Genomic DNA, 144,179 nt, shown 5'->3' with positions numbered 1-144,179 from the left:
AGGTAAACCTCCTGCAGCAAAGACTGGCCCAGTTCTCCAGGACCAACCAGGAAGCACAGAGGGAGAATGAGGCCCTCTGTCAACACAATGATAGGCTCCAGCAACAGGTAGCGATGCAGGAGAAACTGATAGAGTCGAGTAAGGCCTTAACAGAGGAACTGAAAGCACAAATGCAGGCTCTTGCATTGCAACAGGGAGCAGGGGCGGATAGAGATGAGGTCCGCTGGGAAAGAGAGATTCCTGACCATAACCGCAGGAGCCCTAACACCAGGGGCCTTCATTTTCCCCAGTCCCTGGACTCTGCCACCCCCATGTCCCCTGGCGCACATGAGCACAGGGCCACAGGGATGGCAGATTACTATCCAGCCAGAAGCATGGGGCTCATAGGCCAGTACCATCCAGGAATGGAGGGGTGGGCATCCGGGTATGGGCACCCAAGTACAGTACAGTTCAATGGGGAACCCCAGGAGAGTAGGCCCATTAAGGGCATCCTGAAAACCTCTGCCCAGTTAGGTCAGTGGAGGGGGTACCCATCAAATCCTGGCAGCAAGGAGGAATCTGAAGACTCCTCTGAACTGCGCAGGACACAGGAGACCAGGTCCCCACATTCTGCCAGCCATTCCCAGGCTCGCAGAATCCGGGAAAACCTGGAAGAACAGACGGGAACCTCTGGGAGCAGTGCCTCTGAGTCCGAGGAAGAATGGACAAGGGTTACCCGAACCAAAAAGGCCAATAAGGCAAAAAGGGCCTTGCTTAAGGACCCCTTAAAGCAGATTAAGGCGATCAGGAGCGTCATCACGCCTTACCATAAGAACGCTAAGTATTCTGTTTGGGAGCACTTAGAGTTGTTTGAACAAATGATGGAGACTTTCCATTTGAAGGACAGCCAAAGCTGTATTCAATATGTAAAGTGGACATTCTCCCCGGAATACTCCAGTTTCTTTGCGGGGCTGGAGGACCAAAATCATTTAAGATGGTCCACATATAAGGCGGCCATCCTGAAACATTTTTCTGTTCACAGAAATCCTCAAGAGGCTCGCAAGGCGGCCTACAATTTGCAATGTGGGGAGGATCAGGCCCCACGAGAATTTGTGCAGGAGTTAAAGCGTGCTTTTGCGCAAACCACCAGAAGGGTGCGCACAGACAGTCGAGAATTCGTTAATACATTTTTTCATGCCTTGCCCAAATATATCATGACCCAGCTCGTGAGGGATTTTCATGAGAAAAGATCTTTAGACTGGGTCATTGAACAGGCTACCCGGATCTATGAGGTGCAGAAGCCCATAGAAAATAAAAGCAATGCCCAGAAAAACCCCAAAGCCAACAGCACCCCTGCTGCTGCCAAGGTGGCAGAGGTAAAGGTCACCCCCGTTTTGGATTTGGAGATGGGGGGGCCTAAAAACCTACCTGCACCTAATAATGCTAGGCCCAGAAGGTCCTCGGGCCAGTCACAGACAGGGAGCCAGGGAGGCAGCCCCACAAATGGGGTCCCTCGCTCTCCTGACTATGTAAGTCCTCGCTACAAGGGAAATCGACCCATCCTGGGTTATGTGTGGACTCCTCCAGCCCAGGGGGGGGGATCCAGCCAAGCACCTAGCCCAGGGAACTTCCCTCCAAACTTCCCACAGGAGGGCAGAAATTTACCAAACCCTGGGCAGAACTTTTTCCCCAGATATCCACCCGACTTCCAGCCCCAAAATCATCCATCCTTCTTTCCCCAATTCCCTGAGCCCAGACCACTGAATCCGGGAGAGGGGAGGCCAAGGGTGGAGGGGTACCCAAATCTTCCCAACCAGGGGTACTACCAAAGAAGGGACAGCTACCCTTCCCGGGATCAGCCCAGGGGAGAAAACAGGGCCCCGTATCAGCCTGAGCGGGTTTCCCAGTTAGAGCGCCAGGTTCAAAACATGGCGCGGGATATGGGTGACATACTGAGGGCTCAGCAGAACCCTCAGATCAGCATGCCGGCGCAGAACGCACCCAACTCTGGACCTGGTGCTCCAGAACAATGACGGGGGCAGCACCCCGATAACTCACCGGTTCCCAGGGAGGAGGCACAAGGGGAAGGGGGGTGTAAAGCCTTGGAGGAAGCTTCCTTCCTCACTTGTAAACAGCCCCTAGAAACCCAGGAACCGGAAACAAAATCTCTTGCCCCTGAAAGTCTGCCTCCTAAGGAGCAGAGGGGGGGTAGGAGAAACAAAAGACCCAAACAGACTCAGTTTGGGGAGGAGGTACAGATCTTCCAATTTGAGGGAGAGGGATCCTCAGAGGATCCTGGGAAAAGGATCTTCTCCTTCAGAGAGGGGGGAACTCCCCCCAAAGAAAAATGGGTCCCTAGGGATGCAAATCCAGACTGGGGAGATGTGGAGACTGAGCTACCGCCGCCCACCATCTCATCCCAGAACCAACAGCAAGAAAATCCCCTGGTTCAAACCCATCCTGGGGACTGCCTCCAAAAAGGGGGGGGCAGCCCAGAACCGGAACCAGGGGAACCCACAATGGCTCTGATCTCCAGTTGCCAACTTTTTCTCTCAGATTCCCAAGACTCTCCACAGAATTCTGCCCAAATCTCCTCGCTAGCGATGTCCAAAACCAGAAAGTTAGCCCACCAGTTGTCCAAAAATGTGCATTATCTGTGCCCCCTTGAGGAGAAGGAGGGAAGATATTATGCCCCGGTACAAGTACAGGGGCAGGGTACAATCTCAGCGCTGGTGGACACTGGATCTCAAGCTACCCTTCTGTCCAGAAGGGCCTTTGACGAACTGAATGCAGGAAGGGGAGAGAATTACCAAATTCCTCTCACCTCTCTTCCTGGACAACTGCAGAACTTTGACGGGAAGGAAATTCCCGTCGAGGGGACGGCAGACTTGGACATTAAGATCGGGCGACACAAGTTGAAACACCCGGTCATAGTTGTGACCCCAGAGGGCACCCCTTGTTTACTAGGGAATGACCTCCTGAGAAGGTTGTCACCCCTAATAGATTGTGTAAACAAGGTCCTCTGGACCCAGACTAGCCGACCAATAAAATTAAAACAGAGTGTCAACCATGTTAGTTTAAACGGCACATGCCACATGGTTGAACAAAAATCTGACCAAGTAGAATTTCACTTCCAGAATAGCCAAATTCCAGACGTGACAGTAATAGCAGTAGGACAACAGACTGGTGATGGGGGGTCCTCTCTATTTCTGAAAATCAACCTTCCTTCCAGTTTAAGGTGGTATTCCACGCTGGAAGGAAACACTCTGAAATTCTATACCAATCCACAATCTGAAACTCCCACTCCTATAGTCCAGAAAGATGTGAAATCAGCTCAGAGTCTGGCTGATATTCAGCAAATTGGAGAGCAGTTGTTCATCCCTGTTCAGTTAAATGATGGGAAGGACTCTGTTCTCGCTCGAGTGTGTGTGAACAACGGTAAGAGCTTCATCAGCGAAGCCATGTTTCGCCAACTCCCAAAAGATCCAGCCATTCCCACCTTCAAACTGATAGACAAATGGGAAATGGACCTGGAAGCACCCAATTCAAAACATCTCCTGCCAAGCAGGTGTATGCTCAAAATCTCCATTGGCAACAAGAGCATAGTCCACAATTGTTGGGTCGTGCGAGACGTCCCTGCCGCCTTTTACTTAGGCAGTGACATTCTCAATCGCTTTGCCATTAGTTTGGACCTAATAAACTTCAAAGCTTGGTCCCGATTAGCGGATAATCCCATGGGCTTTGATGATCCAGAAAAAGCATTTAGGTCAGCTCAATTGCTACCTTATGCAGTTGAAATTCAGGTTAAAGAGGAAGTCACCATCCCAGAAAGGACCCGACAATTCTCCCTGGAAGTGAAAGTTAAAAGAGGACAAGAGTTGAAAAACCCTGATGCTTACATACATCTAAACGCTTCTCTCCAACAGCAAGGGTTGGGGGTAAACCCAACACCATTAGTCAACATAGAACATGACACCATTCCAATAGAGGTGGATAACAGCGAATTAAAGAGTATTACTCTAGCCGCAGGCACCATTATTGGAATGGCGGTTGATGACCGACATTTCTCCATTGATCTTGTAAATGAACTGTTAGGACCAATCCCCAAGGACTGTTTTGACAGTGACAGTGAGGACAACACAACACCAGACAGGATTTTTACCCGGCATGGGGGGAACTTCCTGGTGTACACTTCCTGCCCCTATGGTAAGGAAGATGTGACTTGTGACTTCAGGAGGGATGAGGTGATTTTCCAGGTCCATGAGGGCTGCCTTTCCCACCTGAAGCCTCCAGTCCAAATCAGCACTCTAACCAGGGACTTCTCCACCCAGCTGGAGGAGGCCGCTGAAATAGCCAAACCAGAAGTCTTTCCAGGCTTCAGGCAGATGGTGGAAGAGAGAGTCAACCTAGCTGATGCCTGTGTGACTCTGGAACAAAAGCAAAAGTTGAAACAAGTTTTCTTGGATTTCCAAGATCTCTTTGCGGTAGACTCATATGACTGTGGTCGCACCGACATCCACACCACAACAATCCCCACGGACCCTGGCATGACTCCAGTGTTTGTGAAGCAATATCGCTTGCCTCTCGCATCAATGGAGTCCCTTACTGAAATAATTAAGAACCTTGAGTCCCGGGGAATAATCCGTCCAGTCCACAGCACCTTCAATAATCCGGTGCTGGGAATATTGAAGCCAAACGGCCAGTGGAGACTCTGCGCTGACCTCAGGGAGCTCAACAAACAGGTCCACACTTCCCGATGGCCTCTTCCCTACATTGACCAAGGGCTGGCCCAGATTCAGGGGTCACAGGTATTCACTGCAATAGACCTGACCAATGGATACTGGACCGTGCCTGTCAGTAGGGAGGACCAATACAAGCTGGCTTTTACCTTTGGGGGCCAGCAGTACACATGGACCCGGACTCCCTTCGGATACCTTAACTCCGGTAATGAGTTCAATATTTTCCTACATAAGGCCATGCCCGACCTGGGTACGAGGGGTAACCTGGCTTATGTAGATGATGTCCTCATCAAAAGTTCATCTGTGGAGGAACACATAGCAGAGATCCGTTATGTTCTGACACAGTTGAGGGCCGCCGGAGCAAAACTTTCCTTTCAGAAAGCACAGTGGTGTAGAACCCGTGTTAATTTCTTGGGGCATGAGATTACTCCTCAGGGTCTCTGTCCCCAGGAAAAGAAAGTGGAAGCACTTCAGAAACTGAAAGACCCCACAACTCTGCGGGAACTAAGGAGCCTCCTTGGACTGACTAATTACAGCAGAAAGTTCATTGAGGGCTACGCAGAGATCACCAGACCCCTGATTCATCTCCTGAAGGGGGGGGTCAAGTGGGAATGGGGTCCAGAACAAGCCGAGGCAGTAAAACAACTCAAAAGAAGCCTCTCACAAGCGCCTTGCCTAGCTTACCCTGTCAGAAACAAGGAGTTTTTCCTGGAGACGGGGTTCTCTAATACGTGCTTGACGGCAGTATTATATCAAAAGCATGACAAGGTCAATAAAGTAATCTCCTATGCGAGCAAAACTTTATCCTCTGTGGAGGAAAAATTCAACGATTGTGAGAAGGCACTCCTGGCAACGGTGTGGGCATTGAAGAATTACCGCCCGTTTATCCAGGGGGAACACATCATAGTGGAGACTCCACACCAGCCTCTGCAATATCTCCAAAGTGACAGAATCCGGGCCGGAAATGTGAGTAATTCCCGAATTACTTCCTGGATTCTGTCAATGCAAGGCTTTCCTGTGGAGGTCAGATATGGCCAAAACAAGAAGAGTCCCCTCGCGCAAGGTCTGGCTGACTTGCATGATTGTGCCAGAGAAAACTGTCTCGAGGACGAAAGTCTAAAAATAAAGGACAACATGGAGGCATACCTTAATTCCCCACACAAAGTCTTTGAAGAGGACAAGTGTGAGGGAATGCCCACTGTCTATGTGGATGGATGCTCTTACCATGTTGACAACGACGGGGAGAAAGAACTGGTGGCCGGCGTAGGGAATGCATGGGTGAATGAGTCCCCAGAACCCTCCGCTGGATACAAAATTGGTCCCCGAAGTAGTCAGGTGGCAGAATTGATGGCTGTGCATCAGGCCATCCTCACTGCTGTCCAGCATCAACTCCACGAACTGGTCATAATCACAGATTCGGATTATGTACGGAACGGGTTCGTGGAGCACCTGGTTAATTGGAAAACCAGAGGCATGTTATGTGCTAACAACAAACCCTTGAAACATGGGAAGTTGATCCAAAACATTGATGATCTGGTCACATCGAATGGGATGACCATCTATTGGAAGAAGATTAAGGGTCATTCCAAAGTAGAGGGACCAGACAAAACTGGAAATGACTTAGCTGATCAGCTGGCCAAAACCGGGGCCATCCAAGGGGATCTAATTGAGATTGAGTCCCTATTGGGGGAAATCCAGGTCACTGCTATCACTAGGTCCCAGACCAATGCTCACAACGACCTTTCAATTGCACAATGGAGTAAGGAGACCCCTGATGCTGATTTGATTACCGCTCAGAAGGGGGATCCAATTATTGGTAAGTTTTACCAGCACCTTGAGGACCCAGAGAACTTTCCCCTGACGGATACCGATTACATTGGGAAAGAGGACCTAAGAGTGTTGATGAAATGTCCAAAAATGTTCCGAATCCAAGACGGTTTGCTGGTAAGGAAATCCAAAGCTGGCCACGATCAGTGGGTGGTTCCTACCTCATTCCGAAGCCTGATGTTAAGTCACGCCCATGATGCGGCCACCGCCGGTCATAGGGGGTTTCACACAACATTGGAAATCTTAAGAGAGGTTGCATACTGGCCACACATGGGCCAGGACCTCAACCAATATTTGAAGGGTTGTCTTGTGTGTGCACAATTTCAGCCGACATCCCTCACACACCGGGCACCTTTACAAAAGCGGGGGATGACACTGCCATGGTCAGATTTACAAATCGACTTTGTAGGCCCTGTGATTCGCTCGGCTAGGGGGAATAAGTACATGTTGACTGTGACATGCTTGTTTACCAAGTGGGTGGAATGTCTCCCAGCCCCAAATTGCAAGGCAGAAACTGCAGCTGCCTTGATGATTAACCACATCTTTTCCCGTTTTGGTCTACCTCAAAGGATTGAGTCAGACAGAGGTAGCCACTTCACCAGTGAAGTAATGACAAAGATGTGGGAGATACTGGGGGTCAAGAGAAAGCTGCATATTGCTTATAGACCAGCTTCTTCTGGGGCAGTAGAGAGATATAACCGGACAATTGTGAGCATATTAAAGAAGTTTGTGGCAGATTCTGGGCCAAGTTGGGATATCCGATTACCTCTGGTCCTAATGGCCATCAGATCTACCCCTTCATCTGCAACCAAAATGTCACCATTTGAGTTGATGACTGGGCGCAAGATGGTGCTTCCTCAGCATTTGCTCTATAGGACCCAAGAGCAGACACTGATAAATGCCTCCATTACTCATGAGTATGTGGAGAATTTAAGGAAACACCTCCAACATGCTTTTGCTTATGCTCAGCGGAATCTAGAAAGATCGGCTGATAGCATGAAGACCCACTATGACCTGAAGACTTCCAGGAAGGAATATCAGGTGGGAGACCGGGTCTATCTATACAACTTCCAGAGGAACCAGGCCAAGCAGCGCAAATTTTTGCCTACATGGAAGGGACCCTTTGAGATCGTCGATAAGATCTCCCCTGTGGCCTACAAGATCCGCATCCCCAAAGGCGGTTCGGCAGAGGGGGAAGACAAGTGGGTCCACATAAACCAGTTGAAATGTTGCCATCCCAGGCACACTCTGCAACAACTGGAGGAATCCTCTGGAATCCTAGCAGGCACTGTCTCAGACTAATTCAGTTCCAACCATAAAACATACCACATCTAGTCTCTAAAATATTGTGATTTGCATGAAACTGTCTCTAGTGATGCTGTTTTTTTTTTCAAAATAAGAATGTAATATTTCGTTACGATGAAATGCATATGCTGCCCCACTATCTCAACGGTGGTGGAAAAACGTCTATGAATAGGTATTGCCGCTCTTCCTTTGTCGTCCTAGGAGAAAGAAAACCTTGAGACGGGCCAAGGAGGACGATCCGGAGACCGGGAGCTGAGACGCAACGGGCTCGGGGTACCGCCCAATCTTCCCATCAGGACCGGCGAGGAGAACTGATCGATCTGACCGGATGGAGAAGAAGATGCTGAACTGTGCCATCTACAGAAGAGGAAGAAGATTATGCGGACAGACCGGTGCGTGGGTCAAACCCTTGGGCACGCGACTCCCCATCGACCCAAACTCAAAGTGCAGTCACGTGGGGGGGCTTGTAGGGTGTCCTGACCCACGTTTAAGCTACCCTGCTACAACATTTGGTGCTGTGGGCTTAGGAAATTCAAGATGGCGGAAAACCCACATGTGCGCTGAAATCCAGGAAAGCTGCGCAGTTTGTGCGCCCACCAAAATGGTTGCCTCACTTGCCACCCACCAGTGCGAGAATGAAAGGCCGGGTTGCCATGAGGGAAATGGGTTGCCAAAGGAAAAACAGTAGCGCCGGTTAGCTTCAAAGTGCTTTAAAACCACCATTGGACTACCCGCACAGTAGTCTGAAACCATTGGGAATGGCAATGCTGATTGCCAAATGCAACCTAGAAGTGTGGGGAATTCATTTCTTAAATCCCAAAAATGAGTGCAGTACCAGTACTCACCACTATCCAAAAGCCGGCGTTTTAAAACCACTCTGTGTGTTTTTCTGAAGGCAAGCAAAATGCCTATTTCAAACCTTGCAACATGTGCAAAATATTCACTGAACACCAGCAGACATTTGGCAGAATGGAGTTTTGTGTGCCTACAAAATCTGGGAAATGAAGAGCCCAAAAACAATGCTTATAACAAAAATGCTATGGAGTCAGCAGCTTAAGCCTAACTGCAACTGGATTTAAAACCACCAAAATCGAAAATGTTAAATTAAATGAGTGACCTATGTTTGGTGTCACATGCCTTTGTAACTGTTGAAATGTCATAGTTTTGCACTTAGAATCAGCATTCTAGCTGCATGTGTAAAATTACAAGTTATTTTAAAAGCAACAAAAAGTTAGCTGAAGGTCTGGCTTAAGGAACTTGATTTTGCCTAGCAACTACCCATCAGGAGTGAAACTTGAGTCACCACTGTGTTCCCAGGCCAACCTTCCTTTTGCTGCCCAGGCTAAGGATATGCCATCTATCTGATAATTGAATTATCTGTGCTCTGCAAGAGAGTGAACAAAGCCCTCTTCACTCAGGCAAAGGTTTTTATTACCGCAGTCGTAAATTGTAGCTTCCTCTTGGCAGGAGCTGGGAGGAGCACTGCCTGTGAGAAGCAAGCTGGCTTGGCAGAAACTGGAAAGACTGGTTTCTGTACCATGTGACCTGAAAAGACACACCCCTGCAGCAAGGATATGGTTTTATAAAAAGATGAATAACTCATAGAGCGGACATGTGAAAATTTTATAAATGATACCATAATTCTTGTGATTTTTCTGCCCACAGTTTAAGACGTGGTAGGAACCGGTGGTATGTTCGGGGAGGTTTTAGCGGAAAAGTGGATATTACTCTAAATGTGTGCATGTTAAAAATCTGAAACTTCATCAGTTAATGTCCCTACCCCCTGCACACATGTATGTAAAGTTGGGTCCATGTCGGAAATTGAAAAAGCAGTTAAAAAGTGAAATATGTGCCAGTTCTGAATGCAAGCTCCCAGGAAGAGCAGAGTTTGAACAGGGGATACCTCCTGTGATGCATGATGGGTGCATATGATTTTAAAACAATATGTACCTCTGCAAATATGTATTTGTTTCAAATCTAGATTTGTGTGTAAGTTGACAGGAGGAGTGGACTTTCTGCAGGCTGTAAAATGACATCAATCTGACTCACAGTTCAGTTTGCCAATCAAGCGGAGGAATGGAAGTTTGACCAATTAGAAGCTGAGAGAGAGGTAGGGTCAGTGATGCTAGAACACACCCACATTCTAAACACATAAAAGCAGACAGACAGGACAGATAGGGACTTTCCAAATCCATTTGCAGCGGGACGCTCTGCCGGAAAAATCCATACTTACCTCCATCAACCTCCAGAAAGCCAAACTAGAGACTTCAATCTATCCAGAACTAAGAGACCAGACCAGAGGGAGAAAGCAGTGCTGTACCCAGAGAGAAAGCAGTGCTGTGCCCAGAGAGCTGACCCAGATCACTGTGAAGTGCAGAGGCCAGACCAGACCAGACCAGAGTCCAGTCTAAAACCCTGACCAGATCCGTGGCGAGGCCCATTTCACTCAAGAATATAGTGTGAGTACCTAGAAAACTGTGCAGAACCAATCTCCTAGTTAAAATCATATAATTCAATCTATTTAACCTAAGTAGAACTGCCTCCTAACTGTCACCTGTCATTTTAGCTGCAAAAGCTGCACGTGTCTTTTTGAACTTTAAAATTTCGAATCTGAAAAACGACCTTTATTCAATCGTTCATATCTCCGCAACCGTTTGTGCTAGAGACTTGCAATAACTTTTATTTAAAAGCTTAGAATCGTAGCTTTGAATCGCACCAAGAACCGCATTCCTACCCCTTATAGTTTTACCGCAATCGCGGAACACGCATCCGCGAATTTTACCGCGATTTGCAATTTCTTCACATGTAAAAACTGCTGCTGCTTGCCTTCCATTTGCCAGAAATTAGTTAAAACCTGCTAACTATCCCTGCCTCATTGCTAGTGTGAGCCTGGACTAATATTAACTAGATACCACTCACCCTGAACCTCTGAAAGGGAATTAACAGCATTTCCAGCATATTTCTCATCCATTGCTAACACATATAAAAGCATTTGGGCCTGTGTTTTCAAAACTCCTATCTGTTTTCTGTTGTCTAAGCTTGCTGGATTGAACTGATTACATTGATTGCATTTCTGAGAACTGTGTGCTTTCCTCCCATTCCCTTGCATTGCATAAAGAGGGGGGGAGTGAATAGCCAGAGAAAAGTGATTACATTGTTTGGTTGAAATCATATTGAGTATTTTCTGTACTGCATTCATTGAATATTGCATCCACCTGAGCTTACATAAAGCATCCTCTACCACATTATACTTCTGTACCTATTTTACCAGTGTGCTACCTTATCCATTTCTTGTCAACTCCTTATTGATTATAGAGAAGCGTGTTAGTGCCAGATTCTCCGTTGTTAATATTTACCATATCAGATTAAGTGTGATATTCAATTATTAATTTATTAAAAAGTGTGATATATATTTTAATTTATCAAATAAACCTTTTAAACTTGCAAAACAGAATTACTTCTTGGCTCAGTGGGGTCAGGGGGATTCCAAGAGAGGGGTGTTATACAAGGGTAGTCATCCAGAACGCATGAACTGGACCTAAAGATATATCAATAAGGGTTTTCATTCAGTATTCTAGACTAGGCGTTAACTTGGCTGTAGTGCTGAATTGAATCCTCTTACAGGAAGGGCAATGGGGGAAGGGGGAATTACCGCCCCGCCAACCTTGGAATAGGGCGGTAATTCCCCTTTCCTCCAAGGCAGTGCCGGTATTTTACCGGCATGGACCAAGGTGCTAATAGCACCTTGGTCCACTGCCTACCGTGTAATGAGGCCCTTTGTCACTAATATTTTATTGTTGAGGGGGGATTATTGCCATCTAGCCCTTCAATATTTTGGGAGCTCCTTTGAAGATAAACGTGAGAGATCTGTTTGGGTGCATGTTAACACATGTTCAGTCTGTTACTGTAGTGTAACACACTGCCATTGTGAAGGTATACATGACAACGTGTCACATAGCAACAGAAAAATGCTTAAGTGGAATTGTTTTTGAGAGACTGGATTTCTCACATAACATTATTTGTGTGCGTTTCTCCTGTAACGTTTATGTTTGCAACGAAGCTCTCGTTAGTACACTGCCCTAGAAATGATTTTAACCACGTTGAGCCTTTGCCTTCACCAGCAAGGAGATCTGTGTTAATTAATTAAAATACAGCCTTTAGTTAGGTACACTACTTCATCCACTGATGCTGTTTGTCTCAGGCTGTCCGGAGTCTCGTTTGCAAAGCTCCACCTGACCCAAGACAAACATGCAATCTGACAACTCATGGCGTGTGTTGCTCCTGTATGCCGGGAGTTGTGTTGCTAGGAGCCTCAGTAGCCAGCGACTCGTTTCAGCATTGGAAACGAGGAAAGAATGAGCCAGGGGGCGTCAACCCACACCACAGCAATGTTATTGTTGCATTTCTTCACTTCATGTGGCCAGCAACTGCTGCTAATGGAACTTAGCAGCAAGGTTCAACACTGCTCCTATTTCATTCATGTTTAATTAATCATAGTGGGGCCAGAGCAGTAAATGAACAAGTGCAGCAATAAGTGCTTGATAAGGCTTACAAGCGACCTGCCAAAATATAAGCGACTTTGGGGAAAAAACAAGCCCAGAGTCGCTTATTATAGGCAAACATGGCAACACTGTGTTTAATGCAAACTCCAGTGCCTTGCGGGATTTATAATTTTTATTAGAAAGAAAACTGTTTTTATTTTGCATTGAAATCAAAAGTGTTATTTTGCCATACATATGCAGTATGCTATGACGAGTTATTGATGCATTTTGTTTTTGAATTCAGCACAATTAATGTAATAACAAAGATGTAGATAAAGAAGCATACAAGAACATGTCTACTTTAGCTGTTTTTAAAAAAGATATCATTTTATTTGGAAGAAGCATGGTATCTTTCCTTTGAAAGATGGCCAATATTTGTGCCTTGTTTACAGAGAGCTTCCTTAGAGACAGTCATCCAAGATGGCTTCCTACATGGAAGGGCTAAACAAACTCAAAGAGTTCTGAGATGGCCAGGAATGGGTGGGATTAGCCATAGGGATTACATTGGGCCTCATTACGACTCAGGCGGTAAGGGTTTTACGGCGGCGTAAACAGCGCCGACCCTTACCGCCTGAGTACAAGGTCCCTTAGCGCCATGGAGGTTTTAACACCTGCTTTTAGCAGGTGTTAAAATCCATGGCGCTAAGGGACCATGGAGTTAATTACGGTGGCGTAATTAACGCCTTCCCCACTCCCATTATGCCCTATGGGGCAAAATGGGAATGGGGAAGGGAAAATGGGGATTTACCGCCCCGCCAAGGTTGGAATGGGGCGGTAAATCCGCCAACCACCATGGCGTAAACATAGTTTACGCCATGGTGGTAAAGTCACGTCCCAGGCGGTAATTTACCGCCTGGGTCGTAATGAGGCCCATTGTCTAGGGGCAGGGAATGGGAGCGATTACAACTGTGTATCCCTACTCAAATATATCTCCATTGGAAAAGCATTACAGACCCTCATTCATATCCCATATTTGAAGCTCGTATATTAATGACAATAGTTTCAGCTTTAAAGGTAGCACTTTCAGCACGCACCTAATAGTCCAAACTAATGACGGCTAAAAGTAATTTACACTCAAAGTGTAAATTCATTCAGCTGGTCATAAAAATAATTTGACCAACTAAGAGATGTGGCAATGTAAATTGTGTATGACAAATCGTCACCTAGAATACATGAAACATTTTTATTTTTTCTTTCTGAAGCAACCCCACCTTACCCTCCGGAATTAACATTTGTATTAGCTGGAAGTATTTTGGAGCCAAATTACCCCCCTTGAAAAATCTGTACCACCCACTAGAATTCACAGTGTTGAAAAGAACCTGTACAATATGTGCTCATCCAATGGGATTTTAAAGCTGGCTGAATGACCACTGTCAGTATGTGCCACTGGTGGTAATTTGGTGGTATTCCTCACCACAATACTGAATTCAGTGTGTCTTATCTGTGACAGAGCTCTATGGGTGGCAGTGCAGTAGTTTGCCACCTGCAGTGGTATTTACGTAAATAGTCCATAGGTCCCTGGTTAAGAAGGATCATCAATCACACATACATTACTGCAAGTGCATGCTGCTCCTAAGTGTGGTTGTAATTTACTGTTGGACATGTTATTCACAAAAATCACATCCACAACATAAGTAACTTAATTCTGCGCAATTGGCATCATTCCCAAATGTAGCACACCAAATGCTGAAAATGAGGCCTTACATGTGCGCAATGTACATGGGGACTGATTCACACAAAAATGACTCCTGCAAAGGGCATGTGAAAATAACACTTTGTTAAAATAAAGGGGGTTATTTGAGCATTCATTATTTAAGTCCTTCTTTCTCTTCTGACTGAAAATATTTTCCCCATGGCATGTGTCCTTCCTCCCCACATGCTGGCCACCTGACAGCTAGTGTGCATTCCCACTTAGATTTGGAGTTAAAACTAGAACACTCAGGTGTAAATTAAGGGTTCAAATACATGTGGCAAATGTGTTTGTGAATATTTGTGACTATCCTTGTAAGTTATGACTTGGGGATTTTCACCAACATTTGCATCGTCCTCCCGAAGAACCTCCTTGGCAGAGCCTTTCCTTCTTGAGTCAGGGAAGGGCGGTAGTAAGGGTTAAAAATCTCGACATAGCCAAAGAAAATGGTTAGAACAGCAGTAAACCCTATTGTGATTAAAATGTAAGCCCTTTTGTCAAATGTTTGTAAATTACATATTCATAAACTACTTACTATATTTTACAAGAGTAAGCTGCATATACTCTTGCAAAAACCTTTGCTATTCGGGTCCCACATTTGTGTTTACTTCTCCATTGCTCTTCTATAGTTAAAAAACAATGCCCTCATTACAAGTAGGACGGTAAAGATGGCAGTAATTCCAGAGCAGCCACAGGTGGAGGAACAGTAGGCCCGCTTCAGCTGACCCCGTGGGAGGAGACGATCAACAGCATCTTCTACATGGCAGGCCTGGAAGGTGTGGGTTTGGCCGAGGTTGGAGGGGGAACCCAGTGAGTACATGAGTGAATGATGGGCCCATTGCAGAAAAACCCCAGTAGCATGTTGACATACGCAAACCTCCATTCAATCAGATGACAGTAAACCCGACAATGCATGGCCCATCTATTTGAAACCGCAGACCATTACATCATGAGTCATGGAAGCCATGAACCACCTTAACCTCCCACGAAGTCAGATGATGAGGGCATGATGTAGGTCATAACCACCATCGAGCTGCAAGCAATAAGGAATGTGACACATTTTGCATGACACACCACAACTACCCCTTTCCCTCACAACAGTTACCCATGCACAAACACCTCAACCAAAATGGTCCCAAACATGTAGCGCATGTCAAGCAACGAACATCACTGGATGTTTGTCTCAAACTAAGAACCGTTGCAACAGACCAGTAGCTTCAAGCCCCCCTTGGAAACTGTCTTCAGACAAATGTTATCACACCACCACAACTAGCAGGGCACCATTCAGCTGACAGTACTACAGGATATGCAACATCCGCCCTGCCCTACATGTACACGTGGCCCTGTATGTCAGAGAGGCACATGACACTGACCATACATATACATGCACATCAATCCATACAGTAAACTTTCATTCTGTCAGACTAACCCCCTGTGATACCATGGTACACAACACTACATGACAACACACCATACATGTCCATCAAGGTATTGACACACACTTTCATGTCTCCCCAGAGGCGCACAAGGCACCCAGGAACCTTCAGAAGGTGCCAGTACCTCTGGCACACCTACAACTGCACCAATGAGTGCTGCAAAGGCCACATGCAATGCCTCAGACAGGAAGGGGAGTGTCACAAAAGAATAACAGTCCAAGGGCACAGTAGCAGCCACCTCCATGGGCACTAGCACACTGGGCACAAATCCACCACCTACTCCGGCCATGACGGAGGCTGCAGTGCCACCCACAGTTGAGGCGCCCCCACCAGCGGTACAATACACCTGCCAAAGTGCTGACAACCCCAGTCGACAACACCCGCTGCCACTGTGCAATATGAGTCTGCCTCCATGACTCCAGTCCAGCAGGTTCACCTGCGATGCACTTTTCACTGGACTCCTCCCCCATGCACAACATCTCACCCATGCAGTCTTCCCCCTCCACCTTGTCATCTTGCCGTGCCCTCCGCTTCGACTACTAAGAGGACACAGGTGACCATGCAGAGCAGGTAGGACAGGCATCCGGCAATGAGGGTATGGGCCCCCAACCATCTGCTGGGCCAGTGCAGGGCCCCACATTGCAAGCCATTTTAGACCGGCTGGCTAGGATTGAGCAATGGCAGGTGGAAATGTGTGCCATCACCTAGGAGCAATTGGGTCATTTCCAGGCTATGTGTAATGCAATACAGGATGCACCCAGGTGGGCGGCCACTTCCATTGACCATCTGTGCTGGAATGCAGTGTGCTCAAATGCCACTAACTCCCTTGTCAGCCAGAGAGTGAGGGAGCTTGCAGAACAAATCTCTGCTCCCATGAGACTATGGTCAGGGCCATCAATATGGCCATACAACACATCTGGAGCAGTGAGTTCTGTGTCTACCACCCCTACCGAGGGATCAGTGGCACCACGCCACCCATGCGGTCCCAGCGCGGCACGACTCATGTTCCCCTGCCCATGTAAAAAGGGAACATGAGGAAGCGCTAGTGATCTCTCACATGGGACAGACTCATGATGAGGGTTGATTGATGGAGTTGGGGATGAGGGTGTGGGGTGTTGATGGAGTTGGGGATGAGGGTGTGGAGTGTGTGGAGTTAGGGATGGGTGTTTGTTAAATTAACATTAACTCACTGTTGAGTGTAGTCAGTGTTTACCGTGTTTATTCAATGGTGGTGATACATTTGCATTCAGTGAATCATCAGTGTTGTGAGAGGAGCCTATGTGCAAATTAAAAAACGTTGTCCATGAGGTCCTGGCTGATAATGCGTTCTTCCCTCACCTCCCCACATATGTCAAGAGGTGCCCTGTTTTCTCCTGCAATGTCTTTGTCATCAGAGCCAGGGGGGTTTAGTCCTCATCTGGAGCCATTTGAATGTTCCATCGTATGCACATTTTGTGCTGCATAGCGCATATGATAACGATTTTACCGACTTTCTCAGGGCTGTATATTAGTGCACCACCTATCCAGTGGATGCACCTGAATCTAGCCTTCCACAGTACGAAGGGGCACTCAATGGTTGTGCTGGTCCTCCCGAGGGCTTCATTATATGCAGCCTCCTGCTGTGTAGCAGGGATCCACACAGGTTCCATCAACCAAGGTAACTGTGGATAGCCCAAGTCACCTACAAAAAATGGTATGTACAATGTTAGACAATGCCGTTTGTCTCTCAAGGTACATGAATATAGTCCTATTGTGCCGTTGGCCTATGTGCGCTCATCTGTGTATGTGGATGACACACCTTGCATCAATTGTGGCGCGGGGCAGTGGCCGACAGAGTGCTCTTGCAGTCATTCACAGTGTGTGCAGCATCAATTATCATGTGTTTGTCCATGCGCTGACATCACCCATGCAGGTGACAATATGGCAATGGCTATAGGCCATGTACCGCCCTATGACCATGCATTGACATGGAATGGCTTTGGCAGCGGCCCTGCTTGGCGTCACTAATTATGTGTCTGCTACCTTGCATGCCAGGATGTCCTTTGGAGTCACCTGAGGTCAGTATGTGGACTGTGGTAAGTCGGTCATGGACTATTCATCGTTTTCTTGAGGATGCATTATGAGACCTGTAGGTTGCTCACATTTGTTCTCATTCCGTTCTCCATATGTGTCACTGTGCTATGTCTTTGTTAGATTGACTACTATTACTTACCCACATGACAACTACGCTGTCCTCTGTGTGTGTTCATGTGTGCTGGTAGGGTGCTGTTCCTCAGTATAAATGGCATCATGTGTGACACCAGGAAATCGGGCACAGCATTGGTTGATGGTGAGGTTGGCATCACATGTCATCTGTATATTCATAGAATGAAACTGTTTCCTGTTCCGGTATGCTGTTCAATTGTCTGGGGGGGGGTCACTAATGCCACATGTGTGAAATACAGTGCCACTAAGGTGTTGGGGAATGGGGCAACAGTGTAGAAACGTGCCTTGGCTGTGTGCACCTGCGGATGGCTGGTGGGCATGGGGGATGTGCTGATAGACATGCCTCGTGAGTGCATCCATGACTTGCTCCAGAACTTTTCAGAATGCTGGCTGGGACATCCAATGCAGTGTCCCAACAGTGTGCTGAAATCCACCGTGGCACAGAAGTGTAGGACGGACACAAGCTTTACCGGGGGTGGGGGTGTTAGTTTGGCAGTTCCAATAGCGATGGTGCTCTGGAGTTCAGCCTCGAACAGGGTCAGCTGGTCTGTGATAGTGTACCAGTCCAAGTAATAGAATGTCATTAATTGGTTGTCCGTCAGTGTCCAAGGGGATGGGCTGACATGTGGTATGGGTGGCCTCTGCAGCACAAGTCTCCAGCACCTTTGCAGTGCATGTGTCCTTCCCTGCAGAGGCCTTGCATGCTGCTGTAGCTCAATGAATAGTAGCAGTTTGTGGATCCAATAGTTGATGTCTGGTTGTGACTGCATGTGGCTTGGATGTGTGTTTGGGACAGATGCAGGCCTTATGTACTCCTCCTCAGTGGATTGGTTGCACTTATAACTTGGTTTACATCACCTGTATACATTTACCTCCATCTTGTGTTTTTGGCTGAATTACTACTGATTTTACGTGGTAATTCAGCTGTATTTCCACCAGTAATACGGCGGAAATACAATATTTGTTTCTGGCTGTAATTCTGTGGACAGAATTAGCCTTGCCGCCAATTCTGCCAGGTCTCAGGGAATTACCTCTGGTGGTAATTCTGCCAGTGGAATTAGGGCAATTTTTCTGGGAGGCATAATTTGGTAGGGTGCTTAAAGTGGCAGTAACATAATTACTGCCACTTTTAACATTTACTGTAATTGTAATGAGGGCCAGTGTCCTTCAGCATGCACACATCTTTCATCGTATAGTAAGTTATAGTCAAGTTGGCGTAGACCTTACAAATCAATAGATGTTGCCTCTTCAGGGCCCAACATCAACAATTTTGTAGTTAGGAATTTCCCTTTTACGCTGTCTTATAATCCCTTTCTTGTTCGGTATCTTTTGCTGTCCGTCTCATTTATTTAACTTAGCTCTATTAAATATGTTTTATTTTTTTAAGGTATTCTAACAATATGAAGACATATGGCTTCACAGGCGGAATGGGCTCCGGCAATGCCAGAGTTTGGAAATTCACCGAAAATTATGGCCGCAATCACTTTAGAAATATGTCTAATTAGTGTTATTCATCCAGGTAAATGGTGCACTTAATCCTCGGCAAGTCTTGGTGAATTGGCCCTGTGTGTGGCTATGTTTTGTTCTTTGCCTTTTCATCGCACACTTGAGATGCTGTATGGAGGGAGAATCCTTGTGCTTTCTCCTAGTCTTCCACACCGGCTTCGGTGCCATACAAAGTCTGTTCTGCAGCTTCCCCATGTGGCACAATACCTACACGTTAGGGGATCTGTCAAAAGGTTGGATCAATGTAGACTAATAAAATGATGAGTAACAATTATCTGTTTATAATAGTTCTTCATTAAAGTGACTTCAATCTGGGCTTTAATGATGCTGAGGACAAACAAGTCCAATCAATTGAAACAATTTTAGTTGAATATAGCGTGACCCAAAATGTCCTCGCTCCTGCGCACATAAAAGGGCGTACATTAGACTGGGTAGCCTATCTGAGCTGTTATATCACCATTACTAAAATTACCGCACAAGCCTGGACTGATCACCATCCTATTGTTTTTTCATCCACTATAGAGCTTCAAAAGCTGGTAAACCTCAAAACAGTACCACCACTCCCAACGAGAAGTAAAAAAGAAATTACGGTTGAAAAATTGCTTCCTCTCCTCTTACCATCTCTGTTCATTAACAACAATAATTCTGACCCAAACGCTCTAGTTGAGACCTTCAACAACACTATGTCCATGGCCTTGGACACCATCGCCCCACTCAAACTACGCAAAAGCAAACAAAAGTACCACCTCAATACGTGGTTCACACCCTACCTCAAAGAGCTACATATCCAAAAAAGGAAACTCCAAGCCATCTGGAGACACTCACCAATGGATGAGAACAAAACATTACTATCTAAACTGGCCAATAAATATAAGAAAGAAATAATCCAAACCAAAAGGAAAACATTTAATGATAGAATCACTAAGGCCACTCCAATTCCAAGGAGATCTTCACCATCCTCTGGGAAATGGAAAATCCTATTACACCTTCAAATAATATCCCGAAAGACAAACAATGGTGTAATAGTATCCAAAATGCCTTATCTAACAAAATAGTGACCCTGCAGACAAAAATAGAAAAACAAAAAAGCATCCCTGTGCTCCACAGAGACGCACACTACACCATTGGTTGATACACCGAGTATCGACAATCCTTTCAGGTTCACAAATATTTCCATACTGGAAACAGAAAAGGTTATTTTATCTCTGAAACCATCCAACTGCCAGGGTGATAGTTGCCCTGCACAAATAATCAAGGACACAGCTAGAGACCTAGCACCCTTTATATCTAAGCTAATTAATACTTCCTTTAATTCGTGCACTGTTCCTATGAACCTCAAAGAGTCCTGGGTGCTACCACTACTCAAGAAAAAGACTCTAGATCCGGCCATACCCACCAACTATAACCCATTACTACGGTCCCATTCCTCCTTAAAATCATCAATAGAGTACCTTTTCTCCAAATCCAAAAATACTTGGAGGCAAACCAACTTCTAGGATCTCGGCAATCTGGATTCAGACCACAACACGGCACTGAAACAGCTTTAATTGGCCTCAAAACACATAACGACGAGTTGAAGGATAAAGTTAAAACAGCTATGCTACTCCTTCTCGACCTATCGGCAGCCTTTGACCTGGTGGACCATGCAGTGTTATGCAAAGACCTAGCGTCAGCTGCCCATTTCTTGAGTGAAGCTATAGCCTGGGTTCAATCCTTCCTAGCTAACTGCACAATGAGAGTGTTCTCCCCCTCAGCCTCAGCAGACCCAATCCAAATTACCTGTGGAGTTCAAGAAGGTTCTTGTGTCCCTCCGACAATGTATAACAATTTTACTAAGCCACTCTTCGATAAACTTGACAGGCTGGGTGTCACATATACTAACTATGCTGACGACACCCAGATCCTCATAACCCTTTTGGGTAACTTTGTCGAAGACACGGCTCTAATAAATAAGATATACCTCCTCATTCAGGCTTGGATGGCCTCACACGGCCCCTGTCTAAATGACGACAAAATGGACATCCTGATTCTGGGTTCTGACTCCAACCTCAAAAAACATAGCCCCAGCTACGCTGCCTTTAACATTGACGGCAATGTCATTAAAGTAGTAACCGAGGTAAAAACAATAGGTTTTTACCTTGACTCCACCTTATCTCTCAAAAAACAAGTCAGTTCCATGGCTTCCTCTACAGCTTATACTTGCAAATTGATTAGGGTCTGCAGACCCTATTTATCTAAAACTAAATGCATTACGCTTGCCAATGCACTAATAATGTCCACGCTTGACTATTGTAATGCCCTATATGAAGGCACTAACAAAAACATTGTAAACAAAATGCAAATATTGCAAAATAACACCCCTAAGAGCAGCTCTGAACATACCCTACAGAGAGCATATCTCCAACATTAGGAAATACCACCACTGGCTAAATATTAGCGATAGAATACTCCTCAAACAGTATCCCTTACATTCAAAGGACTGAACAATGCTGTGCCTCCCTATATCTCCGCTAGACTTACCAGAAGAACCTCAACTCACTGCACTAGAGCCTCTAACAATCTTTGCCTAGAAATTCCTTGGTTCACACAGTCTAAAGCAGGAGGAGCTAGCTTCCCAGTCAAAGCTGCTCTTGCTTGGAATGCGCTACCCACTGCCTTGATAAAAAACCAACCCTACACTAGATTTAGATGTAACCTTCTGAACTGGCTCCGCACTAAGGATATCTCATAAACCTCCAACCACCACTGAATGCCAGCCTGATTCCTTGCTTATAATTGTCTATTATAGATTTACCTTGTATTCCAGACTATCTGCCTTGTTGTATCCATGTATATATGTATATATTTATGTAATGTATGTATTGTAATAACCTCCTGCTGTAACCAAGCTTTAAATATTCTTGTAACTGTTGCACCTTGTTACCTCAGGGTTTGGTGTGCATTATTAAATAAAAAAACAAATAAAGTACAACTCAGTTAGAAAGGGTCTGACTGCAGGTGTTCACGTGGGGAAGGGCGGGGGCTGTGGGAAATTTAGAATAAGGAATCTCCCAGAGTTTTGGAACAAGTGCTGTCGATCTGATTCTGGGGTATAGGTTTACTGGCTAGGCGAAAATTGAGCAGGGACAGAAAGAAAGAACATTGGATGGGAGTGAGAAGAGTGGTTTAAAATATTGGAGGTCAAATTGTGTATAGGCTTCTCCCCCATAATATGACATTTTTACATAGCTATCTACATTGAATATGGTAAGACAGTTTGTCATTCTTCCAACCCTATGTTTTTCCAGGGGAATTGTCTCGGCGAGGAGACGTAGTTCCACACCAGCCTTGTTCATAGTTTGAGAAGAAGGGCTTCAGTGCCGTCTCAAGAATCTGCCTCCATCAGAGGAATGCGACACCTTGGGATTGAAGAAAGCATCTGTTGAGGCATCAATGACCCTAGTACCAGAAGAATCGTCTTTACTCACTTTCACCAATGGTTTTTGGAGCTCACCCTGGGCACCCTCGTTAAAATATATCTTAGTTGGCAATCAAAGGCACATCAAAATAATGCTGGGCTTCTGCTGAATCTGTTGGCCCTCGGTGATGCCTTCTACATCTTTCATTGACTGGGAGAGAGCAGGGCTGTGTCTGCGAGGAGCAAGAGAACCTCAAAAAGCCTTGGATTCGTGGTTTGTGGTCACACCTGTCAACTCACACACCTTTGCCAGTTGCCACCCTCCACGGACTCAATTCACAAACGCGGCCAGCACCATACCTGCCCATACATTTAAATGGACTCGATTCCCACTGAATCTGATTTCACTGCCGGGGATGCCAGGGATTCAAAAGGTTGAGAGGTATTTGTGGCAATATAGCAGAGATGAGGTCCAGTATGTCACTTTCAGGAATAAAAAATGGTAACTCTGTAGCCTTGTTGCTTGGCCATGCAATAAATAACAAGCACAACCAAGTGGAAGCAATGTCTATGTTTTTAATATTTTGAGCCCCAAGGCCACAATCGCCGGGTGAGAGCAGAGCAATGCGCAATGCTACCCATGAGTCCTTTTTCACTCACTCCAAGTGCCTCAGGAGCACCTTTTCACCACAACCCACATCAGGATTCAGCGTTCACACAAGAAGATCAGCAGCGCCACAAGATTGTATACAAGGCACAGGGGTACTTTTTTAAAATTCCACATGATACAAAATAACCTGCAGACATCAGCGAGGCGTCAAGTACACACTATCCTTGGACCTTACAGGATCTATGGTGCAATAACGGCGTATGTATTGGTTATGTAATGTTCAAAGGAAAGTAATAACGAGGGGTACCCTTAGGTAGTGCATAAACTTGTGTAGTAACTGACTTCGTGTGTGCAGGTTGTTGTGCCAGGAACTCGATAGAAAATGTAACACACAATCCATGTGTTGGAGCTCATAAACAATATTTGTTTTGATTAGTGGGGGCCAGAGGTATTTGTTAACCCAAGAGACATCATATTTCTTTAGCGTCATGAGACACCACTATGGCCCCTTCACTCACCAATGATATATTAGCACTGCTCAACAGAGTATCTTCATTTTGGATATACTTTTGTGAGAGATGGGGACGAATCACCAATGCATGATTCTAAATATATGTCAACCTGCACTGAAACACCAAAACATCTCGCCCTTTCCCGAGTCCAAGTTGCTGTCATCTTCTTCTGGGTTGGTAGCTGTGCCTTACTTACGCTCTTCTCAGTGGTGTAACACAAGTACTCTGATAGGTACGCGCATGAGTTCCGGCATTTGCAGCGGATGCTAGATGGGCAAAGAGTCAGTGACGAGGACAGGAGCCTATCCATACATAGGCCATTGATCTATGCGTGCCTCAATGGTCAGGTCCGGCAGCACATGCCACAGCCCTTCATCTTCTTACAGCACCGGCAGCAGAAGCGGCACAGGCCCAGCACCGAGGAGCGTTTCAGTCGAAGGATCGCCGGTACCTGGAAGAAAATGGAAGAACATGATCAGGGTACCAACTTTCAACAGCGCTGTTTACCTGTTCTAACATGGCATACGTGTACTCTAACTCAAGACTTATAGCAACCCACTGTATTAAATGCAACCACAAGCTGAATCTCAAATTATTTCCACTGCAAGATCGTTAAAATGGATGCATCATCTATGAGCATAGTATCCAACATGGACTAGTCACAGATCATTAAGGAGACATTAGCTGGAAGAGAAGTGTAGACTATCCAAAGACGAAGAGACACTAATCTATATTCACAAAGATTTGCTGTGGGGAAATTGCACAGATGCTCACGACCTCTTAGTATTGCTTATGCTACCTCAGATCTGATTCACAAAACCTAGAGCAAATCTAGAACTGCCTGGTGCATATCTGAGATGTCTTTGAGCAAATCTGTGTGAAGTACATTTGCACCTGAGCATCTCAAAGACGCTCCTGGCAGCTTCAGATGTGCTGCAGTAGTTTTAGACTGTGTCAATAAGGCAACAGGCAGCAAGAGCAAATCTGAACGGCCCAAGGCATCTCCTGATTTGCTCCAGTGTAGATCTTTGTGAAAATGGAGCAATGTGATTAAGTCTGATGTTCATTCGGGAATAAGTAGCTCATTCAATGGCAGCAATTGGACACAGTATTCTGTCAAATTGGTGTCCATACAGGGTCAGCTAGAAGTTAGTCAGCCCTGGGTTGGAGAATGCCACAGCCTGTCCCTTTTCATCCCATGGAGGCTGACCTCCTGTGCACCTCCCTGTCCTTGTCTTCTCGCCTGTCTCTCCTGAGAGTCTCCCTTGTCCAGGGAAAAGTGTGGGTCTGCATCTGGAAATACCATCAGCTGTTCCTCTCGCTCAATCACTACAGAGCTGGGTCCCTATGTACACTACAGAGCTGGGTTCCTATGTAAATGCAAGAGAGAGATCTGTATGCATGTATACTCTTTGTCTGGGTCCCATTTTCACTGTGTTCCATAACTAATCTCTGTAATGCCTGGTTTCTTTTCACTGTCAACTCCCAACTTCACCTCTTCGCCTGTCCCCTCTCCTCCTTCTTGATCTCCCCTTTCCTGTTCCTTCGTCTTTAAAGCACTGCTAGTCACTCTTCACTTCTCAAATTCAGTGATCAATGGGACTGGGAATAAATGTAAGGCTTTGATGGACTTGTCGGAATTTGGGCATTTCCGTTTCACTAGAATTTCACGTGAAAATAATTCTGATAAACTGACACATAATGAAAAATGCTTAAATGTCCCCAGTATTTCACATTTTAACCCTGTCCCACGCTTATTTTCCAGACCCTGACTAGGACCATTTCTAGACAGCAAATCGAGATCAAGGAGACAATTCATAATTGCTGTGACTTTCAGTTTAAGTTTACCGTGCTCGAGAAATTTAAAACGAAAGTCACAGCAATTATGAAGACTCCACCAGCAGCAAAGTATTTGTAATTGATTTGCCTCTCATTTTATGTTTTTTGAGCTCCCCTGGTCCAGGGGATCAGAGGAAATATAAAAGAAAGCCAAGGCAATTATGAATATTGTGGCGGCCTCCTTTGTTCATGTTAATCTCTGATCTAATGCAGCAGTAAGCAAAAGCTCCCAATAGAAGCTTTTGCTTCATTAGTGCTGCAAGAGCAGAGCTTAACATAAACAGAGGAGGCTGCTTAATTTCACAAAATGGATGCCCCCATGTGAAAACTTTGAAGCTCATTTCCCTCAAATTTTACATAGGAACTTTAAAGAGAAATATGTTTTATATATTTTTCATTATGGCCCATCTTTTTAAACCACAACATTTTTGAGTAAGCTACACTTTTGAGGCAAGAAACATTCAAAACACATCCAAAAACAGAAGTCAAGAAGTCAAAGGCCCTCATTACGACCCTGGCGGAAAGTAACTGACCGGACCGCCATAGCGTAAATAGCGTTTCCGCCATTGCACGACGGAGTAAAGTGCGGCTAATTCTGACCCATCGGGCACGAGCACTACGCCATGGCGGAAGTGCAAAGTCCGCGATGGCGGAAATGTCCCCAAAACGCCCCTCACCGCCGTCGTACGGCGCCCTGGGTGCAATTCCGCCACCCATCATAGCGGTCACCGCAATGAGCGGTAATCGCAAAATACGGTGACCGTAAATATACGGAAACGGAAGTAAAAACATGGTCCCGGAACGGGAAACAGCACGCCGTACACCTATAAAATCAGAATCCCAACACAACCATCAAAAATCCTACCCTGAGACACATCCCAACCCGTTAGCCACCCTAGTGAAAACAATAAAAATGGGAAAAGTTGCGAAAAAAGCGTGCGACCGCAAGCGGCAGGTCCACTTCTCCCATGAGGAACTCACCGTGCTCACAGAGACCCTCCAGGAGAATGCTGCCGTCGTCTTCTCGACGCAAATGACCAGGACGGCACTTGCGAACAAGAAGGCCATATGGGCCCTGGTGGCACAGCGGGTAAGTGCGGTGGGGACCGCACCCCGCAACCCACAGCAATGCAGAAAGCGATGGGACGACTTGCGGATACGCGTACGGAGCATACTATCTGCCAACCGTAACATTGCCACAGCTACCGGGGGAGGATCGGAATCACCCATCAAGTTGACCCCCTGGGAAGAAATCTGTGCCTCCACCATTGGAATGGAGAGGATAGAGGGAGTCGGAGGGATGGAGAAAGGAGTGCAGACATCCGAAGAATCAGGTAGGTGGGCCAAATAAAACAATGCTAAATCCACAATGTCCAATCATGTGAAGTACCATGTGTCCACATAGTGCAACAGAAACACATGTCCAGGAGAACGTCCACATACATTGGCCTGATAGCGCACTTTAAAACTCACATTAAATACATAAATAATTAAAAATCCTAAAAACACCCTCTACACGTGCAGCATGCACACCCTAACTGCAGGCTGCAAAACAACTGCATCCTCAATCCACACAAAAATGAAACCACCTCCAAGGCCCTGACCCAAATCACCCTCAGGTACCACCCCAATGCATGTGATACATTGCCATTCCAATTTCCACAGACCCATAAATAACGCTCGCCCTCCTTTACTCCACCACAGGGTCCGATTCAAACGACGAGCTCCAGGACACCCCTACCAGCACACCTACAAAGAGGGCCAAGACCAACGGCCAAAGACCCTCCACCTCAGCTGCACGGATCAAGACACGGCAGCAGCACAAATCAAGTGGCAGCACACAGGAGGGGACTTCAACAGGCACCCCAGCAGCCAGCATGCCCACAACAGCAGCACCACAGGTCCCCCCAATGGATGCCACAGAAGGCACTGCTTCTGGTGGCAGCAGCACCATAGGTGACACTGCATTAATGGCAGCATGCTCCGACACAGAAAACGGTGCTGTCGATGTAGGATCCATCCATGACCTGTCTCAATCCCCCTGTTTGTTTCATCCCGTACACCATGAGGATACCACGCAGGGGCACCCACAAGACGACGACTGGCCATCCCCCACAAGCCCTGTGGCAAGGCAACATGAGGTGATCAGACCCTCTGTGACACCACCGCAAATGGCCATGGCCCAGCAGAGGCAACAGTCCCTCGACCAGGTGATCGTGCAACAGCAGCAACTGGCCACGCTCCTCAAGGAGCATGCTGATGAATGTGGGGGTACTAAGGCAGCCATAGAAACATCAACTGAGACACTTAGGTCAGAAATGGAGAGAAGCACCGAGAGCCTGAGGGTACAAATGGAGAGAAGCACCGAGAGCCTGAGGGTACAAATGGAGAGAAGCACCGAGAGCCTGAGGGGGGGAACTGCATGCGACGTCCAAAGACGTATGTGCTGAACTTGCCGCTGTGCGCCGTGTGCTCACTGAGCTCTCACAAACCCTTAGGGACATGCATGGACGTGAGCAGGCAGAGACATCATCCGTTGCAAGTTCCGTCCAGGGCATCCCCCAACGTAGATCTGGAAGGAACCTGCGCTCCACAGGCAGGGGTGCCCCTGATACCCGGAGAGGGGGCTTGCAATAGCGTCTGCCCACTGACAATGAGCATCTTTGGACACTGGTGTTCGGGGGGAAGGTAGGAGGGTGGAGGGGGGGTGTTGGGCTTTCTTGGGTGGCGGGTCGATGGGGTGTGTAACATAATTTCACATATGCTATAAACATTTCACAATCATCCAATGAGATGTGTGGACATTGATCTTTGTGTACGAGGCCTTTATAGGCGTACAGTCCATATTGTGCATGTTCCAGACACACACAGTGCCACAAGTTCTGTGTCCATGTATCAGCCACCAGGCGTGAGTGCTAGAAGCATGAATCTATGAGAATCTGACGAATTTCACGGCCCTCCTGTGCCTCGCGGACTCCTTGAGGTGCTGCCACATCCCCACCCTCATCATGACCATCTTCAGGTGCTTGCAGTCCTGCGTCAGGGGGCATGGGCACATTTCTACGTACGCACATGTTGTGTAGCATGACACATGCCATGACCATCTTTGCAACCTTCTCATGGCGGTACAGGAGTGCCCCGCCAGACCTGCTGAGGCAGCGGAAACGAGTCTTCAGTAGGCCGAATGCCTGTTCTATGACTACACGGGTACGTGAGTGGGCATGGTTGTAGTCCTCCTCATGCTGGTTCTGTGGGTTCCGGAGTGGTGTAAGGAGTCATCTCTTCAGTGGATACCCGGCATCACCTGTATGTGGACAATAAAGGATGTTTGTGGAATGACATAGCTACGTACGCATCCCGCCCCCCTTCCTGCCAGGTCATTGCCGCATCACATACCCCACATTATCATGCATGAAATGAGACTCACCGAGTAGCCAGGATCTGTTCCCTGTGTGTCGCTCCATGTAGCGTGGTATTGTAGAGTTCCTCAAGACCATAGAATCATGGGTTGATCCAGGAAATCGGGCACAACAATGTGTAATGATCCTGTTGGAGTCACACACCATTTGTACATTAAGAGAATGATATTGTTTTCGGTTGCGGTACTGGGCCTCCATGGCATGTGGCACAACCAATTCCACATGGGTGCAGTCGATGGCACCAATGCAACCCGGTATGCCGGCAAGTGCATGGAATCCCACTTTCGTGTTCGTAATTTCCTGCTCTGAGCGTGGTAGAGAGATGTAGTCGTCTGCGTGCTTCAGGAGGGCATCGAGCACTTGCGATAGTGTCCGTGACAACAGTGGCTGTGAAATGCCATGCAACTGTCCGACTGTGTGCTGGTAGGTGCCTGTGGCCAGGAAGTGTAATACAGACACCACCTTCAGTAGGGGTGGGATGGCGGTTGGGCTATCTATCATGCTGGCAAGGTCAGCGTGTGTCATGTCCACAATGGCGGTTATGGTGTCCCGGTCCAAACGGTAGAGGGTGTGGATCTGCTCATCAGTGAGGTTGAACGGATGAGCTCGGAGGCGTGGGATTGCGGGCTGCCTGCGTGGTGGTAGTGGCTGTGCTGGTGGGCCGTGCTGGTGGGCCTTGCTGGCCCTGCCTTGCCCTCCTCCTCCTCCTCCGTCTCCTCTGTGCGGCCGGTTGTTGTAGTAGTTGGTGTTCGTCTTCTTCTTGAAGTTGGAGTACTTGCAGTGCTATCAGGTCCCCCAGGGCCAACATCGCTAGTCCTGCCGGTAGCATTTTGGAGTGGGTGTGGTTGTGGGAGGGGGTTGGGTGTGCAATTTATGTGTTTTCAGGCTGTATAGCCTCCACCTGTGGTGATTCATTCCACCTGTGCAAGCTGCAATCCCCTTTGGGCGAGCACGTCCCGCACACAACTCTGCAATTCGACGCATGGCATCTTGCTATTACAATCATGTATTTAATCCCGATGGCAGTGGAATATTGGTTCATATGTTCATTCTGCAATGGTCCCATTGTTTCACATACTATCTTTACAGTCGCGAACAAACTTGTGAAGGGTCAGTGGAATGTAGTACTCGATTAACGCTGGACCCTCATGCAGCACTGTACCGAGGTTCACCGACGGGCGGGGCGTCCCATTTGTGAGTGAAGCCAGTTGCCATTTTCACACACTGCCGCACTACATGGATGAATTTGTGATTTCAAGCGGTCACAGATGCCTTTTCGACGTGATGTTGCAAATGTGGAATTCGAAGGACAGCGCTTTCGGTTTTCAGCTAGCGGCGAGGAGACGCCCACAGGTCTGACTGCAGATATTAAGTTCTATTGTTTAATGTCCTTGGGACAGGGGCCATGGCGAGAATGCAATGATTGATATGAATAGTATGGGATGCGCAATAGCGTAGTGGACGATAAGGCAGGACGTTCCCAAATACATGTTACTTCACAACACTAGAATTCCGGGCTGGAGCACAGTGGATTTTGCAGACTGCATTACGCACAGACTCAATGGAAATTTCACATGTTATGTGAGTAAATAATCAGGCGTTTTCATACCGGGATGAGGGTATGATGTATGGATGCATGGACAGATGATTTAATTGAGAGTTTACCATGTACATGGCTTTTTGGAATCTATCCACTTCCCCTGCGCTATGTGATGCAGAGCTGCCATAGTGGGACCATCGTCTATCTGCCCTTGTTGAACCCTCCCTGTCTCGACGCGCCTTCAAACACTTGTGTCTATGCACGTTACTAATCCCATCTAATGGATTCTGTTTTAACAGACGCATGCACACAAACACTCGTTTGTAATAGTGTATTCACCTCGATTTATATAGTTATGATTCGCAAGTGATTTTTGGGTGTGAATGATCCTTTTGAGTGGGCTAACATGCATATGGCTGTAGATTTAGTGTGATCATTGAAGTGAGTAATTCAAATTAAGTTCTGATGCCCATACCATTCTTTTTCATTTCATTTGGGTGACAGGTATCTCCTCCCCTTTTGCCGCTGCCATCTGTATGCCACTCCTGCAGATGGCTTTTACTCCCGACACCTGCTGCTTCGTGTTAATCAGTGGAGCACCATTACGATCTTATGGGACGATCGCCAATGGGCCACATGCCCTTACGCAGTACTAGTGGCTAGGAGCAACATATCGACCTTTCAGCTGGACTAGTGCCTACCTAATGGGACGGCCCTGCGGTTCTAGGCGCTTCCATGTTGCCTTTTTGAACGTGTATGTAGCCCCTGTGTACCATGAAGGAACAGGGCGTCACACAAGCAGAAGCTGGTCATTTATTGCGGATGCAGCCCACAATACTGAAATGTATTTTGGAGTTTATGACCTAATGGCTGTATGGGCTTGGTGATTTTGTAGTGCATTAAATTTCTATTATGATATTAACCGTGTAGCGTTATTCTTTGCAAGTAATGTAGCATATTCTTATTTGTGGAGCGATGTATTGTGAGTAGATCTGCATTGGGTTCCGGCTTCTGTTTATATTTGCGTGGTACTGTTCTGGGCGCTTTTGCCTACGAAGCCCAGTGAGGTCAGGGATAGGGGCTGCCATTATGACTGTTTTAATGATGTCATGTTCAGGGGCGGGGGATTAGCTTTTGTGTAACAGATGCCGGTCAGCCAGGTGGATTGGTGGAATGATGTGATTATCAGAATATGGCTGGTCACAGGTGCCTGTGTTTGCGTGCGTTTCTTGGAGGGAGACTGAGGTCATGTCCATTGGAATAGCTTCTGTATTCGTGCCATCTGTGCCCTGCAGCTCCCATTGGCCCCTCTTGAGATGGGCCTGGCTGCTCAGTCACTCTGCCAACTTGTGTGGTACATGCTTATGCTGATGGTTGGTTTGTTTACTGGCAAGAGTACAGGGCTGGTGCAGTCTCCCTCAGGTTACTGCTTTGAATGTTGCCTTACACTGGTGTCAAGCGATGGGGGCCTGTTGTTGTTTTGTCTCATATTTCAGTTCATATTGCTGTACTTGACCCTTCACGTGCCTGTGCTGCATCAGTACGGCAATGGTGACATGGCAAATATGGATGGCCACTCACAAGGCACTTGGAGCCCCTACATTCATTTGTTCGTTGGCATGCATGGGTGACGTGTACATTTCACTTGTTGCATTGTGTGACTTCATTGCACCTACGAGGAGTTGTGCAATGTGGCCAGGGAGTGGTGTACAGGCACTCAGTAGGGCCATTTACGGTTGGTTCGCGTTGCCGTTCTTCTCACCATGGCGGAATTGTACTTTCCGCCATGCTTGATGGTGTTAGGTAAATGTCCGCTAGGGTCAGAATTCGCGTACCGTTGCGCCATGGTGGTAATTACGGTTTCGCATGGCGCGCGTGCGCGTACTTGGTGCAGTTAGCGTTGGCGTTCACTACGGTGTCGCTAATGGCATCGTACTTTACGGTGACAGGTCATAATCGCACCGAGCGCTATTCGATGGCGGTATTGCATTTCCGCCATCGTTTTTCGATTTCCGCCAGGGTCGTAATGAGGGCCAAAGACTTCCATAGGCTCCAGTGTGCCACTTTTAACTGCGGAAAAAATCTGAGGTTGACATTTTTGTTTTGTTTTTTCTTGAGCATCACCCAAAGTAGTTCACACCAACCAAGTGGAAGGCCTCTTACAGATCTAATTGGCTAATATGCCTTTGAAATTGTTCCCATACAAATATACATTTTTGCTAAACATGGCTTTTTCAACAACACCTGACCAAGTACTAATTCGGATGGCCACACATACTGATGCACAGACCTCAACTCACAGTACTGCACTACTGTTAAAAAATGGCAGCGTAAAAGCCAGCTACACACACACTGTACAGCGCTCTGCTGCTCTCAAGCTAAGTCTGCGCTTTGGGCAAATCCCTTGCAAATTCAGGTAGAATTCAGTTGCTTTAATATATCCAAAAACATTCACAAGTCATCAGAAATGTCCCTGGGAAGTCACCAAATATATGCTGGTCAACTGCAGAAAGAATTGAAAGACCTAAAGGTGGACTGCAATGATTTGCCCTTTCGCACACTTTAAAAATTAAATGTGTCAGAAGTGAGGAAACTCTATGAGCATCCTTCCTAGATGATTATTTTGCATCCGTTTCTCATAAAGAAATCAAAGGGCACACTATAGACGTAAACGTGACTTATCAAATGAAAGCCATTCTCTCTCTCTCTCTCGCTCTCTCCCTCTGAAGAATATAGTAGCAGTCTTCTGTGTAATGACCTGTCCAACTATTGACACATCACACATCTACTCTTTTTCAAGAGTTGTTGAAAACAGTTTTGCCATCCAGTCCCATGGAAGGACCACTAAGCATAATCTTTTACAGGCCCACCTATCCTGTTTCAGGCAAACATGCCATAGAGAGAACACCACCATCCAAGTTACTGATGACACTGTACAAATCCTGGGCATATTAGCCCAGACCCCTGCTTACACATCCTACTCTACCTCTCTGACACCCTTGACCGTGAAGGCCTTCTTAACATCCTCATCATGCGAACGGGCTTTGATGGAACATCCTTGCAGTACTTCACCACTGCATCTCTACATTGAACAAATCAACCAGGGGCACCAGCAAATCCCACCATCACCCAGTAACCTGCAGATACAAGTAAGGCTCCTTCTCGTCTCCTGTCATCTTCAACATCTACACATAATCTCTAGGGCACTTCCTCACCATCACTGACATCAAGATATATCAATATGAAGATGACAGGCAGCTTCACCTGAAGATCAAAATCACCAATGAAAGCCATCAACCCAAGCACTGTGCCTGTCCCTCATTGAAGCCTGGATATCAAGCACCCACCTGAGGTTCATCTCAGCAAAGACCAAATAAATGTTTCTAAGAAATACCATCAAGCATGCCGAAGCACAGAATTGCCTATCTGTCATGAATCTCTGACCCAGTGCAAATTCCTTTGGCTTTACCATTGACTGAAACCTCTCTATCAAAACACACACCATGATAATGCATGGTACCAGCATGCAATTGCCTGCATATTCAAGCACATCATTCCTACCCTGGCTTTCAGAATGTTTGTCCAAGACCTGGTCCTCTCCCACCTGGATAGGAGCAATGCCATACTCGCAGGAGTCCCATATGCTGCCTTGGCCTCTCTGAAAAACGTCCAGCACACAGCAGCACACCTCATAAAAGCACTAAGAAACTTGGACCACGTCACCCACACACTCAAGCTCTTTGGGCTACCCCTTCCAGCCAGCATGCATCATGCTCAAGACAACGCCCATCACCTAAAAAGCAGTGACAACCAAGACACCTCTCTAGCTGGCCTAAAAACGCAACTTCTCTGGATTCCAGTGCCCTACTGGCAGTCACAACATTGCCAAATGGTTAACAAATAACCCCGGACTCTGGAACAAGTTACCAATAGAGATAAGACTGGCCACTTCCATCCTACCCTTCCGGCAGGACCTGAAATGCTTACTCTTCAAGGAGCATCTGTCCAATCTCTGATTTCTCCACTCAACCCTAATTCTTCTCCTCTGGAGCTCCCATAATCCAAGGCTCCACTATCAGTCCCATCTTTTCTGCTATCCTTGCGCCCACACTTGTGTGCCCTCTATGTACTGGTGGTGCTCCCCCTATGTACACTAATAGACTTTGATTTATAAAGCCCATGCATACAGCCAGGGGTGATTCCAAACACTCTATTTGCTCCTACCTCCCTCCTGCAGAATTTCCATGAACACATTTGTCCTTGCTGGTCGGACTAACTACAACTGGTGAACCCAGGTAGCTAGGAGTCCCTGCCTTAGTACAGGGATACATAGATTGCTAAGGAGCTCAAACAGAACCACCTCACAGCCTACTAGATGCTCAGTAACTGCAACGCATCAGTGGAGAACTGCCATTGTCCTCCCTTCACTACCTTTCCCTATAAAATCAATGTGTGCAGTTTGCTAGAAATAACAATTAATTATTTAATTTGCTTTGATGTAATGATCCCCTGTACACAGTAAGGGAACCAAAACACTTGTATTACTCAGTTAGAGCTCCATTAACCTTTTTCATATCCCACTGGATCTTTTATGCACTTTAGAGACGGCCCCAATAACTATATATCAAAAGCAGATTGCATGGCAACATGGTGCATAATAGTGGTTTATTTATTTTTTATTTGTTTTATTGTATTTAGTTTGTTGCACACTTTTACAACTTTTTACGTCTTTATCAAAGGTTAAAACATCAATAGTTATCACAGATTCGAACACCACCAAACTTAATTTCATTTCAAAGAAAATACATTTTCCATCTTTCCACGCCTTCTCTCACCCACAAATTCTTCCTGGAGTACCCCTTCTGTTGAGTCTTCTTTAGAGCTCCATCCATTTGTAAGTTCATTCCCCGCTCCCCTGTGAGAAAAACGTACACATTTCGTCCGGAAATTTCTTAAGGCGAATATTAGTTTCATGTAAACCTGGAATAAGATTTGCCACCACGCTTCTCCTTTCAACGAAGGTCTCTCCAATGTAAAGACCCCTAACTAGGTCTTTCTCATAACACTTAAGTGGGGGCAGGATAGAGTTAGGTGCTGCAAAGACTCTATTGAACCGTTGCAAAGTCTACAATTTTCATCCACCGACTCCCCTGGCGTTCGAGATTTCAAAACTACCTTGGTGTGCAACTCGTTCATTCTAAACCTTATAAACAGATTACAAAGGTAAGGGCTGGGGCATTTTTGCAGTGCGTTCAGGGATTCTGTTTCCTTATTTAGATGCACAACCTGTGTACCTTTCTTCTCATTTCTGTCTTAATCCAATCTCTTTCCCACAGTTTCTTTTTTACTGCTTCAGGATTGGTCTTTAGCACATCTTCTGATATTCCCGGCTCTTTTATTATCTCACTTCAGTGGTGAGTTCACTCTTCCAAAGCCCACTCCTGGCACCTTATGGGACAGTCCTCTTTTTTGAGTTCACGCCCTTCCTTATCCAGAAAGCATTCTTCACAATCCAACTGACGTACGCAGCATGCCAATTGATAACAGAATCAGTTGGCGATATGTTTGATCAAGAGCATGCCCTACCAGTAAAATATTCTTTGCTTTTGGTTATTTACATTGCACTTAGTGCTGGACTCATCCAGCTTCTAAGCGCTGGACTAGGGAATTGATTCCATGTTGCACGGTATATTTTGTTCCCAGAGGAAGTGCTTTGCGACTAAGCTATGGTCAAGGCCTATTCACAAAGCAAATGTGCAGTTTATAAAGGTTTGTTTTTGTTTACTTCATGCTGTGCATAGAGTCTCCTTCATATTTAGGTGGCTTTCTTGCTGTGTGTCTATGGACCGGCCTGGGACTGGGCTACGCAAAGTGGGCAATTAAATGAATGAAATCAATGTAAAGGTCCCCTGTCTTGGAGTCTGCTTCATGGTGCATTGCTCTCTCCTTTAACCCAGCTTTCTCGCAAGCTTGTAAAAAGACAAATAAAGCGTCATTGATTTCCTTGTAATTCCAATAGACAGCTAATCAATTTTTTAAAAAATCGATTCTAACTGCAGTTGGTTTCTACGGCCTCGAAAACATTCTTGGTGGATGAATCAACATAATTACTTCACAACTACAACCTTACTTGAGAAAAACAAAGTTGTGATTGATTTCAATTTGCATTGATTAGACACCATTTGGTGGATGGTCGCATTGCCCTTCATTTGAATGACTAATGTCAGGGTAAATATGTCCATCAACGCATTCATTTGTCTGTGGAACCATATAATGTGTTGTGTGAGGCTGAATGTAGGGCGAGCATCTTTTCACTTTCTATCTCTGCTGATCACATGAGCGTGTTCGGGATTTTGACATTCAATATAGAAAAAGGAGCAAGCTCGAGGGGCTGACATACACGCTCACTTGGCTGCGTTTTACGTCGAAATAAAGGGGTTCTTCCAAGCGTATTCCAAGACGCTTGCAACTTTTATTGAATGGCTTCTACTCATTACACCCTACAGTCAAAAGGCACATTGTCAGTGTAAAATCTATCTGCCAGTCAAATTCGGTGTTTACATTTCGGCAAAACTCGCTGGGAGTATGAATTGTAAACTTACCTTTAAAGCCAAATCTCATTAAAATGTACATGGTCAATAGCTATTTTCTTTGACGTGTTGGTGAGTTCTGGTTGCCTTTGGGAAAGTACACTGCAGAGCCGCAAAAGGATTTCAATTGAATGTTGGGTTTTAACCGTAACTATGAACGAGTCAGGATAGCTGGACAGAGAGGGAGGCAGAACGAGACAGTAAAAACTCCTCCTTTTGCCGGAATTAACAAGTTAATTATCATGGCACTATCACTCCACTTTAGTAATATCCTATGTGTGCAGTGGGGAGCAGTGTTTAAACGTGTGATTATTCCACAACACTTCTTACGTGTCTTTCAGAGCGGTGGGGCTTTTACTGCTTTGGTAATGGTTTTATTTTGTAGGTTGTGAAAAGTTTGTATAAAGCTGTAACACAGTAAATCAATAAAAAAAAAAAAAATTAAAAAATCATTCCACTTTTCTGATACTTCGTGCTGACATAAGGGGACTGGAAATAATGTTCAAAGTGGCCCCAGATTACACATTTTCAGCAAGCCCATCCCTTTTCATATGCAAAAATGTGGATATAAAATAAATTGGCACAGAAAAAGGGCCAGGGTGCACAGGCCTACCAGGAAATCTGATAGTGCCAGCCACTCCCGATGCTGACCCCTACCTCTAAATATATGTAACCCATAGGCTCCAATATCGGTATTTGTCCAATTGTCTCTATTATCTCGTCTCTATGACGCACACACCTCTGTACTTCAGACAGTAACTTTATCCAGAAATCAGTGTATACCTTTATATGGATCGCTGTGTTTTCACCACTGAAAATAAACCTCTTTGGGTAAACAATATGTGTTTTCACCCGCTTAAACACTCGTCCAGACTGGTGGAAATATACAAACAAACGCCAGTCCTAGAATAGGTGGGGTAAGTGTTGAATAGTCGATGAAAAAAACATTGTTTACCCACCGATGTTTGTTTTCAGCGCTCAAAACCCTGCATCCCCCTTTATTCAGAGCGTCCCGCTCATAGCGATCTTACTCTTGCAACAAAAAGTGCATTTGTCAATTTCAAATGTGCCACAAAATGTGTGAAATTCCACTAAAATGCTTAAAAATCCAGTGCTTCACCCACCTGCCACTGATTGTAATTATTCTGACTGCCAAATCCATGCCAGTTTCTGCTATTCACTGCTCACAGCACCAGTGATCCCTAGGCCCCACATATCATTTATATGAAGGAACTCCCCTTTGTGGGAGAATGTTTTAAATTGACTGGCACAAAAAGCACAATAAACATGCAATTCTGCATGTTTCTTAGCTACATAAAAGTATTTTAAATAAACATAAATGTGGGAAAATGTACATTTTTGTGCCATAATAGGTCCTTTTGCCTGCCGTAACATTTGGAAATCAATGTGGCAATAGTATGGGAGTGGGGCTGTTTATTGTAAGGGAGCTGGACCTGGGGGCCCACCGCCTGATAGAATGTTCTCACGTACAGATCTTCTTATTAAACCATTTCTATGTCGGATAATAAATACCAAACATTTGGGCTAGGATGACCTGAGCAGTTCATGTCACTTGGGCAGAACGTTTTCAGGTCTATTCTTTCATTTAACATGCCAAGGCATTCTGGGATTTGCAGTCTCGGTTGATTTCTGTTGAACAGAGACGATAGAAGCAGTCGGTGTCCATGCTTTTTTAATAGGGATCCCTGGGTTGTGAAAACGTGTGTCTCAGTGACATGGAATCAAACGGCCTTGCTACACTAGGGCCCATTCCAGTGCCAACCTATTCCACAACCAGGTTGGGCCCGCTCCCTCCCCAAAGACTGAATTAGCTCCAAAAGCTCAATTGAAGAAAGCAGCTACCATGATGCAAGCTCTGACAGCAGCAGTCGCTGCTTCCTACTGCATTACTGCATCGCTTAGCGCCCTAATGGGATTTTGACATGTGTACATACAGTAATGTTCCTGCGTGCCGTTACCTGCGCCATTTCCTAATGCACCGCCGCTAATATGATATGATTACTACGATAATGGCCATCTTGATTAACATATAATTTACATGATAATCACTTAGATTGCATTAGATTGGTGTCCGCTAAAAAAAAACGACTCGCAGCAATCGGTGCAGCTTAATTGGTTGAGAGCGAAAGGAGAGGGGAAGGGGCGTAGCTAGCGTTATATTCCGGAGCGGGAAGTGAGGGAAGATTGTCAACAAGTCCATGTGCGTTTGGCCTTTTAGTGAAAAACACCTGGGTTACACATGATAACTGCTAGATAAACATGTTTAATTTAAACTGTGCAATATAAAATAATACTGCATAAGCAGGATGAGGCATTAACAGGAATTAGCACATTGGACTAGTGCCAGCAGCGGCTCCTGGGGGCCAAGTCACAAAGAATTGTAATAGTTTATTTATAACGCGCAAAATAACAAAAAAGGTTCTGCATAGTCTTGTTTCCAAGGCGAGCGCGTTGCCCCTGGCTCTATCCTGAGGCAAAACGACTGGCAGCAATCGGTGTGGCTTAATTGGTTGATAGCTAAAGGAGAGGGGAAGGGGCGTGGCCAACTTTAAATTCTGAGCTTGCCCCTGACTCTATCCTCCTGAGACAAAATGACAGGCAGCAATCAGTGTGTTTTAATTGGTTGAGAGTGAAAGGAGAGGGGAAGTGGCGTGGCCAGCTTAGAATTACAGAGCTTGAAGTGAGGGAAGATTGTCAACAAGATCCCACTTTCAGGTATTAGCGTTGTGCCTGGTGTAAGTTACACCAGACTCTGGTCTTAACTGGATCAACATGAAGACAGGACTCAGGTAGGTTACAAGCGAACTTGAGTATCATTTACAGAAAGTGACATTTCGTCCCAAGCCAGAGTAACTTCCACCCGCTTAGAGGTGGTCCAGCAGTGGGAGTTACAGCAGAGCAAACTGCACTGAGGCATTCTTACATGAACCAAAATAACCATGGGTTCCTCTCATCTTTTGGCTGGGGCAGAGCAGGGCCGGATGGCCACATTGCAGTCGCTGCATCAATTAACTAATTGGACAGCGCAAGTCTGGTTGTCCGTTACATAAAGGAGGCGGCCGGCAGGGATACTCCACGAGGCTCAGTTCCTCACCCTCGCTGGGGGCCTGACTCAAAGTCAGTAACCATTGCCAGGGTGCTGGACTGGGTGGAATTCATAGTATTCATCGATAGTATTCATATGTTCGCATTTAGTATGTTAAATACATTTTTCTTTTTTGGGGAGAATGCCTTTCGTCAAAAGATGCAAAAAGTTACCATTTCACATTATCTTGTGTTATGATTAGGTCTTAAAAGTCAGCCTGCAAGCCATTCTTTATAATTTTGTGGAATTACATTCTGGTATTTGTAGTCTTCAAGATGGGGGAACATAATACATGTGTACTCTTATTGTTTGACATATTTCAATAAGGATTCCTATATTGCTGGAGTACCTTAATTATGATGTGGTACTTTTCAAGTCTGATTTATAAAACAGAGTATTGCTGAAAGCCAAATGTCATGGTGAGGAGGGGAAAGGATCAGAGGGCACATTTGTTGTGATTATTTGCCAGGTCCATTGATGTGGGAAGAGAGGCTGCTGGACTGAAGATGTTCTCCCGGGTCCTGTGTTCATTTTCAGGGGTACAAGTTGAGATTACATGTGGGATGACTGCGTCCGCTCACTTTTTTCACAGTGCCGACTCCACCCCCCTTGGTTGTTTGAGGCCAGCATGCAAAAAAGGTTGTTTTCTCAAGTTCTCGCCCACCAGGATTTAAACCCACAAAAACCACATGAAAGTGTCCCCAAAGCACATATCTTGTATTGGTATTTTGCTTTCCATAGAATATTTAAATATAGATTTATGGGTTACAAGGTGCACACTTTTTACACTTTGCCAGCAGTGTACTAGGAAAATCTCCTCTAGCTGATATTTTTCTCTGGGTAGTGATGATTCATTTTGAAAAAGACAATGTACATTTCTATTTTGAATTTTCTTCCATTAGGAAAGGCTGGTGCCTATTTCACTTTCGGATACGTTCAGTCCATGTGCATATGTTAATGAACCCCCACACTTATTTTCTGGACTTGACACCTATTGATGACATGTGAAGACCTGTGGAATTGCTTACTCCGACTGCCTTAGTACCTTTTGGGTAAATAGGTTTTGTTAGGATTGCATTATCCTGCAGCAAAAACACTTTGTCCTGTCTGGCCCAGGACCAATCCCTGCCTTACATCCTTGAAACGTGCAGTCACCTTAGGTATGTTTGGATTACTTACCGGTGATCATTATTACTCTTTGCCCTGCTCTTCCTAGTCACAGTATTTTCTTTTGCGATCCCCATCTCTACAAATGATTCAGCTCACTCGATCGGCTACTCCAAAATAAGCCTCACTCTTGATATTGCTTCAACCAATGTTACAATATTAACAGTTAAAATTCAGATACTGAGTGTCTGTCTATCTGATACCTACGGATATTAATGACCATTTTATTTTACATCATTTTCTACGAGGGGTGCCACACATTTTTTACCACCCAGGGCCTCGCAAATCGTAGGGCTGGCCCTGACTGCGGGCTAACACTGTAGTGAGGGGCTAACTTTTACATACTGTGGGAGTCGCCGGGAGAGGGGCAAACTTTGTGGGTGCATCTGCATATTCTAATGAGACTTATTCTAGTCAGCTTAAATGTTAAAAGCTGTTGACTCTCTGTGTCAGAAACACACACTTACTAAAGAACTTTGAGAATGAGCTGCCTGCTGTCTCCCATGTCCTGCTCACTCCCGTGACATGCAAGTACGAAGTCACTCATCATGTTTTCAATTGCCTAAAAATGTATGCATACAAATTCAGGTGGTAACAATGAACATGCCGGATACTAGTATGCATATATTATACAGAATTGTAGATGTTATGTGTCTCCTGAAAACTGCGAAATTGTGCCGAAGGGCGATGCAACATTGCACAGACTTGGCATTCGACCCAGCATATTCCTTATAAAATATGGGATTTACCTATCTGATTTTTATGTTGGTAACTATTGTAAATATGGAGTTTTGTTTCATAACTAATTTTGTGAAGAATTTGGCTTGTGAGACAATGGGAGTCATATAATTACACACTCATAAACTAAGGCCACTTCCCCTAAACCAATTAGCTCAGGGGGAGGTGGGGGCATCAGTAGCCTGACCTATCCCATGCAAGGGATATGTCCAGGGTACTTCCGCCCATATTGTAAAAATCCTATGATGTCACGCTGCCTACTTAAGGGGGTAGACAGGGAGGCACAGGAGATTCAACATTCAAAATTCACCCTGCAAGATTCCAAGACTCCTGAACCAGGTCCAGAAGTAGCTGATGCAGATCCAGGCAGAACCACATATCCAAAAACCACCTACCCAGACCACATTAATCCCAATAATTCAGGGAGAAAGAAGGAAAGGCAGCTGACCTCTTTAGGAGAATCCAGTGACCAGACATTCTTTCACAGCTGATTCATCCCCCTGTCCACAGTGACCAGACTTTGTCCAGCTGTTCCCCTCCAGGAGCCTAGTTGTCCCTGTGACCAGATCTCTTAGCCTCGCTGCCCAATGACCAGATCCTGGCACCGCTGTCCAGAGACATGTCTGGCTGTTAAATTACCCAACTCAAGTGTATTTTGTAAGTATCAACATCACTCCACACCCTAAAACTGCATATCCTGCTCTTTTCCCTTGCATTTTGTTCAGAACCTCTAAAAAAACAACATTAAAACCCTAGTCATTTCCCAAACTGTTCGTATTCTCTGTTTACCCTTTCTCTACAAGAATCCAAGTTAGTTCATATTTGTTTGCATCTTGTTTTTACATTTCTTTCACATATTTGTGTAAATCTTTAGTATTATTTGAAAAACATTAATTAATTCCCCTATAAGGAGGTACACGGTGCAAGCTGGTTAAAATTGCAAATTAACCCCCTTCTTTGCAGTGTCTCTCTTTAATAATGTAGCCATTAAAATATAGTCTTAGTAAAACTAGCCAGTCCAAAACCGAATTTGCCCATGTCTTGTGTTTTTCTCTAAAAACCGATTAGCATTTTTCCCATAAAAACCCATATCATCATCCCATAAGAGTCGTTCCTTCCCATTAGTATCCTCTATGTTCTGTGTCCTTTGTTATCCATCACAAAAAATGCTTTGCAATTTTGATTGCTAAGCCCATTTCCTTAGCTGTTTGCTAGTTTAAAGCGTGAGTGAAATAAGAAATTGCAATTCTGCCACGTGTGATTTTTGTGGCATTGTGTTCCTCCCAAAATCGTTTTCTTACCTGTGTTCATGTTGCTTTAGCACCCTGCACAGTAGCTTATAAGTTTCCTTGCTTCTTTGGCACAGCCGCATGAATTTCCGTCCTATTAATCCTACCGCAAGTGTAAACTGATATACAAGTAACAAGTGCAAACTGCGTATGCAATTTTGCTCAATTTTAAGGGTTTCATTTTCTTCTTTGACCTCCCATTCTGGAGTGGTGGGTCGAATTTAAAAACACATGTTTCCCTCTTCTTGCTGACTCCTCGCCACTGCTTTCTATCCACACATAAGTTAGTTAGGTGTTAAGGGAGTGTTGCAGGGGGAGTGCATACCATTAGTATGATTGTGAAAAAGAGTGATTTCGGTTTCATTTCTGTGTAAAGTTGATGCAGATGATGGCCCTCATTACGAGGTTGGAGGGAGCCATGGTGCTTTTAGTGCCATGGCTGCCTCCAAACTCGTTCCGACTCCGCCCTGGTGAATGGAGCAATTACCGGTCCATTCCAAGGTTGGTGGGACCGGTAATTCCCCATTCACCAGGGCCCTTCCCCATTCCCATTTGAGCCCCTATAGGGCTCAATGGGAATGGGGAAGGCGCTAAAAATGTGTAACACTCACCTGGTATCCACGGGGACGTCACTCAGCCTGTTCTGACCTCTTACGACCTCAAACACTTCCCTGGAGTCTGCTCAACTGGAGACTGGGCCTGAAACACAGGATTGGTAGAGTTTAACTCCCTATTGTCTCTGTGTGCTTGAACCCCTTCTTGTCCGGGGTCCAACCCCTCCCTTTAATCCACAACTCACCTTGTTTTCTTGGAATGTGTGCTCTCCATCCTGCTTTCAGCGCAGGGGCGTGTTGATTGATGCAGGCTCGTTGATGCCTAGTTACTTCACTGGCAAGAGTCCGACAGGTAAGTATAATGAGTCTTTTGAACAGTTCTCTAACTTCGTTCCTTTCCTTTCTTAGATGATGGCCGGTGTCCGGGGATGGCGACGTGCTTCTGAGATGAGTAGCGCTGAAGGTGAGTGAGAGCGCTATGAGGGCCATGTAGGTGATCGTGGCCTGGCTCCAGTCTGACATCTTGAGAGCTGGGGACATGAGGAACAGGAATCATGACAGCACGGTACCGCAAATTGCTGTACCGTTATTAGCTAAAGAGTCCCTTTGTGGGTCGTTCTTTATGCCTGAAAAAAACAGGCGTTAAGGAAGGACCCGCATAGGGAACTCGTAGTAGGGCGGTAAGGGATTACCGGCACCGGTGCCCTTACCGGTGCCGGTAATCCCTTACCGCCCACCTCGTAATGAGGCCCGATGTCAGAAAGTTAATTGTATCATAACATTGTGCATTATATTGTCACCACACGGGTGATTGCTGCCATAAAATTTAATCTACTCTGATTTTTCTGTGAATTTTAAAAATAAATAAATATTTCTTTGTTACACACCGGCCTGGTTCATAGTCCACTGCGACACAGGGTGTTTGTTAAGGTGGGTGTGAGACCGGTTGGGTGCCTCTTCAAACCAAGAATCCAGGGTTCAAATTAAAATAAAAGGGCATTTTTATTGTGGACCACCTTCATTGTCAGTGGTAGATGTCGCTGAGCGGAGTGTGCCGTGGTATAAATCCTGTTAAAAGGTGCTGGGTGCATGTGTGTGTGATTAGGTGAGTGTGTACAAGCATATGACTTTTGTTTCTGAATGAATGACAAAAAATGCATGGTTTATTGTTGTTCTGGGTGGAATGAATTTTGTGAATGTTATGTTTTTGTGTCAGTAGGTGGGTGGCAGGCAGGAATGAAGATGTGTGGGGCTCATTTTCAACATGATGGTTGGGGGCCCCCTGCTTAGAGCAAAAACAGCCTGAGGCACCCGTGGGGTGCATACATTACAATGGTGACAAAGATAAGGTTAATAGCCGCCAATTATCTTGATGCCGCCAGCCAGGTAAATGCCCACTGAAGAGCTCTAGACCCTTTGACAGCAAGTGGCTGATGGGGAGGAACCAGTGTTAGAAGGCAAAGAGGTGATAATGAAGAGGGAAAATGGGACGATCCCTTGCCCCGATCCCAATCCAGACCATGGCCTATGATGTCATGACCTACGGACCCACCGCGGGATGAGTTCAGCCCTCTGACTGCTGCTCTGGACGTCAAGATCCACCGTGGCCATGCACCGCACACCCAGGCCAGCTGCGCGTTACCAAAGGCACGTGGTGGGACCTTGGGTGGAACTGAGACTGACCATATGGACCAACTTGATTAGACGTCACCCACCAGTATCGCCATCATTAGAGATGACATGATGACATAGCTAACGGACAAGGACACACATGCCAGCAAACACCTGGATCAGACACACACCAATCCACATGAAGAACATACTCAGTGGTATGACGTAGAGGACCGCTCACAGTCATACACATGCATCGTTATTTCTCACATAAGCTAACTACTGCAACGCAGAAACGCAAGACGCCAGAGGAGCTCATGTATATGCTTGCAGATGCTTTCGCTACTAAAAACCCTGAAGATGTCACCATGTAGATGGACTAATATATAAGTACCCAAGTCGCACCTCGCGACCCCCGTGTTCTGGACTGTATGCCGCCACCCAAAGACTAGGCCAACGTAGGCCACAAACCAGAGTCCCCAGGGCCCGAGCAGCTCAGACGGAGCTGCAAGGTGCTGATCATGCAGAACAAACTCTGACGTGAGCCCCACAGTCAAGGCCACAAAGTTGCAATCTACATGCCAAGCTCCCAGCGCCAAGGTTACACCTGACACTGCTAAACACTCCTCGGAGCCGAAATACAAATCAATTCCCCCTAATTCTGCTTCAGCCACTGTCTCCCAACAAGTGTCCAGGCCGACCTGATAGGATGCCAAGCTTCAATGACCAGAGAAGCTCTGGGGTCTCACGTCTGGGACCCGGACTGCAACAACGAAGTTACAAGTTGGACACCGGCAGCAATGGGAAGGGAGCACCCAATAGCCAGTAGTAAGACCTGTCCATTGTCTGCCACTGACACATAGGGCCTCATCACACGGTAGGCGGTAGGGATTTACCGGCACCGGTAAAATACCGGTACCGGTAAATCCCTGCCGCCTTACTACGAGGTCCCTTAGCGGGTTGGAGTTTTAACGCCTGCTTTTTGCAGGGGTTAAATACCAACCCGCTAAGGGACCTCAGAGCTAATTACGGCACCGCAAAATTGCGGTGCCGTAATTAGCGCCTTCCCCATTCCCATAGAGCCCTATGGGGCAGAAATGGGAATGGGGAAGGGCAATGGCGGAAGGGGGATTTACCGCCCCTCCAACCTTGGGATGGGGCGGTAAATCCCCTTTCCGCCAAGGCGGTGCCGGTATTTTACCGGCATGAGCCATGGCGCTAATAGCGCCATGGCTCACCGCCTACCGTGTAATGAGGCCCATAGTCATACATTGTTGCCAGCGTCATGTACATCGCGAGCTGGTCCCAGGCTTGGGGGCTCGCAGATGTACCAATCCGAGTACGAGGGGCTAACCACTAATGACACTATAATTCAACCAATCACTAACTTTCTTCATGTAACACTTTCTATGTAGCCATTTTTAGGGACCACCCAAGCGTACAACTTGACTTCCTCTCCACCACTAATATTTTCCCCTATACTGATCCATACTGACCCTACCACTTGGGGAACCAACCCGGAGTAGCGTTAGGTTTAGGGGCTAGTTTTCCCAGGTGACGCACGTAGCAGCGTCATCCGATTAGAAAAAGGGCCTGCAAGCCCATCATCACTGAGATGTTCCTTGGGTACCTATGCTCCGAGAACCAGTCCCTGTCTGTTTTGTGTAATAAACAGCAGTAACTCTTCGCTCTTGTGTGTGCCTCATACTCCTTTGAGACTCGGGAAGAGTTGAGGCCTCCCCAACCCCAGAGGTCCGCGGACAGCCCTGCTGACCCCTGGGAAATCTGCTGAGATTGATGGTGGGATAGACCACAGCGAGACTGTTTGCGTCAAGGTGGCCCGGCAACTCGGCCACCTCTGCTGTTGGCCCCTTTGGAGGACTGCAGTACCATCGCAGAACTGCGAGACGACCGGAGATTGGCCGTCGGGAGCCGACTTCAGAAATTTCCCGTCCACGGTTGGCGAGTGTCCAGACGTGGTCCACACGAGGGGAGGAAGCGAGCTGATTGGGAGGGGTGCCCACAGCCGAATGGCACCGGCAGACAAGAGCCCGATGTGAGTATGGCACACGCAACCAGCAGTGTAATGTTGTGCGGGTGGCCGGAGGAATTGTGAAGAGGGTGGCGGGTGGTTTTACAGTGTGTTAAGAAAAGATTTTGGTCATTTAGCGGTGATCGATATATAAGGTGTAGTGGGGAACGGAGCGAGAGCCGTCCCTTCTGTTGTTACGGAGCGTGCTAGGTGGGGCGTTGAGCTCCTACATGTTAACTGGCAGATCGCGCTGATTGGTCTAGATCGCGGACACCTGTATAGGGGGTGTGACATTCCTATGAGTTGGTGTTGTAGGTCGATGAATAGATGAGGATCCCTATTAATTAAGTGTTTTAGCTCGGTGAATAGATGACGTATTTCCACAAGAGGTAGTTACATTGTTTCTCAGTGTGGAAGATAGTTGGCTGGTTAAGCTTCCCTGTGGAGGGGGTGTATCACAAAAGCAAGGCGACGCAGCAGGTACAGCACAATTATAATAACAAAAGTGATTAATGAATACTCTATTCCAGGTGTGGTGGGAAGACACCTGTGGGGATTGTTGGAAATAACATTGTTAAAATTGGTGCGGATTTTATGTTGCAACTGTACGTACTGGTAACACATTGTACTAGATGGTGAGTCACCCTTAGGGCTTGCATAGGACATCACAGTCTTCTTCAGCGTAATTGGAGCAACGGCACGTGGCTAAGAAGGGATGAAGGGGGACAGGTGGCTGTGCACGGAGAATGCTGGCACGTCCTCAACCAAAGGGGGTCGCACTGAGTAACGGTGTGATCGGGGGAGGGGGAAGGGACAGGCATACACTGCGCAGGCAATGGGGACAGAAAGAAAGGAGGAGGGGTTAGAAGAATACCGCAAGCGCGCTGAGTAGCGGCCACGCTGTGAAGGCGGGATGGCTCAAAAGCACACCGCGCAGGGCACGAGGACGCAGGGGGCCTCGCATGCCACGGGTCGAAAGGGGCCCTACGTCTGAAAGGAGGGGTCTGAAGGGGGCGTTAGTGTTGTGAAAAACAGGAGAGCGGTGGTGGCCAGCACGAAAGTGCAGTAATAATATTGCTTTTCTTTGCAGCGGAAAGTGGGAAGTCCCCAAACTATGGGGCCAGGTAACGGTGGTATATATATCTGTATATTTGAAAATGTCATTGTATTATGGGTTAGGAGCCGACAATGGGTTCCACACATTAACAACATCACTCCAGCACATCTGCGCAACACTACTACCGCACAGAGACAAAATATTAAAATACAGTATTGAATGGACCGAAGGGACAGACAAGAGGATAAGGATGCCGTGGCCACCCAACGGTAGTTTGAGAATGGAAGCACAGCATTCACTGTTAGCGTATCTACACAACACATACAAGGGGAAGAAATTGGCAAGCCACTTGGAGGCTTTCGACCTCTGGGGGATGTTTCAGGGGTATAGCCCAGGGATGATGAGCATGCAGGAGGTAAAGAAAGAGGAGGTCTGCGAGGGGGAAGGGTGTAGTAGTGTGCCAACGGCTCCTCCTCCTCCTCCCAGCGACGCAGCACAGAGCACCGAGGAGAGCGAGGAGGAGACAGAGGGGTCATACCCAATAAAGGAGGTAAAGAAAGAGACCGAGTGTTTGTACCCAATGAGAGAATTCAGAGAAGCAGCATGACCCCAGTTAACAGCCGCTGAGGGATACTCAAACCCGGCATACAGCCCACCTGCGTACGCACAAGAAGATCACTACCAGAAAGAGTCGGGTAGAGGGAGTACAGTAGACACCAAATGGGCACAGGGTACTGTGGTAGCATAAAACAGACCCAAATAGATTTGGCAAGTATAGGACCAGACGAGTGGATAGCAGCACAGGTGTTATTGAAACTTCGGGGGACGGTAACAGGAGAAGAAGACGAGGTGATAAAAAAGGTACATAAGTAGGAGGTAGGATACACTCAGAAGAGGAGCGAGGTAAGTACCAGGGAGGAGGGAAACATGACGGAGGAGAAGGAGAGGAAGGTGAAGATGCAAGTAGGACCGGAAGCGCGGGCGGAATTAAACCAGCAAGAGGAAGAGAGAAGGAAAAAGTAAGAGGATCGCACAAGGGGGATTGCAGAAAGGATAGCACATATGGAGCAACGGGAGATCAGGAGGAAAGAAGAGGAACGGGAAGAGAACGACAAGGAGATGACACTATGGAAAAAGAAAATGATATCAGAGTGAGCACAGAAGTACGAGGAAGGGAGAATAATAGAGAGTATATTGGCAAAAGAGGACGGGGCATGGAATGATAAGGACAGAGACACAAGGGTGCTAGGTCAGGTAAGTGACACCATACGGGGAGACGCGAGGGTGCTAGACAGGTAAGTGACGCTATAATGAATGAACTTCGCAGCGCGAGAATGGAGTTAGAGAATGAAGGAGAGAAAAGAAGTAATCAAGGGCTAAGAGGAACTAGCCAAGCACCTAGGAGTAAGAACAATGCATGCAGTAGTAAAGAGGTAGCAATACCACAAGTATGGGGAGGCACGGAGGGGAGAGGTGAGTACACAGATATAGGGCCTCATTACGCGGTAGGCGGTAGCCATGGCGCTATTATCGCCATGGCTACCCCCTTACTGCATTCCGGGTCCATGTTCCCGGAATAGGGACTTACCGGGTCATTCCGACCTTGGAGGACCCGGTAAGTCCCCATTCCAGGAACCATTCCCCATTCCCGTTTGAGCCCCCAGAGGGCTCAATGGGAATGGGGATGGAGCTAATAATGGGCCCGCTATCAGCGTGCACATTCTTAGCTCTGAAGTCCCTCAACGGGTCCCTTCCATAAAGGAAGGGACCTCATAGTAGGGCGGTAAGGGATTAGCGGCACTGGTGCCCTTACCGGTGCCGGTAATCCCCTACCGCCTACCGTGTAATGAGGCCCATAGATTTGGAAACTGTAACAGTGGGAAAAACACGCCCATGCACAAAATTGACATTCTCAGACGGCTTTTGTAGTGAGGAGGAGGAGGGATCTTGCGAAGGACAGAGTGATGGGAGTGGAGAAGGGCTAAGTAAACTATACATCACACGCATAGGCTGCGGGTCGTCATGGGAGTGCAGGGCACAAGAAGAAGAAAAGATAGGACGGGAGGACAAAACATCACAAAGGGAAGGGACACTACGACCAATGTCACCACCAGCCCAGCACACGCCATATGTCAACAGACTTAGAGACCTCCCAGGAGGCCGGATGGAGGGACCAGCTACCACACACAACAAGGACCAGGCAGGCTAACCGAGAGGTCATAAGGGCATAGGGGACACACGGCTTGCACAACACTTTACTGAATTTATAGAAGAATTTTCTGACATGGAAGAGGAGAGTAAGTACACACACACATCACCACATTGACACACAATATGTCCCATGGAAGCATGCAGACAAAGAGAATATTAAATGCAGACTCCCATCTTTGAGCAGAGGGACGGGAAAATGGATATATAAAATGGAGAACTAACTGCAGGGCACAAGTTAGCAGTTGGAGATGTCAACGGGTTATTCATTTCCATATTGGGTGATGCAGCAAATTACATTTGGAAGAGGACAGGATTCCCAGGGGTGACCATCATTGGCACTTCACATGACGGGGCACCATTTGCAAGTTGCAGACACACACTATGGCAAGCACTGAGGGTACAATATCCGGACACCTCAGACATAGGGGCAATAATGTCACACAAAATGCGTAAGAACAAGGACCATGTTAATTACATCCATGAAATTTAGGAGAAGTGGCGCCTGGAAACGCAGAAGCCATAGGACAAAACTTTTGCAATATTTTACCACATACTGATACAGGGGCTTCCAGAACCAGTACAGCGGCAGTTGAAATAATTGGTAGGAATGGAAGCGAAAGCATGGCCAGAAATACAGCTGACAATAGTACATCATTGTAGGTTATGGCACGAAAAGATGAAACAGAAAGAAGGTAGGAAGGCAGATGTAGCAAAACTGGTTCAGAAGAAATTGTCAAAATATGCCATGGAAGGTGCACTGATAACAAGCCCTGCCCCACCGACACCAGCCACTACACAGCAGTCACAACCACCAGCAACACTGTCACAGCAAGAACCAATTACAACACAGCAATTGCCACCACCACCCCCATACACAGCCCAACACATATACCCACCACCAACGGGGGGGTGGATATACATCAATGGGTAACGGCTACACAACTAACTACAGAGAGAGGGGTGGATTAACAAGAGGGAGGGGATTCGGTCCAGCGGCACACCAGTCAGGGGGAGGGGTCAGAGGGTTTAACCAATACGGACAGCAGGGGTATTTAGACAACACTGGTGGATCCCCTTGGTAAGCACCAGAGCCGCCAACGTGCTGGACGTGTGGACTAGTAGGACACGTATCACGGACATGCAGGGCAAGGCCGACATAAGCAGGATGGGGAGAACAAGAGCAACAGGGGTACAATGGGGGACAAAACTACTTCCAACAACAACAGCTACAACAAATGGGCAAAATGCACATGCAACAGCAAGAGGGACTGACAAAACAAGTGCCACAACAATCACAGCAGCAAACGTACGTGATGCCCACCGCACAACAAATACAGCACCAACCAGCCCAACACAAAGCACAACAACAAATGACGACGGCACAACAACACATTCAAATGGTACACAGCTCACACAAATACAAGACACCACACAACCACCTATGGACACGACAATACCACAAATGCAAATGGGAAAGGTAACGATACTGGGTCACAACCCATACACAGGGAACAGACAATCATTGTACCCCCCAATAGGACAGCCCACAGATGTCATTGTTGTGTCCCATCCTGTTGGTAAAACCTAACCCTGCGGAGGAACCACGCATAAAGGTGGTGATAGGTGACAAAACATTTTCTTTCCTAATTGACACAGGGGCCACTAGATCCTGTATTGGGGAAGGGAAGTTCAACTTGTCAGGCAATGCCATGCACACTCAAGGATTCTTTGGGGCTCGAGGGCTGGTTCCTTTTACTGATAACATGCTCAACACCAGGCATACACATGCTCACCGCACGACACACACTTCAGGCTTACTGTGGCAAGACAGTGGCAAGGGCAGATCGAGTGGACGGGGACATCTTGCAATACGGAACAGACATGGCAATAGCATGGCTACTGGTAATTGAGGGTCAGGTGTGGAGGAGACCGGCAGCATTCCTCTTCAGACCAGAAATGCCCACTAGTGAGGAGGAAGGGGCAATAATATCAGTGGATATCGAGAGTATTGTGTCAACCAAAGACTACATTGCTGTTCACATGCAGGACATGGAAGGGAAAGCGTTGAGGGCAGTAGTAGCATTGGCTGAAGGATGCAGGCTGACGCAGGTGTCAGGCGCAGAGCTGTTCTCAGACGAAGTAGGAGATGGGGAGATGGTGTTCCAGATGAACGTCTATGTTTGGTTGAGAGTGACGTACAAGGAAGTAGCACAGAAAATGGCAAAGGCACTAGAGGCGCCCGTCCCACACAATCAGACTTGTATGAGGAAGACATTGCAGCTGTGCTCGCCTCACTATGGACTACTAGTCTCTATGATGTGGGGTGCACTCCAAGCATTAGAGGGGTAAAACTAAAGCTAAAAAAGGGAGCAATGCTTCCCAGAGTGAAGAAGTACCCACTGAGAAAATAGGTGCCCTAGTAGAAAGAGGAATATTGGTACCATCAGAATAACCATGCAACACTGCGGTATACCCAGTGCGCAAGTCGAAGGGAGGGTCTTGGCATTGCATACAAAATTCAATACCTCTTAACCAAATTGTGGAGGCAGAGTACCCGGTAGCAGCTAACCCAGCCACGATACTGTGCCGAATACCAGCAGAGGCATCACAGTTCACCGTGATCGACCTAATAGATGTGTTATTCTCAATACCACTGCACCCTGACTCACAATATTTAACAAGTTTCACATACCGCAACATAACATGGAAACACACTAGGCTACCCCAAGGGTATTGCGAGTCACCATCCATCTTTAACAGAATAAAACAAATGGACCTAGGGAACATTGACCTGGAGAGCACGGTGTTGCAGTATGTGGATGATATCATCATCTGCAGCACCACTGAGGAAAGGTGCAGGAGGGACTCTGTAAAAATGCTCACAGTGCTGGCTGAGAAAGGATACAAGGTTGACAAGGAAAAACTGCAGTAATGTCAGGAGCAAGTACTATACATTCGGCAGATCATTTCGCAGCAGGGAAGGAACATTGCACCACAAAGGGCGCACACAATAAAGAACACATCACAGCCACAAACAATAAGGGAACTGCAACAATTTCTTGGCCTATGCATCTATTGCAGAGCATGGGTTTTTGACTACAGCATGAACATAGGACACCTATCAGAGGCTCTCAAAGAGGCACAAAGGGGGACGAGAAAGTTGGGATGGACAAAAGAAATGACTGATGCATTTAATGAACTAAAGGAGGCCATTTCAACAGAACCACTTCTGGGTACCCCTAACTATGATAATGATTTCTACATATTCTCACATTGCGATGGTGCAGTAATGAAGGCAGTGCCAACACAAAAGACAAGCATGGGACACAAACCAATAGCATTTTACAGCAGCCATTCGGATCCAGTAATGATGGGACACTTACCGTGTGAACAACACTTGGCTGCAGCAGCTTTTACAGTAGAAAAATCATCATCCATTACTATGGGATGCTCCAGCACACTATACGTGGAACACGCCCTCTTCTCGATATTAAACAAATCAAAATCCACACTGATGACGCAGAGGGAATATGTACATGACTGTACACATGCAATTGATTTTTTCTCATCCACTAGGAAAGTAGAAGAAAATGCCTTAGAAGGTGGGGAGGTGTTTATACATTGATGAGACATTGACAATTGACCAAAGTGATGGTGTGAGGAGAACTGGATCTGCGGTGGTGCGATTGAGGGAGGATTGGACATACGTTCCGGTCAGATGTGTTAGATTACCCCCACAAAAAACTCAGCACAAGCAGCAGAGTTGGTGGCACGGATCATAGCTTTAGAAGAAAGCAACGGGAAAAGAGTAAGAATATACTCTGATAGCGCATATGTCACCTCAACAGTACATTCAGGATTAATAAAGTGGCAAAGAAGAGGATTCAGGAGATCAGATGGTGCTCCAGTGCAACATGCTCTCCTCCTGGGTGAACTAATAGAAGTAATAACATACCCAGCAGAGGTAGTCCTGGTGAAGTGTCAGGCACACACGAATGGGGAAGATCCTATATCAAGAGGTAATGAAACAGCAGACACACATGCAAAATACGCTGCATACTTTGGAAAGACATGGGACCTCCAAGAAAAACAAAAAGATAAGGGGAGGGTAAGACAGATGATAATGAAGGATGGATACACACACATCCCAGAGACACAGATTATGGAACTACAGGCGGCAGTTCCAATGGCAGAAAAGTAACTGTGGGTTAAAAGAGGATGCACCATGTCCCCCACAGATGCACTATGGTGACAGAGTAATAGAGGGAAAGTTGTGATGCCCCTGGCCCTACTGAAAACAGCTCTGGCCTAACTACACCACCCCACTCCTACAGGGAAAAAAGTAATTGCAGCACGAATAAAATAATCATGGTTCTGCCCCGAGATAAACTCACACGTTGCAAATTTCATTAGCAATTGCCTCACATGTCAACAATTCACAGCCGGTCCCACGCTGCAAGTGATCAAAGGTGCAATACCCCGGCCTAAAGAACCCTTTTTGCACCTACACATTGACTACGTCGACATGATCAACTTATGCCAAGGATACAAATACATGACTGTAGTAGTATGCCCATTTTCAAGGTGGATTGAGGCCGGCCTGTGCTCTCATACAGATGCATTTAGAGCAGAAAAACATTTAGTAAGGGAGGTCATCCCGAGGTGGGGAGTTTGCAAAGTATTGAGGTCAGACAACAGTCCCCACTTTGCCAATGAATTATTTCAGCACGTAACTGCACTTCTGGGGATCAAGCATAAGTTTGCCTGTGCATACCACCCACAAGCTAAAGGCGTCTGTGAACACCTCAATTGCCTCCTGAAAGAAGCAATAGCAAAAACACAACAAGCAACCAAAAAGTGCTGGCGCTATGGCCTTCCTCTTGCTTTATTTGAATTGAGGATTAAACCAGGTTCGGAACACCACCTCACACCAAATGAGGTGGTGACCGTACGCAAAATACACCTTCCCCTCACACCACTATCAAGGGCTATGAGTGACTGTAAGACAGCAAGTACTATTTTTGGTGAAGAAATGCATGAGTATGTCTCTTCCCTGGTTACTAGTGCTGCTTTTATCTCCCAACAGATTCAACAGATGCAGGGCAAGTCAGAGAACAACCAACGGGAAACAGCAACCAATGAGGAACAGGAGCTAACTGGACAATTGACAGTGAAAGAAGGAGACGCAGTACTCCTTAGAAACTATTGAAGGAATTGGAACGCCCCTAGATTTACGGGCCCCACCCAGTCCAGAAAGTGGCTGTCAAATTGTCAGATAAAGACGTTTGGACACACATCCACGACATCAAGCCCTACAAAGAACAGACCTGCCCCCATCCCTACAGCGACAGGGCCAACACTTCAGCAATGACAACTAACAATGGTTACGAGGTCGCAGACCAAGTACGCCCCCACACCAGAAACGATAAAATTATTATCATTAATAAACTGCCAATAGAAACTGGAAAACTTAGCTTGACTATAAAGCACCCTCCAACAGCAAAAGAAGAACATTATCAGAAAGATCTGTAATAGACACCACACTGTGTAAACACATGCATGCTCTCTTCTCTTTTGTCTCGCACATTCAGGTACTGCGCATTGTTATCATTATATGTAAATGTCTGACAAAGAACATAGGCCACTGCCCAGGGGCAAATGCTACCCACAGACGATATCCCAGAAGCACTGTCACACCAATCTGTATACATTATAAAAAGGCCAAAGTACTTAAGGCCCAGGAGAATATGCATATAGTATAACGCGTTTCTCATGCTAATAGTACGTTTGTTTCCACACCTCCGCACAGCATTACCTGCCTTGAGAGATAGGACGCTAAGGAAGGCGTGGAAGGAGCTTTTCGCCTGGGCATTGAACGACCACTTGATATGCAGGGCTTGAATAACAAACACTAACAGAAATAACACAACCTTTTAGAGATTTTCAGGCGGGCACCTATATCATCTAAATTAAAGTAAAGTAGCTGCAGGACGGCAGCACATGTAAGATAAAAATGCCAGTGGTAATAGCAATGGTAATAAAGATGTTGGGGATATTTTTCACCACTGGTCTGATAACTGCCGCTGTCTGGCAGGCATGCTACACTTTTCGTGTGACTGCAACTTCCACTACTAACATTTCCCCTATCACGGCTGCAAGGAGAACTGTGTCAGGTGGTACAAGTAACATGGGACCCAAAGTAAAAAGAGGTAAACGTAGTGTTTCTATAGATGTACTTGGGGTGGACACATATTTTACAGAATCCGCACACGTCTCCAACAACATGTGGTATAAACACATGTTCAAAATTGGTAAGGACACGACAAAGGACAACTGCTATGTGTGCTCATAGATCCCATACGCCATGAGCGCCTCAAGAACATTTGTGGCTACTGAAGAACCAGCCGCAACAGCAGAATGCCTTTTATATTTAGCATTATTTATATCAGCATTATTTCAAACACAAGGGCAATTTCAAGGTAAACAGGCAACACAAAGATGGAAATCAAGGTCAACATACCCCTACAAAGACAACTTCATCAAGACACTACCAATGTATGACAATTTGTGGCAACTGACTGAAGGTCTCCAATACATAACCGACGGACCCAAAAAAGGAGACACAAAAGAGGTCACATTGAACTACTTGCAATGCAAATGGAATGCAAGAGAGGTTGGAGGTGAACCAGGGTGCTGGGAGAGAGCAATAATACTACTATATGGCTAAGTTTATACGAAGAATGGATGGGTGGATGGAGTAGTAGGAAGCAAGGTAGTGACATTGGCAAAATCATCAGTGATGACAGTACAAGAGGAAAATGACAAATGCTACAAGGAATGGACAAAGAGTGACGCACTGCTAACTTGGTTGGACAAGAAGAGGAACCAATGACTATAATACCCATTGCAGCACCTACACTATGTTACCAGCACGATGGTGAGGTTGATGTTGGAGTAAACGAAGGATGTAAAAGAACAATAAAGATTCCTGAGGGGGGAGTAGGAACAGCCGTACTGATGGACCACTATTGGGACTGCGGAACAAAAGCTTATAACAACGTACCACAATCATGGAGTGGGGTATGTACCATGGTACACGTCAACGTACCTTCCCTGGTAGTACCACAACAACACATCAACCTGGAGAATTTCTTTAAGATAGACGAAGGAAACAAACAGAAGAGAAGGTCCTTGAATGAAGCAGGAAGCGCTGCAAGGAGTGACATTGCTACAGAGAAAAAAGTACCCAGAGTAAAAAGACAAAGAGAACCACTGACTGGAAATTACCTGTGGGGAAGGTCGGAAACAGCAGTGAGTGAGATTCGACCAGCACACAGACTATTTAGCAGAGTTGCAATGTTCTTTTCCTCTGTCATACATCCAGGAGTGCAGGCATATGCAAATGCAAAATGGCTACAGATAACAAGATGGGAGCTAATGATGATGATGAACTCCAGCATTAACGGATTCAACGCGAGTAAAGAAGAACTGAGAGCAATAAGGATGGTGGCCCTACAGAACAGATATGTGCTAGACCATCTGACAGCAATGGAAGGAGGTGTTTGTGCAGAAATTGCAAGTTCCTGTTGCATGTTCATTCCTGCAAACAACAAGGACCATGGCACGTTATCCGCAGCAGTATTCCAGCTGGCCAAGATGCATGCCAAAAATGGAAGAGGAAGCAAAAGGGGGTGAAGAAGGATGGTAGCTGGTTATCATACATCTGGTCATGGATGCCATCATGGCTGTCGGATGGTCTCAAGGTTGTGGTGGGATGCATGATCCTTGGAATGGCTTCACTAATGGGGTTAAAGTTATGGATGGGAAGGTCGAAGCGCACTGCAGAGGAAATGATAGGCATACATGTGCTAATGCCCGCTGAAGACAACAAGCACGCAGATATAATAATAAAGGAACGCGAGAGGCTGCGGCAACATATTGGAAGCAGACTTGTGCCCGCCATCGATAAAAGTTGAGAATCCAAGAAACTCGAAGAGCTATGTTGGAAAATGAGTTTATTGCAAGCCCGGTGGCGGATGCGTCTACATGTACTGGTCCTTTGAACATCACGTGGACCAATAAGGACACTTGGCAGGACAAACAAAGGTATGGCGAGTAAGAGGAGATAAAAGAGTGGATAATTTTGTGGTCGACAAGTCAACCAGAGGGGGGACTGAAGAGGGAAAATGGGACGATCCCTTCCCCAGATCCCCGTCCAGACAATGGCCTATGACGTCACGACCTAAGCACCCACCGTGGGATGAGTTCAGCCCTCTGACTGCTGCCCCGGACATCAAGATCAACTGTGGCCACGCACTGCACACCCAGGTCAGCTACGCATTACCCAAGGCACGTGGTGGGACCTCAGGTGGAACTGAGACCGACCATATGGACCAACTTGATTAGACGTTACCCACCAGTATCGCCATTGTTAGAGATGACATGACAACATAGCTAACGGACAAGGACACACGTACCACCAAGCACCTGAATCAGACACACACCAACCCACATGAAGAACATGTTCAGTGCTATGACGTAGAGGACCACTCACATTCACACACATGCATCGTTGTTATTTTTCACATAGGCTAACTACTGCACCGCAGAAACGCAAGGTGCCAGAAGAGCTTGTGTATATGCTTGCACACGCTTTCGCTATTAAAAACCCTGAAGATATCACCCTGTAGATGGACTAATATATAAGGACCCAAGTCGCACCTCGCGACCCCCGTGTTATGGACTGTATGCCGCCACCCATAGACTAGGCCAAGATAGGCCACAGACCAGAGTCCCCAGGCCCGGAGCAGCTCAGACGGAGCTGCAAGGTGCTGATCATGTAAAACAAACCCTGACGGGAGCCCCACAGCCAAGGCCACGAAGTTGCAATCTATATGCCACGCTCCCAGGTTACACCTGCCACTGCTAAACACTCCTCAGAGCCGAAATACAAATCAAATCCCCATAATTCTGCTTCAGCCACAGTCTCCCAAGACGTGACCAGGCCGACCTGTTACAATGCCAAGCTCCAAGGCCCAGAGAATCTCTGGGGTCTCACGTCTGGGACTTGGACTGCAAGAACGAGGTTACAAGTTGGACAACGGCTGCGATGGGAATGGAGCACCCAATAGCCAGTAGTAAGACCTGTCCATTGTCTGTCACTGACACATAATCATACATTGTTGCCAATGTCAGGTACATTGCAAGCTGGGAACGCTGATGGTCCCAGGCTTGGGCGCTCGCGGATGTACCAATCAGAATGCGAGGGGCTAACCACTGACGACACTATAATTCAACCAATCACTAACTTTCTTCATGTAACACTTTCTATACATATTTAGGGACGACCCAAGCGTACCACCTGACTTCTTCTCCACCACCAATATTTTCCCCTATACTGATCCATACTGACCCTACCACTCAGGGAACCAACCCGGAGTAGCGTTAGGTTTGGGGGCTAATTATCCCTGGTGACGCACACAGCAGCATCATCCGATTAGAAAAAGGGCCTGCAAGCCCATCACCACTGAGATGTTCCTTGGGTACCTATGCTCCGAGAACCTGTCCCTGTCTGTTTTGTGTAATAAACAGCAGTAACTCTTTGCTCTTGTGTGTGCCTCATACTCCTTGGGACGTGGGAGGAGTTGGGGCCTCCCCAACACCAGAGGTCCGCGGACGGCCCTGCCGACCCCCAGGAAATCACCCTGACAATAACACTTCTGTGTATCCCGTGGGAAGAGAAAACACAGTTTGTAATGCAAGCGCTGCAAAGTGCACATTTTAAGCCCCAGAACTAAAATAGAGAGAAGTGAATATAATGGTGTGTTACAAGACCGCTGCGTGCTAACTGGCAACATGAGGGCCGGTGCTGGGGGCCACCCCTAAGTCTCGAGGCCTCTTTTATTTGAAAAGGTTGAAATGCCCGATGCCGTCCATGGTGAATGGATATGAATTTTTAGTGTGTGTATGTATGTATGTATATGTGGGCACGAGAGGTGCTTGGCAGGTGCAGAACTTGTTTATGGGCATCAAGAAGGCAAATATTAAATATTACATGGCTAGACTCAGACTGGGATTTTGGGGCAGCCAGTCTAGCCCTTTTGTACTGTGACATGACTTTATTCTGATCATCTTGATAAAGCAAGCATGGTATGTGTTATTAATTGGCTAGACTGGCATTTTTTACTGTTGTCAATGCAGTGAATTATAAAGACACACTGGGTGTTATAACTTTCAGAAGACTGGCTTGTCTTTAGAATTAAATTTTAAAGATACAGCACCAGTCTTATGCAAGTTATAACAGAGCATCAGCAAGGGACTCTTGTGGTGTTGTAGTTTAGCATTATCCCTCAGAGCCACCATTCACCCTTCCTCCACCACGCCACTTCCCTTCAGTTGTCATGCCCCACTTACATTTTCCGTAAAGTTACTACACTGAAAATAGCACGTTCACCAATTAAGCGTTTTTCTTCTCAAACTGCAAAATAATGTTCCATGACACAGTTCCGCCTTCTTATGTTGTCAGACAACGTTTTAGTTTTGACAGTAATATTTACGCCAAGAACCTCGAGATGTAAGTTTAGCAATGGGCGTAATTTTACGGGGGGACAGTGGTATTTGTCCCCCCCAACTTTCATGGCACACCATTTTGTCCCCATTCATTTGGCTGGGGCACCTTTTCTTCAGATGTCATGTCCCCCCCCCCCAATATTTTCAGCAAAAATTACTCCACTGGCAATATGAGCAAGGCTTGTACGGTTAGTAACTTTTAGTGTCTATGCCCTCCCCAGTTACGCCTTTGTGGGTGTGTACTTCTTTGTACACCACTTGATACACCTTCAAATGTACTAAACCCACCCATTCCAGGTGTGTGAATGCCTTGCCCCTATCCGTTTTGTTCGTGCAACTTGCACCATATGTTGATGCAAGCAGCGCTGGCAAGTGCAACTTAGATCATGTTGCACAGCCAGAGAGCAGCAACACCTTGTTTCAGTGCCTGGTCCGTGCTGGTGGATTCTGCAGGAATCCAGTGTTTATGCCTCCCACTAGGCTTCCATGGCGGGAGCATTAAGGTTACTTCGAACTGCAAAGCGTGCATCTTCCATGCAAACCCTGGCTCATCATGATGTGCATGCATGCATTGCACGGAGGGGGCGGTAGTGCACATGTTGGCCGTCCCCTCTGTGAAATTGCCTCTTTGGGGAAAATGAGCCGCACTGTGTCCTTACTTGCCCACAGCACCAATATGGCTGAGGGAATGCTATCTCCCCCTACCTTTAATAATCTACTCAGCTTCCCCCGGGGCCCATAACAACAGAAGGCGCAGCCTGCCCACTCTGCCTGCACACCCTCGCGGGGCTTCAACACAAGGCGATCTTCTATTCGAGTGCTGAATCCACACACCCTCTGATCGCTAGGAGGAAATCTGGTGTTTAATGTGCAAAACACATATTGAAAACAAAAGCATTCAAAAGAAATCTATAGAATTTGGAGATTGGCCTATGGTTCAGTGCGTGTTAGGGATACGATAACATTAAAAAGTAAATAACTGGTGCAGACAGTGCATTTTAAAAAGCTTGTCTGAAATGAGCAGCATAGGGTTTATATTAGACATGCTCAGCCTTTCTAAAAAAGAAATTGACGCGCCCCTCAAACGTTTCTGAAAAAAAGTTTGAGATGTTTCCGGAGTCTGAAAACCGTTGGAATTGACCTCCAATGGCCACCTGCAATACTCATATTCAGGAGACTTTGTGGCAGTTAGAGAGATTGGAGGTGATTTGTGGTGGCACTACTAAACTGTGAGGCACTTTGCATTGCCCAGGACATAAAAAGATAACAAACTTGCTGCAGATATTTGGGCGGTGACCATAAGCCACAGATTCAACCATGGCCAATGAGGACCTCATTTTTAATCTTCTGGAGTGTATTAAGTGTGAACCAGAATACCCTGAAAATAGAAATACGTCTTGTTGCTGTGCCAAAAAACTATTTCACTGGTTTGCTCTGCTTGTTGTTTGAGCCTGGCACAATATATGATGTGTTTAGTCAATTCAGTGGGGCTCACTGCAATACATTAACCTAGGTACCGACGACCTTCATTGATACGTGTGACAGCGTGAGGATTGCAGCCAGGGACGGTGTCAGGGCCTTTAAGGTTTTTCAGTTGAAATGAGCCCTGAGCCACAGAGACGACCAAGCTTCCCCCATGTTGGCAGTCTTACTACACACCAACATATTTCTTTAATTCATTACATTAAATGTGCACTTTGCCATTCGTATGTGACAAAGGGCCTCATTAGGACCCTGGCGGTAGCCATGCCCTTATTAAGGGCACGGCTGCCGCCGGTAATTATTTTTTCTGGGGCCCAGAAAAGGGCAATAACCGGGTGATGCCGACCTTGGCGGACACGGTTATTGACCTTTTCTGGGCTCCGGAAAAAAACATTCCCCATTCGAGCCCAATAGGGCTCAATGGGAATGGGGAGGATGCTAACAACGGGCCCGTTAATGACGGACCCGTTTTTAGCATCCTGGACTGCTAGCGGGACCTGCTAAGGATGCCTGGTCTGACCAGGTGTTCCTTAGCAGGTCCCGCAGCAGGCCTCGTAATGGGCAGCCCGTAATGAACGGTGCCGGTCCCGTACCAGCAACGTTCATTACGTGGCTGCCTGCCTCCTAATTAGGCCCAAAGACTTTTAATGCACGCTTTGCAGTGCACAGATTACAGGCAGCATTCTGTTGTTTCTATTAAGCACCCCGTGGTTGCCTTAGACTGTTTCCCGAAACTATACGCAAGGGGACCCCTAAACATGATATAAAAAATTGGCACCCACAAGCTCTGAAAATTCTGCAGTCGGCCCTGCTTGCAGCAGACCTTATAAACCACAAAGGTATCTTATTGAAGAGTAATAGGCAAATAGGATATTTTAATACATCTCAAATTATCGCAAAAGTTACCAGTTATTATGCTTCATATGTAACGTCACAACACCTGCTGCTTGAGCCAGAGTGAATTTCAGATGTCACTGAAGAACTTAATTAAAGCAGTGAAAAGCATCTCAAATTCCTTGCTTGCAGACTAATTTACTGCAGCCATTAATTGCAGACTAGTTTACTGCAGCCATTAATTGACAAGGAATTGTTTAAGATAGAATGTTTAATTTGTGCACTTATGGGAGTGTAACACATGTGAGCAAGAATCTATATGTTAGTACTGATTTTAAAGCAATACGTTAAAGGTTTTTTTGATACTTTATTAAACTGCTTGATCTAAATTCTGCAACACATTAATTCCAAACACATTCTATATGGATTATATGGATCAGCAAATGGAGGATGTCTTACAATATATTATACAAGCGAAGATGTATTTAAGGGAATGACAGTGTTTGACCATGTATATGGAATACAATACCCCCTTACCATACATAAAAAGGAAATTGCAAGTAACCTTGGAGTTCCATGACCTTATAAAGGAACTCGGCTATCAGACTTCTGTGTGACTCGCAATATCATTATAACATAAGGTAGGGGTTACTTTATCACATAGTGTGAGGAATTCGACAATCCCCATGGTGGGCATGTGCTCGCCTGGGCGTTTTTGAAATGTTTAAATAAATGGCATGATGGTAGACCAACCTCAGGAAAATGTGTGGGGCAAATACACATGCATTTTTCTACGCTCAGATCATAACAAAAGCATAGACCCTTGTACTCTGGCATGGACACAGCCTACAAGTACAGTCCACCCTGTCAAACTTAGTTTGAATATAACAGCAGTGGAGGGCACAATGTCATCCCAAGGAAGGGGAGGTAAAAACTCCCCCCTGCCAGGCACTAACTGACAATGTCTCCATAGAACAACCTTTCTCTTTTGTTTCGCCCTGGAGCTGGTGACAGTGATTAACATACCAAAAGAGGGTACTTCAAACAGGCCCTCAAGGGGCCTGGCTGCAGAGGATAACAAAGGTACATTGGTAAAAGGAAAGTTTCAAAATGACTGGGGCAAAGGCTGCATACATGTAGTGGGAATCCATACATGACATAACATGTATTTAATCCCAGTAAAATACAACAGTGAAATGCCAGCATGAAAAGTCCATAGTTAAAAAGCATTACAAATGAAAAGCAGGCTTCACAACTGTAGTTAGGCCTCAAAAATAAACAAATGGGACAGGAAATAAATACATTTCAACCAGCCTGGAAAAACGGCACAGTGCTTAAGCATTTATTTATTTATTTATTCATATATTTATAGCGCATATGATGGGCCTGTGGGCATAGTATCGCTAAACAAGACTAACACAAACATAAAAAAACACAATGTTATGAAACGAAATAACAGTATTCACACATGCAACAAAAAAAAAGGTAAACTGGAATATGACAGAATATAGGCCCTACGTCTGATAGTGGCCTTATACAGTATGATATAATATGATTGTTTATTTATATAGCGCCTATACACAATGTGTTTCAAAGCGCTTCAAGGCAAGGGAGGGAACAAGGGAAAATACAACCACATTCTTACAGGCCATGAACAGTAAGGATGTGAAATTAACTATCGTACTCGGCCTGACGACATTTCAGATAGTGCAAGAGCTAAGACATAGACAAGGAAGGGAGGGGAAGAGTGGGAAGGAAATGGAAACAGACAGTTGACTACCGTACGAGGCCTGACGACATTTCTGGTAGAGCTGGAGAAAAACAAAAGGTGAGGGAGAGGGGTGCAGAAAGGGAGGGGAGGAACAAAACAAGCGACTATCATACTAGGCCTGACGACATTTCAGATAGTGCTGGAGGTGTGGTGGGGAGGAAAAAACAGTAATGGGAGGGTGGAGGAAACAGACGAGGTTGCTATCATATTAGGTCCAGGGACAATTCTGATAGAGTAAGTGCATAGAAGAAAGTAAGGGGAGGAGATAGGAAAAGGGAGAAGGGAAAGGAGGAGAGAAAAGAGAGTAAGTAGTCCAAAAGAGTGGAGAAGCAAGAGTGGAGAGTGAATACAATTGCAGAAGTCATTAGTAACACATAATGTTACAAGCCAGGATACAAGACCAAGACGGGAACAGCATGATTCAGGGCCACCATGAGTACAAGATGCAAAGGAAGTCCAGCATGATAGTTGAGAAAGAACGACGTACCGTGAATGAATGAAGTCCATAAAAGTCAAATCCAGCATTGGCCACAAGACAGTGATGGTGAAGGAAGGCACCAGGTGGGTAGGGCTTGATAAGTGGTGAAAAAGAGCAGCAGGCAGGAAGGTACCAGGTGGGCGGGGCTTAGGCCAGGTGACCTAGATCCACTTGCACCTCCTCCCCATCTGCAAAGGAAAAGAAGCTGGAGGGTTCCTTAAGTAGGGAAACAGAGCGGTAAGCAGGAAGGCACCAGGTGGGCGTGGCTTGCTAAGTGGTGAAAAAGAGCGGGAAGCAGGAAGGCACTTGGTGGGTGGGGCTTGCTAAGTGGTGAAAAAGAGCGGCATGCAGGAAGGCACCAATTGGGCGGGGCTTGCTAAGTGGTGAAAAAGAGCGGCAGGCAGGAAGGCACCAGGTGAGTGGGGCTTAGGCCAGGTGACCTAGATCCACTTGCACCTGCTCCCCATCTGCAAAGGAAAAGAAGCTGGAGTGCTCCTTAAGTATTGAAACAGAGTGGCAAGCAGGAAGGCACCAGGTGGGCGTGGCTTGCTAAGTGGTGAAAAATAGCGGGAAGCAGGAAGGCACCAGGTGGGTGGGGCTTGATAAGTGGTGAAAAAGAGCGGGAAGCAGGAAGGCACCAGGTGGGTGGGACTTGCTAAGTGGTGAAAAAGAGGGGCAAGCAGGAAGGCACCAGGTGGGCATGGCTTGCTAAGTGGTGAAAAAGAGCGGCAGGCAGGAAGGCACCAGGTGGGCGGGGCTTGCTAAGTGGTGAAAAAGAGCGGGAAGCAGAAAGGCACCAGGTGGGCGGGGCTTGCTAAGTGGTGAAAAAGAGTGGCGGGCAGGAAGGCACCAGGTGGGCGGGGCTTAGGCCAGGAGACCTAGATCCACTTGCACCTGCTCCCCATCTGCAAAGGAAAAGAAGCCGGAGGGCTCCTTAAGAAGGGAAACAGAGCGGCAAGCAGGAAGGCACCAGGTGGGCATGGCTTGCTAAGTGGTGAAAAAGAGCAGCAAGCAGGAAGGCACCAGGTGGGCGGGGCTTGCTAAGTGGTGAAAAAGAGCAGCAGGCAGGAAGGTACCAGGTGGGTGGGGCTAAGGCCAGGTGACCTAGATCAACTTGCACCTGCTCCCCATCTGCAAAGGAAAAGAAGCTGGAGGGCTCCTTAAGTAGGGAAACAGAGCGGCCAGCAGGAAGGCACCAGGTCGGCGTGGCTTGCTAAGTGGTGAAAAAGAGCGGGAAGCAGGAAGGCACCAGGTGGGCGGGGCTTGCTAAGTGGTGAAAAAGAGTGGGAGGCAGGAAGGCACCAGGTGGGCGGGGCTTCACAATGATCTTCAGAGTTCACAGCAGAGTTCACAATGATCTTCAACTCTGATGGCACAACAATGAAATTGTTGCAGTTCGCTAAGAACAGCGGAATATTACTATGACCGCAGTCAACCAATAGGCAGTGTCTGTTCTCCTGTGAGCACCATTGATGGATCTTAATTCTCCATAGGACCTTAAAGTCAGTGGTTCTTATGACCCCAGGGCCAATCATTTGTCTAAGCCAGGCCATAACCTAAGTTCTAAGGGTTTTGTGGGATATTTCAACCTATGCCAAATGCCCCCTACTACACCCTGTTGCCAAGGGGGAAAGAAAACTGCTATAAATGAAGGAAATAACCCACGTGTGCGCCAAATCTGCAAAACTGTGCAGGGTTCATAAACCACAAAAGAGCTGCACACACAGGCAAAGTTGGTGTAAAAACAGGAGTCACCTGTCACCTGTCACAAGGCCACAGAAGGGCTAAAAATCCAAATATTTCATTAAATACAGATATCTAATCAATGGGAACCTTCAAAGTGCTGTTTTGGCGCTAAATTCTGTCATCTTTCCAGGGAATTTTTGGAAGGAAAAGTGTGCTAAAATCAAAGATTTTCCAAACAGTCAGAGGAATCCAGGCATCAATGCCTGACAGCTGCTTAAGGAAATTATCTGTCGAATTCAGTTTAAATGTGTTTTCTTTTTCCTGAAGAAGTGAAAAATCCACCTGTTTAAAGCATTTTTCTGTGAAAGGCTTAATTTCTTTAAAATGTCAAAATCCATTATAAACGTTGTTCCTTTATATCATTTAAATAAAAGATTGTAGGTGAATTTTACAGTATTCCAGTGGAAGTACATGTTTAATCCTGATTGGGCAGTGCATGGCCTGGGAAAGCTGACATCTCAGCTTGACACTCCCTTGAAAATAGGAAGTCTAATGGATCCCGCATAATGACAACAAGCAGCACAATGGGAACTCAGTAGACTTTCGTCTGGGGCTGAGCCAAGGACAATGACAAGCTGCCCAATTGATCTGTACAGGGGAGCTTCCATCCAGGAAGGGGACATACCTCCTTGATCAAAGGACTTGCTGCTGCCTGGGAAGGGGAGGTTACAAAGGAGAACTTTGATGTTAAATCCTTATTTGGGATTAAAGTTTAGAACTCTTTAACTGAACAACCTAAAGAGGCATAAATCTGAAAATTGGTAGACATTAACCTAATTTTAGGCTCTTGATTTGAAAACATTGATGAAACTAGTACCATTTAAGGAACCAAAGGTATGAAAAAAGTCTTATTATTCTCGCGCTCTGAAACACTTGTGTACGAGCGCGATAGAAATAAAATATCAATTAATCAATCATAGCAGAACAATTAATGTTGCAAACCCAAGATTGTATGTCCATGGTGCACTGATAAGCACCCAGAGATGTACCAAGTTAGAAATGATTCATTTAAATTGTTATGTTTAAAATTGGTAAAATTCTATAGAATGAGAAAGACGGCTCACACAAAGACGGGGATTGAATGTGAATATAGACAATCACATATGAAATGTGGGTGTCCAATCTTATTAGGGTACATGATGTTAGAAATGTACATGTGTACAAAAGTTATGTTTTGGTAAAAATCAATGTGGTATTTCCTAAATCCCATCGTAAAGATGACAGTTCTGTTCAGACTGCCAACCAAAACAAAGCATGTGCCTGCAGCCACTCACAGCTGCGGGGGTGTGTTTTTGAAATTCTGCCCACACCATGAATTGGGGGATGGCATTTGACAGTATAAATATAGGAGTTTCACTACACATAGAACACACTGCTTCCAGAACCCATCCAGATTTCAGCGCAGCACCTCGTTCCAAAACTCTTCATCTTGTAGCTGACTCCAGAATTCTTTGAAGATACAGATTTCTTTGCAGAATCCAGACTCTACTATTGCTGAACTATTGCTAGCTAGACCCAATATTTCAAAAACATCAAAAACTTAAAAGAATAATTCTGATTCAGCTTTTCTTGCCACCATTAAGGCTTGCCCGCTGAAACTTGCATCCTGTAATCTGCCGTGTCCAGTGACCAGAAGGGCCCTCCAAATCTAGTCCGAGGCGCAGTCCTAAATTGACCAGAACCGCGCCGCAGATCCAATCCCTCCAGAGTTGCCCTGCTGCCGGTAGACCTGATCCAATCCAATGACCAGAGCTGAAGGTCCAATTTGATTACAAAGGACTGTAAGTATTAACAGGAAGAACCGTGACCCATAGTCTATCTGCATTGTCTTATCCCAATCTCAACCCATCCCATCTTTAGATTCAGAACCATAGAAGTGTTAGACTTCTCTTGTGCTGATTTTTTTCTCATCTGTGTTACAAAACCATAACTCCCTAGTGATTTTGAATAACTCAAGTAAATCCCAGAAATCGAGTATCCACCATGGACTGGTTGCGCTGGCCACGTAGGTGTGAAGTTTCATGTGTGGCCTCCTCTTTTTCATAGTCCTTAATATAGTTTAAGAAAACCTATTTGTCATTTTTAAAATCGAATTTCTGTTTTCATTTTTGCGCCTTTTTTGCAAAACGCCTCTCACTATAACCTCTATAACTTCTTCAATTTTAAAGATAGAAAAGAAATGTCAACTCTCACTGATACCTAAGACCTTTAGCTACATCCACAACTAATAACCGCACAAAACAGTGTTTTTGACCCATTTTTCTCCAATATCGCATAGTAAAAGTTTGCCGCAAAGTTCAAAAGTTTACACGTGTCTTTGTCCCATTTCAAAGTGCTTCTTCATCCCTTTTTGATCTAAAGTGTGTACTGTTGTTTATATTATAGCTCATGTGTGTTAGGGCCTGTTTAGTGTAGCTTTCCTCAGAAATTCTATCCAATTAAGCATGTTTGCACCCTTTTGCATTACTTTACAAAGCAATTTTTACCTGTCAGTTTAAAAGTGTAATTTACCCAAAATGGTTTTCTCTCTTGTTTGGAAAGGGACGATTGCCTATAAACTCTAGACCTTGTCTTTCATTCCTGAATACCTGCTAGTTACTCACATTTGTGTAGGTTTGCTCGTTTGTACTTCAGTACTTTGCAGGGGGAAATAATAACCTAAATGCTATCTGTTCACAAACCAAAACTGTTCTTTTTTCTGTGCTTTCTATGCTGCATTATTATAAGTGAATTCAATTGCTTCACTTATATTCTGAATTGTATTGTCACCGTTAGGTGATTGCTGCTATATATATATATATTTATATATATATATATATATATATTGATAAGAAGGGCGGACTGACTGACAGTCCAAAAATAGCAGCAGCACTCAGGCAATGAAAGATGACACCAAGGCAAATCCCAGATGGGAAAATCTGCTGCATAACAGTCCTTTATTTTTCATATATCCATGGACAGGAGGGCAGCAGAAAATGCAAAGCAAATGACAACGCGTGTCATCCTTGCGGGCTTCGTCGTATAGATATCTTATATGCGATTTGAATATTAAATAAATAAATCTTTACCTTTACAAACTAGACTGATTCCTGGTTCAATGTGACCTGGGGGGTATTTTGAGACGGGTGTGATATGAGTACTATATCATTCAGAATATTGAACTTATAGACAAAAATAAATAAGGGTTTCATTGTGCATTACATGCTAGGCGAGACCTGGGTGTGTGCCTGATTGAAATCCCTTACAGCTTCCTTGGGTTAAAAACCTGCTTGTGTCAAAACATTCAAAATAATGAAATTGCTCTGGTCTAGGACAAATTATCTTAATGATTTTTCCAGAATAAAGGACATCTGTGTTTTGGCGATTCGAAGCTCTTACTGGGCATAGCTTTTATCTTCTTAAAATCACAATGAGCACCCAGTAACATAGTCCCGCAAAGGTCCTCATTTGCAGTGTGGAGACAAACTATATTTGATTTGGTTTACCCTTCAACTAATGCAATAGTTGCTGGAGCCATGAGATGAGGCTGCATCTAAAGGCTGAATGCTGCGTAGCTGGGATCACGTTTCTTAAGTGCTGTTGATGGGCCAACAAGAAGGATCTTGCTCTTCTCATCGTTCAGACAGAGTCCATGGGTTGCCATCCAAGCTTGGATTTTTGTGTATTCCATGCATAAAGTGTCAGAGTCATTAGGGTATTTTCCAGATAGGGGAGTTTGTATAGGCTATGCTGTGGGTGTCCAGGAGGTCGATGAATGGTTTGGTGAATATATTATAGAGGGTGGGAGGGATGCAAGAGCCTTGTGGGACTCCACACTTGATTGGGGCTGGTGGTCCGCTGGCATTTTAGGTGAAGACTCTCATTACTCTACCTTCTAAGAAGGAAGCGATCCAAGTTGTGGCTGCAGGTGAGAATAATGCTGAGTTTGTCAGGTGGTGGCAGAGGATTTTGTGATCGACTAGGTCGAAAGCAGCGGGGAGGTGTAAGAGGATTACCAGGGCAGGTTTCCCTTCATCCCTGATATCATAAATTTGTTTTTTAAGGTCTAAGAGTGTTGAATCAGGACTGTGACCTAAACGGAAGGCAGACTGTCAGACTCCTAGGATTTGGTTGGTTTCGAGGTGGCGTTGAATTTGGACATAGACTGCTCTGTCCATGATTTTTAATAAGAAGGTGACAGTGGTGATGAGACAAAGCACTAGAATATAGGACACTCGCCTTGCTTCTCTTATTGCCTAGCTGTGTAATTGCTAAAAGTTTTATGTAAACTGTAAGACAATAGAAATAAAAAAAATGTTTTAAAAAACAGTGTTTATTGGCCGGTAGTTGTTAGGCGGGTGGGGTCGAGCATGGGTTTTTTTTAGTAGGGGGAGAACCCAAGAATCCCTGAGGTAAGATGGTACAGTGCCTGTTTGGATGGAAGCATTTATGAAGGTAGTGAGGAAGGGTTGAGAGTTTCAGCACAGTCTTTGATGAGTGAGGCTGGGCAGACATCACTTTTACATCTTAAGGGCTTGATATTCTTTAAGATGTGAGAAGTTTCAAGTTCAGTGATTTTTGGGAAGCAGAAAAGAGGGATGCTAGAGCCCGAGGTCATTTGAGGGCTGAGGTTGGAAGTGGTTTGTAGTGAGAGCTTCAGGGAGAATGATTTCAGGAGGCTTTTTTGGTTTAGGGTATCAATTTTGGGTGTTGGCGCACCACATTTTGTGCTTTAGGAGGGTGGGTGATAAAATTCTAGTTATTTCAATATGGTGAATAGTTCGATGGTGTCAGATTCTGCGTTGGCAATTCTGGCATTGAAGGTGGTAGCTTTGGCATCTACAATGGCTTGTTTGGATTGTTTGGCTACTTCCATAAAGGCTAATTTTAGGACATCGGGGTGTTTTTTTTCACAGCTGTTTTGCCTTAAAGGATGAATAAAATATAGATATTCCAAATAAAAACATGGTCTCAAGGAACATTTAAGACTGCTGTTTTTCAAAATGGCAACAACTAAGATAAGCAGACCTGCCGTATTAGACAGAGGAAGGAGATGACTCAGAGTATAGCCTCAAATTCACAGCAATAGCATTGAGATAATACGAGCTAGTTAGTAGTTAGTTGCAAATTATAAGTGGTACACTGATCACTTCATTATAACTATCTCCTTATATTTCACACCTGGTCAGTACAAGGTTGAGTATGGCCCGTGCCAACCAATCTCAACCCGCTTTACCTCAGTCTACTGCTAGCCTATGAAATGAAAGGAAAGTGATGTAAGTGCCTAAATGGGTTGACCAGTAGATATGGGACCCCCCAATCCTGAGTATTCCACCTATAGGAAATATATGTATCCTAGGTGTGCAAACCAACAAAATATTGACATAGGTTTTGCAGCTTGCTTGTCATGATGACATCCTTAGTGATACGTTGTGTCTTTAAAAATAATTGACCAGCAATGGAGCAATAGGGAAAACGGAGTGAAGGCTTGCCTGTGGATGTTGTGCTTCCTTCCAGATTTTTTGGTATTTTGACTAAAGAGGTGGGATTACCTAGCACTTCACATAATTCTGTCATTTCTTTTATTGGCAATTGCCAGATAGTGCGCCGGGTTACTTTTTTGGACTCAGATTACACCTCATGCACATAAACAATTGTTGCCAGGGACCCCAGGATTGGTTCATTAAGGTAGGACGAGCCAATACCAATCACTGTGGCCTGCCTGCCTTAAAAGAGAGCTGGAGCCCCTTTTTAAGCAGATAATCTGAAGACTTCACAAGAAGAAAAAAAAACTCATCCTTGGCTGAAGGTACAGTCTGCCTTTCAGCTCCCACCAGTGAAGGAAGGTCAGGACATCCAAAAAGAGAAGCACAATCCCTCCCCTTAACTTCTCACAAAGAATAGAGGGTGAAAGACTCTCAGAGGACCCTCTAGCCACTCCAGAACTGGTTCCCAGCCAGCAGATAGTGTGCCCTACCAGACTGTGCAGCAAGTTTCCTGGATCGGAAATGCCAGAAGCTCTCTGACCCTGAAATCAAGGACAAGGCAGTTGCCTGCAACACATGCCTGAGTTTTTGGCCATCCGCCTTAAGGGACAACGTAAGCCCATTGAAGCTGCTGGGAGACATGCAACAGCAAACATCTACCGCCGTCCACCTTAAAGGACTTTTTAGAGCCAGTCGAGTTTCATGATCCACAAACGACTGCAACGCCTCAACCTGCTGGTGTCAAGAAACACGAGAAGTCTCAACAAGTGCTTCAGAACGGCTGATCATCACTGAGCTGATTCCTGACACCGAGTAGCTGTGAAGGTCAGCCATCAGCTGATCGTCCAGCTTCACTCTCCGAACTATCTTTCCGCCTAATACCCGCCACTGACTCTCATCTCAAACTCTGTCACAGAAGCCTGCGAAGCGCCCTGAAGCTTACTCGACCCTGTCGACCACCAAGAACATCTGCAGCAAAAGGTACATTGTGGTTCAGTCCCCCTAGTCCTTCCCAGAGGTTTGTAGAGACATTTCTAAGACCCTTTCTCCCTTTTTGATGAAGCCAAGAAGCCTTTAAAAAACTATTGTGGTTAATTACCATACCAACTAATATCCTGTCAGTATCCAGAGTGCATCACTTTTCTTTCTTAGAAACTGCCTGTTTTCTGCATTCCTTTAGAGTGTGGGTTGTATTTAGTAATGTTATTAGACTGTCTTTTGTGATAATAAAAAAAATACATATTTGTATACAACCTTTACTGGACACTCATTTCCTCATTGGGAATAATTGTATTTTTGATGTGTTGAAAATAACCAACCAAGGATCCACTACCTTTAGAGGAGATAAGCCTGCCATTCCGTCCACATTACCAAAATTGCACAAGGGGGTTTATATTTTGAATTGTATCCAATCTTTTTGCATCTATTCTGGTGTATTAGAGGTATGGGGCTGATTGAAGGTTTAAAAACGGATATGCACCCCTTGACCATTGGCACCCCGGAAATTGATTTGTCACACATATATAATGTTACTTGTTCTGAATGTTTACACTTTCAGTGTGTAATGCAAACATTATAGATCATTACTAAGGCACACAAAAAACACAAACCTTTGCCTATAACCATTCTTAAGTTATAACCCCAAACAACAAATGGGTCATCAGCATTACCCTGCCTGTTTAAGATCAAAACTGAAGAACGGTTATGAATAGAGATCTCTGTGGCCAGATTACAGTATGTGTTGGTACCGACCTGACCAACAATAAATTACTTTTTTGAACCAGCTTGGACCAAAGCAAGCAGAAAGACAGTGTCAGTGGTCTTTTCTGCTGTGCTGGTGCTAGCTCCCCTGCTGTGTCAAGCAGAAACCTTCTGTCATCTAGCTCTTGCTCTTGATTGCTATGGTCCTGCCAGAATTGTTACTTACCACATCAATAGGAAAATTCTAAAGATAAGCGGAAAACCCATGTGCACCACAGACATGGATGGCAGAATAGTTAAGCAGTCTGCCATTCACTATTCACTTCTGAAGTTTGGATTTCCTGGCTGAAACCCATTCACTTCTGATTGGGCATAACCTGACCAATCACAGAAGCGAGAGGGAGGCCACTGCATGTGGGCTTTTTGGTCAATCGTGAGGACGAAATGGTATGAGTGCATGGTACATTCTGCCCTCCTGATTGGTGGAAAAGTGTTCTTTTTGTGAAGTCCACGGCAGACATTTCACACAAGAAAGAGGGCTTTTGCTGCAGACTTTTCAAACGTCCTTGCTAAGGACATGCATGACACTCACTGTGACATCTAAACCTTTGCTACATTGACAAATAAACGCAGTTAGTTATATGGCAGAATTCCACTTCCGTTAAAAGGTAGGCCTTCTGTTTGGCAGTTTGTCTAAGCAAGAAAGCCTCATTCCTTCATGCACAAGTTTTTAGAAGCCCTGTGTTTTGACTGCAGTAGACTATCAGAAATAGCACATGTAAAGTTGCAGTTCGTCACTGCTTAAAGCAACTATTAACAGAGCACCTGCCTTGGAACTGACACTTGTTTACATTTTCAACTGTTGAGCCAACTCATTTTTTTCAAACCTCTTCAGAAGCACGAGTTTGACCTGGATGAACTTGCTGAAATGTAGGAGATTTGACCTCGAGAATTTGAGGTTCAGTCATGCGTAGTTTAGAGATATGGCTTTTGATGACAAACATTTACTTGTGACCCCTACATTGACAAGTGGAATGTTGTTGTAATATGAGTAATTGCTTACTTTGCAAATGGCATGGGGCAAAGGTGTTGTGGGCACACCAAGGGATTATAATATACAGATTTAGTGGGTTCCGTGCCGATCTGTTGGTGCCACACTTTCTCTTTGTTACTGCTTTTTCATTGTTGCCACCATTTACTCTCGCATACATCTGCTGGCCCCACACATTCATTGCTGTGTTTTGCAGGCTCCCCTTAGCTCCACTTGTCCTCTCCTACTTGCTCTACTGATTCTCCCTGTCTCCACTTTCATTCTTCCAACTGCCACTTATTTGTCCCTCTCGCATCTTTTTCACCAGCTCGAATTTTCCCTGTTGCCCATTTTCTACCACATTCACCTCTAATTCTCCCTCTCTCCAATAATCGTCTCTAATTCTGCTGCCACTCTTTTTCTAACTGCTGTCCATCTCATACTTCCAGTTTGAAATCTCAGACTTACTTTTGCCTTTCCCGTTCTCCATGTTGACCTTTACATTCTGCTTTGTGTCTCTTCCATTCTCCAGTTCTCTACCCCATTCTCTTTGTTTCCTACCCCATTCTGCATAGTTTCCATGCAGTACTCCAGATACCCCTTCCATACACCATGTGAACCTTCCAATTCTGTTTTGACTCCCAATTTTCTGTGGTCCCTGCCATTTGCCTTGTTTCCACTCCCCTGCTTGTTGTTTCTGCCCCCATTCATTGTGTTGCCTCTTGAATTCTTCATATAACTCCCTCATCCACCCTGAGCCTGTCCATGTCTCCATATGCCTCCATCCATTCTTACTGTTGACGGTGCTTTCCAAGAACTTTTCAACATGATACTCACATCTGTTGGCTCGTGCAAGTGTTCGAAGTCCACCGTCTCGTGCACGGTTTCGGAGTCCATCATCCAATTGTCTTCTGACCATTCTTGTCCCTGTAGTTAGAAACAAGAGGCTTATTGTCACTGATAAATCATTTTCTACACACACATTTTGTCCTAAACTTGTGGGACCTCCTTTTCACTCCACTGTTCACTTAGCTTATTCTATTGTGGGATGTATTAACCCACTTACGCTCTGCCCTGCGGCATCACTGTTTGCTGGTGGCACCAGAATCATCAAAATGGCCGCAAAACCCCTATGTGCGCCAAAACCTAAGGAAATTGCGCTGTATAAAGCGCAAACAGGTGGCTGCCAAATCTACCATGGATGTTGTCAGTGGTGGAACGGAGACCTCACTTCTGAAACATGTCATTGGGCTGCCCAACATGTAAAAATGGAGCACAGGTGAAAAGCAGTGCTTGCTGAAGGAAATCCAGAATCTTGTTTTTAAATCTTTTCTTGATTGCTGAAAAAACAGAATGTTGGTTCAAAACACCCACAAACATCCAATCTTCTTGTTGGGTGTCCCATTTTATTGAATTCAAGAAATCATTGGGAAATTGCAATATCCTGGAAAGCTGAATTGGTCACAAAAACATCCACAGCCAGTTTGCCTGCCTGTGAAATCTGTCAAAAACTGGGCACAGTACCAGCGGCTGCCTGAATGCTGTTTCAAAAGCCTGCATTAAAACTGTAAACTTGCACCATTAAGATCTAATGTCTAAAATCTAAGTGACTTGTTATGAAGAGTAACCTAGATTGTAACTATTTAAACTTCATGGTTTAGAGTCTGGAATCAGTGTTCTAGATGTTTGGTTTAAAATTGCAAGTTTATTTTCAACAAAGAAAAATGTAACAAAATGACATTTGAAGTAAACCTGACTACAGGCTGAAACCACAAACAACTTCTCCCGCAGAGACAGGCACCTCCCTTTTTCTCTCTAAGACCAGGAACTCAGATTCAGGTGTTGATTAAGAGGGGAGGAGCACTTGGGCTTCTCTGGGAAGGGCACAGTGGACTTCCTATCAGGCAAGGAGATGCTAATCAGGAAGGATCGTAAATGGCCTCTCCTTGAAGGAAGGGGGCGGGGAATGGCTTTTGAAGCTGCAAGAAGGAAAAGGAGGCGGGGTAGATAACTTTTGTTGATTCACAACAAACAGAAAGCAGATTTCTAAAAAGACTGATAATTTACTGTGGACAATTGTAAAAAATATATAAACCACGGACTTCTGAACCTAAACTTTTGCTGCACATTTTAAGAGGAGACAGAACTCTGTGCTATGTTCTGGGATTAACTGTAGAAACTGTGGTTTTATAGCAAATTTAATTATGTAAAAAGCATGAAACTTCACACACTTATATGCAATGCGCACAGTTGTACAAAATTTTGGATAAACTAGATATGGTGTTCTGGTCAAAAAGGGCAGAATTCTGTCAAAAGCCAACATAAGATTCTACAAGCGACCTGAGGATAAGTTGTTGGTTGGGCGGTTCAAGGAACAAAAAATGGATGCCCAATATGAGAAGGGTATGTTTTTTATGAAGCAAAAGTTTTGGAAACAAGGTGACAAAAGTGGGAACCTGTTGGCGAATAGGTTACAGGGTCTATCGGATGCTTCTTTTATCCAAAAACTGGTCGATGACAATGGTGTTCATATTAGTAAGAAGGATGAGATATGTAGTGGTTTTCGGACGTTTTATGAAACTTTGTATCGAGAAGACCAGTTTCCGAGCCAGGTAGACATGGACTCCTTTTTAGATAAAATTATTATGCCAAATTTGAGTGCGGACCAAGCTGTGATGATGGATAGCCCTATTGAGGAAGAGGAAGTGTCAGTGGCTATTGGTCAGCTCAATAAGGGTAAATCACCGGGGATAGATGGTCTTCCGGTAGAGTTTTACCAGACACTGAGTGGGGTTCTTGTACCGTTCCTGTGCAATCTATATAATGGTTTTATGCGGGATGGTTTGCTTTGTCCCACTATGAAGGAAGCTTGTGTAATTGTTATCCCGAAGCTGGGGAAAGATGGTAAGAGATGCGAGAATTATAGGCCGATCTCGCTCCTGAATGTGGATCTAAAAATTTTCAGCAGGATTCTGACTAACCGGCTGAATATGTGCATAGGCAAACTGATCAGTGGATCACAGGTTGGTTTCATGAGAGGGCGATACGGTTATGACCATATTAGGACGTTGATAGATTTGATGGGTCTACCAAAGACGAAGACCGGGAACACCTTGTTGTTATTTATGGATGCGGAAAAGGCTTTTGACAAGGTCAATTGGTCCTTCCTTTATCACACCCTTAGGAGGATGGGATTTGGGGACGCGTTTATTAGGACCATCAGGGCATTGAATTCTAATATTAGTGCGAAGGTGTGGGTCAATGGGGTTATGTCCTCCTCGTTCTTGTTATCTAGGGGAACTAGGCAGGGGTGTCCGTTGTCTCCATATCTGTTCAATCTGGCCTTGGAACCTCTCATCCTATACTTAAAACAAGAGCAGGGCCTTCGGGGGCTTAAATTTGGAGATAGGGAGATGAAAGTGCTATGCTACGCTGATGACATGACAGTTATATTGTCTAACCCGGCTGAGGGATGCGTACTACTTAAACAGATGTTTGATGAGGTGGGACGTTTATCGGGCCATAGGATCAATTGGGGGAAGACTGTAGCCTTTCCTTTGGATGTTAGTGTCCCGCGTGATGTCTTGGATTCTTGGGACTGTCGCTGGGAGGTGGGAACAATGAAATACTTGGGTATACATTTAGTTCGGGATTTGAAAAGGATGACTGCTTTCAACGTGTCAAGGATACTGGAGGTAATTAAAAGGGATATATTGAAATGGGGCCGACTGCAGTTGGGAATTTGGGCCAAGGTTAATGCCATTAAAATGGTACTTTTGCAGAAGGTTCTTTACATCATACAGTCCATCCCCTTGAAGTTCACGATAAAAGTTGTTGCTCCTGTTGATAAAGTCTTTCGGGATTTTCTTTGGGGAGAAGGCACGCGGCTAAAATTCCTAAATTTATTTTGAATGATCCAGTAAAAGATGGAGGATTTGGATTCCCGAATTTGATGAATTATTGCACAGGTTTTCTCTTGAAAAAATCGACCCCATATTTTTCTGAGGCTCATGAATATGTTCCCAATTGGTATATAATTGAGAGTTACCAGTTTTCGCCTTATGCGCTGAGAGACGTCTATTCAATGTCTAAATTGCCTGCCTCAGTACAGAAGCTTCCCACAATGGGTGCGACTAGGGAAGCGGTGCTGCGCTTTCTGGACTTTGGAGGTGGGAATGAAGGGTTGCACTATGATGCGTCTTTATGGCAAAATGCATGTTTGCAATTAGAGAATAGGCCCTTATGCTGGAAGAGTTGGATAGGTAAGGGCATACTTAGGGTCTGTGATGTGTGGCATAATGGTGACATGATCTCCTTTGAACAGCTGAGAACATCCTTTGGTCTTGGAGCTAGAGAAAGAAATCGTTATGAGGCCTTAAAGATGCTCTTGACTGAAAGGACAGGGATGTTAGATGGGGGCATGAATGAGAGACCTGCATTGTGTGAACTTCTTCGTTCTGCATCGTATGGAGTTTCGACTTATCTGAAGTTGATGCCGGCGGATGAGGTTGATGTGAGAGCATGGGATAAGCTTCGTCAGACCTGGGCGGATGATCTTGGGGCGGATATCTCGGTTCGGGAATGGACGTATTTGCTTCATGTAGGAGTGCAGGCAAAGATGGACTTGCAACTGCGTTATATTAGGCAAAGGGTCCTCTTTAGACTATATTGGACTCCGTCCAAGATGGCCAGATTGGGTCTTTCGGACACTGATTCATGTTGGGGTTGTGGATGTGGTGTGGGCTCTTTGATACATATGTTGTGGACGTGCCCGAGAGTTTCCGACTTCTGGACTGGGGAATTGGATAGACTGGACCTTGTATTGGAGGAGAAACTTCCTCGCTCCTTCCTTTCAATCATTTTGTTATCCAACAGAGGTAGAGGAGACAGAGCTAGGGACTGTACGGAATGGATTAATAAAGGGTTGATTTTGGCAATGAAACAAATCCTACGGGTCTGGAAGTCAAGGAAGAAACCGGGTGTGGATGGGTGGTTATCAGATATGCAGGTCTTGTCGAACTTTGATAAAGTTATGCTCCTTCGACAAGGTAGAGAAGGTTGTTATTCTCGACTTTGGGGACCCTTTAATGACCTATTTGGCTGAAGGTTGAGTTCCAAACCTGGGTGGATAATCCCTTACTTGGGTTGGGGATACTTTGATACTTCTGGTAATGGGGGGCTGTTTTGTTGTGTGTTTTTGTTTCTTGTTGTTTTGTCTTATTGGTTGAGTGTCAGGGATTTTTGTTCAAATTGTATATGGTTTTTTACAAATATTATTGATGTCCATGTATTCAGTATTATTTTGTTTATTTCTGAGGTTCTTTTAGACATTGCAATCTGAACACGATGCGATGTACTGGAGATTGTTTTTCTTTGTTGTTTGTTGTTAAAATTTTTAAATAAAGTGATTAAAAAAAAAAAGATTCTACAAAGACGGGGCTTGGAAGAGCCTTTGATCCACAAAATATGTGATCTAGATATGTTATTGTTATAAAGTCTGCAAAATTGTAAATATGTATTATATGAAAAGTAGATTTCATGTTCAAAAGCCAAGGGGAGGATTCCCTGACTTCAAAACCACATCATCATGGTGACACCCTGTTTTTTCCTCCAATCAAGGGAGAAAGGAGACTCTAGCCTATACCCAGCCAAGGGGGCACGCTTACGATAATCTAGCACACACACCCCTTAATCAAATGCATAAATAGAGAAAGCTGAAGACTTAGAGAGACACAGATTCACCCACCAACTGATTGCTAGCAGAGCACTTTGCAAGAGAACTTGACATCCTCCCTGCTCCAGGCTCCAGAAACTTGGCAAGCAGAAAGGCCTATTCTATAGATGAACCATCCTCAGCTTGGCCTTAAAATTCCAGAAACCAGAATTTACCCCAGACATCTAAGGGGAACCAAAAAACAACCTGGCTGTGCTGTACTGCTTTCCTGCTAAGAATTATTGCCAGAATCCAAAGACCCAACCCAGTAGAGCCGTGCTGTGACCAGATAGCTGTGAACCAGAGCCATTGCCGACCAGTCCAGTCTGGTGTGCCCATCAGACTGTCCCAGTCCGGTGTGCCTAGCAGAATTTCTGACCAAAACCCCTGATCTTGATGGACCAGAATTCCTTACGGTTCTGTTCAAACCTATATAGTGTGTATCCTTAGAATAGGACTGTCGCTAGCCTATGTACTGTCCATAGTCATCCCTATCCAAATCCATCCTATCTATATCCAGAACTGCATTGATAGAAATATTTTTGAACTGCCTGGACTCTCTATCTCATCCCTATTATCTCCTTCTGTACTAGTAGTGTTAAACCGATCTTTGCGCTGATATATTTCATCTGAAGAAGGCAAGCGTCTTGGCAGGCAAAAACCTGATCCAGAGGCGTCCTGGTCTGGTGGCTGTGCTGTCGTGTTGTATTTGCTTCTTCATAGTCCATCCCTAGTGTAAAGAAATCCTGCCTGTATTTTAAAAGTGCATCCTTGTTTTCCAATTTGCCTCTATCTGAAAAAAATGACCTCCACACAAACGTCCATAACTCCTTCAATTTTCATGCTAGAAACGTTTACCGCACACGGAAAAGTTTGCCGCAAATTTTCATTTTGGCAAAATATTACACGTGTAAAATAGCTTTTCATTACACCCGACCTCAAATTTCAGTTTGCACATTGCTTGTTGGTGTCAAATCATTGCTAGTATTTGTCTGCAACCCGATAAAGTGGCTCCCATTAGAATTTCAACAATTTCAGTCATTTAAACCATTTTTAGTGTTTTTACCCAATCCATTCAAAGAGAACTTTAAAAACCAGTTTGACAGTTTGCCAATCAACTCCTTTTCTCTCTTGTGTTTGCTGGGGGGAAATTGGGATTGACATTGTATTTGAATTATGCATTCCTGAAACCTGTTCTCTCTCCCCCTATCTCTTTACATTGCATATTGGGGGGGTTGGGGGGTGTGCAGGAGAAAGAGTAACCACATTGATATTTGATTTGAACCCACACCCACAAAAGTATTATTGCTGTGCTGCATTATTTTTGCTCATCATTACTCCCTTTGTTTAAAGAGATTGCTTAGTGTGACATCACCCCATTGGTGATTATTGTATCCCCATTAAAAATAGTGTGATGATATTGTGAATATATAAATAAATATTTTAACTTTGCAAACCAGCCTGATTCCTGGTTCAGTGTGACCGGGGGTTCCAAGAGAGGGGCGTGATATACGCGGTACATCGTTCAGAATAAAAGAACTTTTAGACACAAATAAATAAATAAGTATTTCAGTCATGCATTACATGCTAGGCATTGACTTAGGTGAAGTGCCACATTGAAATCATTTACAGATTGGGGCTAGTCACGAGATCTCTGAATTAGACATACCACTTGTGACAGTCTAATACAGCATGCTAATTGACATGGTACATAAACTGTTGGGCTCCCACACTGTGCTACACTGTGAAAAGCACCCTTCAATAGAAACACTCTGAGGAATTTGGTCTGTTTGCAAAAATAAAATATCTTCTGTAAGTCAGAAAGGAAATTAATATTTCCGGAATGGCCACCCTGGTAGAAATTAATATGGCAAGGAAACAACTACTGCACACATTATTTGTCAGGGGTGAATGGACAGAACAGGATCAGAATGTTTGATTGCAGGAAATTAAAGAACAGGCCACTGCCACATGATTAGACATATGGCATGATCAGGGTCCATTAAACGTGGTACTTAGTGAATTGTACATGGCCCCTAAGGTAAAAGAAGAGCAAAGTAAAATTGCCAGAATAGCGGCACATCTGTACCTACATATTGGAGCAAAATATGCCGAAAACCTAGATCTGGCAAATAGTTGTGTACAATCACTAGAAAAAGCCCAAACTGATCTGGACTCTGCAGAGCAAAGGCTACAAAAGAGTTTAGAATCAGAAAAAGAAACCAGGCAGTACCTGATAAAAATATAAGGAGATCTGGATATCCTGCAGCAGGAGAAGGTAGAGCAGGATACCAAACTACTGATGCTGCTAAAAGAGTGCCAAGAAAGTTTGGACTCTCTACTACAGAGCCAACAAAAGCTGGAATAGCGATCAAATTTTAATAGCGCATGCACAGAGCAGGTAGTCACCCTGCAAAACCGCCTAGACCAAGAAAAAGAAGAAAATAATAAATTAATTCTCAAAGGCCTTGACACCCAGACAGAATTCAATGAAGAGCGCCAGAAAGCTGGTGCCCTCCAAAAACAAAGGGACGACCTGGCTGCACAGAGGGGTACTCTCATTCAGGAAAGGGACACCTTAGGTCAGGAGGTCAGTTATTTAAAAGCTAAAATGGAAGAAAATCACCCGGCCCTTCAGGGACTGGGTGAACTCCAAAAAGACTGCAAAAAACTGTTAGAGCATGCCAGGAGGGTGGAAGATGCTCTAGCAAGGAAGGACCAGGCCAGTAAGAACAGGACTCAGGAGGTAAAATTGGCCCAATATTCCAAAGTTACACAGGAAGCACAGAGAGACATTGAGGCTCTCTGTGAGAAAAATGACAGGCTCCACAGACAGGTAGTTATGCAGGAACAACTAATAGAGACTTAGTAAGGCCTTGATAGAAGAACAAAAAGGTCAGGTTCTTGCATGGCAACAGGGAGCAGGGGCTTAGAGAGATGAGGTCCGCTGGGAAAGGGAAAAACCTGAGCATAACCTCAGGAACCCTAGTACCAGAGGCTTGCATCTCTTCAATTCCATGGACTCTGCCACCCCCATGTCCACTGGCGCACATGAGCCAAGGGCCACGGGGATGGCAGACTTCAATCCATTGAGGAATATGGGGCTCAAAGATCAGCACCGCCCAGGAATGGATGGGCGGGCATCTTTGTATTGCTTCCCAAGTGCTAGGGCCATCTTCTCTGATCAGGGAGACTCCAATGAGGGGAGGGTCAGAGAAATTGATCCTCAAAAATATAATTTACCCAGAGACCAGATGGTAAAATTTAATGGGGAACTCCATGGGAGTATGCCCACTAAGTGCATCCTGAAAACCTCTTCCCAGCTAGGACAGTGGAGTGGGGTGGGGTACTCAGCCAATCCTGGGAGTAAGGAACAATCAGAAGACTCTGCTGAGCACCACAGGACTCAAGAAACTAGGCCCCCACATTCTGCCAGCCATTCCCAAGTTTGCAGAATCCGGGAGAGCCTAGAAGACCAGACAGGCACTTCTGGTAGCAGTGCCTCTGAGTCAGAGGATGAGTGGACCAGGGTCACCCGAACTAAAAAAGCCAACAAGGTCAAGAGGGCCTTGCTCAAGGTTCCCCTAAAACAAATAAAAGCAATTAGGAACATCATCACGCCCTATCATAAGAATGCAAAATATTCGGTTTGGTAGCACCTTGAGCTATTTGAACAAATGATGGTAACTTTCCATTTGAAGGACAGCCAAAGCTGTATTCAATATGTAAAGTGGACCTTTTCTCCTGAGTACTCCAGCTTCTTTGCGGGGCGGGAGGATCAGAATCATTCCAGATGGTCCAGCTATAGGGTGGCCATCTTGAAACACTTTTCTATTCACAAGAATCCTCAGGAGGCTCGCAAGGCAGCCTACAACTTGCAATGTGGAGAAGATCAGGCCCCACAAGAATTTGTTCAAGAGTTAAAACGTGCCTTTGCGCAGACCACTAGAAGGGTGCGCACTGACAGCAAAGCGTTTGTAAACACTTTTTTCCATGCTCTCCCTAAGTATATCATGACCCGGCTAGTGAGGCACTTTCACGAGAAAAGATCACTAGAATGGGTCATTGAACAGGCCACACACATTTATGATGTGCAAAAGCCAGTGGAAAATAAAAATAATCCCAAAAGCCCCAAAACAACCAACACCCCTGCTACTGCTAAAGTAGCGGAGGTGAAGAATGCCCCCATTTTAGATTTAGAGATGGGGGGCATAAACGCCTGCACATACAGAATCAAAACAACCCCAAACCCAGAAGGCCCTCGGCCCAATCACAAACAGGGAACCAGGGAGGCAACCCCACAAATGGGACCCCTAACTCCCCTGACTACATCAGCCCACGCTACAAGGGCAATAGCCCCATCCTGGGTTATATGTGGACTCCTCCGGCCCAAGGGGGGGGATGCAACCAGACAACAGCTAACCCAGGGAACTTCCCTCCTCACTTCCCCCAAGAGGGCAGTAACCCCCCAAATACTGGATAAAATGTCTTTCCTAGGAACCCGCCAAACTTTAACCCCCAAAACAATTCATCCTTGTTTCCCCCCTTTCCTGAGCCCAGACAGCCCCATCTGGGAGAGGGGAGGCCAAGGGTGGAGGGGTACCCCGGGGTATTTGGGGAGAAGGGATAGCTACCCTTCCCGGGATCAGTCCAGGGGAGACATGAGGACCATGTACCAGCCAGAGCTTTTGCCCCAACTAGAGCGCCAGGTCCAGAACAGGCACAGGATCTGGGTCACATTCTGAGGGCTCAACAGAACCCCCATATGAGCATGGCGGTGCAGAATGCCTCAAATCCAGGACCTGGTGCACGAGAGCAATGACGGGGAAGAACCCCGACAACCCGCCGGTTCCCAGGGAGGAGGCACAAAGGGAAGGTGGGTGTACAGCCTTGGAGGAAGCTTCCTTCACCACTCGTAAAAAGCCCCTGGAAAACCAGGAACCGGAACCAAAATCTCCTGCCCCCGAAAGTCTGCCACCCAAGGAGCAGAGGGGGGTGGGATAAATAAAGAGCCCAAAAAGACCCATTTTGAGGAGGAGTTAAAAATCTTCCAGTTTGAAGGAGAGGGATCCTCAGAGGATCCAGGGAAAAGGATCTTCTCCTTCAGAGATGGGGGAACTCCTCCCAAAGAAAAATGGGTCCCAAAGGATCCAAACCCAGACTGGGTAGATGCGGGGACTGAGTTAGCACTGCCCATCATCAAACCCCAGAATCACCAGAATGAAAATCCCCTGGTTCAAAACCATCCTGGGGACTGCCTCCAAAAAGGGGGGGGCAGACCAGAACCAGGGGAACCCAAAGCTTCCCCCATATTTAACTGTCACACTTTTTCTTTAAGATTTTCAAGGCTGCAAACAGGACCCTGCCCAAATCACCTTTCTGTCGGTATCCAAAACCAAGACACTAACCCACCAGTTGGCCAAAAATGTACATTATCTCTGCCCCCTTGAGGTGAAGGACGGAAGATTCTAAGCCCTGGTCCAAATACAGTGGCAATGTTCAATTTTGGCACTGGTGGACACTGGATCCCAAGCTACCCTTCTGTCAAAAAGGGCTTTTGACCAACTGAATTCGGGAAGGGGGGAGAAATACCAAATTCCTCTCACCCCTCTTCCTGGACAACTTCAGAACTTTGACGGGAAGGAAATTCTCATCGAGGGGACTGCGGATTTGGACATTAAAATTGGGCGACACAAGGTGAAGCTCTCGGTCATAGTTGTGACTCCAGAGGGCACACCTTGTTTACTAGGGAATGACATACTGCGTAGTTTGTCACCCCTCAAAGATTGTGTAAAAAAGGTCCTTTGGATCCAAACTAACCAACCAATAAAATTGAAACAGAGTGTCAACCATGTTAGTTTAAGCGGCACATGTCACATGATTGAACAAAAACCTGACCAAATAGAATTTCACTTCCAGAAAAATAAAATCCCAGATGTGACAGTAATTGCAGTAGGACAACAGACTGGTGATGGCGGGTCCTCTCTATTGCTGAAAATCAACCTTCCTTCCAGTCTAAGGTGACATTCCACACTAGAAAGAAACACTCTGAAATTCTTTACAAATTCACAGTCAGAAAATCCCACTACTATAGTCCAGAAAGATGAAAAATCAGTTCAATCCTGGCTGATATTCAGAAAATTGGAGAGCAGTTGTTCATCCCTATTCAGTTAAATGAAGGGAAGGACTCTGTTCTTGCCCGAGTGTGCGTAAACAACGGTAAGAGCTTCATCAGAGAAGCCATGTTCTGCATACTCCCAAAAGATCCAGCCATTCCTACATTTAAACTGATAGACAAATGGGAAATGGATCTGGAAACACCCAATTCCAAACATCTCCTGCCTAGCAGGTGTATGCTCAGAATCTCCATAGGCAATAAGAACATAGTCCATAATTGTTGGGTCGTGCGAGATGTCCCTGCTGCATTTTACTTAGGCAGTGACATTCTCAATCGCTTTGCCATTAGTTTGGACCAATAAACTTCAAAGCCTGGTCCCAATTAGCGGGTAATCCCATGGACTTGATGACCCAGAGAAAGCATTTAGGTCACCTCAACTGCTGCCTTATGCAGTTGAAATTCAGATTGGAGAGGAAGTCACCATCCAAGAAAGGACCTGACAATTCTCACTGGAAGTGAAAGTTAAAACCCCGACGCCTATGTCCATCTGAATGCTCATTTCTAACAGCAAGGGTTGGGGGTAAACCCGACACTACTAGTCAACATAGAACACAACACCATTCCAATAGAGGTGGACAACAGCGACTTAAAGAGTATCACTCTAGCCGCACCATTATTGGAATGGCGGTTGATGACTGGCATTTTTCCATAGATTTAGATAATGAACTGTTAGGACCAATCCCCAAGGACTGTTTTGACAGTGATAGTGATGATGACGCAACACCAGACAGGATCTTCAGCCGGCATGAGGGGGATTTCCTGGTGTACACTTCCTGCCCTTATGGTAAGGAAGATGTGACCTGTGACTTCAAGAGGGATGAGGTGATCTTCCGAGTCCGCGAGGACTGCCTTCCCCACCTGAAGCCACCAGTCCAAATCAGCACTTTGACCAGGGACTTCTCCACCCAGCTGGAGGAGGCCGCTGAGATAGCAAAACTGGAAGTCTTTCCAGGCTTCATGCAGATGGTTGAAGAGAGAGTCAACCTAGCTGATGCCTGTGAGACTCTGGAGCAAAAGCAAAAATTGAAACAGGTTTTCTTAGATTTTCAAGATCTCTTTGCGGTGGACTCATATGACTGTGGTTGCACCGACATCCACACCACAAAAATTCCCACAAACCCTGGCATCACTCCAGTGTGTGTGAAGCAATACTGCTTGCCTCTCACATCAATAGAGTCCCTTACTGAAATAATTAAGAACCTTGAGTCCCGGGGGATAATTCGTCCAGTCCACAGCACCTTCAATAATCTGGTGCTGGGGATTTTGAAGCCAAACGCCCAGTGGAGACTCTGCGCCGATGTAAGTGAGCTCAACAAATGGGTCTATACTTCTCGATGGCCTCTTCGCTACATTGACCAAGGGCTGGCCCAGATCCAGGGGTCAAAGGTATTCACTGCCATTCACCTGACCAATTGGTACTGGACTGTGCCTGTCAGTAGGGAGGACCAAAACAAGCTGGCTTTCACCTTCGGGGGGCAGCAGTACACATGGACCCTGACTCCCTACGGATACATGAACTCCAGCAATGAATTTAACATCTTTCTACACAAGGCAATGCACGACCTGGGTGAAAGCGGTCACCTGGCCTATGTAGATGATGTGTTAGTCAAAAGCTCAACTGTGGAGTAACACATAGCGGAGATCCGTTATGTTCCAACACAGTTGAGGGCTGCCAGAGCAAAACTCTCCTTTCAAAAGGCACAGTGGTGCAGAACCTGTGTCAATTTCTTGGGGCATGAGATTACTCCTCAGGGTCTCTGTCCCCAGGAAAAGAACGTGGAAGCACTTCAGAAATTAAAAGACCCCACAACTCTGCGGGAACTAAGGAGCCTCCTTGGACTAACTAATTATAGCAGAAAGTTAATTGAGGGTTACGCAGAGATTACAAGACCCCTGATCCATCTTTTGAAGGGGGGGTCAAGTGGGAGTGGGGTCCAGAACAAGCTGAGGCAGACAGACAACTCAAAAGAAGCATCTCACAAGCGCCTTGCCTAGCTTACCCTGTCAAAAACAAGGAGTTCTTCTTGGAGATAGGGTTCTCAAAGACATGGTTGACTGCAGTATTATATCAAAACCATGACAAGATCAATAAAGTAATCTCCTATGCGAGTAAGACTTTATTCTCTGTCAAGGAAAAATTCAACGATTGTGAGAAGGCACTCCTGGCAACGGTGTGGGCATTAAAGAATTACCGCCCGTTTATCCAGGGGGAACACATCATAGTGGAGACTGCACACCAGCCTCTGCAATATCTCCCAAATGACAGAATCTGGGCCGGAAATGTGAATAATTCCCAAATTACTTCCAGGATTCTGTCAATGCAAGGCTTTCCTGTGAAGGTCAGATATGGCCAAAACAAGAAGTGTCCCCTCGCGCAAGGTCTGGCTGACTTGCATTATTGTGCCAAAGAAGACTGTCTCGAGGACGAAAGTTTTAAAATCAAGGACAACTTGGAGGCATACCTTAATTTCCCACACATAGTCTATGAAGAAGACCAGTGTGAGGGAATGCCCACTGTCTATGTGGATGGATGCTCCTACCATGTTAACAACAACGGGGAAAAAGAACTTGTGGCCTGCGTAGGGAATGCATGGGTGAATGATGCCCCAGAACCCCCTGCTGGGTACAATATCAGTCCCCGAAGTAGTCAAGTGGCAGAGTTGATGGCTGTGCATCAAGCCATCCTCACTGCTGTCCAACACCAACTCCACGAACTGGTCATAATCACAGATTCAGATTATGTACCTAACGGGTTCGTGGAGCACATGGTTAACTGGAAAACCAGAGGCATGCTGTGTGCTAATAATAAACCATTGAAACATGGAAAATTAATCCAAAATATTGATGGTCTGGTCACCTCGAATGGGATGACCATCTACTGGAAAAAGATCAAGGGTCATTCTAAAGTAGAGGGACCAGACAAAACTGGAAATGACCTAGCTGATCAGCTGGCCAAAACCGGAGCCAACCAAAGGGATCTACTTGAGATTGAGTCCCTGTTGGGGGAAATCCAGGTCACTGCTATCACTAGGTCCCAGAAAAATGCTCACAACGAACTCTCAACTGCACAATGGAGTAAGGAGACCCCAGATGCTGATTTGATTACGGCTCAAAAAGGGGATGCAATAATTGGTAAGTTTTATCAACACATTGAGGACCCTGAGAACTTACCCCTGACGGATACCGATTACATTGGAAAAGAGGACCTCAGAGTGTTGATGAAATGTTAAAAATGATCCGAATCCAAGACAGTTTGTTGGTGAGGAGATCCCTAGCTGGCCATGACCAGTGGGTGTTCCCCACCTCATTCCGAAGCCTGATTCTAAGTCATGCCCATGATGTGGCCACAGCCAGTCATAGGGGGTTTCATACGACATTAGACATCTTAAGAGAGGTTGCATACTGGCCACACATGGGGCAGGACCTCGACCAATACTTGAAGGGGTGTCTTGTGTGTGCACAATTTCAGCCAACATCACTCACACACCGTGCTCCCCTTCAAAAGAGGGGGATGACACTGCCTTGGTCAGATTTACAAGTCGATTTTATCGTGCCTGTGATTCACTCCTCTAGGGAGAACAAGTATAGGTTGACTGTGACATGCTTGTTCACTAAATGGGTGGAATGTCTCCCGGCCCCAAACTGCAAGGCAGAAACAGCAGCTGCCCTGATGATCAACTACATCTTCTCGCGTTTTGGACTACCCCAAAGGATTGAGTCAGACCGAGGTAGCCACTTCACTAGCGAAGTGATGACAAAGATGTGGGAGATATTTGGGGTCAAAAGGAAACTACACATTGCCTACTGGCAAGCCTCTAGTGGTGGAGTTGAGAGAAACAATTAGACAATTGTGAGCATATTAAAAATGTTTGTGGCAGATTCTGGGCCAAGTTGGGACATTCCATATTACCTCTTGTCCTGATGCCATCAGATCTACCCCTTCTTCTGCAACTAAAATGTCACTGTTTGAGCTGATGACTGGACGAAGGATGGTGCTTCCCCAGCATCTTCTCTACAGAAACCAAGAGCAGACCTTGATAAGTGCCTCCACAACTCATGAGTATGTTGAGAATCTGAGAAAACGCCTTCAACATGCTTTTGCCTATGCTTAGCAGAATCTAGAAAGATCTGAAGATAGTGTGAAGACCCACTATGACCTTAAGACTACTAGAAAAGAATACCAAGTAGGAGACTGGGTCTACTTGTACAATTTCCAAAGGAACCAGGCCAAACAGCGCAAATCTTTTCCTAGCTGGCGGGGTCCTTTTGAAATTGTAGACAGAATCTCACTAGTCACCTACAAAATCTGTATCCCCAAAGGCAGTTTGACAGAAGGGGAATATAAGTGTGTCCACATCAACCAGCTGAAGTGTTGCCATCCTAGGCATACTCTGCAGCAACTGGAGGATTCATCTGGAAACCCAGAAGGGGGACATTCCAGATCCCTAGAAATTCCAACTATAAAACTATTCCACCTGTTGAAAATCAGTAATAATTGCAAACAGGAAAGAGTGTAACTTATATGTCAAATATATGAATCTGCCCCACTACATGAATAGTGGTGGGAAAATTCTATAAATATGGTCTGTTTTGTCATCCTAGGACTGAAACCATGGATGCTATGCACCAAGGAGGACCACTAAGGGACCAGGAGGAAAGACACAAGGGGCCTGGGGTATCGCTTCATACTCTCATCTGGAACCGGCGAGGAGAACCTGTCGATCCAGCACTGATGGGAGAAGCAGACACATTTTTCCACTTGGACCAAAGAGGAAAACTGATCATCCCAATCTCCCGACTTCCCCTTGACGTGCAGTCAAAAGTCAAGTCACGAGGGGGGGCTTTGTGGGATGTATTAACCCACTTACGCTCTGCCCTGCGGCATCACTGTGTGCTGGTGGCACCAGAATCATCAAAATGGCCGCAAAACCCCTATGCGCGCCAAAACCTAAGGAAATTGCGCTGTATAAAGCACAAACAGGTGGCTGCCAAATCTACCATGGATGTTGTCAGTGGTGGAACGGAGACCTCACTTCTGAGACATGTCATTGAGCTGCCCAACATGTAAAAATGGAGCACAGGTGAAAAGCAGGGCTTGCTGAAGGAAATCCGGAATCTTGTTTTTAAATATTTTCTTAATTGCTGAAAAAACAGAATGCTGGTTCAAAACACCCACAAACATCCAATCTTCTTGTTGGGTGTCCCATTTTATTGAATTCAAGAAATCATTGGGAAATTGCAATATCCTGGAAAGCTGAATTGGTCACAAAAACATCCACAGCCAGTTTGCCTGCCTGTAAAATCTGTCAAAAGCTGGGCGCAGTACCAGCGGCTGCCTGAATGCTGTTTCAAAAGCCTGCATTAAAATTGTAAACTTGCACCATTAAGATCTGATGTCTAAAATCTAAGTGACTTGTTATCAAGAGTAACCTAGGTTGTAACTATTTAAACTTCATGGTTTAGGGTCTGGAATCAGTGTTCTAGATGTTTGGTTTAAAATTGCAAGTTTATTTTCAACAAATGAAAATGTAACAAAATGACATTTGAAGTAAACCTGACTACAGGCCGAAACCACAAACAACTTCCGCCACAGGGCCAAGCACCTCCCTTCTGCTCTCTAAGACAAGGAACTCACATTCAGGTGTTGATTAAGAGGGGAGGAGCACTGGGGCTGCTCTGGGAAGGGCACAATGCACTTCCTATCAGGCAAGGAGATGCTAATCAGGAAGGATCATAAATGGCCTCTCCCAGAAGGAAGGGGGTGGGGAATGGCTTCTGAAACTGCAAGAAGGAGAAGGAGGCGGGCACAGACATCTTTTGTTGATTCACAATGGACAGAAAGCAGATTTCTAAAAAGACTGATAATTTACTGTGGACATTTGTAAAAAATATATAATCCCTGGACTTCTGAACCTAAAATTTTGCTGCACATTTTAAGAGGAGCCAGAACTCTGTGCTATGTTCTGAGATTAACTGTAGAAATTGTGGTTTTATAGCAAATGTAATTATGTAAAAAGCATGAAACTTCAAACATGTATGCCCATATGCAATACGCGCAGTTGTACAACATTTTGGATAAACTAGATATGGTGTTCTGGTCAAAAAGGGCAGAATTCTGTCAAAAGCCAACACAATTTCCTACAAGGATGGGGCTTGGAAGCATACATGCCAACATTCCGAAGCAGCTGAGAGGGAGATTTCTACAGCGAAATCGGTAGACAACAATTTTGCCATAGAAATGCACTGGGGAAATAATTATTATAGGCGGGAGAACGTGAAAAATAGCAGTATTTTTGACTAGAAAATCGGGAGTCTCCCGCCTAAATCGGGAGGGTTGGCATGTATGTGGCAGAGCCTTCGCTCCACAAAATATGTGATCTTGATATGTTATTGTTATAAAGTTTGCAAAATTGTAAATAAGTATTATATGAAAAGTAGATTTCATGTTCAAAAGCCAAGGGGAGGTTTCCCTGACTCATAAAACCACATCATCATGGTGATACCCTGTTTTTGATAGAAATATTTTTGAACGGCCTGAACTCTCTATCTCATCACTATTATCTCCTTCTGTACTAGTAGTGTTAAACCAATCTTTGCGCTGATATATTTCATCTGAAGAAGGCAAGCGTCTCCACAGGCAAAAACCTGATCCAGAGGCGTCCTGGTCTGGTGGCTGTGCTGTCCTGTAGTATTTGCTGCTTCATAGTCCATCCCTAGTGTAAAGATATCCTGTTTGTCTTTTAAAAGTGCATCCTTGTTTTCCAATTTGCCTCTATCTGAAAAAAATCGACCTCCACGAAAACGTCCATAATTTATTCAATTTTCATGCCACAAACAATATTTAAGGGTCTGCTTGTAGCTAACATCCACAGCTTTCCATCAAATCAAAATCCGCATCTCACATCCATATAGGTCTCCCGCGGTCGCGATGACCGAGTGCGGAAAAGTCGCTGCAGATATTCGTTTCGGCAAAATATTACACGTGTAAAATAGCTTTTCATTGCACCCGACCTCAAATTTCAGTTTGCACATTGCTTATTGGTGTCAAATCATTGCTAGTGTTTGTCTGCAACCAGATAAAGCGTCTGCCATTAGAATTTCAACAATTTCAGTCATTTAAACAATTTTTAGTGTTTTTACCCAATCCATTCAAAGACAACTTTAAAAACCAGTTTGACAGTTTACCAATCAACTCCGTTTCTCTCTTGTGTGTGCTGGGCAGACATTGGGATTGACATTGTATTAGAATTCTGCGTTCCTGAAACCTGTTCTCTCTCCTCCTATCTCTGTACATTGCATATTGGAGGATTGAGGGGCGTGCGGGCGAAAGAGTAACTACATTGCTATTTGATTTTAACCCACACCTACAAAAGTATTATTGCTGTGCTGAATTGTTTTTGCTCATCATTACTCCCTGTGATTAAAGAGATTGCTTAGTGTGACATCACCCCATTGGTGATTATTGTATCCCTATTAAAAATAGTGTGATGATATTGTGAATATATACATAAATATTTTAACTTTGCAAAGCAGCCTGATTCCTGGTTCAGTGTGACCGGGGGGTGGGGGGGTGGTTCCAAGTGAGGGGTGTGATATAAGTGGTACATCGTTCAGAATAAAATAACTTTTAGACACAAATAAATAAATAAGGATTTCAGTCGTGCATTACATGCTAGGCATTGACTTAGGTGAAGTGCCGGATTGAAATCACTTACACTATATTCCGCTCTGAAACACAGTGAATGACTGAAGCAGCTAATTTTTCTTCCCCCTAGGGACAAAGATGAGATAATAATAATATAATAATATCTATTGCTTATAAAGAGCTACACACCCATGGGTTTTAAGAGTGCTGAAAAAACAGATGACATTATTATCCCCACATCAACCTCGGAAGGATGAAAGACTGAGTTGATTTGAATGTGGCACAGCAGGCTGCACTCAGATATCAGGGGCAAGCATTCAACTTTCTGTGCTATCTGGCCAGCTATGTGATCCCAGGTATTCTGCTTCTAGGAAGATGGCACCAGGAACTTGCAGGTAGGTCTCATGGCACCGTGGAGACCTCCCTGAAGATCTGTGATCAGCTACCCTGAACACGAGTACCGCAACCTTGAGGCAGACACCTACTCCAACCACACACATATCCCGGATATATCAAATGCGTCCTGTTCCCCAGAACAGTGCCCACTCGAGGAATGGCACTCCTTGCAACTGCCTCCACAGGGAGTGTAACACAGACAGGCAAGAAATTGAAAGGCTATTTCCATCTGATGTTTCCGTGCTGGCAGTGTCATTTTAATGTATAGTGGTTCAGTGAATACATTCCTGTTATTGGTTGTACAAGCTCTTATCTGGTCCATTGTTCTTTGAACTGTGCTTGTTGATTTCTGCACCTCTGGCACTGTTGATCTTTTGATCTCCTATAGGATAAAAAGATTTTCTAGAAGAGTATTTGTCTTGCTTCTGTCTTTAATAGGAAAGTCAGGCAGTTCAGCTATGGGGTGCCAAGTCCCTAGTCACCACCCCATTTCTGCCCTAGTAAATAGGTTTCTAAGAGCAGGGAACCAGAGGAGCCCCCATGATTTTCTAGCAATAGCAAGATCCATACACTGTCCAAAAATCATCCCCAAATAAACAAATGGAAATTCTGAAATAAAAGTACATAAAAAACCTGTATTAATGATACCAACAGCAAAGGGGCTTCTTGATATTCTATCGACTACTATTTTCTCTTAGCTGCCCTTTTGCAGGAGATCGAGGGGGCTCCAAGTGATTGCCTGAAACATGGATCCAGTTGCTACTGGAAATCGGAGTAAAAAACATTTCTTTAAACATGACTTCATCCAATTTAAAATGTAATAATGGTCTGACAGGTGTGTTGAAACATAATTTCATAGCACAAATGGGTTCTTATGGTATTGTGACTAACAATACCCTGTTGCCTGGCTTCCCGTGTTTTCGGTTGCTTGGCTTTGTAAAAGACTGCTAATGCGCTTATAGCACCTCCTTAGTGTGGCCTTATGCCTTATCGGAAGTGTTATGCCCAGTTCTGAAAACCTTGTGTAGTCCAGTACTACTAGGGGTATCATTTTGAGCATTTTGTCTAATTCTGAGGTCCTCATCAGAATTACTGTAGTCATCTCCAGAACACCAAATATCAATGGGTGGAAAGCTCTGAATTAATCATAACCACCTGCAGTTATCTTAGCCCTACCTCCATCCATTCCATTTTCCATTCTAGCGCCATGTGCGTTATTACCAAAAGAAGAAATGCAAATGCTGATCAGTCTTGTTCTTACTCCAAAACGAACTGCTAGGTCACCTTCCTTCTGCACAGAACACAAGCAACCCTAGATGCAGCCTCCTTGGGCATCATCCGTGCTGTTTAGGGTCCCATGCACAGGGAGCGAGGGACCCATATCGGAAGATATCTGTTCCGCCTAAAATGAATATAAAGCAACAACTGATTGAGTGGAAGCTATGAATTAGACACTCTCAATAGCCCAGTCCAGCTATCTGTTCTATCCCTACTACCCTAGGATGTCATTATAGAAGTGTGAGTCCATGTGCAAATAAATCATGATCCAATCCCACAAGTGGCTGTCCATAAAGAGATTGGAGATACAGCATGTGTCCTTGAATCCTTGGCAATTGTCAAACCACGTGATCCTGGATGTGTCATGTATATGACATAAGATCACAGAGCGTGAGGAACCCATCCTCTTGCAGCACGCAAGACTGTGTGCAAAACTATGGGGCACAAGACTTTTGATCTGGAATTGGCATTACATCTGACACAGACGGGTTTAGCAGGACACCATGTTTCTGCCCAGTTAGTAGTCAATGCCTGCTTTTAGCATGCTTAGGAGACGACATTTTTATTTCTTGAATAGAATACAAGGGTAATACACAGTATTACCCAAATTGACCTTTTACAATTGACCTTTTGTCCTAATTGACCTAATAATAGTGGTCCTAATTGACCTTCTGCACAATTGACCTTTAACTTTATTTTACTTTGTATATATATGTGTAGGGTGGGTTTGGGGTAATAAATAATATAATGGGATTGGGTAGGAGGTTGTAGGGGTTTTGGATTGAGTGGGGGTTTCCCTGCATATATGTCCTAATTGACCTTCATTTCACAATCAATTTTGCAGAAGGTCAATTTCCCGCAATCAGTTGTGAAAAGGTACATTAGTATGCATCCTAAAACACTCCTGTATTTTGCCTTTCAAGCTAATGAGAATAAAAGGTTAGCTTTTTCTATAGCCCGCAAAATAATAATTTATTTTTTAGAACCCTGGAGAGAGGCATTAACCAATCTGAAGGACAATTTCGCGTGCTGCCACTTGCTCCAAAGGCCTAGGCCACTATTTTTGTTTCTTTCAGCCATTGTTCCAGGCCACATGCGCCGCAACACACTCCTCCACTTCCCTTAGTCCCATTCCAGCGTCCCCCAGAGTCCCAGACCACCCCCAACCCCTTCTTACTACACTCCCCCAAACCACGTCCTGGCCGACTGCCCTTTCCCTGTGCCCGCGTGAATAATGATGGGAAAAAGTTTCATCAATTGTGGTCACGTTGCATTATGTTATGCTATGGTATGTTACGTTGATTTATACTGCACACTGCTACCACCCAGGGGCAGTCTCCAGGCGCTGGCGTGGCTCTGCAAGAGAGGATTGTGGGGATAGGGTGAGAGGATAGGATAGGTTCAGAACCAGGAGGAACAGGCATCTGTGACTTAAAGCACATCACTTTTCATTTACATAGCAACAAGCCTCATGCTTGTTTCAAACCATTTAAAAAAAGTTCTTCTATTTCTTGGAAAAACAAGAAAGGAGTACATGCATCCCAGGGTGTCCCATTTTACATGTACATAGCACACCCAGCCCTTCCTCTTTTCCTCAGTTCTGCCCTTTGCAGCTCATACTTTATATGGGAAACAAAACTACAAGTAACACACGACAAAATTACAAGTAACACACGACAGGATGTGCCACCGCCTCCTGGTATAGGATGCAGTCAGGTCTCTAGTATTAGGAAATTACTGCTCAAAGCATCATTCTATTTCTGCTCTGCCCCAAGGCCTGCACATACTACGGACAGCTTAAATTGCCCAATGTCAAGCCTCAGTCGCTCATCCACATTGATTTTTTTTGTTTGCATTCTGGAACCGAGAGTTCTGAATTTGTAATTTGTAATTCGTGGCCTACCGCATGACCCAAATATTGAAAGGAAACAAACAAGGCAAGATTACCATTCATGCCTGAGATGATGTGATGTATTATGCCTCTGTTTCTCAACCACCATACAGAGCAGGGATCTACAACCTGTGGCCCGCATGATATTTTGGACTACACTTCCCAGGACACTCCACCATTGACTATGGTAGAGAGGGCTAATAGGAGTTGTAGTCCAAAACATCTGGAGAGCCAAAGGTTGCAGACTCCTGATATAGATGAGGTTGGTGCGGGTGGAACAGTGGCCGAACAATGGCTAATACCTTGCTGAACTGCAAACAGAATACAATTCCCTGAATGCAAATCGTTGTACGCTGAAAAAACAGGACTGGATTGAGGCATCAGGCATGCCATTGGACAACCTTCAGAACACTTAAAATCGTGTGGGAATTAAGTCCTCCCCTGCAGATCCTTCCGTCCCATGTCAAGTGTGATATGCCTCACCAGCCCAACTTCCAAGTCCTCCTCGCCCAGCAACTGCACTGCGTGTACTCATGGGTTTGTTTATAATGTGTATACATCGTTTAAGAAATCAAAATTATGTGAGCCGTAAAAAAGCAGCGCTGGCAGAACAAGGCAATTTTGACATGTCACAGCACAGCTGATCTGCTATGCGTGTTTCTGAGAATATAAAGCACAAGCAGAAGTGAGGTTAGACAGGGACTTCAAATCACTAAAACCGTGCTGGCAGTGATGTCACGTGCCAGATAACATCAGAGGAAGTGACATCACATGACCTTTTGAGACTAACATGTCATACGAAGAAATGTTGCATGAATTATGACCCATATGACATCACAGGAAGTGACAACATTGATGGAAACAAAATCATAACGTGATACATTCTAATGCAGACAAACGACTATTTTAGTTACTAAACATGTATTACCTAGGGAGCTGCTTTGATTTGTGTTAGAAGCACATCCAACATAGCCATCATAGGCTGTAAGCATATGACCGTGCAACTTCATTTGGTCAGTTAGTGTCATTTTATGCCAATTACAGTGTCATTTGCCTGGTATGGACAATACACGCAAGGCCTCGCATGCCCCCAGGTTGCCAGAGTATGCTAGGTGCAGCATATGTCTAATTACGTCTTATGCTAAGTATAGCTTCACAGACCAATAAATGCCTCACGTGACAATTGTAATCAGCATATAAAAACTGTATCCTTTCCGGAACAGGTGAAGCCATCATATATCATGTGCAGCCTCAAATGCCCAATTACTGCCATTTTATGGCAGGAACAGCCGTATAAAGTAGGTACTTCATATGTGTTATCTACCGAGTATAGTTGTCACCGGCAAGGGATGGTGTAGGTATAGTTATTATATGCACAGTCCAGCCATATAGGCCCAATTGCTGGCATTATATGTCAAGCACATCCTCAGATGCTAAAGTAGAGCCAAACTGTGCCAGATAAGATTTTATCTCAGGTATGGCCATCATAAGCAAGGTACCGTCTTGCAAAAGCAGATGTTGCGGTCATAGGTCATGTGCAGCATCAAGTGACCATGTACCCCCATGATAAGCCAGATAACGCATCATGAGCCTGACATTATCACATGGCAGGTGCTGCAGTAATGTGCCAGTATATGTGAATATATGCCTGGGTTAGTCATATGCAAGTTACAGCCTCACAAATCCACGTGCTGATGTGATTGTAAACCTTTTAAAGGCTTGTTTGCTTGAATATTCATCACATTTTAGGTACAACCTGAAATGTCCAGCTTCTTCATGGATATGCCGGGTGCAACCGCCATTTACTGCTAACTTATGCCATGTCTATTCTCGCATGCCCGTTATTACCATAGTATGCTTAAAACAGCCTCACGTGCTTATGTGATGCCATCACATGGAAAGTGGTGTCTCATGTGCCAGGTATGGCCATTATATGTTATGTTACTGGGATTTATACTACACACTGATGCCTTTTGCATGGTATGCCAGATAAAGTCTGGATGTGGCCTATGTGCCAGATATCATCACATTTACGAGTGGCAGGCATAATGTGCTGCTTTGTGTGTCCGGATACAACCATTGTATGGTATGTACAGTCTATCATGTGCAAGTGCTACAATCATAGGACGGGTTTAGCCTCAGACCCAAGTGGTCATTTGCTCGATATGACCTTGGATGTCCATACTAGTAGGGCTTTCATATTACAATACAAGCCTTTGCATACCACATTAAATGTGATTTAAATAATGGAAATAACTTCCATGCTGTTGGGTGTCCTGACCCACGTTTGGACTATTATGCTGCAACATTTGGTGCTGTGGGCTTAGGAAATCCAAGATGGCGGAAAAGCCCACATTTGCGCCAGAATCCAGGAGAACCGTGCAGTTTTGCGCACACCAAAATGGTCCCCTGACCTACCAACCACCAGTGCAAAGAAAGATATTTCTGTTCAAAACCCGTTTTTATTAATGTCAAAAATTGCTAAGATCATGGGCCCTAAACCACCAAACAAAAATGTAACTATGGTTGAGTGTTTTACTTTACTCTACAACAGATCCACATCAATGCCATGTCAACCAAGGCTCATATACTGTCAAGTAAAATCCTTTCCTTTTGAAATGTATTAATTCAAGACAGCTGTCAAAAATAGGTGTAGTACCGGCATTGGACACTGACCGGCGCTGGCGCTCTATAAATCCTGACAGGAGAGCTGTCTTGCAGAACTGGGCAGTGAACAGAAGGGGGTCTTATGTAATTAAAAGTTCAAAAGACTGGCCTTTCCTGAGAACTCTTAACACCCCAGAGACCCACACCAGGAGGCAGGATATCACATGGCCCTGTTGATTGAGAGGGAGGGGACTTCCCTGCAGCCTGCTGGACCAAACAAAATAGACCCTTGCAATTGAATGGGGTATGCTGATTTTGGGTGTGGACTGTAAACAGAGCTCTGCCTGGAAGGAGAGACATGTGATCCCTGACTCCCCCAGTTCCCAGGGGCGGGCCAGACAGGACTGTGGATTCATATTGCAGCAAATATATGTTTAAGTTAAATGCTTCTAAAATCTTCTATTAAGCTCACAGAAATGTACAATTTGGGGATCCTGAAAATGAAAAATGCCCTCACGATTTGAGCCCAAACTCCACTTTGTACGGTGTTCTGGGACCGAACCCCGCTATTTATTAATATTGCAGACACTGTGTTTAGGATAGAGACATAGTAATTTTCAGTAATATACTCAGGGAAGGGGTGCAGGTCTGTGTAAGTTTTGAAGAAAAACCAATATGGCGAAAGTCACTAAAAAGCACAAAATGTTGTCATTTGTGAACCCAGGCTCTGAGGGGGATCAAAGTTGGGCGAGAGTGTATCTTAAATTAATCTGTGAAATGTGTATGTAATTTCAACGACGTGTGTATCTGGGAAACCTGTTAGTTATGAAAAATTCATTTTCTAAGTAAAAGCAAAGGGGCATTTCTTCAATAGACTGTAAGACTCTGACTCACTCTGACACACTATCCCTTCTCAAATCAAGTCACAGAGAATCCTTGACCTATAAAATCATGAGAGGGTTGGGCTTGCAGAATGAGCCGACCCACCTACTTTCAAAACACATGAAAAGAGACTGCTTGGACAGGCAAGAGATTCACTTTTCATTTTCTTGCTGAGCGTTTTGCCGGACCACACAACATCTAGAGGAACATCCAGAACTTAGACTCCAGATAGACTATACAACTTAAAACAAAGGCCTAACCCACAAGCTGAGAACTCTTCTCAGGAGGCCTTTGGAATCCAGCAATCCAACCAAACTCTCCTACAGCCGGGTGAGCGGTTGGATTCTTTGCCAAGAACTTTTGCCAGAACCAGCAGACCCAGAAAGCAGTGCTGTATCCAGAATCCACTTGATCCAGACCAGCAGAACCGCAGACCAGACCGCTGTGAAGTGCCGACAGCAGAACCACAGACCAGACCAGAACCCGAGTTCCAGAACCAGAGAACCAGTACCAGAAACCACCCGGAGTCCAGTCCAACCTGCTGACCAGACCCTGACGGCCTATTTCAAATTCATAGTGTGAGTACTCAGCTAGAACTGTGCCAGAAACAATCTCTTAGTCTAAAATAATCTGATCCAAACCATCTTAACCTGTCTAGAACTGCATCATAGAATCGTGTGTCCCTTCTCCGATTTTAAACCTGTAAAGTGTCATTTTGCCAATTTGAATCATTATTTCATTTGTGAAAAACTACCTTCATAAAATCGTCCGTATCTTTGGAATCGTAGGTGTTTTAGGAATGTGGTTAAACTTTCATCTTAAAGCTAAGATTCTAAGCTTTCCAACAAGCCTAAACCCGACTTGCTACTCTTTATAGTTCCGCCGTAATCGCGATCGACGCACTCAGAAAAAAGTGCCGCGAATTGACAGTTTGCTTCATTTCAACCACGTGTAAAAATATCTGTCTTTTGCTTCCATTACGGAATCCCGTTTTCAACCTGATAACCATCCCTGAATCATTGAATTAAAAGCATTTTCAGCATATTTTTCACTTCATTGCCACCACATGTAAAAGGATCTTGCCTGCTTTAAAATCATACCTGTTTTCCTCTAAGCTCGCTGGGGGGAACTGGACATTTGTATTGCATTTTGTATTCCTGAGAATTGTGTGCTCCCCTTCCATCTCCTTATCTTGCATAGGGGGGAGGGAATTGTCAAAGAAAAAGTGATCATATAATCTTTTGCTGAAATCATATCAAGTTTATTTCTGTGCTGCATTTTTCCCTCATTGCTTTCCTTGAAAACATAAAAGTATTTTCTGCTACCTTATCCTTCCTATACTAAGTCCTCTTTGATTGTAAAGAAGTGTGCTAGTGTCAGATTATCTATTGTCGATCAACATTATATTCATATGCCTAAGTGTGATATCAAATATTAATTTATTATAAAAGTGATATATATACATTGTTTCATGTTTCCAATAAATCTTTTAAATTGCAAAACAAACCTACTTCTTGGCTCAGTGAGGTCAGGGGGATTCAAAGAGAGGGGCATTATATAAGGGTTTATCATCCAGAGTATAAATTTGTCATACAAATATATAAATAAGTGCTTCCCTTGGGCGTCCCAGACGAGGCACTGACTTAGTGGGAGTGCTTGATTGGAGTCACTTGACAGGATTGGGGGCTCGTGCCGGAGATTCTGGATTACATCTATCACTTGTGCAGATTAATACATGTTCTAACTGACAGGATATATAAATTCTGTTGGATCACCACGCTGTGTTACACTGTAAAAACACCCCTCAAAGGAACGCTCTAAGGAAACGGTCTGTTTTGCAAAATAAAATACAAACTTCTGTAAGTCAGGAAGGAAATCAATTTCAAGAATGACGACCTTGGTAGATATCAAAATAGCCAGAGAACACCTCTTACATAAGCTATTTGTGAGAGGTGAGTGGGCTCATCAGGACCAGGCGGTCTGGTTGCAGGCAATCGCACCCCAGATCACTGAAACAGGGTCAGATATATGGAGAGATCAGGGTCCCTTACATGTGGCCCTAAGTGAACTATATATGGCCCCTAAGGCCAAGGATGAGCGACAGCAAGATTGCCAGGGTAGCGAGATATTTATATTTATATATGGGAGCCATACAGGACAAATGTGCTGAAGGCCAAGATCTGGCAAATAGGCAACTGATGGCATTAGAGAAGGCCCAATCTGACCTGGTCTCTTCTGAGCAGAGGCTGCAGAGGAGCCAGGAGTCAGAACATGATAGTAAGCAGTATATTATTAAAATAAAGGAGGATATGGATATCCTGCAACAGGAAAAGTCTGACCAGGATACCAGATTTCTGGCCTTGCAGAAGGAGTACCACGAAGGTTTGGACTCCCTACTGCAGAGCCAGAAAAAGCTGGAGCAACAACTAGACTTTAACAGGGCATGCACAGAGCAGGTAGCCACCCTGCAAATCCGACTAGACAGAGAGAAAGAGGAAAGCAATACATTGATTTTGAAAGACCTGGATACCCAGGCAGAGTTTGATCAAGAACGCCAGAAAGCTGGTGCCTTTCAAAGGCGGAAGGACGACCTGGTGGCACAGATGCAGGCTCTTAGTCAGGAAAGGGACACCTTAGGCCAGGAAGTCTGCCAATTAAAAGAAAAAATTGAAGAAAATCACTTGGCCCTCCAGGGACTGTGTGACCTCCAAAAAGAGCATCAGAACTTGTTAAAGCACACCAGGAGGGTGGACGATGCTCTGGCAAGAAAGGAACAGGCCAGTAGGGATGGGACTCAGGAGGTAACCCTCCTGCAGCAAAGACTGGCCCAGTATTCCAGGACCAATCAGGCGGCGCAGAGAGAAAATGAGGCTCTCTGTCAGCACAATGATAGGCTCCGCAACAGGTAGCCATGCAGGAGAGACTGATAGAGTCTAGTAAGGCCTTAACTGAGGAACTGAAAGCGCAGGCTCTTGCATTGCAACAGGGAGCAGGGGCAGACAGAGATGAAGTTCGTTGGGAAAGGGAAACACCTGAGCATAACCTCAGGAGCCCTAGTACCAGAGGCCTTCATCTCTCCCAGTCCTTGGACTCTGCCACCCCCATGTCCCCTGGCGCACATGAGCACAGGGCCACAATGATGGCAGATTACTATCCAGCCAAAGGTATGGAGTTCATAGGCCAGTACCTCCCAGGAATGGATGGGCAGGCATCCGGTTTGGGCACCTAAGCACAGTGCAATTTAGTGGGGAACCCCAGGAGGGTAGCCCCACTAAGGGCATCCTGAAAACCTTTGCCCAGTTAGGTCAGTGGGGGGGGGTACCCATGAAATCCTGGCAGCAAGGAGGGATCTGAAGACTCCTCTGAGCGGCCCACGACACAGAAGACTAGGTCCCCACATTCTGCCAGCCATTCCCAGGCTCGCAGTATCCGGGAAAACCAGGAAGATCAGACGGGCACCTCTGGGAGCAGTGCCTCTGAGTCAGAGGATGAGTGGACCAGGGTTACCTGAACCAAAAAGGCCAATAAGGCAAAAAGGGCCTTGCTTAATGACCCCTTAAAGCAGATCAAGGCAATAAGGAGTGTCATCACCCCTTATCACAAGAATGCCAAGTATTCTGTTTGGGAACACTTGGAGCTTTATGAGCAAATGATGGAGACTTTCCATTTGAAGGACAGCAGTAGCTGCATTCAGTATGTCAAATGGACATTCTCCCCATAATACTCCAGTTTCTTTGCGGGGCTGGAGGACCAAAATCATTCAAGATGGTCCACCTACAGGGCGGCCATCTTGAAACCTTTTTCTGTTCACAGAAATCCCCAAGAGGCTTGCAAGGCAGCCTACAATTTGCAATGTGGGGAGGATCAGGCCCCACAAGAATTTGTGCAGGAGTTAAAGCATGCTTTTGCGCAGACTACAAAAAGGGTACGCACGGACAGTAAAGAATTTGTTAATACGTTTTTCCATGCCTTACCCAAATACATTATGACCCAGCTCGTGAGAGACTTTCACGAGAAAAGATCTTTAGACTGGGTCATTGAGCAAGCCACCCACATCTTTGAGGTGCAGAAACCAGTGGAAAATAAGAATCAGCCTAAAAACCCCAAAACCAACAGCACCCCTGCTGCTGCCAAGGTGGCAGAGGTAAAGGTTGTCCCCGTTTTAAATTTGGAGATGGGGGGGGGGGCCTAAAAACCTGCCTGCACTGAATAATTCTAAGCCCAGAAGGCCCTCGGGCCAGTCACAGACAGGGAGTAGAGGAGGTAGACAAATGGGGTCCCTCGCTCCCCTAACTATGTAGGTCCCCGCTATAAGGGAAACAGTCCAATCCTGGGTTATGTGTGGACTCCTCCGGCCCAATGGGGGGGATCCAACCAAGCGCTCAACCCAGGGAACTTCCCTCCGCACTTCCCCCAGGGGGGCAGAAATTCACAAAATCCTGGGCAGAATTTGTTCCCCAGGTATCCACTCAACTTCAAGCCCCAAAATCATCCATCCTTCTTTCCCCAATTCCCTGAGCCCAGACAACCAAATCCGGGAAAGGGGAGGCCAAGGGTGGAGGGGTACCCAAATCTTCCCATCCCAGGGTACTCCCAGAGAAGGCATAGCTACCCTTCCCGGAATGAGACCAGGGGAGAAAATAGAACCCCGTATCAGCCTGAGCGGGTTTCACAGTTAGAGCGCCAGGTCCAAAATATGGCACGGGATCTGGGTCACATACTGAGGGCTCAACAGAACCCTCAGATGAGCATGCCACCGCAGAATGCCCCAAACTCTGGGCCTGGTGCTCCAGAACAATGACGGGGGCAGCACCCCGACAACCCACCGGTTCCCAGGGAGGAGGCACAAGGGGAAGGGGGGTGTAAAGCCTTGGAGGAAGCTTCCTTCCCCACTTGTAAACAGCCCCTGGAAACCCAGGAACCGGAAACAAAATCTCCTACCCCTGAAAGTCTGCCACCCAAGGAGCAGAGAGGGGTAGGAGAAACAAAGGACCAAAACAGACCCATTTTGTGGAGGAGGTACAGGTCTTCCAATTTGAGGGAGAGGGATCCTCAGAGGATCCTGGGAAAAGGATCTTCTCCTTCAGAGATGGGGGAACTCCTCCCAAGGAAAAATGGGTCCCAAGGGATTCCAACCCAGACTGGGTAGATGTGGGGATTGAGCTGTCGCCGCCCATCATTCTGTCCCAGAACCAACAATACCAAAACCCCCTGGTTCAAACCCATCCTGGTGACTGCCTCCAAAAAGGGGAGGGCGGCCCAGAACCGGAACCAGGGAAACCCAAAACCGCATCAATAGACTGGGTAGATGTGGGGATTGAGCTGTCGCTGCCCATCATCCTATCCCAGAATCAACAGCATCAAAATCCCCGGGTTCAAACACATTCTGATGACTGCCTCCAAAAATGGGGGGCTGCCCAGGACCGCAACCAGGGAAACTCGAATATCCTCTTTCAAGTTGCCAACTTTTTCTTGCAGATTCCCACAACTCTCCTCAGAATTCTGCCCAAATCTCTTCTCTCCCAATGTCCAAAACCAGACAATTAGCCCATCAGTTGTCCAAAAATGTGCATTATCTCTGCCCCCTTCAGGAGAAGGAGGGAAGATACTATGCCCCGGTACAAGTACAGGGGCAGGGTACAATTTTGGCACTGGTGGACACTGGTTCCCAAGCTACTCTTCTGTCCAAAAGGGCCTTTGATGAACTAAATGCAGGAAGGGGGGAGAATTACCGTATTCCTCTCACCTCCCTTCGTGGACAACTCCAGAACTTTGACGGGAAGGAAATTCCCATCGAGGGGACTGCAGATTTGGACATCAAAATTGGGGGACACAAGGTGAAACAACCGGTCATAGTAGTGACTCCAGAGGGCACTCCTTGTTTACTAGGGAATGACCTCCTGAGAAGGTTGTCACCCCTAATAGATTGCATAAACAAGGTCCTATGGACACAGACTAGCCGACCAATAAAATCAAAGCAGAGTGTCAACCATGTTAGTTTAAACGGCACGTGCCACATGGTTCAACAAAAATCTGACCAAGTATAATTTCACTTCCAGAACAACCAAATTCCAGATGTAACAGTAATAGCAGTAGGACAACAGACTGGTGATGGGGGGTCCTCTCTATTTCTGAAAATCAACCTTCCTTCCAGTTTAAGGTGGTATTCCACACTGGAAGGAAACACTCTGAAGTTCTTTACTAATCCACAATCAGACATTCCCACTCCGATGGTCCAGAAAGATATGAAATCAGCTCAGAGGCTGGCTGATGTTCACCAAATTGGAGAGCAGTTGTTCATCCCTGTTCAGTTAAATGAGGGGAAGGACTCTGTTCTCGCCCGAGTGTATGTGAACAACGGTAAGAGCTTCATCAGCGAAGCCATGTTCCGCCAACTACCAAAAGATCCAGCCATTCCCGCATTCAAACTGATAGACAAATGGGAAATGGACCTGGAAGCACCTAATTCCAAACATCTCCTGCCAAGCAGGTGTATGCTCAAAATCTCCATTGGCAACAACAGCATAGTCCATAATTGTTGGGTCGTGCGAGACGTCACTGCCGCCTTTTACTTAGGCGGTGACATTCTCAATCGCTTTGCCATTAGTTTGGACCTAATAAACTTCAAAGCTTGGTCCCGATTAGCGGATAATCCCATGGGCTTTGATGATCCATAATAAGCATTTAGGTCAACACAATTGCTACCTTATGCAGTTGAAATTCAGGTTAAAGAGGAAGTCACCATCCCAGAAAGGACCCGACAATTCTCCCTGGAAGTGAAAGTTAAAAGAGGACAAAAATTGAAAAACCATGATGCTTATATTCATCTAAATGATTCTATTCAACAGCAAGGGTTGGGGGTAAACCCAACACCATTAGTCAATATAGAACATGACACCATTCCAATAGAGGTGGATAACAGCAACTTAAAGAGTATTACTCTAGCCGCAGGCACCATTTTTGGAATGGCGGTTGATGACCGACATTGTTCCATTGATCTAGGAAATGAACTGTTAGGACCAATCCCCAAGGACTGTTTTGACAGTGACAGTGATGACAATACAACACGAGACAGGATCTGTACCCGGCATGGGGGGAACTTCCTGGCGTACACTTCCTGCCCTTATGGTAAGGAAGATGTGACTTGGGACTTCAGAAGGGATGAGGTGATTTTCCAGGTCCATGAGGGCTGCCTTTCCCACCTGAAGCCTCCAGTCCAAATCAGCACTGTGACCAGGGAATTCTCCACCCAGCTGGAGGAGGCCCCTGAGATAGCAAAACCAGAAGTCTTTCCAGGCTTCAGGCAGATGGTGGAAGAGAGAGTCAACCTAGCTGATGCCTGTGTGACTCTGGAACAGAAGCAAAAGTTGAAACAAGTTTTCTTGGATTTCCAAGATCTCTTTGAGGTAGACTCATATGACTGTGGTCGCACCGACATCCACACAACAACAATTCCCACTGACCCTGGCATGACTCCAGTGTTTGTGAAGCAATATTGCTTGCCTCTCGCATCCATGGAGTCCCTTACTGAAATAATTAAGAACCTTGAGTCCCGGGGAATAATCTGTCCCGTCCACAGCACCTTCAATAATCTGGTGCTGGGAATATTGAAGCCAAACGGCCAGTGGAGACTCTGTGCCGACGTTAGGGAGCTCAACAAATGGGTCCATACTTCCTGATGGCCTCTGCCCTACATTGACCAAGGGCTGGCCCAGATTCAGGGGTCACAGGTATTCACTGCAATAGACATGACCAATGGATACTGGACCGTGCCTGTCAGTAGGGAGGACCAATACAAACTGGCTTTTACCTTTGGGGCCAGCAGTACACATGGACCCGGACTCCCTTCGGATACCTCAACTCCGGCAATGAGTTCAACATTTTCCTACACAAGGCCATGCCCGACCTGGGTGCAAGGGGTAACTTGGCTTATGTAGATGATGTCCTCATCAAAAGTTCATCTGTGGAGGAACATATAGCAGAGTTCCGTTATGTTCTGACACAGTTGAGGGCCGCCGGAGCAAAACTTTCCTCTCAGAAAGCACAGTGGTGTAGAACCCGTGTTAATATCTTGGGGCATGAGATTACTCCTCAGGGTCTCTGTCCCCAAGAAAAGAAAGTGGAAGCACTTCAGAAACTGAAAGACCCCACAACTCCGTGGGGGAACTAAGGAGCCTCCTTGGACTGACTAATTACAGCAGAAAGTTCATTGAGGGCTATGCAGAGATCACCAGACCCCTGATTCATCTCTTGAAGGAGGGGGTAAAGTGGGAATGGGGTCCAGAACAATCTGAGGCAGTAAGACAACTCAAAAGAAGCCTCTCACAAGCGCCCTGCCAAGCTTACCCTGTCAGAAACAAGGAGTTTGTCCTGGAGATAGGGTTCTCTAATACGTGCTTGACGGCAGTATTATACCAAAAGCATGACAAGGTCAATAAAGTAATCTCTTATGCGAGCAAAACTTTATCCCCTGTGGAGGAAAAATTCAACGATTGTGAGAAGGCACTCCTGGCAACGGTGTGGGCATTGAAGAATTACCGCCCGTTCATCCAGGGGGAACACATCATAGTGGAGACTCCACACCAGCCTCTGCAATATCTCCAAAGTGACAGAATCCGAGCCGGAAATGTGAGTAATTCCCAAATTACTTCCTGGATTCTGTCAATGCAAGGCTTTCCTGTGGAGGTCAGATATGGCCAAAACAAGAAGAGTCCCCTCGCGCAAGATCTGGCTGACTTGCATGATTGTGCCAGAGAAAACTGTCTCGAGGACGAAAGTCTAAAAATCAAGGACAACATGGAGGCATACCTTAATTCCCCACACAAAGTCTTTGAAGAAGACAAGTGTGAGGGAATGCCCACTGTCTATGTGGATGGATGCTCTTACCATGTTGACAACAATGGGGAAAAAGAACTGGTGGCCGGTTTAGGGAATGCATGGGTGAATGAGTCCCCAGAACCCTGCGCTGGATACAAAATTGGTCCCCCGAAGTAGTCAGGTGGCCTAATTGATGGCTGTGCATCAGGCCATCCTCACTGCTGTCCAATATCAACTCCACGAACTGGTCATAATCACAGATTCAGATTATGTACGGAACGGGTTTGTGGAGCACCTGGTTAATTGGAAAACCAGAGGCATGTTATGTGCTAATAACAAACCCCTGAAACATGGGAAGTTAATTCAAAACATTGATGAACTGGTCACCTCGAATGGGATGACCATCTACTGGAAGAAGATCAAGGGTTATTCCAAAGTAGAGGGACCAGACAAAACTGGAAATGACTTAGCTGATCAACTGGCCAAAACCGGGGCCATACAAGGGGATCTAATAGAGATTGAGTCCCTGTTGGGGGAACTCCAGGTCACTGATATCACTAGGTCCCAGACAAATGCTCACAATGATCTTATAACTGCACAATGGAGTAAGGAGACCCCAGATGCTGATTTGATTACAGCTCAAAAGGGGGATCCAATAATTGGTAAGGTTTACCAACACATTGAGGACCCTGAGAACTTTCCCCTGACGGATACCTATTACATTGGGAAAGAGGACCTTAGAGTGTTGATGAAATGTCCAAAGATGTTCCGAATCCAAGACGGTTTGTTGGAAAGGAAATCCCAAGCTGGCCACGATCAGTGGGTGGTCCCTACCTCATTCCGAAGCCTGATGTTAAGTCACGCCCATGATACAGCCACCGCTGGTCATAGGGGTTTCATACAACACTTGAGATCTTAAGAGAGTTTGCATACTGGCCACACATGGGCAGGACCTCAACCAATACTTGAAGGGGTGTCTTGTGTGTGCACAATTTCAGCCAACATCCCTCACACACCGGGCGCCTCTCCAAAAGAGGGGGATGACACTGCCATGGTCAGATTTGCAAATCGACTTCATAGGCCCTGTGATTCGCTCCTCGAGGGAGAATAAGTACATGTTGACTGTGACATGCTTATTTACCAAATGAGTGGAATGTCTCCCAGCCCCAAACTGCAAGGCAGAAACAGCAGCTGCCCTGATGATCAACCATATCTTTTCCCGTTTTGGTCTACCTCAAAGGATTGAGTCAGACAGAGGTACCCATTTCACCAGTGAGGTAATGACAAAGATGTGGGAGATACTGTGGGTCAAAAGGAAGCTACATATTGCTTACCGTCCAGCCTCTTCTGGTGCAGTGGAGAGATACAACAGAACCATAGTGAGCATATTAAAAAAGTTTGTGGCAGATTCTGGGCCAAGTTGGGATATCCGATTACCTCTAGTCCTAATGGCCATCAGATCTACCCCTTCATCTGCAACAAAAATGTCACCGTTTGAGCTGATGACTGGACGCAAGATGGTGCTTCCCCAGCATTTGCTCTACAGGACCCAAGAGCAGACATTGATAAATGCCTCCACAACTCATGAGTATGTGGAGAATTTAAGGATACACCTTCAACATGCTTTTGCCTATGCTCAGCGGAATCTAGAAAGATCAGCTGATAGCATGAAGACCCATTACGATTTAAAGACCACCTGGAAAGAATACAATGTGGGAGACCGGGTCTATCTATACAATTGCCAAAGAAACCAGGCCAAACAGCAAACATTTTTACCTACATGGAAGGGACCGTTTGAAATTCTAGATAAGATCTCCCCAGTTGCCTACAAGATCTGCATCCCCAAAGGTAGTTTGGCAGAAGGGGAAGACAAGTGGGTCCATATAAATCAGTTAAAGTGTTGCCATCCCAGGCACACTCTGCAGCAACTGGAGGAGTCCTCTGCAATACCAGAGGGGGCCGCTCCAGAGTAATTCAGTTCCAACGCTAAAATATTCCACATATAGACTATAAAATTCTATGATTCTTGAATGCAAATTGTCTCCTGATTTAAAAAAAAAATGGATATGTTCTTGTCTCATGAAAAACAAAAATGTATATGTTCACGTCTTTTGATTTATAAAATGTATATGCCGCCCCACTATATCAATAGTGGGGGAGAAATGTCTACGAATAGGTATTGCCGCTTTGCTTTGTCATCCTAGGAGAGATGAAACCATGGAGACTAACCAAGGAAGACGACCTGGGGACCGGGAGCAAAGATCCGAGGGGCCCGGGGTACCGCCCAATACTCCCATCAGGACCGGCGAGGAGAACCGATCGATCCACCCTGATGAAGGAAAAGGTGCTGAACTTTGTCATCTGCGGAATCCGAAGAAGATGATGTGGACATCCCAGCGCGTGGATCAAAACATCCTTTGCACCCGACTTCCCTTCGACTTGAAATCAAAACGCAGTTGGGCGGGGGGGCTTGTTGGGTGTACTGACCCACGTTTGGACTATTATGCTGCAACATTTGGTGCTGTGGGCTTAGGAAATCCAAGATGGCGGAAAAGCCCACATTTGCATCAGGATCCAGGAGAACCGTGCAGTTTTGCACACACCAAAATGGTCCCCTGACCTGCCACCCACCAGTGCAAAGAAAGATGGTTCTGTTCAAAAAACGTTTTTATTAATGTCAAAAATTGCTAAGATCATGGGCCCAAAACCACCAAACAAAAATCCAACTATGGTTGAGTGTTTTACTTTACTCTACTACAGAACCATATCAATGCCATGTCAAGCAAGGCTCATATACTATCAAGTTAAATCCTTTCCTTTTGAAATGTATTAATTCAAGACAGCTGTTAAAAATAGGTGCAGTACCGGCATTGGACACTGACCGGCACTGGCGCTCTATAAATCCTGACAGGAGAGCTGTCTTGCAGAACTGGGCAGTGAACAGAAGGGAGTCTTATGTAATTAAAAGTTAAAAACACCAGTCTTTCCTGAGATCTCTTAACACCCCAGAGACCCACACCAGGAGGCAGGATATTACATGGCCCTGTTGATTTAGAGGGAGGGGACTTCCCTGCAGCCTGCTGGACTCAACACCATAGACCTTTGCAATTGAATGGGGTATGCTGATTTTGGGTGTGGACTGTAAACAGAGCTCTGCCTCAAAGGAGAGACATGTGATCCCTGACTCCCCAGTTCCTAGGGGCGGCCCAGACAGGACTGTGGATTCATATTGCAGCAAATATATGTTTAAGTTAAATGCTTCTAAAATCTTGTATTAAGCTCACAGAAATGTACAATTTGGGGATCCTGAAAATGAAAAATGATTCCACTTTGTACGGTGTTCTGGGACCGAACCCCGCTATTTATTAATATTGCAGACACTGTGTTTAGGATAGCGACATAGTAATTTCCAGTAATATGCTCAGGGAAGGGGTGCAGGTCTGTGTAAATTTTGAGGAAATACCAATATGGCGAAAGTCACTAAAAAGCACAAAATGTTGCCATCTGTGAACCCAGGCTCTGAGGGGGATCAGAGTTGGGCGAGAGTGTATCTTAAATTAATCTGTGAAATGTTTATGTAGTTTGAACGACGTGTATATCTGGGAAACCTGTTAGTTATGAAAAATTAATTTTCAAAGTAAAAGCAAAGGGGCGTTTCTTCAATAGACTGTAAGACTCTGACTCACTCTGACACACTATCCCTTCTCAAATCAGGTCACAGAGAATCCTTGACCTATCAAATCATGAGAGGGTTGGGCATGCAGAATGAGCCGACCCACCCACTTTCAAAACACATAAAAAGAGACTGCTTGGACATGCAAGAGATTCACTTTTCATTTTCTTGCGGAGCGTTTTGCCTGACCACACAGCATCTAGAAGGAACATCCAGAACTTAGACTCCAGATAGACTACAGAACTTAAAGCAAAGGCCTAACCCACAAGCTGAGAACTCTTCTCAGCAGGCCTTCAGATTCCAGCAATCCAACCAAACTATCCTACACCCGGCGAGCTGTTGGATTCTTTGCCAAGAACTTTTGCCAGAACCAGCAGACCCAGAAAGCAGTACTGTATCCATAATCCACTTGATCCAGACCAGCAGAATCGCAGACCAGACCGCTGTGAAGTGCCGACAGCAGAACCACAGACCAGATCAGACCAGAACCCGAGATCCAGAACCAGAGAACCAGTACCAGAAACCACCCAGAGTCCAGTCCAACCTGCTGACCAGACCCTGACGGCCTATTTCAATTTCATAGTGTGAGTACTCAACTAGAACTGTGCCAGAGCCAATCTCTTAGTCTAAAATAATCTGATCCAAACCATTTTAACCTGTCCATAACTGCATCATAGAATCGTGTGTGCCGTCTCTGATTTTAAACCTGTAAAGTGTCATTTTGCCAATTTGAATCATTATTTCATTTCTGAAAAACTACCTTCATAAAATCGTCTGTATCTTTGGAATCGTAGGTGTTTTAGGAATGTAGTTTAACTTTCATCTTAAAGCTAAGATTCTAAGCTTTCCAACAAGCCTCAATCCGACTTGCTACTCCTTATACTTCCACCGTAATCGCGATCGACGCACTCGGAAAAAGTGCCACGAATTGACAGTTTGATTCATTTCAACCACGTATAACAATATCTGTCTTTTGCTTCCATTACTGAATCACGTTTTCAACCTGATAACCATCCCTGAATCATTGGTAGGGCTGACCTGAACTGATTTAAAGTATCTCTCACGCACCCTGAACCTCTAGAGGGAATTAAAAGCATTTTCAGCATATTTTTCGCTTCATTGCCACCACATTTAAAAGGATCTTGCCTGCTTTAAAATCATACCTGTTTTCCTCTAAGCTCACTGGGGGGAACTGGAAATTTGTATTGCATTTTGTATTCCTGAGAATTGTGTGCTCCCCTTCCATCTCCTTATCTTGCATAGGAGGGGGAGGGAATTGTCAAAGAAAAAGTGATCATATTATCTTTTGTTGAAATCATATGAAGTTTATTTCTGTGCTGCATTTTTCCCCTCATTGCTTTCCTTGAAACCATAAAAGTATTTTCTGCTACCTTATCCTTCCTATACTAACTCCTAATTGATTGTAAAGAAGTGTGCTAGTGTCAGATTATCTATTGTCGATCGACATTATATTCATATGCCTAAGTGTGATATCAAATTGAATTTATTATAAAAGTGTGGTATATATATATATATATATATATATATTGTTTAATTGTTTCCAATAAATCTTTTAAATTGCAAAACAAACCTACTTCTTGGCTCAGTGAGGTCAGGGGGATTCAACGAGAGGGGCGTTATATAAGGGTTTATCATCCAGAGTATAAACTTGTCATAAAAATATATAAATAAGGGCTTCCCTTGGGTGTCCCAGACGAGGCACTGACTTAGTGGGAGTGCTTGATTGGAGTCACTTGACAATGCATACATATGTGATTATCTGTGCTTACATCAGTGAATTGTGTGCCACAACACACTTTTCATAAAAAGTAGTGAAAGCGTAGTGAAAGCACTGACTTGTTGGCTGTCCCTCAATGACAATTGTTATCTTTGAGTCTGATTAGTTGTACACCGATTTACTGAAGGTATTGTTTTAGATGGGAAGGACAGGGACATGATGTTGCAAGCATAAACTAGTGTGGAATGACACAAAGAAGGTATTTAGCAGTGGTGGCTCATCCATAATGGGTAAGGGGTCCACGCCCACTGGCCCCCTTGCCCCCTTGCCCATCATGGAGGAGCTGAGGAGCCAGCCCAGTGAAACATTGAGCGCTCCCTTAACTGCTTTTTGCCACTGAGGGAGTGCTCCCGGGCTGGCTGAACTGTCAAAAGGAAACAATATTTCCCTTTGACAGTTCAGTTCCCCAGCCGCTCATGCTCAATGGGCCATGCAAAGCTGGGGGCGTTTTACTTCTCCAGCCTTACATAGCTCATTGGAAATGCTGGCTGGGGAACTGCATATCTGCATATGCGCGAGGGCACTCCTGCACCTCCTTGTACAGAGACAGAGCAGGCTGGAGTGTAGCATTTCGTCACCCACGTTCAGGCCCCTGCGTGCATGTGCCAGAACCAGGAAGCTTTTGCTTTCTGATTCTTGTTATGCTATGCAGGAGCTTGCGCAATGGGGAGGAAACTTCAGGACCCGGGCAGAAGGTACGTTTATGTTAATGTATTTATAGTTTAAATATGTGTATGGATGCGTGTATGCCTGTGTTATGAGTGTATGATGATGGGTGCTCGTGTGAACGATCGAGTGCTTGCTCCGTGAATTATGTGTGTTAGTGTGTGTTTGTGCTGGTCCATGGAACTGATTTTGGTCAGAGGGGGGGGGAAGTTGTAAGGTTTTTTTAAAAATCCCTAGTAAAAAGTAAAATGCCTGCCCCCTGTGACCCTCAGCACCTTTTCCTACACACATAATCATGATCATTGTGTTAATTTGTTAGGCACTGTGGGGCCCAGAGGATTGGGATAGTATTTATTTATTTATTTATTTATTTACTGGACAACTATGATAGCTGTCTAGTAAAAAGTACCATGCCTGCCCCCTGGCCCACCCAACTCCTTGCATACACACATAATCATGTTGATTGTGTACGTGTGTTAGGCACTGTGGGGCCCAGGGGACAGAGATGGTATTTTTTTTTACTGGACATCTCTGATAGATGTCTAGTAAAAAATACCATGCCTGCCTCTGGGCCCCGAAGGTCTGACATACAAACATTATCACATTGATTTTGTGCGTGTGTATGGAGCTGGGGACCCAGGGGGCAGGCATGTCATTTTTTTACTGGGCGTCTATGATTGATATCCAGTAAACAATACCATTCCTGACCCCTGTGCCCCCCAGGGCCTCACAAAGACACAATCACATTCATCATGTGCATGTGGGGCACTAGGGACCAGGGGGCAGGTATGGCATTTTTTACGGGGTATGCCCAGTAAAGAATGCCAGCCCAGCCTCCTGGGATTGCTAGCACCTCACATGCAATGTTATGCCTGATCCCTAAGCCCTCCAGTATCTTCCATGCATACATATGTGATTATCTGTGTATGTGAGGCACTGGAGGACCCAGAAATGCCATGGCTGTGAGCAGGGTCGGATTGGCCCCTCACCCTTTCGGCCCGTGGCTAGGCTGAAATCATCCCTGGCGGGTGGGGGCCGATTTCTGCCCATGACTGGGCCAGTTAAAAAATAATAATAATAAGTTTTAAAAAAAAGAAATTTGGAAAACAAGATAAAACACCTGCAATGGCATCATTCAAAGCATTGTAACAAATGTTATTGTGCTTTGATGATTGATTTGCATGCATGATGTGTGCATCATAAATTCTGATGCATGCATCATTCACGTGCTGCTGCAGCATGCAAGGTTGAGGGGCACGATGCCCCCTGGAGTGGCTGTGCTGTTGTATTAGTGATAAATATGTATTAGTGATATTAGTGATAAACGACCAATTTTAGTGTAGAATAAGCATCCATTTCGGACGATGTATTTTGCCTTTCGCAAGTTGAAGTAATAGCATGTTTTTTTCTGCCGTTGTCTCAGTTACGATCATCAGAAGACATTCCATCTCGGTGTCCTCGGTCACTTGACAAAATCCTTGTGCCTAAAAGCTTCTGTACAGTGTAGAAATATTTGACGATAGCACATCAAGTGGCCACTGCCTTCATTGTGCCACAATTAATGCTTTGTTGTAATGTACCTATCTTTCCCATCTCCCAGGCATGCTGTTCAGGATGTGAGTTTGCATGTATGAGGTAACGAGTGCTCAGAGAATGGGATGTCCTGTGAGTGTGCTGCTTTCCCTATTTTGCCAATCTATGAACCATGAAAGTAGATGCATGCAGGTTTGACATGCGGTAAACCTTGCACCAGACCTGAAGATGAACTTATCTGGTCTGCTGTTAAATATCAGTTACCAGTTTAATACTATCCACTACAGAATAATTGCTCATTTTACTATAGCCGATATGTTAGCTCAGTGGGTTGAGCACTCGCTGCTGCGATGTGTGTATGATCTGCAGGTCCGAATCCCAGCAAGGCCATCTCAGCATTTCATCCTTCTTAGGTCAATATTGTATGCATATTTGTTCTATAAAAAAGAGCTTAAGCGCAAGTGCTATATAATAACATATTATCATTTGGCCATGAACGTCTGCTAGCATTCAGAGTAATTTGACATATGGATCTATACACACAGATATTAATGATACATATGGTGATCCATTCTTGTATGAAATGTTTATCATAATAGTGAAATCATAACCATATTTTTCGTAGTGTACTTAGGAACAATGCTATTTGATGCCACTTCCTGTTTTGTCAAGGGGTGAAAGGTTGTGTTTCATCGTTTTCCTGGATGTCACTTTGGGGTGGGGTCAAATGACATGACTTCCGGTGATGTTTTCAGAGGTCAAGGGACATAAGGTGAGGGGTGGGCCACTTTTTTGAGGCGAGGGGTGGGCCACTTTTATTTCGGTGTCCAGGCCTATTTCTTGTCCCAATCTGACCCTGCAAGCGTGAGCCAGCTTGCCCCTGAAGAAATTCCTAGAAATGTATTTTATTATGATAGAGAGGAATGAAACATGTAGGGTGAATGTGGTATGACGTATGGATGTAATGATTAAGAGGTTTTGGATAATGATTGGTTAATTTAATCCAGCTGATTTGCACTTCCGATTGAATTTAGGAGTATTTTGGTATATAGCTTTTTTGAGGAGCTGACTACCATGTTTTGTAATAGCACTTGCACTTTATGGAAAATGTTGATGTTCTTGTAACCCACTTTTTCATGATGGTAGAAACATTCTGTTTTTATAACTACAAATTGCAATAAGTGAATAAACAAAATTATTAATAAATATAGTGGTGCACAGCGTGATGTGAAGAGCTGTAATGTGCGCCCTCTGAAATACATAGAACTGAGAGCATGTGTGTATTTAAGTAGCAGATGAGCTTTAAAGAGGGGTTGTTTTTATCAGGTCTTTAAATAACCTTCTAGTCTCAGTGTGTTGTGTGGGAGAAATGCTCCTGTGCACTGTGACTTGCATCTATTGGATTACCCTACAAAACCAATTGCAAACTGCTTGGCTTTTTACCCAGTTTTCCAAAGAAGTGTGCTCAAAAATGCAACATTTTAACCCATTATTTTGAAAGAATTATCGGGGGGAGAACCCCTGCTAGCTCCCTTTGTTTGGTCTGGCCTCCCTCACTAGGGTCGGTCTTTATGGCATATCTGGGAGAAATATGTATGCCCCTCCACTTAAAGAATTTACCAGCCGCCACTGGACTTAGTGCAGAGCCAAACCTCACGGTGGGGGTGTGAGCAGTGGTGAAAACAGGGCCTGGAGACTGGAAGAGACACATCACTCTCACTGGAGGCAGAGGAGCCGGCTGCTGGATGCACTCAGGTAGTGGTGGCTGGCCTCCACAGCCCTCATGAGCCAAGTCGTAGCTTGAGATCCGCCAAGCAAGGACTGATCAATCCTAGCCTTCCAGGCAAAGCCACTGGTCTCGGTCGAGCTTTTCCGAGTTTGGCAACTTCCCACTGGAACAAACTGCCTTGCAGCCTTAGACTGGAAAGTAACACCCAACTCTTTAGGAGGCATCTGAAGACCTTTCTCTTCAAATAACTAGGCAATTTCTACACCGAATCATGTTGCCATCTTTCCGTCCCCCTCTCTTTACTTTCTTTTGTGTCGTCCTGTTAATCTTCGTCCTCGTGTCTTTTTCACGCCCTGATGCTTGCGAGCTACGGCGCGTTACAAATAAATAAATAAATAAATAAAAATAAGGCAGCTGTTAAGGCCAGATGCCATGGAGGCTGGTAAACTGGAGGCCCATTGCAGCAATGGCCGCAGATACCAGATGCGCAGACGTCCTCACAGGAGCAACTGTCATGCCTGTGCAAGTTACACAGTCCTGTCAGAGTCGGTCTTGCAGTCAGCCCTCTCACTAATGACACTCATAGTTTGACCTGGGAAGGCTGTTGACTCATGCCTGGCGTACCAGCTCATGTACTGACCCTCAAAACTGCTTCTAATGAAAATAGAATTAAGTATTTCCTGGAGGCAAGGAACATGGTGTATGCAGGGAGTGTATAGGAGAGATATTTTGTGCTCTGTAAGGAGTTCACCCTCTCTGCTGCCATTCAAGCCATAGGACCCCGCTAGTGACCAGTTCATACTGCAGTGTGAGACTCTCCTCCCTCTCCCTGCCCCATACCAGTGCTATGCAACAGCTACGGAACCTCTCTAGTTTATGTTTACTAGACGGTGCTGGTCAGTGCTCTAGTGCTCGTGTAAAGTGTGCTTCTCCCATATTGTAAGTGCTACAGGACCCCAGTAGTATAGTGTCGGGAGTGTAGGGTTCAAGTTGTGTGAGCTTCCCCTAGCAGTGCCCTTTCCAGGCTACAGGATCCCAGCCATGTTAGTGTCCTCCAGAAGTACACGGTCAGTGCCACAGGACTCTCGCAGTGTGAGCTTCTTCAGAATTATACTGTCCATGGTATAGGCAATTGGAGGGTGAGCTCTCCGACCACAAGGCTGATCAGTGTTGCGCACTATAGTAGTGTGAGCCTGTCATATTACTGCTGTGTCAGTGCCACAGAACTCCAGCAGTGTAAGCCTCCTCACCATATCAAGGGCTACAGGATCTCAGCAGTGTGCCTTTCCTCCAAATGCAGAAAGTCAATGCAATAAGACTAACATTATGAGTCTCCTCCACAAGTACTCTGAGTCTTGAACCCACCCCCTTAGTGTCCGCTTAGTGTCATTCTATATCTCCTTTTCCAGGGATGTATAATCTCCACTGTGTCTCGTCAGAATCTTCTCCCTTCTCCCAACCCTGGGCTCTTTGGCCAGGCCTTCGTGCTGACTATACCTTTGCCTCTTGCATATTTGTGTCACCTCCCTCGTCTTGCAGGGAGCTACTAGGGAGCTCTCAAATGTCCTACTCCATGTGTGAGAAAGCTTCCAATCCCATTCATATTTTTAGAATTCCTTTTCATTTAAGTGGCTACAAGAATCAAGTTCAAGACCCTCTGCATTGTCCACAAGGCTTTCTGGGACCAGGGACTACACTACATCCAACTCTCTCTTCCTAAGCACTTTCCTTCTCGAGCCCTTCGGTCATTCGCCTCCAACTCTCTTAGGCTCAGATGCTTCTCCAGGCAGAGAGTGGGGGTAGATCTCTCTCCGCGGCTGGTGCCTCCCTCTGGAACAGCCTCCCTGCCTCTTGCAAACTTGAGCAGAACCACCTAAGGGAAGCAACTCAAGACCTTCCTTTTCACTTCTCCTTTCTCTCTCTTTCTAACCTGCTGATTTGCTGTGTCTGCCGCGTTAACTGGTACCTGGCCACCATCTGAACCTTATGGGCACCAGGCTCGTACATGACCAGTTGACCCTTGCACTGCCTCTGGGTTTACCGCTCACTTAAGGACTGTATCTGCAACCCTACAGTCCCCTGCCTCCTTACACTTACTTAGAGCCGGCCACCCAGGCCGCACTTGCTTGAGCTTTGCCCTATTGCACTTTCCCCCCTCAGTCCCCCTGTCACTGCTCCTCTCCCTTCCCCCTTGTACTTGCACGATCTGAATGACATACTGGCCTAGTAAGATCATTTGTTTTGTCCGGAACTATGTGATCACTGCAACCTCCAGAATTCCGACTCCCGAAAATGGCGACTTTTTTTGTAAAAATGTTTTCAATCCCCCTTACACCACTAACATATGCAGGGGAGACCACCCACACCGCAACATATATATACATATATATATATATATATATATATATATATATATATATATATATATATATATATATATGGTGTAAGGGGGGTTGGGAAAACAAAGTCAACATTTTCGGGAGTTGGAATTCTGGGGGCGACATTTTGGTACTTTTCCTTTTGTCCTCCCTTTGTCTCCCCTTCCTTGTCTTGGCGCGACTAGAAACACTTGTGTACAGGCGCATTATAAATGACTTATCATTTCATAATGTAATACAATTCCCAGAATCCCAAGGGTGAAAAATGCACTTGGTTGACTTTCTTAAGCCTGGAATTTTAGAAATGTAAGAGCTCTCCTCCTACCTTGCAGGAACGCCTATCACAAAAAACCAAGGCCCTGATTTGCAAAATCGTTTTTCAATGAGATTTCCCCAAGTAAAAATCTCGACGGTGGAGGGAAAAGAGAGGGCCTCATTACTAAGGGCATGGCTACCCCCAAACCCGGGTCCGGGTCCCCTGAATGGGGAAATACCGGGCCATTCTGACCTTGGAGGACCCGGTATTTCCCCATTCAGGGAACCCGGACCCAGTCCATCCCCATTCAAATTTGAGCCCCCATAGGGCTGAATGGCAAAGGGCAGCATGCTAACAACGGGCGTGTTGTTAGCATGCTGGGCCGCTTGCGGGACCCGTTGGGCCGCTCGCGGGACCCGCTAAGGACATTTGGTAAACCCAGGCGTTCTGAGCGGGTCCCACGAGTGGACCTCGTAATTTAGTGGTAAGGGGTTAACGGCTCTGGCACCTTTACCAGCGCCGTTAACCCCTTACCACCCTCCTCGTAATGAGGCCCTATGTGTGTTTGTGTGTCACACCATGCCTACCTGCCTACATTCCAAAATGAAAAGCCCAGAGAGCTATGTCACCGGAATGCCCCACCCACACGTTTGCAAGGCCACACCCAAACATTGGAATACATTTAAGTTTTTACTTTATGTGTTTAATAAACTCACAGGATTGCAATAAGCATGAAATGTGAAAAACATATTAAAGGATCCATCAAAAATATATAAATATTCAAATATCTTGAACACGTCACAATAGCTTTTTTTGAATCCCCATGCGGAACGTGTCCGCCATTGCAGAGGCTGTAATGTGTGCCCTTCATTACAGACAAACAAGAGCGCATTTCGGGGGGCCGGAATCAGCAAAGAAACGCGTACTCCCGTCAGATGTGATGTTAAGAAGCGCCGAAGGACATAGCGTTACTTTCCGGTATGGCATGGCAAGAAAGGGATCAAATCACCAAATCTAGTGGAGACGCGGGGACTGCCGGAAAACCCGGAGACTCCACGCTCTTCTCCGGAGCATCAGAGAAGAGAGTAAAAACACAAAATCTGTGGGTTGAACCCAGAGGTTAGGCATGTATACACACCAGTGTAGTGGACAAGGTCCCTTCTTTATTTTAAGCAACATGGCTTCCTGTTCGTCTGTAAGGCGCCACCCATTCAGTTATAAGGACTGTGATGAGGTAGCCACCCTAAAGATGGTCTCTGCATTCAGGTGTGGGATGGGGGGGGGGCGCAAAGAGTGTGGAGTGGGTGGGGCGATCCGTCCAAAGATACCAGTAGCCTGGGTCCGACGTTGCTGTGGTTACCAGTGAATAGCAAAGCCAACTGCCTGGGGCAGACTCTAGTAAAACTCCGAAGTCCTCTCTGGAATTAATGGCTGCAGTCCGGAGCTTCATTGCTCAGGCTCTTCCCAGAAAGAAAAACTCTCCACCCGTAATTGAATTCGCGATTTTATCTCTCGGTAATGTTGTAAAAGGACAGGTGAAAAAACGCAGGGAAAGATGGAACATTGAATCATAGGAGTGCATCAAAGGCTTGTCAGAGTTGAGGGGCGATAGGCGGGAGGATTTCCTCCCTTCTACTTATCCTTAATCTAAAAAGATGTCCTCACATCTGTTCAGGAGCTAGTGTATTTTTATTCGAGCATATCGGTCTTCTTTGCTCCTATGAAATTACAAGGCATTATTGAAATGGGTTCACTTGATCAATGGTGCAGCTTTTATTTCCCAGTTTCTTTTCCTTTTCCCACTTATCGGTGGTGCCGGGTACTTTGATAAATTAAAGTTTCCTGAGGGTGACCTATCATTTCTTTCACTTGTGCACCTGTCTAGATGTTATTGATGATTTTCTGCCATTTTCTTTTGATAGTGTTTTTCACTTTACTACACACGTTTTAATGGTGTATTGCAATATTTATTGTACTCTAGCGTCAGAAAAAAAGGTTCCGCTTTTGACATTTTCACAGAGGCGTTTTACAATGGCACAATCCCATGGGAAAATTGTCTGTGAATCAGGCGTTTTAATACATGGGCATAATTTTAGGGGGGGGCAGGGGTGTTTGTCTCCCCAACTTTCATGGCACACCATTTTGTCCCCATTCATTTGGCAGGGGCACCTTTTCCTCAGATATCATGTTCCCCCCCCCAACTTTTTCAGCAAAGTTACTCCACTGGTTTTATAATTGCGCAACATGTTCTGTGAATCAGGCATTTTATAATGGTGCAATCCCAAAGGAAAATGCTCTGTGAATCAGGCCTTTTACAATGGCGCAATCCCATAGGAAAATGTTCTGTGAATCAGGCGTTTTATAATTGCGCAACATGTTCTGTGAATCAGGCATTTTATAATGGTGCAATCCCAAAGAAAAATGCTCTGTGAATCAGGCCTTTTACAATGGCGCAATCCCATAGGAAAATGTTCTGTGAATCAGGCGTTTTATAATTGCGCGACATGTTCTGTGAATCAGGCCTTTTGCAATGGCGCAATCCCATAGGAAAATGTTCTGTGTATGGGGGGTTTTGTAATGGTGCAATCCCACAGGAAAATGTTCTGTGAATCAGGCGTTTTATAATAGCGCAATCCCACAGGAAAATGTTTTGTGTATCGGGTGTTTTATAATGGCGCAGTCCCATAGGAAAATGTTTTGTGTATCGGGTGTTTTATAATGGTGCAGTCCCATAGGAAAATGTTTTGTGTATCGGGTGTTTTATAATGGTGCAGTCCCATAGGAAAATGTTTTGTGTATCGGGTGTTTTATAATGGTGCAGTCCCATAGGAAAATGTTTTGTGTATCGGGTGTTTTATAATGGTGCAATCCCATAGGAAAATGCTCTGTGAATCAGGCCCTACGTGTATTGATTTCCTCTAAGGTATGTGTCTGGGGATTCTGGTGCTGTGACGTGTGCCCTTGCTGATGTGCAGAGTGAGGTTCAACATGTCAATCGACACCATTGGCATCTTTACTCCTGTTAATTCGAATTGAATAATCTGCACTTCGACATTTTACTCCGGCTGAGTTTGCGCCGGGAGTACCCACGAAGCTTGCTGAAAAAGGCAAAAGTGAGTCAAGGCTACCTCTCCTTTGAAGCACTAGGCAGAGGTTGACATGATTCTAAGTCCTAGTGTAACATCATTAGATTACACCAGTAATTTTCGAGAAAGGTGGCATCACGCAGAGTTCTCCACGAGAAAACATGGCATCAATGTTTGCTCCAATGTGATTAGGACGGTGTGTAGCAAAAGAGATGGCGGCCGTCTCGATCTTTTTTGTGACACCAAGGTCCTGGCAAAACAGGGCGTAATGGGATTAAGATATGTGATCATATGTTTAATCGCATTGCGCCCGGTTACGCCCCGTACTACTAACATTGAGGCAACATTGATGCCACGTTTTCCCGTGGAGAATTCTGCCTGATTCCACCTTTCTCAAAAATGTTGCTGAGAGGCACTGTGCCTTCTCTCTTTATACACCTATGTATGCAACTGAAAGTATGTATTACTACCTGACTGCTGCAGGTCTCTTTTTATGTATCTACTCGAACACTTGACAACTTCCATTATGGATTGCTGTTTAAAGCCCGAGGGTGTTCCCAACTGATTAGCGGTATGTTAACACGTTTCTCCTTGCACTATTCATTTACAGCTTAGCCATAAAACGGCGGCACACTCGCTTACTTGTCGTTCTGTCTATATTGTTTTAGATGACGCTTTGAAAAGTGCCTTATCGACCAATACCTATCTATCTCTGCGCCTACCAAGATGACAAGTCCTGATGGCCGTTCAGAGCTGTTCCATGAATTAAGTTATTTAACAATTTCTCTGTAGAATTACAAGAGTCTGAACTCGAAACACTAAATCCAGTGTCGACAAGCTTTGACATGAGTTATGTATCTATCCACAGCTCATTCCAATCTTCATGCATTGAGCACTGTGAACCGTTTTAAATTGATTTGGATTATTCCCACACAAATGTCAATAATTGTGTGTTTTGTCATGCTTCACTGTACAGCCTACCTATACTAGATATTGTGGTCCAACTTTAGAATTTAATTTTACATACAGATGTACTTGTCTTGTTCCTGTGTATATGTTATCACTATGTTTATCTCTTTAGAATAAAATTGATTTTATTTAAATTGTGTGCCCTACTGGTGTAATCTTATTATGTTACACTAGGACTTAGAATCATGTCAACCTCCGGCTAGTGCTACAAGGGAGAGGTAGCCTTGACTCACTTTTGCCTTTTTCAATATTGTCACGCCCTCACGAGTCAGGCCCCTGTCACAAAAAAAGAGGGTATCACAGCCTTTTTCTTTTTTGGCCGACAAAGCTTGTGCCATAAGGGTTGGCGCTGCTAGCTTGGACAGTGAGATTGTGTGAGGCTTCTGCCGCTTTCTGATGTGCATGACTGGCAAATCTACATTTAGACACCCTACTCTGGTGTCTGCCCCCTCCTGGTTTCAGGCCACAAACACCATCAAAAGGGCACCTTTCAGAGAATCACTACACACCTGGCCAGGAGGCCCAACTAGCAGCTGACAACCCGTAGGGTGAATGGCGACCAGACAGCAGAATCCAAACAGCGAAGAAATTCAAGAAGTCAACACACCCCACTTATGCATTGAAAGGACAGGAGACCCCAGCCAACCAATCACAAAGAAATGCCAGACCCAATTCCAATGACCTACTAATAAGGCCATCCACCGCGATTATTTCAAAATACCATGCGAGATAATAGCAACATTTAGGAGCAGTTACACAATCTTCATGCTGAAACAATACAATACCCAGACAAAAAAGAGATAGAAAACTTCCAACAAAGCAGTGGTGTGCCCACGGTGTGGCCTATGGATGCACGTGCTACCCCTAGAATGTGATTGGCCACCCCAGGTGCCAGCCCATTATCCTAAACTATCATCAGAATGTGTGTGTGTGTGTGTATGAGCACGCGCACTCGTACTTCATGCCACCCTTGCATAATTCAGTGCCCCAGTTGGGACACACCAGTCAAAAGAGTCTGGACACACCACTGCAACACAGATCTTCAGCTTGAGACAGGAACTCAAGAAATAGCCCCTGATGGATCACTACCCAGTGACCTAAAGAAACTTCCAGCTTTTCACTTTCCATCCTACTTCAATCATGTAATTCATCTCAACCGCAAGAGGAACCTGCTCAGACTCTTGAAGTTGAATCAAATGCATACAAGAAACCTAACAGTACCACCCCAGCTACCAGAGTGGGGGGGAGAGTAGATCTCTTTCTTTTGACAGAACTTTCCTCTGGAATGGCCTCCCTGCCCCTCTCTGCCTTGAACCAGATCTCAAGTTCTGGAAGCTTCTCAAGGCCTTCCTTTTTTTGTCCTCCTCCTTCCCTCAACCCCTCCCTTGCTCTTCTCCACCTAACATTGCGACTGGTTGTCTGTTTCCCTCATGAGCCTGATCAGGGCTAGGCCCTCCCTCTACCAGTTTTCCCACGCCCCACGCACTCTTAGTAGCACTTGCCTATGGGCGCCCCTACCTGATTAGCCTTGAGTCTAGTCCTCTCCTTCCCTGCACTAATTGACCTCCCTGGTTCCCCAGGCACTTGTCTCCCTTGGCTCCCTTAGCACTTGCCCAGCCCTTGGGGCCCCCTCTCACCTGCACTTATCCCTCACCCACTTTCCCCATCCTCTCCCTTGCCCCGACCACCTCCCCTCTCCCAGCACTTCTAGTTATTGCACTTGCACATTCAGGAATGTCACAAGTCCTAGTTGGCCCGTTATTGTTATATTTCCTCTGTCCCCCCACCCCCTCTTTTGTCTTGTGGTGCCTGGAAACACTTTCTGCTGTATAGGCGCCATACAAATGTTCAATAAATAAATTAAATAAACCATAAAGAAATCACACTGAACCAACAAGAGCAACCATAGAAACAATAATCATTCCAAATACACAGTTGTGTGACATACATCGACCCCGTTATGAAAACACATATTGAAATTATTCCTTTGTTCTGGCCAAAGGATGGCAAGATAATTTCAGAGTAAACCCTTTTAGGGCCCGATTCACAAAGGTTTGCACTGGAGCAAACGTGGAAATGCACTGAACATCTAAGATTTGCTCCCAATACTTCATGCCCGATTCATGATCTGGAGCTGCCTGAAGCATCTCTGAGATACTCATCTGTGAACGCGGGTCACAAAGATCTCAATAATTCTCCCGCTGATTTCCAAGGTCAGATGAAAGAAGGCTTAGGTGTCATTGGTTGTCCTAAATGGATAACAGTCCTATCCATGTGTCAGTCCTCAGGGTCGGTCCCAACTCTAGACCTCCTTCTGTTAAGATGGTTCAGTCTCCACACAGAGACTCTGATCTGACTATGCCTCTCGGCTCAGACAATGACCAGACAGGCTTGATTACCAAAGGATTATAACCATAGATGACTAATGCCACCAATCAAGCACGCCTTTCCTCCACTGTACAATACACTTGGACCATACCTTTATTTTTGTTTAGGTGTCCCTCTGAGGGTCCTTTCGAACTCTTTTATTGTGAGGAGTTCAACCATCTGCACAGTGGGTGTGTGGTCACCTGTATTTTTTTATTTTATTTGATATGAAATTGAATGATGCTGAATCAACCTCCCGAAAATGTGAGGGGCTAATCGTCACAGATTTTCCTATGCTCACCTCACGACAAACACATAGACCTCTGTACTCTGAATGGACACAGCCTACTGGCGCAATCCCCCCTGTCATATTTAGGAGTATACAGGGGCCTGGCTTAAGAGGTTAACAAAGGAGACAGGAAACCCCAACGACCTTTGATATGGACTGTGTCAACATGAAACCAGTTCCCACCCTTAGGATCAATTGACAGTGACATGTCATGTCTCGGACTGCATGTATTACAGTAGTCATCCCCACAGGGGGACCCCATTCAGAAGGTACGAGTATGTGGATTGATGGTGCCAGGATGTCTGTTCCCGCCACAGCTTCAAGGGAGACCTGCCACTTTAATCAGGAACCACACAGAGCTCTATTGACCAGAGCGACCCTTTGATCCACAACAGACGGGAAAATGGGTGGAACTTAATATTATATGTTTTAACCCCTTTACCTTTTCTGCTGCAAAGTACTCCGGTTATGACCTCATGCATACAGGGGATTGTTGGTGGGGATCCAGGATTGGTTCATTAAAGTAGACTTAGCCTACACCAATCCCTGTGGTCCATTTGGGTCAAGCCCCTCTTTTCGGCGGATCGTGTGAAGACTTTGCAAGGAGAAGCAAGAAGAATTCAACATTGGACCCTGGCTGAAGGTACAGTCTGCCTTGCATCTTCCACCAGTGAAGGAAGGCCAGGACCTCCAAGAGAGAAGCAACATCCCTCCCCTAAACATCTCCCAGGGAACAGAGAGACATTGAATCCATAGAACCTACAGCAGCTCAAGAACAGGTACCCAGCAAGCTTCTTAGGAGGGAAGTGCCAGAGAGTCTCTGAACCAAACTGAGGACAAGGCAGCTGCATGGAATATTCTCCTCAGCTTTGGGCTGTCTGCATTAAAGGATGACACAAGCCCAGTGAAGAAGCTTGAAGGAGTGCATCAACAAGCATCTACCGACATCTGCATAAAATGGCATTTAGAAAGGTTGAGCCCCTCCCGCTGCAACTGACTGCACCACTGACTGTTGATATGCCGCAGACGCTAACACCATCAGAGACGCCTCGACCAGTTCTTCAGAACTGCCCACCAGCACTGAGACAACAATTCCTGAGCCGCCCTGTAGGCCAGCCTGCAGCTGCCCGTCCAGCCTCACTCCCTGAACTGCCTGCGGCCTGCTGCCCGCAGCTGTCTCCTGTCTTGAACTCTGTCGTAGAAGCTGCCAAGCACCCTGAAACTGACTCAATGCTGTCGAGCACTAAGAACACCTACAGCACAAATTACATTGTGGTACTGTCCCCCTGGTACTCCGAAGGACCCTAGTGACATTTTATGTACCATTACTCCCTTTGTGTTGAAACCAAGTATCCTTGAACTATCAATGAATTACTATACTGACTACCCTCCTGTCAGTATGCTGAGTGCATCCCGTTTCCTTCTTTGAAACGTTCTGTCCTCTTCATTCCTTTACAGGGTGGGTTGTATTTTTCAGTGTGCTAGAGCTGTCTGTTAGAATAATAAAGTAGATATTTTTATACAAACTTGACTGGACATTTCATTTTATCATAGGATAATAATTGTATTTTTGCTGTGCTGCAACCAACCACTGATCCACGACCTTGCAGAGATAAGCCTGACGCTCCGTCCATGTTACCAAAAATTGGACAAGGAGGTTCATAATTTGCTTCTTTCCAATCTGTTTGGATCCCTTCCGGTGTACTAGAAGTGTGGGGCTGATAGATGCTTTAGAAGCCGATATTCATCCTTGGACCACTGGTGCCCAGGAAGTTGATTCATCATATTTATGACCCCACAGAGATGCTAGAGCTTCTCAGGGATGGGCTTATGCTGGGTCTCTCAGTTCCACTTTAAGGGCTGAGTGTGTCTCAAGTGCAACACGTGCCACATGTATATTTGAGGGTTTTCTCTTTGCTCTCCATCCATGAAGGTAAGACATTCCTGCATGGACTCTCCTCCCGGATTCAATCTCGGTTTTATTGTCTTGAAGACATACCCCTGACATTTCTTATATTTAAATATTTCTTTGGCAGAGCTGGGTGCACTGGTTTCCTCTGAACCAATCTATTATTTCTTCTCAGTAGTTAATGTCCTAGACTACCTCAGTCATTTAAGACAGCAATTTCATCTTGTTTCCATTTGGATCAGGAGATTGTCCTTCCTCCTTTCTCTGCCTGTGATCCTCACTTTTTTTCCCTTGATAATGTTACAGCAGTGAACATGTACCTGGATCATAAAGCCTCTTAGACAGAATATGATTCTCTTTTGTTCTCTTTTGGTCCTGTCCACAAGGGCAAGACACCATCAAGGGGTATCGGACATACCTGCCTAACCTCCGGAATTTTTCTCTGGGTCTCCGGGAAAATTCCCTTGAATCTCAGGAATTTTGAGATTCCGGAAACGGCGCGAAATGTTCGTGCCCACTGCCTGCGCCGCTATAATAATAGTGCTTTCAATCCATGTCATTGGATTGAAAGCAGTATTATTACGGCGGCGGTGCCACGTTCATTTTGCTTACCGTAGCACTGAAAATCATTCATTCAATGCTATAATAAGCAAAATGAAGGCGGCGCCGCAGCAATAATAGTGCTTTAAATCCAAAGACATGGATTGAAAGCACTATTATTTCGGCGGCGGCGCCGCCTTCATTTTGCTTACTATAGCATTGAATACATTATTTTCAATGTTATAGTAAGCAAACTGAAGGCTACAACCAGTTTCCCTTTTTGACAGGTGGGCGGAGGCGTGTGCAAATGGACAGAGTCTTGTGTGGCTGTGGGCAGGGCATACATCTCAGGATGGTATCGGATGTAGATTAGTCAAGCAGCAAATAATCGCATGTGCATAACACATTGTTTTAATGTACTTCTCAAAGCGTGGTTCGTTCTGAGCTATGGCGCCCCTCACTGTTGGCAGACTGAGTTGAGGACGGGTCGGACTCGGAGTAAAGGAAGATGACAGGGAAGTAAGGTCGATACAGATGGGTTTATAACTTGCTGCAGAGATCACATTGCGTAGCCTGTGCCTCACTGCACTGTTTCACTTCCTCCTCCTCCCACAAGCCAGAGGGACACGCTCTACTTTAGCAGATTACTCGCCAGACTGCACAATGCTTTAAGAATCATAAGAAAGCAGGGGTCAGGGAGAGGCGGTGCGTTAACAAGTCACAGGAGATGTCAATGGTTTACAAGATGTTGGAGAACCTTGTTTTTTTGGGGAACGATGTATGAGTGGGTTCCAAGTTTCCCCTACTCTTGCTTTAATGGCTATTTAACGGATGGAAGGAAATTGACTATGGCATGACGCATTTTGGGGATTTTTTTTATTTTTTTTTTACAAGAGACTACATTTTAATTGTATTAGCAACGTTTCCTGCATATGAATGAGTACAATTGACTGTAAATAACAACAACTGGAAAATACTTCTGATTGATATGAACAGCTGCCATGCTGGAGGATGCATTTCACATTTTAGGGTTGAATAGTGGTGTATTGTAAGCTCCAATTGAATGCAAACCGTAAGGCATGCCCGCGGGCTGTTTGAGTGCTTTAAAAATGCAAATAAATAAAAAAATTAAAAATCATGAGTAAGAAAAAAAATATATATTTAGTACAGACCCTAGTAAGGGAATCGATTCGTTTTCAATCAATACATACAACATTACTGTATAAAGTAGCTGAGATAACTTTAAATGAAACGTGGACTAGGTAAATTAAAGAGTGGGCTAACTGATGCATCCACATTCCCAGTTCATCCCTCCCTACTTCTCCATTGACCGGAGCATTATGGAGATGTGGGGTGAATGCACCCGACGTTGACACCGCAGCGTGACATCTCTCCATTAAATGCCCCATCTCGAGGCAGAGGCTCGAGGCACAGTGCTGCCCGTGCACCTAGCACCCCACTGGGCTGGGCCAGAGCCTGTCACCCAACCAGATCCCACAGTCTCGCAGAGGCACCGTCCTGCTGCCCAACTGTCTCCCAATAAACGGGTCTGCCCCTAGCCCCCGCCCCCCCCCCTCCCTCATCCACTGAAGTGGCAGTGTGACCTGCTGCGCAGAATGCTGCAATTATGTCAATTTAAATCACCAGCACGTGTATGGAAACATGATTAGGCCCTGCCGGGACAGGGAAGTAAAAGCAAAACAAACGCTCGCATGTGCTATATAGCGCTATCCACCATCAGTGTGCAGCTTCCGAGTGTGGACATTACAGATGTCACTGTCATTTCAATTCGGCTGCTGTGTTATATATCCTACTCGCAGCGGTGACAGGCTGTTTGGCATTGGTAGGGCGCAAACCTTGTGTTTTCGGGGAACGTATGATATGATTTTTATAACGCGCTTAATATCCAGAGGTTTCTAAGTGAGGACCCGGGGATGGAACCTGTGGTGTTCTGTGTTGCCTTCCAAGGCGAGCACGTTGCCCTTGAGTTATCCTCCCAGGACGAACGGTAACTTAGTAACTGTCTTTTAAGCCACTGTGCTGTATTACCTGTTGCAAACAATCACTCTCTCTAGATGGTAAACAGCATGTTGGTGCATACATGGGGAGGGCATGCTTTACCAACGCGTGTTTGAATGGGAAACCCCCATTGTAAAAAGTTTTGATAAAAAGGGGATAGGTGATTCAGTCATATATATGTTAAAAAAATAACAATTACGGGAAAAATGTATCGACATTGTATTGTGCATGTTAATGTGATGCCCGTCCTTTGCCCTCAGAGTTTGACACAAGCAAAATCTGGTGTGATGGGAAAGATCGAAACAAAGCCGGAGAACACACTGGGGGTTACTAAGGGGTCTTTCAGCCTCCTCTGTTCGCACTGTCCCTTTACCAGACCTTAGCCGGAAAGCAAATGGCAACACCTTCACCTCTAATATCAAGGAACACTCAACAAGTTGTTCACTAAATGACCACCTGTTTACGGACACTCACGCACAAACAAAGGAAGACCCTTCCCACCAATCAAGGATGAATTGCAGCCCGTTAGTGGCTCAATAACGTGATTGCATAAAAAAGCCACGAGAACACACCTACTCGAGGTTATACACGAGGGTAACAAACTCGCCGTAAAGCGTTCCAGGCCTTTACACGAAACAGGGGCCCGCTTTCTGCAAGAAAATGCAGCACATGCACAAAATGGCTGCTCTAATTTAGATAGATAGGAGCACTGTAGCATCTCATCGAGCCTCAGGCTTACCTCTCTGCCAGTCCCTGCCCACGCCAGCCCGAAGACCAAAAGGAGGAGGACGTGCAGCCTGAGGTCCATGGCTGAGAGAGGAGGCTTCTGGGAGGACAGCGACGGCTTGGCACAGGGTCCGCGCTGTTTCCAACACAGGCCTCGGCTGGATGGGCCCAAACACAGCGGCTTCCCTTTTAATGAGCCGAGAGGGAATTTCCCAGACGACGGCCTCCAACCGGCCCCTCCTCCCTGCCCCCGCATACCCCCCCTTTGCTTCATTTTGGAAAATCCCAGTCCCCCCAGCCCCCGTGCCCCGGGTTGACGATGGTCGTCTCTGTGTGTTGTAAGGTACCTGTTGTGTTGGCAAGAAGCCACTTCGGACATATGAGTCAACTGCGTTGGCAGAAGTGGCGATGCTCACGGCCTGGTTCCTCTGTGAAAGTTACCATCCAACCTCTTATTTATTTTCACGCAACCAAAGACGTTTCGTGGATCTGTTTCTGACTGGTGTTCATAAGAGCGCATAAATATATCTGGTGTATTACATACTATATTTGCTTTTACCGCAGATACGAATTGTTGTAATTTACAAAGAAATACAATGTTAGAAAAGGAAGCAGATCAAAACCATTTTGTTGAACTAAATATAAGTTACAGAAAATCCTTAGCTATCCTATTTATTTATTTATTTACTGTGCATTTGTTAAGCGCTTATACAAATTGAATTTCACGGCGCCCACATGGCAACAGAGAGGGAACCTGGGATTGAAAACAATTTATACACAGGAAGATAAAGAGGACCTACTAGGCCTTGTGAGTATTCAGAAGACACTTCTTTGTTTCCCTTATCAGACTTAGATGGGCTGAATCTTCACACTACATTTTCTTATCTCTATGATTCTTCAATCTCTAATGAAAAGCTGGGTGGTGGATGCAATGAGGCATTCCTGGGTGACTGTGTTCCGGACGGCAGCCAGGAGCACCAGGACAAGCCATTTACATCCAAAAGCCTAAAATTGATCCCCATGGTGAGGGACTGGTGCTTTTCTCGGAGTGGCAAAGATCCTGCACTCATGGGTGTTACAAGGTCTGGAAGAGACCGGGGCTACGCTAATTTCGCAACTGTCAGGACCCAGGGCAAGCTAGCCTTTTGGTTGTAGCCCCTGAGCTTCTATCTGGGGCTACAACCGAAACACCCAGGACTATAGCCCCCCAGCCGCCTTCTAGCAATGCCTCTGCTGATGAGTGGGCTTCCCACCTGTGACACGACTTCTGCCTTGTAGGAGTACAAGGATGAGTAGAGGGTAAAACGCCCACTCGGCCCTCACATGCCTACAAACCAAGAGTCAACACAATCCTAAAGGTAATACAGGCACAGTCAAGAGATATACCTCCTTTGCCTTTTGTGATACCATTGGACCAGGGGAAGGCTCTACTCTCGAGGGGTGTGACTGTGGTCCAGTAGCAACAAAACAGTGAAGTATAGCAGTTCAAAATAAAGGAATGTCCAAACAAGGTTCTATAAAAATATATACACTTTAAACAGACACAGCATGTGCAAAAATAAGTCAATAGAAAAACGCTACACAAAACCCACCCCCAAGGAAGGAACACACAATTAGCAGAGGTAGTAGATGCAGCACTCTGGGGTGAAAGGCAAGCAAACACAATAATGTTCTTGAAAAAGGATATTTACTTGTGAGTAAAAGAGTTCAAAGTGACCCAACCAGTCTCTATGGCCTAAAAATGGGCCATGGGGGAAGTTAGCAGTCAATAGTTCTTTGCCATTCTTGGTGGTTCAGCAGCACCAAACCCGACTTCTTGGCGCTGTGTGAAGATTAGGAGAGAGCAAAAGTCAGTAATGCAGGTTCCTGCCGGTTCAAATGTCCTGAACAGTTCATGAAGCAGGCACCAAGTAGTTCAAAAACACTAGGATCCCTTCTGTCTTGTCTCTCAGTGTGCCGTGAGTCCCAATCTAGGGGCTCGGGATAAGAATAGTCCTTTTCTTGTGTTCCCAAACATGGGGGAGGCTGACACACAACTGCAAGGGTCCTCCCACATGGCGAGGACCTCTGTATCCCTGTGGCTGGCAGAAAGGCAGACATTCTCCAGCAGCAGGTCATTCCTTAGGTTGCTGCGAGTCCCACTCCAGGGACTCAGGGATACGATAAGTCCTTTTCTCATGCTCCCAAATACAGGGGAAACTGGCACACAACTGCAGAGGCCCTCCAACAGGATGAGGTCCTGGGTATCACTGTGGCTGGCAGAGAGGCAGGTCCTGTTTCAACAGCAGATCGACACTGATGTCGCTGGGGATGGTTAGGGGGACAGAGCTCGATTGTGCCTTTGGAACACCTGCCTTCAGCTCACAACTGGAGTACTTTAGACAACGCTCTCAGCAGGGTGCATCAAAATCTTTAGGATTGTTCAAGATAATTCCAGATGATTCAGAGAAGTGGTGGGAAATCCCTTCTTTTATAGGCAAACGTCCCCGGGTGATTGGACCAAACGTAGCCTCCTTTAGGGGTCCAATCTCTGCTCTTGAAATGAGTTGACTTTACCCTTATGATGTCACACCCAAAGTGCTTTCCTCCAGAGGAAGTGTAGATGACAGGAAAGAGAAGAGAGACAGATAAAATCAGATGGCGGCACCTTCCATAAACTGTACAGACCCCTCTTCGGCTATTCAAGCTCCGCCCCCTCCCTTTCTCAATAGGATGATCAAAGGGCCTTTAGAAATGCATCCCCCGCTGTGAGGCCTGGCTCTCTGTTAATCAGTGTGCCTCTTGGTTTCTGTTCCCAGGCCAGCACCCTGTGGAGTGGATGTCGTGTGGAGAAGGGTGTACCTGCCCTTTATAAAACAACAAAGAGAAGCAATCCCCCAAGGCTAGTCTTGTCAGTGGACAGGGGTGGGCCTTGTCCGGAAGGATACACATAATCCTTCCACAGCTGAACTGGGTCCAGGTCTGACACGTGTGAAATCAATTTAATGTGGCTGGGATACACTGACCACCATTGTTACAGTTGTATGTGCCACAAGGACATCTTGAGGGTTGTGTGGTTTTTGCAACAGGGGTTTATATTTTAAATCACTCAGAAGCGTCAGCAGTATTTAATTACAAAAAAAAAGTTTTTAGAATTGTATGCCCATAAACACTCTGGCAATATATTTTTTGTAGAATCGCAACAATAAGATTTATGGAAGCACTGCAATTAGACTGTAAATCGGAATGATAACAATCGTCTAAAATGACTATTCCATTGTTGTTGCGAGATAAATTATATAGATATTTTATTTCATGCTTTTATTGTTCACAAAAGAGCACGTTTGATGAATGATTGTATTGTTAAAAAAAGTATAAAGTGCTTTGCAAACATGTAAACATTAATAAGATCTAAACGTCTGTCCAGTACATGTTTATATTCGATTTTAAATGTTATCGCGAATCTGAAACAATAGCATGCTATTAAGAGATACGGTGGGTTTTAGGCTCTAGGAGTGGAACCTGCCAGTGCTAAGCTCCAAATGTGTTTTGATTTGCGATTTTGGGCAAGATCACAGGAGCGGTTTTGGGGTTTAGCCTAAGCCCCAGTTTGGTAAATTGGAAGGAAAGGTTTGTTGCTCCCGGCTATCTTGCTTGTAGTTTGTGAAATCATTATTTCTGACACTTTGGTTAGTATGAATTAATTCGTTTATTGTTCGTTGTTTTTCTGGGTGATTTTTTCCTTAAATACATGTGTTTGTGAAAAACACTATTTGGAACTTGATGAGCAAGTTAGGTCAGCCGACACGTGTTTCGACCTTACGGTCGTTCTCAAGGCCAGTTGTGGTTTGCTGTTTGCAGAGCACTGCCTAGGAAGCCAGACGGAACATACAGGGCCCAACAGGAGCCAGGACTGCCGTAAAGGACAGTTTATATTACAGAACCCCACTTTGGGCACACAGCAAACCACAACTGGCCTTGAGAACGACCGTAAGGTCGAAACACGTGTCGGCTGACCTAACTTGCTCATCAAGTTCCAAATAGTGTTTTTCACAAACACATGTATTTAAGGAAAAAATCACCCAGAAAAACAACGAACAATAAACGAATTAATTCATACTAACCAAAGTGTCAGAAATAATGATTTCACAAACTACAAGCAAGATAGCCGGGAGCAACAAACCTTTCCTTCCTATTAAGAGATACATTGCTGTATTAAGAAGAATCATATTTGTCTGTTCAAGCAAAAGTTGTTCGAATATTTCCTTTTACATTAATGTTTTAATAGTATATTTGTACATTGAAAGGTTGAATTTTATCAGCCAAATCAATAATAAATAAAAAGAAAATGCAGCCTCTGTGCTGCAGAGGCTTGGGTGCCACTGTAGCTGTCAGAAGGGTACCTGTGGCCTCTGAACCTGCTCTCTGCCACCGGTAGAGCAGGGGCTGCGAATCAGGATACTGATGAAGTGCACCTGATGCTTATGGCATGGAGTTCATGGAAGGGGAATCTGATTAGCCGATTTACCTTTCAGAGATGGAATTGCCTGCATCATTTTATTATTTAATTAAAATCACAGAAAAAGCCAGGGCTTTCACACCCTAGCCAGATGGCAATTCATCACACCACCCGCGAAGTGCATTCTGGGCACCTGATTGTAAGGGACCATGGCTTGCCTAGCCATCCCGATATGATAGGTCATTTATAATGCGCTTAATACCGAGAGGTTTCTAAGCACGGACCCGGGGATCGAACCTGTGTTGCTCCGTGTCGTCTTGCTTTCAAGGGGAGCACGTTGCCGCTGAGCTATCCTCCCGAGACACAGCAAGTAACAGCCATTCTTTCATCTTGAAAGACAGAGCGGTCCGCATATGTTCATCTTTAGCATACCTCCATGTATATTAAAAGATTAATGAAGACCCTGGGTTGGTCACCATGCAGCTCCTCCGGGGTTCAGCTTCAAATGCCATGTCAGCACTCCTGGAATGGTCTGAACATTCTGCAGCCTGCGTTCCAGCTATTACCTCCCTGCATCGCTTGCACTTACTACAATATGAACACATATCTTGAGACACCACCCAGCGCCATCAAGCTTTTCTCCTGATCCTGGCACTAAGAGAGAGTGACCATCAGTCTTTTCACATGGTTCTACTGAGGGCCTCTCTCTCCCGTGCTCTCCCAGTCAGGGACCTGGTGCTCTGCTTGCAGAGATTGCACAGGGATCTGCAGGCTCCTGGGCTCACTCTGGCGGAACAATGAGAATGGGTATTCACGTTGCTGGTCACCAGATGTTTTGGACTACAAGTCTAAAACATGTGGAAGGCCACAGATTGAGTAACCATGCTCATCAACGTGACCATTTCCCGGTCACCGGCCCCTACCTTCGTGAGAGTTCTCCACTTGGACAGGCTGCCCATGGACCAATCACAGTGCAATGGTTCACACACACACCCGTGGACTAAAGATGTATACCTTTCATATCTGCAGTGCCATAAGTGCCACTGCTACATGATCCGGGGCTTATCAAGGGGGCGTGGCCTAATGGCAGGGGGTGCACCTGCTGGCCCGCTTGGCCACGCCCCCTTGACATGCCCCGGCTCAATGGTCTACTGGCACCCCTGCCAGGCAGCCTTTTGTAGAGATCAGCACCCTCTCCCCATTGGGGAGAGGGTGCTAACCTCTGCATTAATTTTCTATAGGCTTGCCTGGCAGGGGACAGCGCCTCGTCTATTTAGCCTTAATGGTGGCGCTGCCCCTCGTCAGCTGGGGAGGGGTAGCGTCACCATTAAGGTTGACAGGGTGAGGCTGCTGGAAGCTGAGGCCTTTTTCCTAAAGAATGAAACTCCTGTGAATGCGCGGGAGCTGCAGGATTTAGAAACCAAGGCCTCATCTTCCAGCGGCCTCACATTTCTCTCCATAATGGTGGCACTGGCCCACCGGCATCTCTTGCTTGAAGGCATGCCTTGCAGGTGAAGTGCCACCATTATGGATGAAAGACATTTTTTTCTGAAGCCTGAAGCTCTCGCACACAAGTGAGAACTTCAGGTTTTAGGAAAAAATCCTTGTCATATAGTGGCCGGGGCTGCCAGGGGAGATTAGTGAGCCCCGGCAGGGCCCCGCCTCAAAACGAGATTTCAGAGCCTTGCTGGGGCTAAACCCCAGCTGGCCCCGGCCCACTTAAAGCCCAGCATAAATGCCTTGATTTGAATCACTCCCTAGTTGTGTCCCAGGTGTACATTTTAGTGGTGATGTCAAGGGCAGTTGCTGTTAGAATCAACCTTTTCAGACAATTAGAGGGTCAAAATCCTTCCCCAAAACTGTAGACCAGGGGTCTGCAACCTCTCTGTCTCCCGATGTTTTCAACTGCAAATGCTATCAATCCTAGAAAACATAGTCAACGGTGAGGGATCATGGGAGTTGTAGCCCAAATAATCTGAAGAGCGAAAGTTTACAGACCCTTGCCCTAGACAAATAGAACAGCTGCATCTAGGTAATTCTTATTGAGCGTCTGGGGAGTTCTTGCATAGTTTCAATCCTCTCGAGGACACCAGGGGCCCGTCATTGATCAGAAAGCTTAGAGTGTGCTTCTAGACGCGTTCATGGAGACACCGACTCCTGCTATACAGGCTGCATAGGGCTTCCCAGTTGAGAAGGTGAGCTGGGCAAATATGGAACCCATCAAGAAATGTGAACTCCAACTTCCCTTCTGCAACAGCACAAAAGTGCTTTGCTCTCCCGCCAGGGGTGGACTGGGAACCAAAAGAGGCCCTGAAACAATGTTCAAAGTGGCCCCATATTGAGCTGGCATAACCCCTTCTCTAGTGAACATGTGAAAATAAAGGCCCATGATGCAGAGGCCTACCGGGAAATCTCCAGAGATCCCTGTAGGCCCGTCCACCTCTGTGTCCGCCCCTAATAGAAGAACTCAGTAGTTTGATGTCTGTGTAGAGAGGCTGTGCTTGCATGCCAACCCTACTGCAGGCAGTGAAGAATCACAAGACCGAATTGCATGTGCGTCAGCCACCCCCAAAGTAACGGGGTTCTGGATTATTCTACAATGACGTTACCTATTATTGGAAGGAGCCCCTGAGTTCTGCATATGTACATACCTATCCCACGACTGTCTGTACTCGCCCCATTTGATAGTCCCACCAACCTGCCTCCACTTTCTGGTTCATTCGTCATCCACCATATGGGCATTCTTCATCGTATGATCTCACGTGCATGTCTAGATCCCTGGGTTCTGTCTTAAGTGAATTAATGCAAGTACAGATGCATGCAGCCGCAGCCCATAGACAATGAGCCCTGTGTGGGGTCAGCTCTGGAACTTCAGAGTGCTAGAGGTGCATATGCTGTGTAGACCCCTGGGCTCGAGCGCTGGCTGTGAGGGTGGGTCCACCCGCATACTTTACATTCGTTGTTGGTATAGAGTAGGAGCTTCCTTTGGAGATGCCTTTTTGAAAAAAAAAACATTTATTTATAACACTTGTTCATGACACTCACAGCACAGTATAGCAATTAGCATAACACAGAAATGGAATGAGAATCACATAGCTTCCACCCTTTTGTGTCACCAAAGCAGGTGAAAACACCCAATTTTCTTTTTGGCGGGTGAGAGCCCATAGAAGTGAATGGGTGGATGGGGGACTTGCCGGGTGAATCAGCTCCAACAGCGGGTAAATTGAGAGCTATGCAATCAAATCGGATCTTGTCCTGGTATCCCCTTGGTGTTGGGGGGGGGGTGTATTTTCTGCCTGTATGAACCAGTAGCTCCTGTATGTCCCGAAGGCGTTGGTGCATTGGCGTCATTTCAAGGATTGATGCCTCCCTCTCCGAGGACCACAATACATCCCTCACCCATGCTGCCCCAGTAGGAGCCACCAATTGCGACCACGTTTTAAGAATATTTTGTTTCGCCAGCAAGAGACATTGGGCTCTATCACGAGATGTGCAGTATCCCGGTGCTAATTTGGCCGGGATACCGCCCAACTCTAATAGTGTTACTGCAACTCGGTCCAGTGTGATTAGTGCTTGATCATGAGCTGCGTGGGGGTATGTCCCCATTCCCATTCGATCCATTGGACCCAATGGAGTTGGGGGGCACTATTACTGCTGGCAGTATTAGCGCCACCGGTAATAGCACCAGAAATGGCCTTAAAGCCGGCGCATTTACCTCCAGCTCAGAGCTGGAGGTGAATGCCCCAGAACACTGGATTGGGCAGAGCGGTAAATGCAGTGGTAATAATGTTACCACCGCATTTTACCACTACGCTAAACTTGTGATAAGCCCCATCGAGTCAACAGTTTTCTTGAACCTGGGGGAATCCCAGCAGTCCACCCCAACAAGCAGACCAGCGGGTCACACAGTAACTCCATGTCCAGAACAGAGGAGATTCTATTGAGAGCTGCCATCCAGAACCCCTCTGTAGCCACACAGGACCACATTACATGATAAAAAGAAGTATTGGGTGTGCCACATTTGGATTGGAGGCAATGTATCGCATTAGTTGTTTTGGAGATATACATGCATGGTGAAGCAATTTGAGCTGGATAACCTTGTGTTGGAATTTATAGAGCTTTTGTGTGTATAGGTACACATCTTAGACCATTCCATCTCGTCAATGGTTTCCCCTGTATCCCTCTACCACTTAGCCTTAGCGGTGTGACCCACTCCACTAGATTCGGCTTGGGTTAGTTTGTATGTAATGGAAATCAAGCATGTGCAGCCCAATTGACAACCTATCAACTTCAGGAGAGGGGGTGTGCTGGTTCTTTAGGGAAGTCCTGACACCATGCCCAAAAGACATACCACATTTTGGAGTATCGTAGTAGTGAAAGAAAATCACCCCCCCACGTTTGGCATAAACAGATCCTTCGA

The 144,179-nt window shown here is 45.5% G+C and overlaps 1 protein-coding gene across 1 annotated transcript; it reads right to left on the bottom strand.

Annotated features, from left to right (window-relative positions):
• Positions 1–23,181: 23,181 nt before the first annotated feature.
• Positions 23,182–135,502, bottom strand: LOC138449712 (hepcidin-1-like). Its single transcript, XM_069604790.1, has 3 exons — positions 135,335–135,502; positions 76,814–76,903; positions 23,182–24,198 (listed from the first exon to the last, which is right to left on the bottom strand). Exons 1-3 carry the CDS (start codon positions 135,401–135,403, stop codon positions 24,091–24,093), a joined length of 267 nt encoding a protein of 88 aa, XP_069460891.1. The 5' UTR covers positions 135,404–135,502; the 3' UTR covers positions 23,182–24,090.
• Between the last annotated feature and the right edge of the window lie 8,677 nt (positions 135,503–144,179).

This window comes from Ambystoma mexicanum, chromosome 1p (genome assembly GCF_040938575.1).
Source record: "Ambystoma mexicanum isolate Mex_15411 chromosome 1p, UKY_AmexF1_1, whole genome shotgun sequence".
Taxonomy (NCBI): Eukaryota; Metazoa; Chordata; class Amphibia; order Caudata; family Ambystomatidae; genus Ambystoma; species Ambystoma mexicanum.
The sequence above is the reverse complement of the archived record's forward strand: the minus strand, read 5'-3'. Positions and strand labels throughout refer to the sequence as shown.

Bases quoted from the DNA above. Each gene is read 5' to 3' on its own strand.
- LOC138449712 (XM_069604790.1), bottom strand. From the start codon at position 135,403: ATGGACCTCAGGCTGCACGTCCTCCTCCTTTTGGTCTTCGGGCTGGCG. The intron at 76,904-135,334 runs GTAAGCCTGAGG...TTCTAACTACAG, and splicing joins GGGCAGGGACTGGCAGAGAG to GGACAAGAATGGTCAGAAGA. The intron at 24,199-76,813 runs GTGAGTATCATG...ATTTTCTTCCAG, and splicing joins ACTTGCACGAGCCAACAGAT to GTACCGGCGATCCTTCGACT.